Below are 121,896 nucleotides of genomic sequence, written 5' to 3' on the forward strand. Positions count from 1 at the left end.
TCAGTTATATTATCATTTACTCTGAGGAATGTTTGTGGTTTAATCACTGTTTATGTTTATTATCTTTTGGTTTACATTTTTTCCCAGATTAATAGATCATAAGATACACTGCATCAAGATTTCACATTTAGGCAAGATACTAGTTTAACATTATGTGGTAACTCTTTCAAAACCAAACAATTCTCAACCTCGTGCCACTGAAATAACTGACTGTTCCAAATTCATGTCCCTGGAAACGATAGAATGTCCTCATGGTGAAGTGGCCTGTGAAATCACTAAACAAGGGCTGGGGTCGGCTCTCCTGCTGGTGCAACATTAATGACTCCATGCAGCTGTGCCAACGGGGATTTTGGCCCTCCAAAAAACTGCTCACAGGATGTTCATTATTTGATGATATGGAACATGCACATGCTGTGGACATGTAATGTCTTTCAAATAATCCACCTCAGAAAAATGACTTTGGGAGGTTGGACACACACAGAAAGGATGTGTAAGGAAACCAAACTTTATGTTAACTCTATCTATGAATGTGGTCCCAAGTGGCTGCAGGACCCTGCAGTGTAACCAGTAATTTCCATCACAAACCAGCCATGTAATTACAGTCTAACTGCAGAACTAATGCTAATCTCACAGCAGCTCAATTGTGCTCTGAGCCCTGATCATGTTGTCAGATACCAGGTGCCTTCCCAGACTATCCAAAGGTCAGCCCTGACCTATAAACGTTGGAGCACATACGGAAGGCACTTGCACACGCTGGCATTCATGCATAAAGAAGGGGTAGTCAGCAGGAATTGGATCACCAGATAAGAGAGTCCTGCATTATTAGATCAAGGTTTGGTTTATACACATTTATCAATAATGTCAATATCAATAATATCATTGTAGTAACTGCAGAAAAAGAATTGAAAGTAACATCTAAAATCTGTGTAGTCACAATACTTTACAATTTCCAAATGGTGAGCGAGTATTATAAAAAACAGGAAGAGAATGAAGACATTTCTTTCACTCCTTCCTACCTAGTTTATATTGTCAAAGACTTTTGATTTCAGATTACAACTTAGGTAGGACAAAATCTCCTCAAGATACTTTCAGACTACCTGAACAGCAGATTTCTCTTGAAGAAAATGTGTGCCGTCCAGTGCACTCTCAAGCAGAGAAGAAAAATGCTGTGCAGTCAGAGAAAATGTATAATCATAAAATAACACACATACTGCACTGTACTGGAATACATAATACAACAAATATAAATATGCATATATATTCATTAATATGCATTAACATAAGAGTATACACATATGAGTCTCTTTTTCTGTACTTAACCAACAAAAACATATATGAAGTTTTCTTGAGCTTTAATACAGAGCATGAATCTACAAGGACTGCAGAATCTGGTCATATTAGAAGTAGTAACAATACTGTCAGAGTTTGTCCACATTCCTCAGATAAGTTACATGCTTGAACAATGTGTAGAGGGTTGTCATGTCTGCTATTACCTTACTAAAATCCACATGGCTTGCTCTAATCTATATAGTTAATTCATATTTCCTTTTTTTTAATTAAATGACAGATGTACCCAGTATAAGCCATGAATGTGTGTGGAGACTGTTAAACCACTCATAAATGCAGACATTTCTGCAGTCACTGAATCACTTGCTAATAAATTCTGATTTCATTCTAATGCATTCTGCCTACTGAAGGTTCCAGCAAATATTTTCTGTGACAAACTCTCAGCTGATGGGTGCTACTCAGCATTCTCTGAGCATAGCTAGTAACCCAGTGTGTAGCCCTCACTTTGATTGGATCAGAAGGAAGACTTTGTCAACAACAAAATAAGGAAGAATGATTAATTCATTTCCCATATGAATTTTAAGACATTCAGATACATTCATACTAAAATTCATGAGACTTAGGGGATTTATTCATACCAGGAAACTAATTTAAACTCTTTTTTATAGAGACAGACTTAGTGCATCACAGAGCAGTGACCAGCTCAATTCTTTCATGATTTTTAAGTTGAAATCCTTTCCTCAATTTTTTTGTTTTTATTTTTAGTATTTGATGAGAAATATATATATATATATGTATTATATGTATGTATATGTACATGAGAAATACTTTCTATGTAAATAAACAGGAAAAATCATGTCAGGGATAGGAAATACTGCAATGATCATGTCCTTGGAAATTTCTAAGGGAGGGCATGCCTTTGTGACCAACATTGCAGTCTTTTCTGGTACTCTGCCCCCTGAGCTTTCCTAAATGCAAGTCACCCCAGCAGTCTCAGAAAGGGACAAAATCCCATCTGGATTGTTTGTCTCCATGTGTAGGGAGATGGGACTGTGGGGGCAACTTAGGCAAATAGCTTAGTGAGAAATTAAAGTTTCATGTGCTTCAGCATAAGTCAGACGAATCTCAGCCTTTTGTCTGAACTTGGGAAAATAACCCAGTAAAGTAAGGAAGTCATAAGAGATTCAATCGAGTTTTTTATTACACTCTACAAAGCTTCATATAACTGCTGGCTAAGGAATTTCTTTATACAGAACAATAACATGAACTGACATTGCTGGTTGCAATTTTTTTTCTCCTTTCATTCTGCAGAGGCTGAACATGGAAAACAAGTCACTAGGAGGGAGGGAAGCGTGAAAAATGTGTCTCCGTCTGCAACTGCAACCTTTTGCTTATTAATTCTCGAAGGACTCAAAGCAGAATCTCATGGAAGTTTAAAATCTGACATAGCTTAAAAAAAAAGAGGCAAGTCTTAAAACTTGTAAGGTAATAAATCACAGTCTTAAGATTTGCCATTTTTTAGAATGTCAGTTAAGATGAAAGAGCCTGAGAAGGAATAAAATACTTGGTCTTTTTTGATGATTCTTCTTCCTAATCATCATTCCTGTGTTTCTCTTTATTTTGCCGACAGAAAATCCATTTCTTTCTGTGTAAGTTACAGTTAAATTGCAGGGGGTTAAACCTTTCCACAGCTTTTTGTATGGAATATAGAATAATTTTGGAATGGGCTGTTATCCTAATGTACCACACTGAAAAACTATCTCATCTTTATCTCCTATTAGACAGGAGAAAGATGCATCAGATCACACATCTATTGCTCAAATCAATCAGAGTATCATTCTACTAAAAATACCTCTGTAATTACAGAAGAAGACTACTGAGGTTGCAAAGTACAAAACACAGATACTAATAAGTCCCAAAATTGTCACTGGGATTTTGTTACACATTAGATCCATTAGAGCAATTTAACATTCCCATGCTGTGCACAGAACTACCTGGATGCAGGCAACAGGAAAGCAAGACATAGTGATGTTTCCTCTGTAGCTTATGCAATCAAGACTATATATATATATATATGCTTAATTATTTATTTATTTGTTTGTTTGTTTGTTTATTAATTTTTGTGCACTTGGGACTTAAAATTCAGAGTTTACTCTAGACAGTAGGTAGCTACGTGTGCACAGTGGGGGAGGAACTGTCACCACCATGGCTTATGATGAGAAAACAAGTGAATAGGTGATGTACTTGACCAGGAGGGAACACAAGCTTAACTAACCCTGAAATAGCTGACCAGGAAACTCTGCTGACCTCTGGGAGAGTCAGCTGGAGATGGCAGGGCAGTCACACCCTTGTCTTTGGAAAGCCCACTGCACTGCTGAACATGGAAGTACCATGCCACCAAAAAGGAAAGAAGTGAGAAGCAGCTTCAGGCAGGCCTGGCAGACGGGACTCTCCAGGTAATTACATGACATTTAGGGACCCTCTCCACCCAACTATTTGGGGCATGGTGTGAGAAACCAGACAGTTCACTCCTGGAGAGGCAGCTGGCCTGCCCAACCTGCTGTCCTGCCTTCAGCAGTAAGGCAGTGGCCACCAGCTGATGCCTGAGGAGGATTTGGAGAAGAGAGCAAACCATACAGCCGGTCTTCCCCTGCTCCTGCCCCACCTTGTGATGTAATTCCTGCTGTCTTTTTGTCTGATAGTCCTTGATGGCTTTTCCTTCTGTGGCCTCCCCCTCTAACATCATGGCCAAAGCCAATCTGCTGCAGCAGCAGGGATACTTGTGCCCCTAAAGGGACTGGGAAGTCCAGAGTGAGGGGCAGCCAGCAGTGGTGTGGGACAGGCTCTCTGAAGGGCTCCCAGCAGCCAGGTGCCTCGGCTCCATTCCAGCCTGACAGAGGTGCTGAAAATAGCTAGACTCAGTCTGGCCTCAGGACTTTAATGTTCCTTTTATTGCTGAGGCAATAGCATAAAACATCTGAACAACAGTTTCAGAATGTAATCTAACACATTGTTTTGTTTGCATCTTTTTAAAATAAAATTACTAGGGTATAAAGGCATTCCGTGAATTATGCTGGCTTTCATGTGCACTGGAATATGGTGTTTGAATAAGAAAATTCAGAATAATAGTCTGCTGTGTCAGATACTATGTTCACACAGTTAATATAGTGTTATCTTATGATCTGAGAGAGGACATTTCCAGAGCTGACAATCCTTAGTTTGTTTTGTTTTTTAATTAATCCTCTTAACTCTGAGCTATGGCATGGATGTTACAGATGAAGCAGAGATGTTAGTTCAGCATGCTTTAGACATTCCATGGGGGTTCAGGAGACCCTCTCTCAGCAGCCACCTTCACAGGACACCAGTACTTGACTTGGTTCCTCCCATCACCCCTCCAGGAGCTCAAAGCAGATGGTGCAGCCACCCCAGGGAAAGATGGATTTTTCAAAAGACCAGCTCCCACAAAACCTGAGAGCATTTAAAGTTTCATCACCTCATTTAGCTGCCTACATGGGAACTGGTGGGTGCTGAACTCTTTGGAAACACTTGTCCCATGAAACTAGCCTCCAAGCGTTTTACATCACAGCTGACAGTATCAGTGTCAGCTTCTGCATGTTGAGTAAGTAAGGTCCTGACATAATACACTATAATGACTCCCTGTGCAGCCCTTTAAGGCTTTTATGTAAAGACATACTTAGACGACTTAATAGCTCAGAGTTGTTACTTTTACTGCTCATAGCTGTCTTACACATGTGGGTTTATATATCGATGCACGTCACTGTAGCTGCTAGGTGAATGTATTCACGTAAGCCTTGGAATTTTTCTTGGAAAATTCACCAAAGCTTTTCCCACTTCCTCTGAAATAAATTATGTCCATTTGATGGAGTACTTTCTCTGGTATTCGAAAAAGGCCATTTCTACAAGAGTTATTCAATTATCTGCTGAAAAATCAGTTGCAAACATATGCCTGTCTGTGTGCCCACTACAGTAAGAGTTTTACAGTCTGGTAAACTAAGCACAAGTCTGCATTTAAGTCCCAGGTTCTTTAATTAATCATTCTTTCTTTTCAGCTTTGGAGAGGTTTCTTCATATAACTGTTGAATTAATGAAAAAAAAGGGAGTTTATGTCTGGAGCTGTAGGGTAACAAGAGAACCTTTAAATTGCATGTACATTTTAGACAGCACGTGTACTTTACAAACACGCTCCATGTGCCTGTTTAACAATCTGAAGTATATCGCAATGAATGAACATTTTAAAGTAGTCACATAAAGGACAGGGTAGACCTCTGGATTAATCACTACAACTTTTGGGTGGTCCAGGATATGCTTGTAAAATTTTATACTAAGCAAATTTAATATTATGCAGAAAAATCATCTTTGCAGGATATTTCACCTCTGCATTCCTGTGTCTGCCTTTCTCCCTAGCACAGCCAACATGGCCTCAGGCACTAACAGGGGTTCAGCTCCTGGGAGTGGAACTGCTCTGCAGACCCTTCATGGCTGTAGGACTGACTGTGCAAGCATGTATTTGTTGGTAGATGATGGATTTTTCCACTGGTACTTGCCAGACTGAGAAACCAGACCAGCTCCTCTTCTTTCAAATGGATTCCTGATGCTTCTGAGACTTTGAGAAAGCCTGTATATTAATATGTTTGGCTTCATTTTTGGCAAAGTAGACTCTCTGAACTCAAGTCAGGATGAATGCTTTTTTCTTCCCTTACCCTCTAGCAATATGTAAATAGGTGAAATCACCTCTTATATTTGAAAAATAATTAAAAAGGTAGAATACTATCTAGCTAAATCTACTTTTTCAGATCTGGCATTTATTTCTTTCTCTATTTATGAAAACTAGGTCACAATGTGTGCTCATTTCAAAGAAAAAAAATTTAAATATACTTTTCAAGCACAAATTAGTGCTTCCCAATTATGCCTTCCTGTGGTGTTCAAAAAAACTTTTTTCAAACAACAAATTTAGCATAGACAAAATGAAAACATTTATATTAAAAGAGAAAGGCTATCATAATTTGCTGACTAAAGCTGTAAAGTTATCAGGTTAAAAGTAAAGTAAGGTTAAAAACAAAACAAGAAAACTAGCAGCATCTCTGAAAGGATAGATTTATTGGTTATGATCATAGTTATTACATCATTCACTGACACTATTGGTTTTGCTACAAACATGGAGTTATTAAGGCAAGAATAAATTATATTAAATAAAAAAAAAACAACTGTCCATGAGCAAAGAATGAGTGAGTGGCAGGAAAATGCTTTTCTATAGAAGGATGTGTTAATTCTCCTTGTTATAGATGTCTGCCTATCTACAGATGTCTTCTTCTCAAGCAAGAGAATAATCCAAAATCAAAACTTGCTTGCCATGATATTAAATCTTCCAGGACCTTCTTCAGCTGTAATGACAAGAGAGGAAAGAAGAAGGCAAGGTCTTTGGTTCTCTCTTTGCTGTGCTTCCCAGGTGTCATAAGCTGCATGTACAGTTCAGCACAACAGCACTCCTCTCATACCAGCACAACAGCACTGAGATGACAGAAAACACAGTTTCCTCCAGATTATTATTAATTTTCCAGTGATCATAGACTTACAGAATAATAGAATGGTTTGGGTTTGAACAGACCTTAAAGATCATCCAGTTCCTAACCCCCTGCCATGGACAGGGACACCTTTCACTAGATTGCCTTGCCTGAAGCCCCATCCAACCTAGTGTTAAGCATTTCTAGGAACGGGGTATCCACAACTTCTCTGGGCAGCCCATTCCAGTGCCTCACTACCCTCTGAGTAAATAAATTTTTTCTAGTGTCTAACCTAAACCTTCCATCTTCCAGCTTAAAGCTCTTCCCTCCTGCCCTATCACTGCACAGCCTTGTAATGTGCCAGGTCAGAGAAAAACTCTGGGTAGAGATCAATGAGAAGAACTGTTTCTGTTTCCCTTACAATGCTTGGTAGAGCTGTAGTTTCCCTTAGGGCCAAAGAAGAGGAGCTGTGCTGATTGGTACCAGCAGAAGTTCTTGTTGCCTTCAGGAAAATACAAGTTTATTCCCCGTTCAGCTGAGCCCTCTCGGCTGGATGCAAACACGGTGAGAGGCGGTGACAGAACAAAGCATGCACACACCTCTGTTTGCTGTGGTCTGTGGCTAAATATGCACCAGCTTTTAGTTAACATCTGAAGGAAGGAGTGACTGTAACATCAGCTCTGGCACGCCTGTTGGTGGTCCTGCCAGAGAGAGTCTTCACCCAGGCATGGGTCCAGTGCAAAACAGCCCTGTGAGGGTCAAGGCTGCAGGGAAACTGGAGGAAAACTTGGCCAAGAGACCAAGACAAAAATTTGCACTGCTGCTGCCCATATTGACTTCACTGCATGGAAAAAAAGCTTGCCATTACAAATAAGTGCATTAAAGATTTTTTCCCCTCTCTCTCACTAACTTAAATCCCATTGTCTTTTATGTGTCGTGGTTTGACCTCAGATAGGAACTCAGTTCAATGCAGTCACTTGCTCAGCCCTCCCTCACCCCTGGTGGAATAGGGAGGAAAATCATGAGGAAAAAAAACCCACAAGTGTTGAAATAGGAGCAGTTTAGTAATTGAAACAAAGAAAATAATATAATACTAATAATGGTAAATACAAACACTAATACTACTACTAATAATAATAATAGTAATTGTAATAAAAGGGGGAGAGACTTAAACCCCAAGAAAAAGAAGTGATGCACAATCCAATTACTCATCACCCATTGACTGAGGCTGGCATGGCCAAGTAGCAGCTAGCCCCTTCCAGCCAGCTCTCCTCAGTTTATAAACTGGAAATGCTATTCTATGGCATGGAATATCCCTTTGGCCAGGTCAGATCTGCTATCCTGACCACGATCTTTCCCAACTTCTTGTGCAGTTCCTCCCTAGCAGAGCATGGGAAAATGGAAAGTCCTTGACTTGGGGTGAGCACTACTTAGCAACAACCTAAACATCACTGTGGTAAAAGTATTATTCTCATACTGAATCAAAACAAAGCATTCTACCAGCTACCAAGAAGAAAATTAATCTTATCTCAGCCAAAATTAGGATATTATCACAAAAAAAAAAAAATCAACTCAATATTAAAACACTTTTCATTGCTCTGTCTAAGGAAGGTACTAAAAGAGGATAGATGCTGAAGAAAACTGTTCCAGGCAACATCGCTGGTAGCACAGATTTAATCAGTGAGGTTTTCACACAGGAAAACCTGCTCTAGACTATCTTAATTTTGAGACAGCTCTCTACAATTCATTTTCCAGCTCACATTCAACATGTAGCAGGACTAACAAGTCAGCCTCTAATCCACTGGCTGCAGAGGGTACCTCTGCATTTATGTCCACAAGCAACCATGTATTAATATAAGTACAAACAAAGCTGGTGTTCCTGGCCCCTATTGTTTAAAGCTGGCAGCAGAAATAAAGCAATAAAACTGTTAATAAACATTTTGAAATACCTACTCAGTCACAGCTTAACCAGACCTCAACTCAGTATTTTTTGGAAACGGGAAAGAAACAGACACTTCATTTCTGTGCCTCAGCTACACATGAGAACAGTCCTTGTTTGTAAACCTGGCAGGCTCAGGCTTATGGACCTTAAAGTTACAATAGCATGATGTGCAGAAAGCTGTTTCCATTCACCCTTAGCGATACCTAATTGTGTGTCTTCTTTTGGCTCCTTCCACAGTACACACAAAGAATGCTAATACAAAAATGCAAAATGTCTGGGATATTGATGGAGAGGTGAGAACCCAGACTTTTTCCCTCAGCCTGGAAGATTTTTTTCAGGAAAGTAAATTCTCTGAGAACTGACATAATTTAGGACCTATTCCAGCTGTAATTGCAGATTAAATTGTTTTCATCAAATACAGGGTGAACTGGATCAGGCTTTATTTAAGATGATCTACAGATATTTATTTGGGCTTTGCCTCTCCTTTGCAATGGAATCAACCCTAATAATCACTCTCTAGAGGATCCAAGCCCCACTGATCAAGGGACTGTACACACAATAAAAAGACTGTCTAAGGGAGTTTAGTCTATCTAATGTACAGACAATCAGAGAATCAGCCGAATGCCAGCTGTATTTACTTAGCTGTTTTTTTTCCTATCTCAAATATACACAATATGTGGAATTTCTTTTAATATCAGCTGAATATTGGTTAAAAATTGACCTAATAAATAAAATGGTTAAAATATATTACAAATACATTCATTCACTGATTTTGTCCACTGGTTATTTAAAATAATGGTGTATGATTAAAAATTGTTTTGGCTAAACTAAATATCAGTTGTCCCAACCATTAAAATGTCCTGGCTGTGCTCCTAGGTGATGACAGTACTATATTTAGTCACTGAGTACCACCAGCTGTCTTGCTAACAGAAGTCTGGCGTTTTCCTTAATTGAGAGATGCAGTATGTGTGAAATGATACCACTCACACTCACTCATGATAATACTAGCATGACCTAGTTGAAAGCTTTTGATTTTTTTTGCTTCTTTGTTCCGAAGAATAACAGTTGGTTCAGTAAAATGTTAAAAACTGAAACCTATCCAAGGGTTTATAAGGAATTCTCTGCAGATTATGATCTAGAAACCTCATTTTTCTGAGTCCCCTGGCAGAGAAGGGCAGGTGAGGGGGGTGAAATGGAAAATATAGCCTTCAATATTTGACAATTACCTTCCCAGTCACCCATATCTTGCAAGTCTGGGTGATGTTTTCTTGGGTATTTTCCTGGCTGGACACTGGGCAAGAGCTAGCTCAGAGTGTTACATTCTGGTGGACATTTCTGTCAGCCTTCTACTTTACAAGAAGTGATATATGGGTGGAAGTGGATGATGGCTTTTGTTGCTGCATAGTTATTCTGTCCCAAAAATTTATTTGTGAATTCTGATTTGAACTCCTAGAGCATAAATTTCAGGGATGAGCCAGCGGTACTTTTGGCCACTCTCACTCCAAACTGTATTTCCCAGTAGACAGGACAAACACTAGGTCAGAAACACAGCTAAGTGCACTGCTTCCCAGGAGAGCTCCTTGGCACTGGGGGCTGGGGGTGGGTAATGTGAGTCATTTATTCTCTCTTGTTGAAATGTTTCCACTCATATTCATAAACAACCACTAAAGCAGCAACCAAAAATCTGAAGTTCCCCTCATCAAATGACCTAATCATCAACTTAGAGAGATGTATATTATTTTTTTATCCAGTAAGTACTTAAGTTTTCATTGTTAAGTGGTCCAGGCAAAACAGAAGAGCCATGAGACCCCTGCCTCAGCATACACTGCAGCTTAGCACTTGTGGTATTTTCTGAGTGGGTCAGCCTGAGGTTAAAATTCCTGCTGTTGACCAGATGAAAAGGGAATTGGACCCAAGGTTTCCCACATATGATGTGAATGTCCAGCCTGGACTGGGATCTAGGGCATGAGGAGGAAGGAACAACTTTAATGCCAGCTTCTCTGGATTACCTCATTCCTCTTGTGAATCTGGCCCTTGGGTTATTTTTACAAAGTCCCAAAGTGAAACCAAATGATTCAAGGTGAATTAAAAGTTGCAAGCAGTCCAGAACTGCTTTTTTTTTGATTCAGTGAAAATGTTGAAAAGCCTTGTCTGAGGGAGCAGTCAACTACAACAGTCAGAAAGGATGGAAGAATGGTTGTTGAGCAGGAAACATTCTCATTCATTGTGCCTGCTCCTGAAGGGCCAGCTGGAGCTGGCATGTGCAGCCAACCATCCTTACTGAGAGTATGATGGCTTGTGAATGGGTAAAATAAATATTTAATACTACTTGCAGGCACTGCAGGCAGGTGAGGAGGCCGATCCTGAGCCAGAGATTCAGACGTGAATTCAGCTCCCAGCTGGGCCACGGAATTTCTGTGCAACCTCAGGTGAGTTGTTTACTCCCTGGATGTGCAAATGTAAATTCTTGTAGCTCTGTGGGGTTCTCTGCTTCAGTGGCCCAGTTATACCAGCTGGAGGTCTTGGCACTGACACCTCATGGCCCTTGGTATAACAAGGTGAATATTGCTTTCCTAGATCTTGAGACCAGAGACTAATGATAAAGTCACTAATGGGTCTCATGTGTGCCTATTGTGATAGGCTCATAAAGGCCTAAAAAACCAGAATGAGTCAAATAAATAACATGGGAACACATTAACCAGCAATTTATTGTATGAGACACAGCAATTTGCTGTGTACCATTTCACACTGCGATCGTGGGCTTTTAAATCTTTAAACACAGAATGTTTTCCTGTTCTCTCACACTCAATGCTTCCTTCAAATGAGGAACTTCTGGTGCATATGGCAGATCAGCCTTTCACATATTCATTGTCCTGTCAATTTTCAGGAATTAAGTTGTGACTTTTTGCTTTAGAGGTGATTAAGAAGACAGCTGAACCCACAGGGCTTAGCAAAACAATGTAGCTGGTCAGAGTTTCTCACCATGTATTAAATGTGAAAGATACTTGAAAATTGAGATTTTAATTAAAAATTAAAAGTGTTCTTACCTGACATCACTAGAAGGTCACTGAGCAACATAAGAATGCAAATGAGTTCTGGCCTGCTTCAGCAGTGGTTAACAAGCCAAAGGAGATTATAAGGTTTCACAGAAAGTCCAAAGAGCTGAAGAGGAAATGTACAGTGTTTCCCAGCCTGTCAATAAGCAAAGATCATCAGATCTGTTCTTCTGCTTTTCTGTTCCACACTTTTATCTGCCTGGGGAAAAATCTGGAAGGGATGAGCAGGCTCTCAGACACTGTTTAATTACCTTGGTTTTCACAAAATCATGAAACAGAAGTGTTTTGTTTTTCATTGCAATTCACAGCTTCTGCACACTAAATGCCTTCAGACTCCTGCAGAGAGCTAAATCTGGTGTGCAGGCTGCAGCAGGTAAACAAGGTACATCTTAATGAACTGCCAAGTAATAACATGAGGGAGCTTTTTAACATGGCTTTACTTTCATTACTCATGCTATATTCCATGAGTGCTCCTATAGCCTCTAAGCCCTGAAAAAAGCAGTTTGTCCCCGTGATTCCTGATGTAACATGACTAGGAGGCACAAACCTGACCCTAATTCAGCACGGCTGAGTCACACGCCTTTACAAAAAGTCTAGGTTAATTTTTTTTGTTTGTTCAGGGGGTTTTGGGGTTTTTTTGTTTGTTTGTTTGGATTGGGTTTTTGGCAAAAGAGGAAAAGTGAAAAAGTTGAAGATCTACATTAATTAGTAAAGATGTTTGGTTTCAGGACTATGCCCAGCAGGGCGGCCTTTAGTAACAGCACTGTCTCTTCTAAGAGTAGCTGCTCAGAGTAGAGGCATCCAGTTCTACCTGCTATGCAAACATGATCTGAGGAATAGGTCCTTTCCAGAATATCTTAGGATCTCAAAATACAATGTGACAAAATAAAAAAGCTGGTGCACGCAAAGAGGTCCTGGAAGGGAAAGAGGTCAGGGAAAAAGGAAAGTCACATGACAGGGCAGTTTGGCTTACTGCAACTTGGGCACACACTCTTTCAAGAAGAGAAACAAGAGATCCCAGTGACACCAGAAAGAAGAAGAGAGTTCAGGGGACCTTGTCCCTGATAAGTCACAGTTGTACTAATTACCAAAGAAGTGGAATAGCCTTGCTCTTAATGGGTCACAGCAAGTGTGATAAAAGGGGTGGGTTGGGTGGTCAGAGGGATCTTGGAGGTAGAGAGTCTGGAGGTAGAAGAGCCCTGAGGAAGAAGGAATGATCCAGAGAGACACAAGAAGAATGAAACAAAGAAGAGAGCTGCTGCAGTAAAAGATCTGCTGTGAGGTCAGTCTGGGTCTGATGGAGTCAGAGCTGCTGTTGGAGCCTGCAGTCACAGCTGAGCTGGGTGAAAGATGTGCTCAGAGTCTGCAAACCAACACTTGCAGTCACAGTCCAGCAGGAAACAGCCAGCAGCCAGAGTCTGCAGTTGGACCCTGCAGCAGGAGCTTGCTGCAGTCAGAGTCAGGATGGCTGAGCTGTGAAGAAGAATAAACCAGGATCCTTCCCATGAGAGTCTGTCTTGGTTCATTTCTACCCCAAAGGACAGGTCTGCTGCAACAAGTAAGCACCTCCCATCAGCCAACCCTTTGGTATGGACATTGTGGTAATAAGGGGTCTTGAAACCAGCCTAACAGACAAGACAGAATCTCCTTTTCATGGAATGGTTGAGGCTGAAAGGGATCTCGAGGTTGTCTGATCCAATCCCCATGCACAGGCAGGAACACCTAGAGTACCTTGCTCAGGATCATATCCGGATAACTTTTGAATATGTCCAAGGATGGAGACTCCACAACATCCCTGGGCAGCCTGTGCTAGTGCTCAGTCACCTTCAGAGTGAAAAAATGTCTTCTCATGTTCAGAGGAAACCTCTCATGTTTTAGTTTGTTCCCATTGCCTCTGGTCCTGTCACCAGGCAACCAGCAATAAGTAGGATGTTCTCTAGAAAATGGTTTTCACTTATAGAATGCAAGACTCCAGGTTTCTGGGCTCACAAAGCATGAGATGGATGACTTGATAAAATTCTTACCAGATTATTCACAAAACACAGTATTTAAGAAACAACAGGTCTGCTGCTGATACTAAATTGAAGACCTTTCTTGAAAAACAAACATTTTAAAGATTCAGACATTCTTTATCCAGTATCTCACTTTGCAGTAAGCCAGGGGCTGCATGTTCCATTTGAAATTGCTTTGCTTCTTAGGATTTCTATCAGGGTTGCTTATAATGCCACACTATTGTTTCATATGCTTTAACATAATTCTCCTTTCTAAATCAGCACCTTATTCTTGCTCCAGAAATCTAAGCTTTCATTTTGAGCATATTAAAACCATTAGTGTAATTAACATTAAAAGAAAATGCCAGGTAGCCAATATAAGTTCTCTGATGTTGCAAACACTGAAAACAACAGCTTTGTTATGTGACCTACACTCATCTCAATGCAATATTAATAATGGAATATTAATTACAAGCAGAAGGCTGCTTCTTACAGCAACATTTTAATGTATGTTAGGGGTCACTGTGGTGAGAACATCCCCAGAAATAGCAGTTGTTTTGGAAAGGTGCAACAGGCTGATTGCTCTTGTCATTATTGCTGTAGATATCAAGCATTTTTTGCCAGGGCATAAATTACTTAACAGAAGAGAATGCTCTCCAGTTTCTGCACTGCAGCAATCTGCTGCCTTCTATTCCCAAAAATCACAACCAGGTTACACATCTCTGTCTCTCAACACGGTGGTTCTCCCAAGCCCATTTCCACCATGCATCCACAGTACAAAATTGGCCAAATAACCAATAACTCATTTGTCATTGATTGTATTGTTTCAAGTGATGGTACATAGCTCACTCCTGTCCAGCTGCTTTCACCTGGCCCTGGATTATTTGCTGACTCACAATGGTCTGTTTCTTAATAAGCATTGTAAATGATTGCTAGCAACCAAAGCAGACCTCTGCAGCAGAACATCTGTATTATGTTCTTGACACAGAAGCCAGATGTCCAATACCACACACTAATGGAGAAAAGTGGGGTTGTGGTTTTTCTTCCCTTATGTGAAGACCTAGCTTAAAAAAAACAAGTATCTGATGGAATTTACCCAGGAACCTTCTGGAGTTGACAGGATATCAGGAGTACTGTTTAGGCAATGCAAAGCCCACAAGGGTATGTCTGCAGCATCTGAACTTGCCTAAAATGCTTTAAGGACTTGAAAATATTTCAAGAATTGAATACCTTTAAAGACCTGAATCTTAGCACTGGAAGCTACATTTCTGAAGGGTGTAATTTGTGAGATGATTGTTGCCCAACTCAGAGGGCTACGAACTACAAAACATGAAGGCTTTTGATGCATTTGGGATCAGGAAAGAACGCAATTAGGGTGCTTCAAGGTGAGGCAGCACATTACCATCTTCTATTCACAAGGTGTCTTCCAGCTTCAGAAACCCAGCTGTGAAGGGCCTCTGAGTGGGAAATAGGGAAGTAGCAGAAAAGTAGAAGTGAAAAAAAAATTACTGTTTGGCAAGGCCCTCCATCACATCAGAAATTGGATGTCTGAATGTAATGAATGATGCCAGAAATTGCTTTGAGCCTGTATCTTTGCCAAACACGGTGACTGTGCAGAGACCAGCCTCGTTTCTGTGAGGTGTGGACTTACAGAGACTCTTAATGACCAAGGCTGGAAACTTTTGCAGGGAAGCCAAGGTTGGAAGTTCTGTGTGAATCTGAGAGTGTAAAGCCCTCTCTAACCAAAAGTAATTGAGAGAAGCAAGTGGGCTGCTCCCCTTTTCCATATTCTGCCATGAGGAGAAAACAGGCCAGTTTCAAGCTAGACACTTTTTCTGGCTTTGCTCTTTCTTGACTAAGCTAAGCACAAATGGGTAAGGAAAGCATAATAAATCACATGATGGATTAGTCTCAATAACTGAAGCAGAAATCAGAAAAATAAATAAGTAACTAAATAAATCTGGAAGTACAGAAGGATCCAGCTATAAGTGTGTATGTCTCTTTTGCATTCTTCATTATTCACTTCTGTATGTAAATTGCATTGGAATGTCTTCAATATTTTCCATGCCCATTTATCTTATGATACTTTCCCGTTCTTGCCTCTTTTTTCCTCTCTGAGACTTTTCTAGCACTGTGGTTGGAGAGTGCAGCTGGGATACAGCTGTGTACTGTCCAGCTTTGATGAGCTATAAATGTTTTCCCTTGTGCTAACGTTGACATTCCCTACTGCTTTGGTTTCTTGAATGCTGATGCTTAAAAGGCAAATTTGAAAACCCCAAAACTGCTCTTTTTAGCCAGCAGTTGCTCTCCCTTTATATCAGCAGTTTCTAATTAAACATACTAGAAGACCTAAAGATCATTAAAGGTGCACTCAGGGTATCCAAGAATAGCAACACAATGCAGGTGTTGTTCCCTCAGCTCAAAATGGACTGGTCAGTCCCCTCATTGCTTAGCAATTGTGCTAAATGTCATATAAAAGCCTGACCCTAACACTGCTAGTACTTACGGTCAGCCAAATAAATTCTTTCAGACTTTCACAGTGGAAAAAACTTTCTATTTTATGATTTTATAACCCTGTCATTAGCAATCTTTGAAACAGCATTCCACCCCCAGGTTGCATTCTGTGGTTATGAACTTCATTTGATCACTGCCCCATCAATTTGACATTAACTGCTACAATTTACAACTGCTCTGGCTTTCCCTCTATTATTGCTGTACCTCTGCAAGTGCAAAAAACTGCTGCCCAGGGGAAGTCTGAAAGAATGCAATGTCTTGTTAAAACCTGAAAGGCAACAGGGGTGGGGGAACAACCTCCTAGAAGAGGAAAACCAAAGGTTGATAATGAATAATGCTTCATTCTCCTCTGTGAACACGGGTGACCTGGCGTGTAGACCACAGCAAAGTAGTGAATAATTCACTGAGAGAGTCATAGACCCCCTGGTAGACCACAGCATTGCTTTGTCTCACAAATATGTTCTCCCACAGAACAGGGCTCGACAGGATGGTTCAGTCTACAAATGTTTAAACAAAGGCGGGTGTGACAGGGTGTGCAAGGGGAGCGCTGTGCATGGAGCAGGCCTGCATGCATGGATGTTTCTCCAGTGGGGATTGATAATCCCTAGGCCCTGAGCATAAGGGTGATGGAGAGAAGAATGGCTCTGATGGAGATGAGGCACACAGCTCATGTCCAGTTTCTAACCCAGACAAGAAACCAACTGCACTCTCAAAAAGCGATATTTAAGCAACATTAACTGTCTGAGCTGAAGAAACAGGAGCATGGACATTTTCAGCAGCAGCTGAAACCCAGGCTGATTTCCTGACTTTTGTGCTCATAAAAGGAAAATCATCCAAAGGAACTACTGGGGCTGGAATATGGTTCCAGTTTCCATGCGAGTTTCTTTCTTTGCTTTTGTGGGTTTCTCAGCCTGAGAGACAGGTTTGTTTCTGGTTTAGTTTGTAAATGTTCATGCTGCTGAACACCATTCAGTTTCTGCCTCCTTCTGTCTCTGAGCCCAAGGCTATGAATGTGGGCCTGGGTCCTGGGGACTGTGCTGGGGACAGAAGAGTGGAGCAAAACCCCCTAAATCCCAGCTCTGCTTTGCATTGCTGTTGTGTTTGGGAGCAAAGTTAGCAGAACTTTTTGCTAACTTGGATATCAAACTCTTTATAGAAGCTAACATTTTAACAGTTTCAGCCATTTGTCTAGCTTTTCCATCTTTGTAGCCAGAAATATGCTAATCTTATGGAATACCTGAAGTTTAAATTGTTTGATCTGAGGGGCTACTGAGTGAGTCACTTCTCTATCCATATCCTCTCATGTTACTTTACTCACACTAAAAAAGACCTTTTGATTTAATTGTGGTCATTTCCTGCATATAAGAGAGTTAATGTCTAGCCAGAGCTTTTTTTCTCTTATCCTGATACACTGAGATATTCTCAGGCTCTGTAATTTGCCAATGTTCAAACAACTATTCCTACATTCTTCTTCCTGATTATCATCCTATGTTGCACAGATAGATCTTTTTTCTATCATTCCAGGCAGCACCTTATTCTCTCACATGGTGAGGGATATGTTTGGTTTGTCAGCTCATGTGACAGGAGGAGGATGTCCAGGTGCTAAAACATCAGTTTGGGACCATGTGCTTTGGGCAGGGGGCAGTGAGGCAGAGGACACAAGTGCTGATGACCTGGTGACTGCTGTACCTGCCTCAGGAAGCCACTGACAGAAGAAATACTTCAGGTTGTCACCATGCTTCAGAAACGAGCAGGGTGCAATCATCAGTGCATGGGCAGGGAATGCAGGGACCAAATGCAGGACTCTCATGCTGTGCATGGAGCCTCCAAAGGAAAGAAATCATGTTCTGCATAAGATGTCTCCCTAAGCCCTTCCCTCTTGGCACTTTTTCTTCAGCCTCGCTGGTACTGACTGATACTCAGCTATGACTCAGTTCCACTCAGCATCACACCACAGAGGAAAAGAGCCACTGCTGTTGTGATTCTATGTCAAAAACTTTCTGACTTTTCTCTTTATAGATCATAGGCTGGGAAAAGTGTGACAACTCGTTCTGAAAATCACCTTTCCAATCCATGCAGTTCTGCTCATGCTTGCAGAGTCTCTTTACTGGAATGCTCAGAGTATCCTGGTTTAACAGCTAATGAGAAAATTATTCCAATTGTTTTACAAAATAGTTGATTTTCTCTCTATACTCCAGATCTGTATGAAAAAATAATTTTTATTAACGAAGTAATTTTGGTGTGACTGCAGAAAAATGACTATTCCACCTTTTTTATGGTGCTTTTAACTCTCACATCAGACTGGTTGTTTTCCTACTTAGCAAAGCCATAAATGCTCTGTAATAGCTGATATCTTTATTGCAGATTCTCAGAATTATTTAGTCACCATTTTTACAAGTTCAAATGTATTTGAGAAGCTACATCTAATATTTACAAGCTTCCAGTGTAATCTTTTTCTTTTTCCAACCATCAAAGTCATATGGTCTCCTGCAAATTAGCTCATGGAACACCACTTTCTTAGTGTCTTTTTCATTATTTCCATCTATTATATACTACTCTCAAACTGAGAAGAAACTTTAAAAGCACACAACTAAAGAATCTTTGTTTATTATTTGGAAAAGTTTGGATGGATTTCCTTTGGCCAGATTTTACTGACTAAGACTGGTGAACTAAATGTTCCTGTTGTTTCCAGTAAATAAGCTTTAAAATACAATTTTCTGAGTTGTGGAAAATAAAGCTATCGGTATCAAATGAGCCCTCATATTTTTCCAATTGATGGATGCCTGGAAACTTCTATGAGAATATTATCTGAGAACAGACTTACTTATTGTTCAGCTTCCAAAAGCAGGACTCACAGATGGGATGCTGCCCTCGCTCTCTGCTGTTTTCCTGCTTTCTTGGGGGCCTGGTTTAGCTTCCAGGTCTCAGTGGCATCCAGGGGAGCCTGGAGCACTTTTAGCCTCTGAGAAGTCACTCAAGTTTTCAGGGGAATGAGTCCATCATTTTCAAGGATGGCTTAGACCCTCTGACCACAGACATAAGAGAGCTGCAATCCCATTTCAATCAGGGATCATCTGATAGTCACTGCACAATGCCTCCTGCAGACTTTAATAGGTGTCCCACCTCGTTCAAGAGAGACCATTACCAATTCCAATGTTACAATTCCAATGGTTACTACACTGCTATTTCAGTCTGCTTCTTTATCAAGCTGCTGCTCCTGCCGTGTGGGCATCACTCACTATTACCAACCTGTTAATGAGACTTTATGTACTGACAGTACAGATCATGTACTGTTCCCATGGTGAGAACTGAGAAGAGCTTTCCTTCTCCAATTACCCCTCAGAAACAGGACAGACAGAATCTAACCTTTTGCCCTATAAAAATTGCATGTTGTTCTGAAAGTCAAAATGCAAATTATTCATTAATTTTGTAACCATGTCTAAGGGAAGAGGGAAATAGTAGGCAAAATAGGAGTCTTCTATTTTTACCTGTGTGTCTAGCTGATTACATGTCATGCTTCTCACACAGAACTAAATATCGGAAATGCAAATAGCCAGGGGTTTTGTACATTTTTTGCCCTTTCCACAGCTGCTCATTACAGAGCTCAACAACAGCTGACAGCAGGTGAATGTGTGGATGATGGGCCATGGATATATTCTGTTAAATAGAATGAATAAACCATTAAATGATCTTGTTTCTTGATATGCCTAAATGCAAGCTGCACCTTCAAGCAAAGCAACATTAAATTCTGTATAGCAAATCCCTCTTGTATTTTGCAGCACATCAGTCATGCAAATTTTATGCTATAATCTTTTAAGCAATTATAACCTCCATTTATTTTTAATGATATAGTGCATCCTTTTGCTTTTAGTTCTAGACAATTGAAATAAGAATGCATGAACCTGGAATACTAGACTACTTGTATCTGGTTAATTTTGTAATCTATATTTGGTGTTTTATATAACTTGTTTGACCTGGGTAGAAATGAGTGACAATGTATCTTCCCTTTTTGAGAATCAGTATTTTTGAAATTCACTAATATGTTAATTTAGCTGTATGTCTGTATGTTATTGCTGTCGTAGGAATTGAGAATGATTTGGAGTGTTTTTTTAGAGGGGATGCATATAGCATGTATATAATATATATGCATGTATGCAAAGCAAATTGTGCCCTATAGATATAAGTAATTAAAATAAGAAAGAAATTATAAAATTATTCCCGAATCATCATCTCAAAAAAAAAAATAACCACAAAGATTTAACCACTTTTTGATTTAGAAATCAGATGCTGGATTTGGAAGTGTCTCTCTTCAATGAAAGATTTACATTTTCTATATAAATATTACTTTAGATGTAGCTCTGCTCTCCATTTGCTCAAGAAGGGATTTATTTTCCCCTGGCTCTGGGAAGGAAGGACCTCCAACTCTTTCCATGACACACCATCCACACAGGCATGGCTCTCCTCCAGCCCAAAGGCTATTTGACCCGATCCACAACACCACGGATTTTTGGAAGGTCAAACGGATCAGAGCATTCTTCTGCATGAGGAAGAACTAAGAGGGAGAAGTATGGGACCAGACTGGGCTGGTGACTTCATCTGAGAGATGGTATCACTGCACAGCTGTTACTCTACCTCCAAATGTGAGGTTGGGGAAAAAGGTGACCAAGACCATTAAGATGTTAACTATCCCTGCTCTTGTGCCTTCTTGCTTACTCTCCCCACCTTGCTTACACAGCAGAGCTTTTGCCTGGATTCCAAAAGCTGGGAAGAAGCCTCACACCTTCAGAGACCAGCACTGCATTATCCACTCTAGGAAACACAGGAGAAGAAATTTGTCTTGGGTTAGTAACACCTGCATCTGTAGGACTTTTGTGAGTGGTGTGCAAAACAGGATTGACTGCACAAGAGAGAAGTTCCAATAGCACTAAAGGTCAGGCAGAGGAGATAGTATTTGATATAATTAGGAGTTTTCACATTCCTTCCTTGTATACAAGCAGAAAGCAGTGTGAATTTCTTCTCCTTCCATTAAGTAGAGCAAGATTTACTAAAATCAAAACTATAAGGCATATGATTTACAAGCTTTAGTAAACCTGAAGTATCTTATCCTACCAGCCCACAAGAAACTCAGAATCAAACCCTCCCTAGCCCTCTATTGTATTTGTGTGGAATTAGGTTGCATTGTACAACTGGCCTAATGCTGTTTCTTTGCAGCTAATTGGAAAAAAAAAAAAGCAGGAGAGATATTTAGTTAAGTTTATTCCTTTGTTTTCTGCCAGCTTCTGGAAATATGTTGTATGCTCTGTATTTGGTCTTTTCTTTCTTTAGAAAATTCCTCTGTAACCAGTTTCCAGAGAACATTTTTATCCTGTCATGGTGCTGCCATTTGGCCACAATTTTGACTTGATGTGCTTTCAGAGACTGCTGTATCATTTCTCTTAAACACTTGAAATCCTTGAAAAAGTGTGATGCAGTTGTCTGCAGAATTGTCACAGGTTTAGAGTGGGTTTTGCCACTAGCAGAATTAAAGAAGCTTGGCAACAGAAGTATATAAAATATGGTAATAATAAGATAAGGAGACAAAGAACAAATATAAAAAGTTATGTGTTGGCTACAAAAACATAAACTAGATAAAGATTTATATATTAAAACATACTTTAGTAACATTTGGAGAAGTTGCATAATAATGGAAAGCAGATACAAAACTGTCTAGCTATGTACAATACTACAGATTTGTGCATGTAAAACCATCATAAAAAAATGAATAGTGAAATAAACCCAGATGAATAGACCAGAAAACAAAGAGCAACCCTGTCAGCATACCAAGTTGCAGTAAGATTAATATGTGGTGCAAGTGTTGTTCCCAATGTATCTCTCTGCATTCATCCATCATCTCCCTCCATGAAGCCAGCATGAGCTTGTGGCCTTTTTGCTGCCTAAGGCAGCCTAGTGTAGATGTGCTTGGGAGTAAATAAAGGTTATTTGTCCAGTCCTCAAACCAACAGTGCTCACATGTTGTGAGAGAGTAGGACATTTTTCCGTCCCCTTACTCAGAATACCCAGGCTTTCTCCTGTTCTCACATTCACCCCAACTATGCTGTGCTATTCAAAAAATGGTCTTTCAGAGTCCCACACTAAAATTGGTGTGAAAAGCTGGACACTTCTAAAGTCAGGAAGTATTTGGACACTTATTTTAAAACTATGAAAGGTATCATATTAACTATAGAGGAAGCCTAAGTGTCTAGCTCAAGCTAGGCACCCACTTGTGCATGGTTAACACAAAGTTAATTTGGTGCTTAGAAAGATGCATCCAAAGCCCACTGCACATACAAGTAGCTGCTACAGTCCAGCTGAACTGGTCCATAGCCTGAATACTCATTGGACCAACACTAGAAAACCACCATAGGCTCACCAGAAGTTTCTTCTTTCTCTCCAGCACACACTGGCTGTGCTTTGAAATTAGCTCAGATTAACTTGTTCCCTTCTTTTTAATAAGAACAGTAGCTCATAGTGATACTTATACAAGCCCTTACATACAGCATTAGCATCAGCTCACAATTCCCCTGTCTGTGTATTCAAAACCCATAGTATGCCCTGTGTCCACAGCAGATGAGGCAGAAGAGGGAATTCTCAGAGCACTGTCCCTGTGTGTGCCGTCTTTTTCCTCCCTCCCCAGATTTCCTCTGGTGTCATCTCTGATGTCATTACTAGCACAGAGTGGGGCTAACACATATCTCACAGGAATGTTGTGGGTGTTAATTAATAAATGCTTGTAAAATGCTTGGAAACCTTCAGGCTGAAAAAATGTATAAAAACTTTCTTAGAAATATTGTTGTTATTTTCTGTATCCAGATACTATGTCTCCTGAGGTCTCTGCAATCTGAAAGTAGGTCAAAACTTGGCTCTTAATAAGTTGAATTGGGAACTCTGAAATTTTCCTCCAGACACAATTTACTACTTAAATTAAGAAACATGAGGCTTGCTTCCCTGTACCCAAATTCTGCTGTACAGCAGCTGAGGGCAGCAATGAAGAGACCAGCAGATGTGCTTCTCACACCCAGCCAAGGTGCATTTGCAAGCCAAATGACCTCAAAGTGCCAAACAACCCCATGCTAACAGGCACCTTGGTTTTCATGGATTTACAGGTTTTTTATGTTTTGGCTCCCCAAAAAAAGCCATCCATGCAGCATATCATTTAGAGCATGAAATGCTTCCTTTTGGAGGAGCCAAGTGGATGCACATGTTTGTTTCATGTCTTTTAACCAGGTAGAACATGGGCTGTTGAAATTCTCTTTATGTACCAACTGGAATGGTGTTAACCCCTGCAAGAAATACATGGCATTGTGCTTTTCATTTCCATTCTGTAGGAACAGACATGGCTGAGACACAGGGTGTTTCCTGAGGTTAATGATAACCTGAGGTTAATGGTTTCTGGCTGAACTTTAGGCCCTTGGCTTCCCCTAACCTGTCATTAATCCCCAGGAAATGCCTGAAACCAAGCGTATTATTTAAATCTGGCAGCAATTAATTTATCTCTGGACCTTACAGATGCTCATATTAAATTAAAAAGAGGATGATTTATGAGGAACACCAATAATGTCCAGATCTAGGCAAAGATTGATGTTATCCTTAATATTTAAAATTTAGGTTTCCTTTTTCACTGAGTCATTGACTATCAGCTGTATAAAAGGGTTTTATTTAATTATTTTATCAAATAGGATCTTTTCCTTAATTATTCCTTTTAAAAAACACTTTATCTTGTATATTCTGCCAGCTGCATCAAGATTTTATCTCTTTTCCCCTTTGGGAGTATTTCATGAACATTGTTCACTGTTGCTTTGAATCAGAAAATAAATGTATTTTTAGCAACTTAGTTTAAAAAGAGGCAATCAGAAGAAATGCAGTGGCATGTGTAAGAAACAAGAATTATACTCTCATTCAGCAGTAGATCTATTAGTCTCAGACAAAATAACAGCTGTGGTTTTATTTCTACATATTAAGAAGATAAGCCAAAAACACAGTATAAGGTTGTTGGTTTCTACAGAGCCAGAAGGTGAAGCTGTACATTGGTTTCTATTCTCTTTATCTCTGGATTTTAGGCTGAGGCTGCCAACAGTGTGCACACTCTCTGTTAAGGCTTCTGAAGCCTTACCAGAGCTCTCAGTGATGTGGTTTGGCAATAGGTACCACTAAATCACCGTCACAGGCGTCAGTGCAGTTGGCTCCGTAATTGCAAACAGCCATAAATCCATTGAAACTAATCCATGTACCAACTGAAATGAAATCCTTAATCTCATCTCCTTTCTGTTTTTCAGCTTTCACTTTCAAGTCTTATCACAGTATAGTGCCATTAGCCCTACAGATAAAATGGGGTCTTCCAGACTCCTCAAAATCTGAAATTCTGCTGTAAAAAGAGCTTTAAAAAATGGACCTTCTGAGTTAAAGGTGAACTTCAAGGGGAAAAAAATCAGAGTTGTGCATTTTCTCCTCCTTTGCAGAGAATTCATTCAGTAATATGTTTCATGAAAAAATGGTTATGGAAAAAACCACAGTTTATGCTTTAATATTTCTGTAAACTGATTAAACCAATTCCCAACAGAAAAATTACTGCCTTATTGCAGTATGAGCTCTACTGATATACAGGATTACTCCACTCTTAGAGAATAAGAGGAACAATCTCATATGTGTGTATGTGGTCACACATCTGGCTTTGTGCAGCATTAGTACTCCCTTTCCTGAAATCAATCTCTGTTGAATATTTTTTTCATCAGCAGCCTCTTCTCACATGTTGGTTCTGCTGCCTCTCAGCAGTTTCATGTACAACCCACCCGTGCAGAAGCAGACAGGGCAGGTGAAGTGGTTGTGTTACTCTGGTAGGGCTCCTCCTCACCAAGGAGGGTCAGCCTCAGCACTGCCTTCCCTGCAGCAGCCCCTACCCCTGCTAACACCAGGCTGCACATGGAGAGAGGACACATGCACTGCTGTACACATGGGACCATGAACACTGCCATGAATATTTGTGTGAGAAATGGAAGACAGACTTCAGCCTTCTCCAGTGACGTGTAGCTCCTCCATGTTTGAACAAAATTATCATTCTCAAGGTTCAGTTCAGAAAGGCTTTTTTAAGCCCCTCTTTTTTACAAGTTTAGCTTCATATGGCAGAACTTTAGCATCTCTTTTTGTTACAACATTTTGTCTTCACTTTGAAAATACTACCATATGTGTTCCAACTACAGGTGTTGCCCTGTTTCATAATAACTAATTAAAATAAATACACTACAAGTTCATTTTCTAATGGCTAAGAAGGGATTACAGAAATATGTCTATAAAATATTAGTCAGGGAAGACAAGGGCAGTTTATGTCACAGCTGTACCTGCCCTGCTCCTTAGGAACATTAGGATCCAATCTGTATCCTACATAATTTAGGAAGGATTTGCTATGCACTTTACTAAACTTTGGAGTGAAAGATAGAGTGTGTTATCATGCATACTTTGCTGAGATCATTGTGGCAAGAGTCAGATTCAGTGATGCTTACATGCTGCTTGGCAAATAAATGCTATTTCAAGGAAAAAGAAGCCAGCTATCAATACACAGCCACATTTCTTATGGTTTCCTGATTTTCTGCCTTTTGGTATACCTAAATCCTCTAAATATGAGCTACTGAATCAGCATTTTGTATGTTCAGATGTAATTAAAGCTGCTCAGAGGACACAGATTCCATTTTGCTCTAAATTTCAAGGTTTCAGAATTCGTTTTCACTATTCAGAGGAATGAAAATAATCCCCTCAAACATTTTTGCAAATGGAAATTGTTATGAAATGTCTGTTTCTGGATATAAAACCTGATCTTTTTGACTCAAGTTCTTTCTCCTCTGGCTGTAAGTGACAAGGGAACCCCAGGCAAAAACTTTCTCAAGAAATGTTTGTCAAAACTGATATGTTGATACAACATTTTGGCTTTGATGAAGTGACATATTTTATTTCACTGAAAATATTCTGACCAGCTCCAGATGGGATTGACTTATTTAAGCTAAGAAAATGATTCATTGTGAGAGTCTGGATAACCCAATAAAATAATAGAGTAATGCATGGGGGAGTCTAAATAAGCCAATATAACAACAGAAGCAATATTCTTCCAACCATCATTGGATCTGAACCCTTGTCTTTATGTCTGAGATAAACTCATAAAACATAAACAGATTTAAATAGTAGAAAGGATGTTTATGTCTATCCAATATAGACTCCTGGATAATATTGGCCTTTTCCTTTAGAATCCTGAAGCCATAGGAAAGTAAGGTCTGAATCCAACATTCACCTGCAGAAAAACGAATATACAGAGGATACATCAGGGAACAACTGTGAAATGTGTTTCTAACGTTTTTTTATTAAAAGGAGAGTCTAAAACATACACAGATAGTTATTCCTTTACTATTAGGATATGCTGATAATTGAAAATGTTTTCCTAGAATATAATCTACATTCTCCTGAGGAAGCCTCATATAATTAGTTTAAGCAAATGTTTAAAGGATCATCAATCCACTTAGAGGAAAATCGATAATTGTTGCAGTTCCAGATGTAATTCCTATATAGTAGAACTTCACAAGATCCTCACTTGTAATTAATTTTTCTTTAGTAAACAAAATATTTACTGAATAGTTTCCCAACTACCTGTGTTTTCTGCATTTTTTAACTCTTAGAAAAGAGCAAATCAATAAATCTTATGCAAGGATTTCTGAATTATCTTCATATTATTCATTTCATTACATAACCACATATTCAAGTCTTTGAGTAGTATTTTCTACATCAGCTTTAGCTACTACACCACATCTAGTAAGGGATCTCAGCCTCCTTTTCAATAAGAGAAGGGCGGTTGAATTGTCCGCCAGTTCACCACTCACCCTGTCATCATGATGTCTGGATTGAAGTGGAGCTCTGACTACCAGAATATGCCATGAAAGCCTTGACATAGCCACCAGATGCACAAAAGGTAGGGTGGCTGACTTCTCACAAACTTCACACTTATCAGGGACTGGAAATCCCTGCCTGAGCTAGAGCTTTGGGTATCGGCCGCGGAATTTCCCGAGCCATCTGACAAAGTGCAGGCATCCCATCAATAGCTCCTGCCAAGCCATAGCAGAGATTCAAACAGTTTTCCCTCTTAGTGTGTCAAGAAGATTGGTGGGCTATCAGCCCAAGCTAGAATTAAATCACAGAGATGGTTTCGCTGGGAACAGGAAAGAGAGGATAAATAATCATTTGCTTTGTTTTCAAAACCAGGGAAGACCAAGACTTTGCCACATTGATTTTCAATGAAAATGCGACTGCCTAAGCAAGGTTCTGCCACTGTTGATAAAAGAAGATAACTTTTAAAATCAATTTGGGATGTATGCCTAATTAATATAATTGCAGTATCTATTTGATCCAGAATTAAGGCAATTTGGGTGGGGTTTGAGTGCCAGTAGGGAACAAAGCCTGATTCCTAGTCTTGTCTCTTGGGAGCAGGCTGCCCAAGCCCACATAAACCAGAAAATCAAATTCACACTGTTTTCCTTTCAAGAAAATTCCTGGGGCCAATGGAAGCATATGAGGTTTTATATCAGGTCATTAAATTGTCATGCTTTGTCCTTTGATTTAATTAAAATCTTCTTAGTTATTCAGAGTTCTGTGCTGCAAGCAGAAATGTAAATGAATGATAAGATGAATGGTTTAATATAACATCTACAACTCTGTATTTCTTCCTACCTGAAAAGTTAAAATTTCATCATGTATTTCTAAATCCACACAATCATCACTACTCAGTGTTCAGAGTAACTGCTTGTGTTAGAAAACTAGAAAATATACGTTATAGTTTCTATATTATAAATACTAAAAAAAAATAAAAATCTTCTCTTTTTCTATTCAAGAAATGCTTAAATTTCTATGAAGTTCAAGGAACTGAATAACATCACACAGACTATTTTGATGTTTTCCTATTTTTCCTGTTTTAACTAATAAGCACACAACTGGACTGATATAGATCATAATTCAATATCTTCCATTTTTATTCCTTTGTTGAATAGATAAAGCACTTATTCCCATGACTATAATCTATTTTTAATATACCACTAATGATTTATTATCGATGTCTCTCAGGAAGAAGAATGAGCTTCTTCTGCATTCTTCTCATGACTTCAGCAATATAATTAGAGATTTTATTTTATTTTCACAAATACCACTAAGTTCTAGAATCTAAGAAAAATGTGTATTCCTCAATACCACTGGAAACATTCAACACATTGTTTGCATTCTGCATAATTGCATAGTCCATACATATTCTGTTTTAAAAATCTCTGCTTAATGTAGATGGCAAATTACTCAATTACCTTCGAAGTATTTTACTCTTCTAGACATAACATCTGCAATTCAATTAAATGTTTCATCTATTTTCTTCCTGTCATTCTAGGGTATAGACTTTGATTCTGTTAATCCAGTGTTGATGTTTGTTGTGGAAAGGACATTTTGAAACTCTTTAAAACAATGCAGTACTTAACAAATGAGAAGAAAACAGAGTGTTTTGAAAAAGCTAGTATGGGATCAGATCAGTGATTGCTTCATAACCACAGCTTTGCCCTGGCAGGAAATTAGAGCAGATCATACATGCTGGATTTCTCTGAGGGCACTGAAATCCTTTATTTCTGTTCCAGCTTCGACTAAGAAAAGAATTAACAGTTCTACAGATTAAAATTCCATGAACAGTCTTTTGTCTTCACCTGTTTTTTTGATAATTTGTAATAATTTCTGCAAGAAAAAGTCGTAACTTTCAAATGGAGATTTGCAGGAAGAGAACTCACAAGGATTACTGTGGAGTAGGTCAATACTAGACAACTTTCAAAAATATTAAACATTCTACACATGAAAAAACCTACAAGACGAGAAATGCCTATTTGTCCCAGATAAATGTGTTTGCAAGCTATTCTTCATTGCACTGACTTCTGTAAGACTGTATCATTATGGTATCTGAGCACATCTAGGCATTATTGGATGAAAGCATTAATAAATGCTGCATTCTCTATCATTTCTTCCTTGTAGGGACAGCAGAGGACGTTTATCTGTTTAGGACCATCCGCTTAGTTTATGTCCAGCACTTGCATGAGCCCAGTTACTTTGAAAGGTCAACCCACTGTTCTCTGGGCACCAGCTCTGTGCTGCTGCTTGCTGCCTTCCCTGGGGACCCTCAACCCACTTCCTTTTTTCAGGTGTCTCGAAGGCTGACTAAACACTGGGCTTTGCCTTATATCAAGAAGACTAAATTTGGGAACTCACTGTCTGTGTATCTGCCCACACCCAGACTCCTTCACCAAGCTGAACTTGGACATAGAGTGGTTTTGAAAAGTTCTGCACTCCAAAATCGTGTCCTTTATTTGGAGTATGTGCTCCTTTCCCAGTCTCATCTTTTTCCTTCTCCTCATTTACATCATGCTTTTAGCTTGCTAGACCAATGCACTTTAAGCTCAATCTACAAAAGACAAATTACTCAACCAAACAGCACACAGAGGAGACAGCTTATGACAATAGCATCAAGTGTTGATACTCAGGGGTTATTACTTTATAATAGAAGCTAGAACAAATTGTTTTTTGTGAAAGGAAGTCTACTTTCTCAAATGCATGAAGTTGATATAATAGCCAGAAAATGGCCAGTTCAGCAGATTTTATACACATAAATATTATATGTAATATTTTATGTATAAATGTTCCAAGTTTACTCCAGTGTAAGCTTTCCTTTAAAGAGTAATTCTCACCCCATAATTCACTTTTATGATTTTCTTAGGGCTTTAAGTGTAAAAGCTCAATCTGGTTTTGTTTTATCCTTCTTTAAAAAAAAAAAAAAAGCACAGAACAAGTTAATTTTTACATTGAATCTGCCAAAGGCATGTTGTCACATATGAAGCTAAACATGTCACTTTTGCAAACACATGCATACACGCATGTTCACATCCAGATACACAATGACTTTTAGATTCAATGACAATAGAAATAGTTTCATGTGGAAAAAGGGAGGCCCTGACCAGAGCTGTTGACTGCAGCAGGCTGTGCTCATTCTTGGGCTCCTCTCCAAACCTCCCTCCAGCCCTCCTGTTTCACATCTAGTGTAAAGATATTTCTCTCCCCCAGACAGTTTCTCACAAATCTGAAACTTGGGCTTTCTGCCAGCTGCTGGATCTTAGGCTGAGTCCTTTTCTTTACCGCGACCCTTTCCCTGTCCTGTCCCTTCCCTTTGGTCTCAGCGAGCTGCCACAGACAGCAGCAGTCAGGTCTTTCTTTGTCTTCTTTCTCTCCTGCCCTGTATGAACAGAGGAGAGCACTAATTCCTGCTCAGCCATGGGCACACATTCTCAGGTGAGAGAGGATAAAGCTAACTGAGGAAATCACATGTGTTTGGGCTGGGGTGTTATCAGTTTTGAACCACCATGGCTTCGTGAGGGGAAAGTCCTGCTTACCAAGCCTGATTTCCTTTTATGACAAGGTAACCCACCTAACTGATTAAGGGAAACCAGTTGATGTAATCCTTCTGGAATTCAGCGAAGTTTTTGATAGTGTCTCTCACGAGATCCTTCTGAACAAAGTGAGTAGCACACGGCTGAATAAACACATCATGTAATGGGTGAGCAACTGGCTCACAGGTTGGGCACAGAGGGTTAAGAGAGACCTCAACAAATGAGAGGGCTGGGCAATCACCAAACATATGAAGTTCAACAAGGGAAAGTGCCAGATTCTGCACCTGGGACAAGGCACCCTGGATGTATGGACAGGCTGGGGAATGAGAGGCTGAGAAACAATGCCATGGAAAGGGACCTGGGGGTCCTGGTCGAGGAAAAGTTGAATATGGGTCAGCAGTGCCTTGGGTCCCCATGGAAGAAGTCACAGCACCAAACCTGACAGAGTCCAAGAATCATTAGGAACACACTTCTGAGGCACATGGTGTGATTTTTGGGAGTGGTGCTGTGAAGGGCCAGGAGTTGGACTCGATGATCCTTGTGGGTCTCTTCCAACTCAGCTCATTCTGTGATTCTGTGATTCATCAAAGTCAAGGATGCGGCTGCAGGGGTGTCTGTTTTTTCAATCTCCCTCTTTCTTTGACAGCAGTTCAACTTTCAGACATACCATGTAACCACAGTCTTTTTGCCCCAAAATATTCTATTTGAGGCAGAAATTACGGCCAGTATATTCTAGAATCTAAATTATAACTGCCAGAATTACAAAACCAAAGCCATGCGTGGTTTGCTTCACCAGGACTGACTCCCTTAGGATCTGAAGTCCTAATACGTTTTCTCCCCATGTGCACTGTGCTGCACTCGGGTGCTGCAAGGATTCCTTTTGCATTTCACTTCACATTTTAACACTTTTAAACTTGTGTATCTGCTGCATGGAAATGCTTTTACCATGAGGATGCCCTATAAAATGTTTAAATCCCCTACTCCTCCACACAGGGGTTACAGCACAAATAATGGCAGAAGACACTCTACTGCCACTACCTCCTGAGTCACTACCATATTATTTCTATGGCAATTTCATAAGGATGATGCTTAGTGAAGTAATACTTTGGGGTCAGACACTAATGTTTATGGCATAGCACATGGAACAACTTACAGGATTCCTGCTGCTTGAGAGCGGCTTACAGTTTTTGGTGTGAATATTCCTCAGTTATTTTACCATTGTTCTTAACAACCACATTTTTAGAGGTGACTCCAGTTGTGTAAAAGTTCGTTTTCTAAGACAACAGATTTTTCCAGTCAAAGGACATGCATCCAACTCACTGGGGCAGTTCATTCAGACTGACCACAAGAATTGAGAAATATGAATTGGTCTCACAGGATGGCAGAGGATTCCTCAAATCACTTACAGTCATGATTATCCATGGTGCTCACATGTTGTTTTACTTTTCAAGCAAGAAATTTACGCTCCCCAAGGCAAAAGATGGGTGCAGTTTCAGAGACAGTTTAGTCCAGGAGCTACTCTTCACTGTGACAAGCTTGGTTCCCAGCAAGCCATGTGTTACATGCTCACACTTAGGCATGCAACTGATATTCTCAGTATCAGTACTCATAAAAACACCAGCCTGCAACATTACCTCATGTTTCATGTGCCTTACACTGAAAATTTGCTAGCAAAAATAAGCATTTATGCATACACACCTGCACACACACAGATCCACATCTTATGGTCACAGAGGTGCTACTGCTGCCTCTATGCACTCAGCAGGTCTGCTGTAGAGAAACTTCCTCAAAGGGTGCAAGGCAAATTGCTCTATCTGTGCTGTTTAGGCACTCTTTGGTTCCATCCTGCACTATTCTTGCTGTACTGGAAGAGACATCTTTCCTTGGAGCACTTCAATAACTCATTTAACAATTTTTGCATAACTACTACATGAGGTGAGTGTGATCCTGTAAAGGAAAACATACAAAGAGCACAGCAAAGGAAGGGAACTAAATTTGCACAAGCATCTTAAATTTGGCATTTCCTACCCTATGAGTGACTTCAATATAAATTTTTTATTGTGCTTTACTGTGAAAATTCCCATCCTTATTGTATGGATCACAGAAAGCTTGATTTGAAGTGCTCCAAAACAGGAGCTCACCATCCTTACATCTTTAACTCTTTTTGGATCCAAGCCCAAAATGACTAGTTTAATGTGTCACCATAACAACTGCTGAGCACTTCAGTTTAAGCATATTTTCTCTACTCTATTGTTCAAAGAACCAGTAGCTGAGCCACAGATTTCACACTCTTATTCTGAAATAGGCTCAAGCAGACCAAGACAACCATTTTCAACTGTTTGTCCTTGACACACAATAGACCACAGGCCAAATGTTTCCTTGGCCCCAAGGGGTAAAGCTGTTGAAGATCAAACTTTAAATGCATTATTATTGTTGTGTGATCAGAAGAAATTCATACTTCTGACAAAATGTTGGTTTTGATTTATTTAACATTTTTCAAATATTTCATTTCCTAGCAAAACTGGAATCAATATAAATAAATATATCTAAGCAACAGATTTCACACATCAGTACTTTCAATGAGATTTATTTTTCTAGTGAGCACACTCGCACAGATTTTCAGATGAGCTTTAAAGTGCTGGTTTCTTTACAAAAAAATCCTTTACTGGAATCAAATACTGGAAAATGCTTGATAACAAAAATATTAGCTAAAATAGCTCATAGTAGTTAAAGTAACAGACATGTTTCATCTCTGAAGCATCTAAACTTAGCAGGATTCTTAGTCTTAGAAATATTAAAATAAAAGGTATCTGTTTAATAACCAAGATGTTTTCATATATTAAAAAAATGTAAATAATCATAAACTCCCATAACAGATTTCCTATAAAGCTTTACTCACCTATTGGGGCTGCAGACACTGAGACACATGTGGAGACCAAGCTTCTACTTGCTTCTGCAGCTCAGGTATTGAACTATGCAAATAATGTTGGAACAACGTGGAGGAACAAAAAAGTCTCAAATATACATGATGCAACATAATTTGGAAGAGGTTTCCAGCTTTATCAGGCATAAACATCAGGATTAATGTAATGAAGGAGGCAGTTCTGCCCTAGCACACGTGAATAGCTACACGTGTCAGAAGGCTGGGATGCAAGATAAAACATTGGCCAATATCAAACAAAAGCAAATGTGTATCACACCCTTGTTTTTAACACCACTCCTTTTGAGTGGGTGCATAACATAAATACTTTCTTATTTTCATATTAGAGATGTCCCTGGTGGTATAAAAAGCCAGAATAACATCCTGAATGTTGGAATCTTAAAGCATTGCTGATGCCTTTGAAAGCTCATTTACACTAATTCAAATGTCAGGTGTCCATACCACTCAGTGAACTTCTTAAGGATGCTCTCTAGCACACTGTGAATGGGTAAGATGTAGACCAGCTCAAGGCAAATCCTTCTGTAGTCTTTCTACAGCTGGGACTGCAGCTGAACACCTGTAGGACGGATTATGGATGGATGAGTCCACGAAGACTCAGAAAAAGAAGAGCATTACGGAAAACAAGGTCCTGTGAATTCAGGAAACTATATTTGGATCACTACAGTCACCAAAGCACTGCAGAAGTCAGACTAATTTGTCATCTAGAAAGCCAGAAAAGCTAGATCTGTCAAATAAATGTGAACCTCCACCAGCCCCTATCATCTTTCAAGGCTAGAAATAGCATTTGATTGAGTAGCTGAGAAAATAAATTAATTTAAATGTAATAAAGCAGCTTGCCATCCCAAGACTATGTAGATCTAGGATATATTTACACACATATGAATCATTCACTGCCATTTTTCAGGGTTAAGACACAAACTTCCAAGCAACACACAGTAACATATTCACAAGCATTTTCTCAGACAGATGAAATTTCTCAACTCTTGATTTTGAAAAAACAAATAGATTTTGCTTTATTTTTGAAACTCAGTTTCAGTATCAATGTTATCTTGTGCCTATACTGCTCAGACAGAGGTCTCTGGTTGTGCCAGTAACAATCACCTAATCTCCACATTTTGATATGATTTCATTGAGAAGAAAGTTCACATTATTGTTCTGAAAACCATAGATTTAGTGACAATTCGGTAAAAAAATATTTCATCTCAAATGCAGTTCTCTTGTAAATTAGTTGAAAATATAGGAAAAACTTGTCTGGCTGAGGCAGAGACTAAATTATCAGGAACATATTGAAGTATGCTCTACAGACCTTTAGAAATTCTGGCAAGAATTCCATAGAGTTTTTAGATGGTTATCTTCTCCACAACTAAGTAGAATGAAGAAATGCAAAGGAAAGTAAACCAATTTCAAAATAGGATGCTCCAGATACTCTTTTCTAACAATCTAACTACAAATTCCTGCCCTGCATTTGATTCCCTGTTCATAACATAGATTCCCTCATTGCACAGGATGTTATGAGGCTGTCCACACTAAACGGTGTAATTGATTCAGTAGCACAACAATGGAGTCATCCAAAATCCCAAAATAAACAACTAAAAAGAAGATGAGGTCTATGAACTCCATTCTTCCATGAGAAGGAGAAAGTTCTTAAGGAAGGATTGCTATTAATTGGGAACAGAGTGGAAACACCCTGTTTTTGAGGGGAAAAATACATGGTTTGAGCTGTATGTGCATTGTTTGCCCTCAGTGTGCCAAGGACCATTCACTACTCAATGCCCTCAGGCCATGGTCCATATTATTCATCAGAGTAACCATAAATCACAATCCCAGACTAAACACCTTCCACAGCTGCTGAAAGACAAATTCAGCATCTTGTGTGTTATTGTTGATGTTTGTGGTTAGTATGCAGGGAAGCATAAGGCATAATAGCGATATTTTTTCTACTGTGCCCTATTCCCACAACCTTCTTCACATTTTCTTTAAATCCCAGGCATGCATTTCTTTCATTATGGAAAATATATGCTTAATTTAAGGTCCAAAACTGAAATACTGCTTACAGTAATGCTTTCTTGAGTCTTATTAACTTATGAACTTTTGGTGGGTTGCCCAGCACTCAGAGCAGCTTTTCTCTTATTTTCCAAGCTACATCAAAGTGTTTGTCTCAAGGGCCTGAGGGTTTTTTGTAATTTTTAGTGAGGGAAAGTCTCAAGAATCATTTTTTAATGTTAGTCATGTTGGCTGTAATTGCATTTCTCTATTCTAAGCTTAGCAGTCCCTGTATAGTTCACACAGAAAGGAAGCATTACTCCAACTCTAGACAAGTGATGTACAGGTTACCTGACGTGTTATACCTTCTAGCAGACTTGGGAGTCAGAAGAGGACCTCATCCACGCAGTGGAAATCTATATCCAAAACTGCTTCTATTTCAGTGACTCAAGATATTACACAAAGGTCTCAGCAGACTCCAGGGGAACTGCAAGGCAGTGCAACAAGTACGACACAAGCTTTTGCTTACAATAGCACCTATCATTCCCACATACACTAGATCTGCATCCATGAACAGTGTGTATAAATCCAAATAATGGCCTTTAGCTAGCAGCATTCACAGCTAAAGACAAATCATGGACAATACAGATTATTCATGTGTGCATGCTTGGACAGTGACAGACCTTCCTGCTTTTCCTATAAAGCCCAATTGTACAAACAGTACTTTTTGCCCCTGAACTACATTAAGTGAGACCTACAAAGAAAACACGTGGGATGGGAAAAGCTTAAATTAGTTTATTTTACAGATTACAACCTCTACTTCAGCATGTACCGGACAATATTTAGGTGATTAATATCCATACATTTCCTGAACCATGCAGGCAAAATTCATTTAATAACAATCTCTGACCTGTGCAAAGAGTCCCAAGCTTCCCCTGATGCCTGAAGAAGCAGCTGCAGTGTCAGTCAGTCAGAGATGCAAGAACAGCCAGCAAGCCCCCCTGCCTTGGTAGGACCACCATGCTGAGCCACACCAAGGTCCATGCTCAGATTCAGCTGCTGCTCACACCCACAGCTAGCAGCTGGTGTATATTTTGTCACCGTGTTTTGCCTCACTAGTTTCTTGAAAACTTGAAAACAGGATGGCAGATTTTAATTCTTTCTACTTTTAATGTTTTTCCCTGCTGGAAGCAAAGCTCTTTTGTGTTATCCTTTTCAGACGCCTTGCATGGCTACTGATACGGTAACTTCAAGCCAGAGCAGCACATAATGGTGCCAGGAGTCCTGAACATTTATTGCCTCAGTAGGACACTGAAAACCAAACATGGCAAACCAGCAGCACTCCTTTCAGCAAACAAATGTCCTGAATTTGCTTCCCAGGGATCAGAGCTTCTCATCCTCCAGCGACTGCTTCTTACAGAAGAAAACAACTTACATTTAAAAACTCCAGAGATATGCTTGACTAGAAGTGGTCCTTAAGAGCAACCTGGAGTGGACCTAAGTCCACAATATGATTGCTTTATATTGCTATGTGAGATAAAGTCAGAGTAACCTGCTAATGCAATTCCAAGATTAGGGGTAAATTTGTGTTAGCAATAATCACTATGGGCATGGATCTACAAAGAGCAGCCAGGCTTGCTCTTTAATACAAAGACGCAGATATATGTTTGAGAGGAGTCCAGAAAGGAAAAAATGGAATAATGTCTTACTGTTTTTTTCCTGTGGAGCAGGGGGTGTGGGGATTAATCAATATATCTGCAGCATGGATGAGGAGAAGTCCTCAGCTCCTGTGGAACAGGGAGAGAACCAGCCAGAGTGTGCAGCCCTGCTGGGGCAGCTGCGCGCCACTGTCCTGTACTCCCTGGAAACCTGCACAAGAAAATCCAGAGATGCCATCCCACGGGTCTCCCTTGTGTACCAGGTGATTTGCTCATGGAAGGAGGAGCTGAGATTAGCTGCTCCTGACTTCTCCCCAGGCTGAGCCTCCTGCACACAACACAGCACCGAACCAGTCCTCTCAGCTCTGACACTACCCAAACTGGGTAAGCTTTAAGTCTCAGGCTGAGCTTTGCAGTTTACAGACAGTTCTTTTAGTATGTGTTGGGTGATTTTATGCTATGTATAATGTATTGTAATTTACTATATATCCCCCTTCTTCTCACTGCAGCTTCAAAGAAACAAACTTCTTATTTAAAAGGAATAAATTCATTTTGGGCTACAGGCAACCTTAAGTGACCCCAAAGGCAGAGACAGGCAACAAAGACAAGACCTAACCTTGAGCATGTTAATGCTGAGTTTTGTTGGGAATCTTGTTAGAGGTGGGATATGAGGAACAGGATGCAAAGAATTCCTGGAAGCACAACTCTCTCAGAAAATGGAACCTATTGAACTTTTTCTAATTAGCAATCAGGCTCCTTTCATTCATCTGAATTACAAACATCAGCAAGAGAGGGAGGGAAAAATACGCATTGGTGCTTTACATCAATTAATTCCAACAGAATGTCAGAGTTTTTATATTATTAAACCTCCTATATAATTACACCTCTTGCAGTTGTTTGTTAGGTATTTAAAGTTATCTCTTTTTTCCCTGTTTCACTTTTTCTTTAATATAACAGTTCTTTGGTTCTGATTAGCCATATTTCATTGCTAACATTGATCTAACATCAGCAGTAATGCAGGACCAGATTCTGGTCTCCGTACAATAGCCAAAAGTTGTGTGAACCTCTGCTGACTGCAGTGTAACCTCTTGTGTGAGTATCTGTTCACCAGTGGAAGAGCTTCACAATCTGGCATATGCTGCTCTCTTGGTCACTGGCACTTCTGAGTTTAGCCAGCTTTCAAAAACATAGTGACTTATCATTATGGTGTCATTGATTTAAATCTTGACAGTCTTGTTAATAAGCACAGGGAAAAGAAAAATATTTCTGTTAGCTCCATTTTACAGATTAGAAAAGGTGCACAGAGGGATGATGCACCACATCTAAGCCTTGCTTTATATGTGTTTTAGAAATGAGATGGAAAGTGACTGCAGCACTCAGTCTCATGCCTTCTGAGGCCAGGATGAAATCCAGACCTAAGTCGTTCCTATCTATTATTTGTGTATTTATAGGGTGTCAGTCGCTGAAGCACTGAAATGCCAGACTAGCCCAAGGCCACAGACTCAGCATTCAACTGGAATTCAGATCTCAGGAATTCCTCTGTTCCATTCACATGCTCTGTGGCCTCCTCTGTGCTACATAGAAATAAAAATAAAAAAAAACTTCAGGCCACCTTTATCTCCATGACTATTTGATTTCATACAATAGATAAAGAACACCATCACTGCTGCCAGAAAAATGTTTATCCATTTTGGCCACATTTCCATAGGAATTTTATGATACAAAAGAGCAGTGCTGAAATCACATAAATTAGGAGACTTATTTCAATACTGTGGTAATAAGCCAATGGCATTCCCCTTGCTTGGACTACACATGAAGGAGTAAGAGAAACAGTGGTGATAGAAAATAGATGTTAACATTCAGCCATATCTCCAGTGTGCTCAGCAAAGCTCTTGTTCATTGTCTTAATTCACTCACATTCTCTTTTAACCAAAAAAAAAACCAAAAAAAAAAAAACCAAAAAAAAAAAACAACTTGGGAAAACAGTGAGGCACTGCAAGAAAGGAACAGTTGCTTTTAAAAAATTCTTTTGTTGCCCTAACTTATTATTTTTTTCTAGTAATAAAAATCATGTTATGAGCAGGGAAGGTGACCTTTTATACAAGTTTTGCAAACTACAGGGACCTGGGTACCTCAAATCTAAATCTGCTGAGGAATCTAGAGAAGTTAACTCCTTTATTCTCCTCTTGCTAAACCAAGTCAAATCAAAGAGAACAGAACATTTCACCTAATGAAACATATCTGACTGTATCTGAGTTAATTATCCAGTTACTAGTTAGTTCCCTTCACTGTTAACAGAAAGAAACAGGCAACTCAGCTGTGGAAGGCCAGGTAAATCTTACTCTTTCTTTTTCTTTAGTAGTTATGTGGGGAGTTTGTTGGTCACCTTAAACATGACTATTAGTACTAAAGTCCTGTGAAAGAAATCCCAGATTGAGTCACCACAGTTCAATCAGCTTCATCCTTATTGTTTCTGGATGATGAACAATTTAACACAAGGCATGAACTGTATAACATTTATTTCATCTGCTTGAAAAACTATTGTAACTTATCATTTCCCTGTTCTCTCTGAATGACTCAACCCTAAAGGCCCAACTCACTAGGTACCACTGAACTACAACTTCTCTTTAATGAGTAAGAAACAAGAGCCAAAGACTTGAGCCCACAGAGCTTCTCTGCCCTCCTGTCTTATAACTTCTCTCTGTATTCTTTTCTCTCACCTAAGCTCTCATCACCATCTACAGCTTTTAGCAGCTGGTGGCCATGATAAAGGAGGTCAGCTGCTGAAATTCTTCAGATAGCTTTTGACAGTCAATTTGGATCAACAGTCTACAGGAATAGTGCATTTCTGAAAGCCACACTCATTTTATACACAAGTGCAAATGGCTAATGTTCAAATATGTCAAACGGCTCAGGATTAAGTGTACTGGAAAGTATGAATTTAATTTCCTCTGTTTAAGAATTAGGAGAGAAGCTTGTTTTCAAATTTCCCAGTTGCAAAATAGCCATCTCATTTTATTTCAGGGTTGTTCTCTGTAAGGTGGGGTGGTTGGTACCATGTACAGCATTAATTAAAAAACATGCTTAAGCACACGGTGTTTTAAGCAAGAAAAAAGCCCTAATGAAGTAAAGAAATTAATATTGCACCTTCCTTCAGTAGTCAAGACCTGAAAGTATAAATAAATTATTTCTATTTTCATCCCCACAGGAAAAGCAATAGAAAAACATTTATTTTTTTAGAACCTATTCATGCAGTAACTAAAGGTTTGACTTTGGACTGTGGCATTGTCTTGATGAACGTTCTTTCCAAGACACTGCTTAGCTTACTCTGCAGGGAGAAAGTGAGCAAGTGAGAAAGATTGACACAAGGTTGCGTTTGAGGCCAGATTACCCAGAGGCAGAAAGTGGTGGGCAGCCTTCTTTGGGACCCTGTTCCAGTGACATAGTATGTCTTTTCACTAGAGAAAAACTGCTTTCAAAGACATCATAGCAACTCCTGAAGGACGTTCTGACCTTCAATATGGGACAGAGAGTTACTGTTTAACACTGACATGCTGTTTATTAGATAAACATTACATTTAAGTAGCAAGGAAACACACGAAACCATTGCAAAAGTTAATGTATTTTCTTTACTGCAGCTTTGTCCTTCTTGTTATTTTTCTTGAAGAGTGAGTTTAGTATTGAAGAAAAGGTTCAAAAAGCAACGATAGTATAAACGAAAATTTACTTGCTCAGTAATACTGTGTATTCACCAAACTGTTCCATCACTGGTTTCAATGTTTACTCCTGAATAATAGTTTTCTTTTTCACAAGTTTCACAAGCATCTTCTCAGTGGTGTAGGAAGAAAGTAAAAACTTCTCTGTGTGTGACAACAATCTGCTGCCACAGCAATGCATGTCGTCTTACATGCGACCTTTTGGGCTAAATTCTGCTCTTAATTATACTTGATTCATGCTGTTGGCTTGCATACTTTTACAGGAATTTAAGAGAGAGGTCTCTTGCATGACTATTATGAGTACAGCTCTGCTCCTATGCTAACTTATTTCAGTGGTCTCAACCAAGTTGCTCCTGATTTATATTAGTTTACCAGAGATCAAGTTCAAGCATGAAAATCATCAGGAAGTTATGGACCTTTATTCAAAATAAAAATATATTTTCTCATTAATCAGGAAAGGCTATGGAAAAAGTAAAGAAGTGACTTTACATTTTGTTGATATGTGAGAACATTTGTCCAAGTACTAAATCCTCCTTTAAAGAGAAATAACATGTGCTAAAGCTTTAAAAGGAGTCCAAACAGAGGATTAATTGAGGAGATGGATTTCAGTTCTCCTCACCCTGGTTTATTAGGCTTTTTCTCAACTGGATTTTGGAGAGTTTGGTCTTTTAGACCAGTTATTCTTAACAGTAGTAAGGAAGAAATTTGGAAATTGATTTATTATGAGGATTTTCCACTGAACTCAATGGACATTCTGTGTTGCCTTGTTTCTTGCTTTTTGTGGGGTTTTGGTTTTGTTTTGGGGGTGGGGTTTGCCTATTTTCTAGCTAATATGAACCTGTTGGGGTTTACACTCTGCCTCTGTTAGTATGATATATCTTCCTCTGATATTGATCACAAAGACTTGGACCCTGTATTTACAAAATTAACATTTCATGCTGGTATTGTACCGCAATACCAGCTTTTATTTTCAGGTTGCTTGGACTGAGAACTTGCTGATATACTGCTGTGCTTTAGAACTGCTGTGTTAGCTGAGGAGACCAGAGTTAGGTCAAACCTGAGAACAAAATACCTCCCGTAACAAATGTAGCATTTCACCAAAGACCAAATCCTGGTTTGGTTTTGGGTCATAAAGGTGCAAGCCCCTCATCAATCAAGTTCTTTTTTGAACTGATCTTATTCCAGGACATTAACTCTTAAGAGCCCCAGGAGCCAAAACAGAGAGGAAATTGCTCCTTTTAACAGAGGATGCTCTTGTAACTGCAGCACCAGGACACACCGACAAAGGCGGCTGTGTCCATGTTCCAGGAGCCAGCTCTGCTCAGGGACTACGCTGGCTGTGGTCGTGGTATGGGTGGGAACATGCACTCAGAGGAAGCCATTTCTCCTTGTTGCTCTAACCTCCTGCTGTTGGAATCCCTGGCACAGAGCAGTCCAGTGCAGCTTTACTGCAGCTCTGCGAGCAGATTTGGTTTGCTCCGCGAGTGCCGGTGGAACTCAGAGCAGTCAGACACGCCAGGCCAGAGCCTTGGCTGCATGCACAGACCACACACCAGCAGGATTAGCCTCACAGCAGCTACTAACAGCTCGGGCTGCTCAGGAACCAGGAGGTGAGGGCTCCTGGATTTTTAACAGCACAGCTTTTAGCTGTGAAAATGTCCTTCCAGGTTTATTTAAGCCACAAGAGATCCGAATGGCCGGCAGGGGATCGGCTCCCCAGGAGAGTGTTCAAGGCCAGGTTGGATGGGGGTTTTAGCAACCTGGCCCAGTGGATGTGTTTCTGCCTATTGCAGGGGGGTTGGAGCTAGATGATCTTTAAGGCTTTTTCCAACCCAAACCATTCTGTGATTCTATGAAGAGTATCCCAGGCACACCTCTTTCTCTCTAGGAACAGATATGTCCATACCATGGCCAGAAATTGCTGACTCTGTGATGCAAAGCACATGATCTGGCTCCTGTACTACATTTCCTGTCAAAGCTGTACCTAGAATTTATGAAACTCTGGTGATTTTTTTTTCCTCCCTCTGTTCTGTTTTAGATCAGGCTGAGAATACATCTGAGCATTCCGAGATTTTTAATATTGTCTTTTTCTGGCTAAACAGATGTAATGTTTTATTATTTTCCCACACTTCAGGCTTTCCAAAATGTTCTGCTCTCATAAGTATAAATGTAGGGAAGGAGAGAAAATGGGTAATTATATCTCCTATCCTTTCTTATCAAAGCTGTGTGTTGGAAGAGAGGGGGAAACTGAGAAAAAAAAAGAGAATAAAATTTATTGCAGACATTTCTCAGCTGAATGTCTTCCAACTAAGCTTCCTCTCCCAAATTTTGTAATTTTGAAGATGGCGTATGATATATCTTATATACAAGGATTTAAACGTGGGGGGTTTTGAAGTTCAAGAAAATAATGTTTCCAGTCTAACTCAAACACCAGGGGAAAAAAGTGTGTTCAGTGATATCTCCCAGAACTACATCTGCATGCACTGTGATTGTACAGAGGTTTTTTAAATGCCTGGTCTGTCTCTAGAAACCAGCTGGGAAGAAAAAAAAAACAACAACCCTGTTACTAGCACAATTAGTGGATGTTCTCACTTGCTCTCCAAGCACTATAGCATGTGCTTCTTTCCTCAGGACACATATTAGTAAGGAGCATTTGCCTGTCACATTATACCTGGAGCTTTGAATCAGTATTTGCCACCTCCTGTTAACCTCAAGCAATCTGAAGTCATGACTCCTACCCTAGGCCAATGTATGATGATCTCCCAAATGTGTGGATGCTTTTTTCTGACTCTCACTTTTCATTAGAAATTTCAGATCTTATTTTTAGATCATATCTTTCCTTGCCATATTTCCATGTAGTGTTTGCAGCACTGCCAGATCCAAAATATTGAGAAGTACTTTTGGAAGTTCTTTACAAGGCTCCCACTTAGGACTCACAGCTCTAGTCAGCTCACCATAGTTTTGTTTGGGAGTTATGTCTCCCTCACTTCCACACAAATTCTGGGACATTCATTCCCACATCTACAACTTAACTTTCCAAGCAGCTCAACACAGAGAGCAAAAGCAGGCACACAGTCTCCAGTTATAGACCAGTTCAGCCCCCAGACTCACATCTGTTTCTTGACCTAGCATCACCCCTGCTCCTTTTGCAGCACTGGAGGCTCCACATCTCATGGGGTCAATCTAGGGAGGGTTTTTTCCTTCCCATCCTTATTGCCCTGAAGAGGGAGATGCCTTCTTCTGAGATAGTAAGATGAGGAAGGAATGGACAGCAAGGCCCACAGTCCTTCTGAACTGCTGGGTTAATTTGGGGTTCTCCTTCTTCCACGTTCCTAAAGAAAATGCTGTCTGTTCAAGTGGGAAGGAGTTCTGTTGGCTGTCCCCAGCAGCCCTGCTGTCTTCCCTGTGGCTGCTGGGGACATGGCAGAGGCAGCAAAGCAAGGACTGCAAAGCATGCAAGGACTGTAACCTGTCACTAACCCGCCTGGGACCACAGTGTTTGCTGCACATGCTCTTAATACCAAGTCCTAAAATGGGACAGTGCTATTCCTTTCCTCCTGTCCCTTGAGAGTCCCAGTCAGGCTGGTTATATTCAATCACACTTGAGGGAGAGATGAGATGTTGTGTCTAAAGCTGTTTTCCAGTGACTTCTTTTATTTCTTCCACCAGAAATTTCCTGGGACTCCATTTCATAAAATATTCAATTTATCACATTTCTTATTACTTTTAGTGACCAAGCTGTACTTAAACATGCAGCTATCAGTTACATTCACATTTCAACACTCCAGTAGGAAAACTGGCTAATCAGTCAATCAATCAATCAATCAATCACATGAGAGGCAAGCTTCTGGTTTGGCCTCAGTTTTAGAGGCAGATTTTTGCAGTTCTTAGCATAAATTGTCGTTATACTACTCAGTTATAACCAGCTATTGGAGTTACCACAGTACTAGTGAGAAAATGAGGAAATCCTAATGCAAAACAATGGTTTTTCACCCTGCATATAGGCACAGAGCATGCATTAAATTCCTTGAATGGAAACTGTACCGAATGACATGGGTGTTACGAGTTAAGACAAACCACAGGGTTCACATGAAAGATCGCGTACATCATGGGAATTCAGGTTTGAAGTGAATGCTGGCTTTGGGTTTGAAGTGAGCATGGGGTCAGACTTTTCACATTTCCCAACACACCCTCCTCCTCTACATCTATTTCATGGTGATCTATTTGCTTTCTGAAACTACAGCACTGCATAGGTAAGAAAGAATAGTTAGCTGTTTATGGGTATAAATTCTACCTAGTCAATGTGATGAAGCACAATGAATACTCCCACACAACAGTATCTTTAAAAATGGGTTCAGCCTACCAACTAAGACTGAAGAGGAAATATCTGGGGAAGAGTGTTGTTGCATCTCAAATTCTTATACTTTAGTATCTGGGAAGTTATGAAAAACATGTAGGCAGGGGAAGTTCCCATAAGATTTAGAGCAAAGAATATAGAAAATACAAAATCAGATTGAAACACTCAGCAGTATTAGAAAACCTAGCAGTCTAGAGACAGCTGCCTGGAAAATGGCAGGGAGAAAAAAGAGTGAAGAAGGTTTTCTATGAAATATAATGGTTAAAAAGTTTGCTACTGCTGAATTGAGTAGCAGTAGGACAAGATAGGATGTTGTTGAGAAACTCAGTAGGCTCTGGTTACTGTTTTTGTGTTGGAGGTTAACCTTTATATATTTTCTTCAATCACATGGTCCTAGGGACTGGATTAGCAGCCTTACATCTTTCATTACTACTATATTTGCCAAAGGAATTGTACTTAACTTCTTTACATATTTTCATCTGTGGAACTCCTCTTAAAGGAGCCCTCTGTGACTTGGATCTTGCATGCAGGACATGAAGACTGGCTTGCATCTCAGAGTTTCAGGATGAGAGTCATGGAGAGCAGAGCTCTCTGCCAACAGGGAATCAGTCAAAGGAATTGAGTGAAGTGCAACACCTCCAATGAGATCCACAGTAGGACTAATTTTGATGATTATGTCAAGAATTATCTTCACTGTTTGATATTTCCTTCTTGAATGTATTTACTGGCACACTCCTTCACCCTCCACTACACCTTCTGCAAGCCAGCTGCAGAAGAATATCATTTTGCATACTGATAGCAACTCAGCCTCTCAAAGGCACAAAGTCAACTTTTTCATTTTAATTGGGAGGGGAGGCAGGTAATGAAAGCAATGTCAGCAAATTTATAGCAGTGAAGAAAGTAGTATAGTCTCTACTAGATTCTGTTTTCCAGGGAAAATTCTGCTTTCAGAGTAAAGCAGCCACTTTTCACTGACCTCAGCAAAAGTCATGGCCCAATATCTGAGGGTGGAGTTTGTCCCCTTGACATTTTTGTAAATCAAGGAGAAAATAGTTGTTCCAGGATTTCCAAATATACTCATTACTTCATATACACATTTACCCTCACAATATCCTGCACCTTGTATTTCACTTTTGTTTGTGAAACAAAAAAAAAAACAAATAAAAAGGAGGATGTTTCTCTTGCAATACATTTCTGTGAATAACAAATTAGACTCTAAAGAGGTTATACATTTTGCTTATAGGAGTTGGATTGATAAAAACCTTCATGGTTGATAAAACCTTTTGTGGGCAGAGTGTTGCACCCCTCATTTTTGAATGCTCTCTTCCTGAAGAGGAACCTGTTAAACAAGCACCCTGGCCCCCAACAAGGGAATAAGGGAGGGAAAAGCCCTTCACTGCTGCTGTCAAAGCTGTATCACCAGCCAAGAACCCTGTGTCCTGTTTCTCCAGTAGAGTTTCAAGTCATTCTTCTGCAAGGTAGGAGACATTCATTTTAGCTCTTAAGCTGTGAATGGAAGAGAAACAAAGTCAAGCCTCAGGTTACTCTTCTGGCAACCATACTGATGTATGAAATATGGGAATCACACTTTCCACTAACTATTATGTGAATTTGAGCTTAAACTTCTCACAATTGGCATGCAGTCTCTTGATTTTTCAAGCCAGAACCACCTTTTAGGAAGTACCAATACAGGCACAAATTTTCAAAAGAGAGTGTTCTCCTCACTGTCATGGCCATGTTTGCAGTGTCTTTGACCAAGATGAATGCAATTTCTTCTCTCCCCCTCTTAAAATCTGTTTTCATTTCGTGTGAGTATTAGCTACATTTGACAAATCATGAGCTAGGGGTCAGTGAGATTTTGCCATGGCTTGACATAGCTTTGACAAGTACTGACTAATCCTGACACTGATTACATTTCAAGTTTTGCCACTAAATCAAAGAATAGAGACTTTGTAAAGTAGCTTTGTGAGTGAGAAGAATGAAAGGGATCTGAGCAAACAGGCACAAGAAAATACTGTTTTCTAAGTATGAAGAAATGTAATGAAAGATTTTACAAAAGGTTTTTATTCTGTATTTTTCAAGCCAATCTTAAGCACATTGGCCCAAGTGCTTACCTCTGATGAAAATAAACAATGTATAGAATAAAATTATGCTGCATTACAGAGAATCTCAAAACAATCTTTTGAGTTCAAACTGAAAGGTGGGAAATTTAGGTTAGCATATGAAAGAACTTCTTTACAGTGAGGGTGGTGAGGCACAGGTTGCCCATTCCTGTAAGTGTTCAAGACCATGTGTTTTGGTTTAGACCAGGTTAGATGGGGCATTGAGCAACCTGGTCTAGTGGAACACGCTCCTGCCCATGATAGGGAGAGTGGAACTGGATACCTTTGAGGTTCCTTCTAACCCAAACCATGCTATGATTCTATAATCTGAAGAGTACAGTCAGTGCTGAGAAATTTTCTTCTCAATTAGCATAAAACTGGCCAAGTAATTCAGTGTGAGTTTGCCATATCCTGCTTTGCTGACCCCTTTGTTTTGGCTTTTTGGAGTTTCCATTATATCACATTTAACATGTAAAAGGAAAGCAAGCAAATGTAAGGCACATTTAACTGATAGATCAGGTGGCTTGAAATATTTTCACATCAGCCTTGACAAAGATAAGCAAAGCCTGAGAAAATTACATCTCCAAATGAAAAATGATGCCTTTTTATATCCAGTACCTCAGCTTACTTAGTTGTTGACATCTCAGAAAGGCAACTAATATAGAATGAACCTTACAGGATGGAGAATGCAAAAGTACAAAAATTTGGCAACACTCCCCTCTGACTGGAGCTAGAGAAAGACTTAGTGTTAAAGGGAGCTGTCACGGCAATAGCAAATTGTGTTGTGACACTCCATGGAAGAGAACTGAAACACAGATCAATGCTTAATTATCAAAAAACTGGGGGAAAAAAACAACAAGTGTTCAGATTTTGCAAACATTTCTGATTTTCAGAAATGCTGCCCACTCATTATTCTCTTTCCCTTCTGTTGGATTTCTGGCTCCTACCCATCTCCAAAGTGCATCCTCTGAGTAATTTACTCATGGCTTTTATGTTTCTGTGAACTCCCATGCTACCAAGTTTTCGAACTCAAATGTTTTCCAAAAATGCATTTCAAAATAATTTCAGACTGCTAAAGGAAGCAGAATCCTAAATTTTTCAAGATACACACTAGCAGCATCGTGTCTTCAGTCAGTAAGTAAATAAGAAAAATGTAATATTGCCTGATACATGGGAATACAAATAATTTTAATAAAGAACATCAAATTCTGAAAACAAGATATGCATTTAAAACACAAAAAGCAGATCTGTTACAAATCTGAGGATTTTAATATTTTGAGGTCTTTTTCACACTTATTTTTCAGATAATTTTCAACAAATTTTGAAAATAATTGATTTGTTGATACTTAAAGACACAATAAAATGCATTTTGTCTAAAAGAGATGAGAGAGGAAATAAATACCATTTCTGCTTCACTGCACAGGTCTAGCTAAAATGCTATTTAAATTTGATTGAATTCTGTTTATCCTTTTCATTTTCCAAACCAATGGTCATTTAGGCAATGGAATACATTTGCCCATGTGCATGTATCTTACCTGCAAACTCTGCATTTATGGCTCTAAACCGGTTGTCATAATGCATATTGTTGAGGTAAAAAGACCTTAAAAACTGTGAGACAGCTCATATCTAAATCATAGGCCTAATCATAACAGAAAGTGTATTCCCAGTACATGAATTTCAAATCTACCTAAATATTTGTGCTCTGTGTATTACTGCACTCATCCTATCAGCATCAAAACAATGTCATGTGAGGTTATTATTTGCAACTAATAGCTGCATTCAGTTACATAGCATGAATAATGATAACTTCCAGAGAACAGTTCATCTCTGGTGTTAAAATATTCCCTGATTTTATCAATCCTTTTGAAGTATTTATCTTTTAATTTGAAAAATAAACATAATCTGGAACATTAGTGACCTTCCAGTTTCTCTCTTTGGGTGGAAGACCATTTCATTCCTTTCACTTTTAGCACTTTCAGATGGTCAAAAAGTCCTGAATACTTGAAGAAAGTTTTGACATCTGCTGGGGACTGCTGTCAAGGTCAGACTTCACTTTGCAGCTGACTGACAAGTTATTTCATTAACAGTGGTTATAGTTAAGACTAATGCTGAGGTTTTTATTGCTTCTTGCAGAATCTCTTTCTAGGTATGCTGTATGACTGAAGACAAAAGGGTACTTTCCATTGATTGAAATGTCCAGAAAGTCAGGTCCTTTATTCAGGAAATAACAAATCAATTAGTAAATTTAAAAATCCAGAAGACTTGTAAAACTAAATCCTTACAGCAATGCAAATTCATGTTAATTTTTAGCACTTAGAATGAAAAACACAAATTAGGCTAAAGATAAATTTAGCACAGGAATTAAATGTTTAATTTGTTTTCAAGAATGTGCTTTATGTTTTGCAACTGTTGCATTGGTCACATAATAAGGGAGGAAATTAAAATCTATAATAATAACATCATGCTTGCATTAGACAGAAGTAAATGCATGGGAAACATAGAAAATATTTCAGGCATCAAATGTCATGTCTGTCCCCATACATGAATAGGCTCTTTCATATTACACTTTTGTACAATCATTACTCAGTGCCTCAATCAGGCTACTCACATTTTAATTTCAATTTGATTTAATTGCAAGAATTGTAATTTCAAAAGAAATTATCAGTAGAGAATCCAGTAGTTTTTTATCTTAATTACAGCTTACTCTTTGTGTCATCTATTCTTCTCTAAGAATGATGAATAATTGATTACAAGACTTGCCACAATTATTTGATGAAAAATCAATGGTATTCAATCAAATTGTTTAGAGATTGTACTTTGTAATTTACATTTAAGTAAAAGATTAAGATCTCTGCATAGTTAAATAACAAAATACGTTTAAATAACGTTAAAATCTAACACAGTGAAACAAAAGTTAATCAAGTTACGGTTGTGATTTACACTTTTGCCATTATAGAGAAGGAAAAGGACAAACAGTGGGGTATATTATCCCTAACTTCCAAAGTGCTATCCCAAAGTGCTATTTTTAAGCAGATTGAATTTACTAAGGACAAAAGATACTTAAAATAATTATTGTTATATATCTAAAATAATATTTATTGTCTCCTGTGAAACAGTTTTGGGTTTTTTTCTGTGTAGCACTTACAAAACCAGATCAATCTTAAGAAAGGGTTAATCATCAAGTGTCTTACTGCATGGGGGATCAGACATGTCCTCTCAAAGATATTTTATCTCTCAAACAGGGGACAACAGAAGGTTTTTGGTGTCTCCTGTTCAGACAGAAACATCTCCATGCAATGAAAGGGCCACACGCTCTTGGGGAAAACACTGTGAAAAATCCATTGTAGTCTCATGCAGACAGGAGACTGGTGGGACTGGGAAATAGATATGAAAGAACCACTGGGTTTCTGAGTATTCTTCTGAAACTAGAGAAATGCAGGGAATTCTGCCATTGTTTCTTGAATGCAACCAGATTCATCTGAGACCACTGACGAGGCAGAGTACAATCATCCATGGCTGGAATAGTTACAGAAATGTTGGGATGTTTTCCAAGAGCTGCTCCAAACGTCCCTGCAGCTCACAGGACTGACTCCAGCTCTGGCAGAAAGGAGCAAGGCACTGCAGTAGATCTTGGAAACAGGGCTGGCATTACTTACATGTATTGTAAACTAAACGTTGCTTTTTTCATCTTAGTCAAATTGCCCATTTTCTCCTAGTCCACAGGAAATAACCAGGCTAGAAGAACCAATGGAATAGTCTGTGATCAAAGGCAGAGCGTGAAGCCTTTTTATAAGGATAACAGTTTAGCCCAGGAAGGACATAGTTAAACATCCAGGGAAGGTGCCTGTGAAAGAAATCCATAAGAAATGTTTTTGTAGCTGGCCATGCAAGGATTCAGCTGACTTTTAAACAGAGATTAGGCAGGACTATATAGCTGAAAAAGTTATGGAGCCATAGGATAAGGCCAAAACAAACAAAACAGACAAAAATCAGCAGGAGGGATCTTACACAAAAATGAAGGACTTGCAAAAATAAATCAAAAAAGGAGATACAGTAAACTGGAACAATACTTGAACTGGAAAGCCTGAGAAGTCATTCCCTCTCCAAAACGCAAGCATGCACTCCAGCTTTGTCCTGACCCTGTGGCAGGATGCAATTCCTTCCCTCCTTGCATACTTCACCAGGTTTACATGGGAAAAGAAATCAAACCTGGACTCTGTGATGGGACTCATAGTATGCCTCAGTCTATCCCTGTTTCAACTCAGCAGTGACCAGGTTTCCAACTACCCTGCAAAACCATACGGCACTCAGAGAAGGTTTGGTGTAGATTTTTAGGCTCATGCAGATACAGAAGACAAAAGTAAGCACATCTGCCGAGGTTAAGAGGAAAACAACCCTCTTAATGTCAGTTTGAAAACTCATCTCCAGAGTTTTCAAGACTAAGGGTTTTTTTAACCCATTTTTATACAACTGATAAAGAGTATATTGCTGGGTACAAGCCAAAGAAAAGAGTTGGGTCTATAAGAATCAGCATTTGAAAGCTTATGCCTAATTGCTTTGGCCAGTCCACATTACTTGATTCCAGTGAAAGTGTCCCAAAACCACCAAAACACTCAACACAGAGATTTAACAAGCTACTCTTGTTACTATTAATAATTGATGTGCTCCCATATAGCTTTTTGTCTGAAAAACTCTGCATAAAGATTAACTAAGCCTTATATGATGCATGTGGTATAAGACAATTTTATTCTCTGCATGCAAACAGGGAAACTGAGGCATTCCTACTGCTGCTTAGAGGCATATTTATTATAGGAATGGCCATTGTATCCATTAAGATGTCCCTTCCTGAAGAAAGACTGAGTAATAACACGAAAAAGTAAAAATCCAATGTGCAGTGTTATAAAAAGCAAGCAGCAGAAATTAATGCACTGCTTCTCTCCCAAAATCCCCAAATTAAGCGGGTCTATGCTTCACACCTTAGAAAAAAAGTAAACCAAAACAAAACAGTATAATTGGACCTTGCACAAAATTCAAATCTCACCCCCAGTTTAACAAAAATTTTGCTTTAATACACAGGAAACCCATCACAGACATCTGTGGGGTAGCCAAAAGTCAGTGTAAAGACTGCTATGTTTCACTCAAAACTCTCCATCTCTGGGCATGCCCTTTTTCTATTCCCCATACTTAAATGACTTTGGTAATCAAACAACGTAGTCAGACCTGTATTGGCTGAATCCAACAGCTCTGATCACAGGATCAGGGTTGGAAGGGACCTATAAGGGCTGTCTGGTCCAGCCACCCACTCCAGCCCAGCCCCAAAGCTACAGCAGTGCTAGATTACACGTTTCTTACACAGGGAGCTACTCTTGTTTGCTTACCTGCAGCTGCAACTCTGTATGTACAGTTTCCATAAAGTATCATGGGATACTTTAAAGATAATAAGAAATATTTGAAGTATTCACTAGAAGAGGTAGGATTGGAAAAGAAGGTCTGATGGATTGCTCTAGGCATTTTCTTCCAGGGTACCTGCACGAATCTGTACAGAGACTTTCCTCCTACTTAAAATCACAGAAAAATGTCTCATACTTCACATTTTTAAATTTTGACCTCCTGCAAGTGGGCCAAAAACTGCATTCCTCACACGAAATTAATGAAAACTGCCAGCAATACTTTCCACAGAAAAATTCTAAATCTAGAACATATTTTAGAAAACATTTTTCATAAGGTGGGCAACAGTCTCATGGAATTTGGGGTTTCTACTATATTACAGTACCAAAGGTGGGACTCAAGCCTCCTTTAAACTTGTTCGTCAGCAGTTTATGTTTTTTTCTTGCATAGACGTTTTTGAAATATTTAACAGAATTTTAAGATATATAAATAGATATTCTGGGCCTTTTTTATGTGTAAGCTTTCCTTATACCATCTTGAAACCTACTCCAGCAGCAAGACCCCCATCCTCAAATCATCCACACTTCAAGTGAATGAAAAGAGCATGCAATTAAAACCTGTGAACAGCACCTGAGGAGAGAACGCAACAAAAGCACAAAACAGCCAAATAGCTCCCACAGAAAGTGGAAAAAAAATTGATGGAAATATTTTTGTCCCTTCCTAATTGCATTTGCAGGTTGCAATTTTTTTTCTTTCCTGCTGTTTGCAGTTGGTGTCTTTTCTCTTGGACACAAACAAAATCCTCAGGTCTAAAGAGAAAACTGTCTGTAGGAAAACTGTCTCAGGATTACAGTTGGTAACTTGGATGTGCTTTACTTCCATGTACTGAAAAACAGAGCAGGTTATCACACTTTCTAAACAGCCATGATGGATTTGCATTGCAGACATGGCCGTGGAATGGGTAAATTACATTACTGTAGTAAACTTCCCAGGCTACCCATATGGTTAAGTAGAAACTAGGAGTTTATAGCTTAATTAGAGGCACTTGTAAGTGAGGATCAGATAAACAGATATACAACTTAAAAGAGTGCATTGGCCATAAATTCTTTCATTCCAGATTCAGATCTGCTAATATATGACTTCAAACACCTTTGACAAGGTTATTTAAAAGCCAAGCAAGCAATCTTATTTCTTATGTCTTTGGAACATTAAGTGAGAAGAAGTAAATGACAAAAATCATGCAGTGCTGAGCCTGAAAGTATTTAGATCTTTGTGATTAGCGATACAGAAATGCTTGAATAGGTGGCAGGGAAGAACACAAGACAAGGGACAAACAGCTCTAAGGCATCAGATGGCTTTTTTGCCATATTTGCCACCCTCTTATTCTCATTCCCTTTATAATTAATTTTACAATACTATTATATAATGTTATTTTTATAGTATATATTTATATACTTATATATATTTTTTATATATATATTTATATATTTATTTTTTTTTCACACTCCTGTTTTATCCACTGTCGTTTTTCTTAAATTAGAGGAGAAATGCAAGTTCATTCTGATGGAAAGAGGCTAACTCTTCTGAGGTTTCCCCTGTTTGTGCAAGCGTCCATTCTTTTTTTTTCTGAAAACTTCAACGATGGAATTTGGAAACATTTATTTTCAGACTGGGTTAACATTTCAAAGGAATTGAAAAAATAACACTTAAAAATTGAAAAATTATGATCTAAAAGAGCACCCACGGTTTGAATTGCAGTTGAAACTTAGTAGTTTTAGGTAAGTAGTTACACTCTTGACTGTAGCAAAGTTGTAGCCTATGATTGTAGTCTGAAGTTGTTTCCTGCGAGTTAAGTTTTTATTTTTTCAGATGAAGATAGACCATTTTGACCAGATTGGAATACAGATAACCTTTCTGCTGCTAACAGAGGAAAACCAAATGTGCTTCAAAACAGAGAGAAAATCCTCATTTTCATTTCCTCATGGAATTCCTTGTTTACAGAATCAAGAGAGACACTGCCAGACACACAACTTTGGAGACTCCAAACACATTTGTTTCACCAAGTGGGGGGAGTTTGTGACTGCCTAGAAGTCACTCCGGAAAAATTGTTCTCACCTTCCGATTTGCGCCTATAGAAGTATAACATTGAGTTAAATGCCGTGTTACTCATCCTTTGATGCTTCCATGAAGGGTTTAAACACTGAGACCACTAGAGAACCAGAAGCTCTATCCACGTTGCTTAAAGAGTATTAGGTGCGAACAACGGGACCAAGGGCTGCAGATTGCAGCAGCTTAACAGATACCCGGTAACAACGAAAGGAAAGGGACTTATACGTGTGCCCGGCTACTTCGGAGTCCCTCTAAGGCCGACCGCCCTGGTTTTGCCTCTCTCCAGCGCTGACACGGGCCCGCTTTGCTTTGGGGCGCGCCAGCCCCGCCACCCCTGGGGCGCTGCGGGCTCCGCACCGCCGGGAGGGCAGGGCCCCGCTCCGCCTGCTCTGCGGCAGCGCCCGGGTGCCAGCCCCGCTGTGCGCAGCCCACCGGGAGCTCCGCGGGCCGCGAACCCCGCCGGGCTCCATCGCACCGCCCTGCACACACCAGCGGGAGAAGTTTTTAATTCACTTTCCCCGTCCCGCTCCCTCGGTGAAAGCTGCGGCTTCAGAGCTCCGTGTGACCGAGGCAAAGGCAGCGCCCCGCCTGCCCCCGTCCCACCCGGGCTCACCCCGCGCTCCCCACACGCCCTCCCGAGCCCCCCGAGCTCCTCCCGGCCGCGCCCCCCGGCCGGCCCCGCCCCGCGCCCCGCCCCGCCGGGCCCCGCGCGCCGCCGGCCGCACGGCGATTGGCGGGCGCGGCGGGCAGCAGCCAATGGGCGCGGCGGAGCGCGGCCGGCGCCGTCCCGGGCGCGGGGCGGCCGAGCCCCATTAGGGCGGGGAGCGCGCCGGGGCTCGGGCAGTCGCGGCGGGGCGGCCGAGAGGCTCCGGGCGGTCCCTGCACGGCGCTGCCGGACATGAGCGTCTCCAGCCGGCGCTGACTCCGTGGGACAGAGCCAGGTGTCCGCCTCCCCCGTCTTCTGTGTGACGGACCGCACCGCCTCCCGGGAATACGTCGCCGTGGTCCGGCCGCGCTGTGGGGAGGGTAAGTGGAGGCTCCCCGGGGTGACGACCGGCGGACAGCCTGCGGCGGCGCGGCGGAGCGCCCGGCGGGTTTGGCGGAGCGCCGTCCGCAGCCGGCACCGAGCCACGGGCGGCGGAGCGCTTCCCGCGGTGCGGCGGGGGTCCTGCGCCCCGCTCGGGGCTCGCATCGCCGGGGAGGAGCCGCCCGAGCCCGGAGCGGCGCTCGTCCTGCGCGGAGTTGTCGGACGGGGCTGCGGCTCGGAGGAGCGCAGGGCGTCCCGCCGAGCCCCGCGGCGGCTGTCGGGGAAGGTGTCGGGGAAGGTGTCGCGGCGCCGGCTCGGTGTGCCCGGCGGGGCCAGCGGCGCGCCGCGGTCGCCGGGCTGAGTTAGGGTCCAGATGCGGGAGCTCAGCTGTTGCCTGTCAGTGCGTGACAACTGGCCCCTTCCAGGCAGCCTCCGCCCTCTCCCTTATCCTGAGCGACGCGTCCGCCTCCGGGCGCTCTCCTGGCCCGAGCGGGGACCCTTGGCGCGGTGGGAGGCTCGGCTGCCATCCCGGCGGCACCTTCCGCGCTGCCCGCTTTAACTGGGGGTGATCCCACAGCCACCCCTGCAGCCACGGACCTCCCGAAAGTGTGTGTGTGTGCTTTCCTCTCTCAGCGAGGAGAGCTCTGGAAGGGCGATGCGCCGTCCGCGAGTCCCTTCTCGCAGAACATTTATGCCCACCTCGGGATTTCAAACTCCAGCAGTCACCATTTATCAGTCGCCCGGGCTGGGCTGAGTCCAGACGCCTTCTCTGTGGCCCGAGCCCGGGGTGGCTGAGTCCGGTCTTTGACAGCAATCTCTCACTGCACCCCAGCGGGGGTGGCCCAGGGAGGCAAAATAAAGCACCCGCCAGTACCAGTGTTTCTAAATGCTGTCAGCTGGAGAGCGAGGAAACGCAGCGGGGGGTATTTTACAGGCTCGCTGAGAAATGTTTATACAGCGGAATTTAATGGTTAACAGTGCGTGTTCCCAACAAGCCAAAATCTAAAAAATGGCATAAATTAGTTGCTAGCATTATTGTGGCGAAATTCACTGTGATTGTTGTTTAGCTGCTAACTGAGATCTTTAAACACTGAGATGTTTTGCACAGCAAACTCTAGAGTAAATGCTAAGCTTTTTCTAGTAGGACGAGGTTTTCTCCCCTTTAGCTTACTATTTCCAGGGGGAAATAGGGTAATTTGTACTATTTCTTTGCAAGACAGTTATATCACAAGGGCCAGGTTTTCATCCCAAGATGTGAGTAGATGAGAACGAGCTTGGGCAGGGAGTGGAAAGGAAAGGCGATGGAGAGAGCCGTTAGTCTGGTGCAGTGACAGATCCTTTCATTTCTCCCTGCAGAGCCCCGGATGAGCCGGGCTGGTGCAGTTCTGCCAACAGCACAGTTAATTGTGTCCTGTAAATCAAGGTCCGTGGAGCTGCTCTCTTTCTGTGCAACAAAAGGTTTTGTAATGAGTAAGCCCAGATCAACCATATAAAAATTTTAACATCAACTGGGCAAGGTGTGTGTGTAAGGACCTTACAGGGTTAATAGCTAAACTATTAAGATTGGAGTCAGATGTGGGTAAAAGCAACAGGAGAGTCTGGTTTTTCCTAATATCCTGTAGTATGATAACTCTGAAAAAGGTAATTGTTTAAAAAAAATCTGTTTCAATTTAAGATTTATTAAGCAAGGAGAAACTTACGTAAACATAAGAATCCCTTTCTTGTTTGGAAAGGCAAGAAATGGCTAGAAATGTCATCTGAACTTAAAGACTACAAACTATGTGTGGATTTTTGTGCATATGTGCAAGAATGTTATTAATCTCATTTTCAGCTAGCTTACTCTATGTCATAGGGGGTCTGGGGTGTTTAACTCAGGCCTTTGGCAAAATGGCTTCTGTGCTCTTAGGGCTTTTTTCCCTAGAAGATGAGTTATTTCTAGCATTTAATAAGACTTTAAAATACAGGAACAAGAGATAGCAAGTGCCTTCTAAAGAAGGAGAAATGGAGGGGGTGGGAGGGGGAGTCGAGTTTTACTTACATATGCTATAAGTTGGGAAATTTGTATATAAGGAGAAGATCTGAAGAATGACTTGGCACACTAATGACCTGGCTTTTTGGAACTTCAAGAGTTTGGTCTGTCTCCCCCTATGGTTATAATAAGAGATTAAATGCATTTGGCATATTTAATTAATTAGCATATGAAAATAGGATGACTTTTACTTTGTCATTGTTTTCCCATGAAACTCTTCTATGCTAATGAATGTCTACATTTTGCGAGTAATTTAAATGGCTTTGCTTCATATTATGCTTTTGCAGATTGGTTTGACCCTTTTTAATGCTGAAAGCCTAAAAGTCCTTCCCCTTTGTCGTATGAATCTTTCATAATAAATACATTGTCAATTACTGCCATACACAGCTTCTAACAGAGCAGACTGAAAGTTGCTCTTAAATTTAAAGCCTCTGTTTGCTTGGGTGCTGTGTTTTATGCATTCCAGAGTTAATTGGATATGCAGTGATGAATTTCATTTAAAACAAACAAACAAGCTGGGTTGTGTTTCTGTTTTCTGTGACTATGTTATCCTAAAGTAAAGAGATCCCTGCTGCTGGGGTATAAAAGCATGCTCTGAAACATTGCTTTTTATTTTTTAATGGTTGAGAAACATTATTTGTGCTTCTGGGAAAACCACTGCATGATACAATATTACACTGAGAATGCTGGGTTGAGATGGGTCCCTAGTGACCAAGTGGCTTATATCAATATTCAGTTTACCCCCTTTTATTAAGGCTTAAGCTTCAGTTTGGCCAGCACTGGTTTTTGCTTATGCTGTTTAAACAGAAGTAAACTTGAGGTTAGCTCTAGCCATTAGTATATACTTGGTGTAAGCCTTGCAAGCTTAGGTCCTGCTCCTGGAAATGTTTACAGAAATGAGTAGCTTTTACTTGTGTGCTTAAATTGTTTGGATTAGGAGTTGTATAATGGGAAGAACCAGCTTGGAAGGATACAGCACAGCTATTGCTCATCTTTTCCTCCTCCCACCTTATGGCTGAAGAATGATGGGAAGAAACATGTTTTGCAAGTAATAGCACACTGAAGTCGTGGCATTTCTGGCAGAAATTCCCAGATAGACTATCAGATCAGTTTGCCAAAATTGCATGCTTTTTTCAGAAACAGCTCTGGCTGCTGGTTCATTGACAAAGGATATTTCCAACCACTGAAGAAAATTTCACAGGTGGTCTGCTACAACTCTTCCTCTTTGTATTTTGTGTATTTATGATAGTCACAAAATAAGTTATATATTTTTAGCAGAACTAAAAGAGCATTTGACTTCTCAGCACACGTTGACAGTACTCCTCAAGCATGTTCTTGTGCAAGGAGGGTTTTTTAAATGTATAAAATGAGTGAAGTGCTCATATACAAGATGTAAGAGCCAACACAAACATTTTTAGTATTTTTAAAATGTCTGTAAATGACAGCTTTTTGCTAGTTTACCTTTTCTTGGAGCACTGCCTGGAAGGCTTCTTAAAGTTCTTAAATATAGCCATAAAGTTGGTGAGTTGCTTTTCAAGATCATTATGAACCTATCAAGCCCAGTGTTTTGCTAGCTAGTAAACCTGGGGTAGACAGTCTCTCAGGTAGGCCTTTCATTTCCAGTGGATTGTACGTCAACAAATGCTGGAACTGTGCTGTTGCAGTTCTGTACCAAAGTCGTGTAGTCCTGTCTAAAGGCTGTGTTTGAAACATTGATTTATAGCACCTGATAGCTCTTTCTGTTCTGTCTTGTGTACTTATCTCCTTCATTTTCTCTCTCTTCCCCTCTCTCCCTTCCTTAAGATGTAAGAGTATTATGGAGTGTGATTGTAGGTTTGTATCTATAACAGATATAATAAGTTTTATTTGGTTTCCCCTCTTTTATCTAACGACAGATCTCATAGTTCACCATTACTGTCTTTGACTTTAGTAAGAATTTTTTTTAAATGTTTCCAGTTACACACAATATTAGCTCTGTGGAGTGTTTGCATGCAAAAAAAGTATTTTCAAATGCCATCCAAATACTGAAGTATAATTTCTTGCTTTTATTTAAAATAATTTTGTTTCCTGTGATGTTTTTGTAGCCTCTTTTTTGAGCTTGTTGCCTTGTAATCTTGCATCAAGTAACTCCAGACTTAATATTACATGATTCCAGAACTAGGCTTCTCTGTCGGCAGCATGCCAAATCCTGTTTAATGTCTGTGTTAATGTGGTGTATGTGAAAACTGACTTCTCTGTGGGTTGGAACACTGATTTGTATAATTGCAACCAGCATGATTAAAAATCTGTGTGTCAGTGTCATGATGCTTATAATAGAACTTACAGATTTTTTTTTTTAAGCAGTGTGGTGTCCCTTAAGTTTTCTTTGAGAGTCTTCATGGTCCAAACATCTTTATTTCTGAATTTGTTTAAGTGTTTAAAAAAGACAATAAGAACACATATGCAGTTACAAATATAATAATTGTGCTTGAATTGTGCTATATGGTAGGACTGCACCTTCTTGTTCTGTAGGGAAGCTGCATCTTCTCTCACTGAAAAGACTGATATTAAAAGACCTGTCTCTGAATCTTTAAATATATCTAGACAAATGCTTCTATGCTGTTCCTCAAAGCACACATCCCTTCTGCATTTCTGTGATCCCTGCTGGAGCCACGTAACCCACCTCTGACCCAGGGGCTGTCATTGTTCAGCTTTACCTGTTTTGCTGTCCCCTGATCTCATCCTTAGCAAAGAACTCGTGTGACTGTGGTAGGGCTGGCTCAGCAGGAGGCTCTGCCGAGGCACCCAGGCACTCTTGCTCAACCCGTTGAGCACTTGGACTTGTCGGACACTGCCCTCACCCATGGCCCATTTCGGTAGCAACAAAGGCACACAATAACCATGGCACAAATTGAAAGCCACCTTGTACTTTCAGGTGTGGATCAACTTGTCTAACAGCAGTAAAACCTGACTTGTTTTCAAGTATGTTAAAAATTAGTGTGTGATTAGTGAAGGTAGTTTTTAAGGATCTCTTTTTGTAATCAAGCGATAATCACGCAGACGTTCAGAAGTGTTTATGTAAAGAAATTGCATGTGTTTGTGTGCATACTTTAGGATTAATACATTTTTACTTTATTTCAGACTCTTTGCAGGAATTTCATATAAAAATAAAAGCTTCACATGCTGAGATGACTATTCAAAGTATGAATATTTATATACTTTAAAATGAATGTTATGGAGGTGCTAAAGAAATGTCTGAACTTTGCATATTTGCATCTCTATATACAGACTGCTAAATAAATTATGCTAGGTCTAGAACCTCACTGGTGAATTGCAGATGTCTTTTGTAAAAGTATACATATGGCTTTCCAAGAGCTTTGAACTGTTTCCTCTTGCTTTGCTCATCAGAAAGATGGTATGGATAACTTCATTGTGAGAGGGCATTTTTCTAGTCTTGTTTGCAAATCGTGGTGGATCTGTGTGGTAAATATTGAGTTTTCATTCATCCTCGGGCTGAAATGAGTTCATTCTGTGCATATGGAATATGAGAAAAATATATACAAAGGATATGTTTATATTTAATAAAATTAATAGCATAAAGCAAGTGCAAAGAAATTTGCAAGCCTAAACAGCTTGGCAGGCCAATAGCCAGAGAATGTCTTAGAGTAGTGCCAAACATGTAGAAAGCAGACCAGGCTCTCATCTGTTATGAGGTACCAGAAAACTTCCAGCCTCATGAGGATGTTGTTTACTCAGGATGCAGCTTTGTTCCATTCTCTCAGTAGCTCAGTGTAGGTTTGGAAATCAGCAGGTGTCTGCTAGGACATGTACCACTGTGGGAGAGGAAGCAGTGTACCAGAGTAAGGCTGGAGAGAATGTCTGCAGGGTAACAGGGAGACCTATGTTGTGCTGTTGTGCTCAACCATGACCTGCCAAAAAACTGTAGAAGTGCTCTCAGCAAAGGGATGTAGAGTGGATTGCTGAGCTCAGTGGTTTCTTTAGTTGTTTGCGAATCCAGTAAATGCCAACCTTTACACCCAAAGTTTCCTACAGCCCATCTACTTGGACGGTAATTCACGGGGGGTTTCAGGTGTTGTGAAGCTGAAGTTCAGTGGTCCAGGCTAATACCCCATTTTGTTCTCAATATATGATTTTCTGGTTATATAAAACTGTTGATTTCGCGCAAGAAATGCTTGCATGTTTTTGGAGTAGCTGTTAATATACTGAAATTGAACAATGCATGTATTTAATTGAACTGAAGGGACCACATTGACAAATAGGCACCTATTTCTTTGCTGCAGATTTATTGCTTTTCAGATTTCTTTGCAAAACATCCCCTGACACTTAGAGTTCTATTGTCTAGTTCTCAATCTGCCACCTTTTAGGCTGTAATTTTGGAAGATTGCTTTTTTTACTGTCTCCCTGTCTGTCTCCTATTGTGTTATGGCTGTTCATAAACATTTCTGACCTATTAGTGAATGTCTTTTTAGCCTGGAGCTGATGCTGTCAAGAAGTACTGATAGTGTGATGACTCTTTCACAAAGGTGTACTTAGTGGCTTTATTCTAGGAACTGGGGTGATACTAAGCTCCTGTTCATTTATGGGTTTTTCGGTGTGGTTTTTTTTTGGTTTTGGTTTGTTTTTTTTTTTTATGCATAAATCAGTGGTCAACATTTAAATCCTATGTGCAAAACAAAGTTGGATATTCAAGGACATATATTTGTTCTTGGGTCTCTTTCCACCTTCTGAGGGCCTCTGGAAGGAGACTTACACTTTGAAAGAACATGTCTCATGAAGATCAGCAAGTACACCTTCAATTACACAACATTTTTTTCTGCAGGTGGAAGGCATATGCCTTTGTGCAATTCTCTGCATTTACCTTCATCCTACTTTGTTGTGTACTAAATCAACTGTTATCTAATGAAATTTTGAGTAGATGATCTAGACTTGTGTTTAAAAGGAAACTGTTGACACATTGTCATGCTGGGGCGTGACTTAAAATCTGCTGTGTGAGCTGTGATTGGGGTTGTACTCATGAGTGAAAGTGGGGAAAAAGCATTTCCAAACAGTTGCAGTACTATTTTGTCAGTGATGGACTCTGAATAAATATGAATTGCTTAAATCTTGCATTTCTATGGTATATAAAACAATTAATTAAGTCTGTATTCCCTCTGTAAAACACTCAAGCTGTTTCCCTTGCACTGTCAGAGTTATGCAGGTGTACCTCAAGATAGTTTGGAAATATTTGGGGATTGTACTGCTTTTTTTGTTATAAATGAGCTTCCCAAATCAGCCCAATCAGTACAGAACAGTGCAAGGGTTATGTTTGTGCACAGTGGGGTGGTGAAAGAGGCACTTCCTAACCACATACTGCTACAAAGAAAAAAAGAAAAGCCAAAAAAACATAGACTATAAAGCTATAGCTTCTGTTTTGCTATACCTTCAAACCATAAAGTGATTTTTGTCATCCATGTCACATATAGGACTTTGTCTGACTTGAATTCCAGTCTTAAATATTACTCTTTCTAACCACTGTAATATTAGTTGTCCAGATGATCCTGAAGAGTTTTGGAAGATCATCTGCTTGGGCTTGGATATAAATGATCCATTGGGCACTGTTTCTGGTGATGCAAATAGATCAGATCTCTGCTTTCTAGGAAAAGTCTGTGTCTTCCACAAACAAAATGGTGTGCTGTTCATTTTTTAGAGTAACTGTAGGAAAACATAAATCAATGATGTCTGTTTGAAAAAGATGTGACTTATCTCTAAAACTTTTTCATTTTTTTTGGAAGCCTGTATACTGACTGGGCTTCTGACTAAATATCTGTACCAAGTGTTTAAAAACAAACAAACAAAAAAACAACCACCAAAGCCCCTAGGTAGGCTGCAAGTTCTCTTCTTCCCCACCCCCAGCTAGAGCCTCTTTGCCTGCTTTTGCTTGTGTACTCTATCGGTTTCACAGTTCATATACTTGTGTTTTTTTTAAATCTCCCCCTGCACTCTGGTGGGAAGCATGTCTGCTGTTTCCTTTCAAGCACACAAGGCTTGATTCTCCTCTCACAATGGCATAAATTGTGAAGAACTCCACTTGAAATCAATGGAAGTAAAGACATGTAAAATGGGGTGAGAGACGAGCCCAGCCTCTGGTTTCTATTTTTAAGTGAGTCTGGTTAACCTAAAATTGTTCAATGTGCCACTGTGACTTTAGTTTGTAGATATCAGTTACTATGCTTGTTACTTTTTGTACATAATGTTTCATTTTCATATATAATTCATCACAGTTAGTACCCCTAATCAGGATGCACATGTCTTTAATTTAATACCTTGGTACTACTATGTCAATTTTGGTACATAATAAGTAATATATATGGTAAAGTACTTACCTTACTAGACTTAGATCCTGCAAAAATTCTGGAGTATAGCTGTATTCCAGTGCAGGCCCCAAAGGAAAGAAGGCTGGATTGGCTCTATCTCTACAACTTAAACTTTCTTTGTGGTTTTCTCTTCCTTCAGTAGTTCTAATCTGTGAATCTTGTTCCTCATTATCCAGGTTCAAAATACTAATTCTATAAAAATAATACTTCCTCAGTTACTGTTGTTTTTCTGTGCTTGTGAAGTGTTCAGCTCCATTCTTACATTTTGTACGTACTTAAGTACACATTATAACTTAAAATTTTCTCTGAACAGTGAAGTACTTTGCAAGAAACCTGGAATATCCACACACATTTTTTTCTATTGCCCGAGTTTTGGTGGTTGTTCACATTTGTTTATTTTTTGGCAATGGATTATGGTCCTTAATTACCATCAGTAGTCAAATGACTGAATGAGATTATACAGCAGTGCTGTGAAAACTGTTCATGGTAGCTGTGATCTGTACATGTGTGGATATCTTTGAGAACAGTCACCTCATTCATTAACCAGTGCAGCAGACTCCAACTTTACCTCTATTTAGTTTTTGAAATTAATGCAACCTTCTCTGCCTAACTGAAACATTGCTTTGACTGCCTCTTTCTATAGTTTAAAAAATGCGCATGAAATAGTTGGCTCTTGTAACGTATTCAGACTTGCAGTAAGTTTATTGGCGTATTTGAATTTTTGTTTTCTGCTTGAATTGCGAATAACAGGTGTCCATAAGAGTTTCTTTTTAAATCTGGAGTAGACTTGTACATCACTTAAATTTTATCTCCAATTTTATTATGATATGGGTAAAAACTCTGTGGTGTTAACCTGTTTAGTTGTTGAGCTTTCCCCTTCCATTTTAGTCCACCAACCCCCCAAAAAGTCAAGAGGTTGCCTAGCTAGTTATGTGGTGGCCTTATGTATCAGGGACAGCTGATGTCACAGAAGTTAGCTGTGCTGCACTGGGCTGAGTGATGTACATCTCAACATTCAGTATGGCTTCCTGGGCTCAGAAGTGATGTGGAACTGGCTCCTGAACCCTTGACTACAGTTACTAATTCCAGTAGTGAATTCTTCCTTGTCCTTGATAGGTTTTGCATGACTTACCACAGGGAAGATGATTTATCATAATAAGTTAATCATAGCTTTAACTATGGCTTTTTTTTAAAGTGTAGCTGTCAGACAGTGAGGTGGCATGGTGGGGACCAAGAAATGATGTGAACTGCTGTGCTCATGAGCAGTGGTGCTTGTCTACAACTGATGTGAGGAGTGGTGAGGGCAGAGAAAGTGTTTGATAGCAATATGTGTGCTTGTCAATTCAATATGCTTTTTCTAGCTGGAAGCTGGATCCTTCTTAGCCTGGTTAGATAGGGCTGCCCTTGTGGATTACGGAACTGACAGCCTTCCAAGTGCAGAGATGTGCAGAGATCTTCCTGGTGGCAGGCTTTACTCATGTTTATTCTTGTGGTTTTAAGACTCATTCTGTCATGCCATTTTGGGGGCATTCTTAAGCTCTTCTGAAAGTTACAATTGTGGAGGCTGCAATGCATGTCTGGTACAGAAACTACTTTTGGTAGTATTTTCAAAGCATGAGGTCTGGTGTGCAAAAGTAATTTTTGGGTACAAGGGAAGCAAAAGGCGATGTGTTTAGAATATGAGACTCTGTAGGAAAATTACATAGTCTTTACTACAGATTGGTATATACAGCAAGCTTGCAGAAAGACTGAAATCTTATGAAGCACCTTATCAGGTTTATGGATGACATGACTTCCATTGAAAAAGCTATGGGAATAGAAGAGCATGCTTCTGGCTCTGTCACTAGCTGTAGTGGTTAACAACAAATCAAAGATAATAGCGTGTCATCAACTTGATGACTTAAAGGCTCTGAAGAAACTTAAGACTTTCTGCCTGTTGTGAAACTGTTGATCTAAGATTTGACCTCAGGAAATGGAGATGATTTTAGGGATCCAGAGCTTGAATCTGTTTATAGGTACTTTTGAAGAGTTGTCACTGCAAAATACGGAGCTGATGGTGCAATGCTTCTGCAAGACAGAAATCTATTCTGGAAGCAGCAATAAGCCCAGGGTAAATCTTAGAAATCAATCCTTCTTGTAAATAATTCCAGAACCATTTGCTTGTGATCTGGATTTGTATGTAAGTATGACTACTGTATAGCTCACTACCTATTTCAGACATCTTTAAAAACTATCTTTTTGCACAGAGAAGCCTTCTGACAAGAGGCCTCAGATGCATGCTTGGCGCCCATGTCTTTTGTGGCAGAAAACAAAAATGTATGAGATCAGAAGTCTGATTAATCCTTCTATTCTGTTACAGGTCCATGTTGTGGTATACACTACAAGAAAGTATTTAAAGCTCTTTAAGAATATTTGTGTTAAGCACAAAAGTGTATGTGGGGGAAATAAAGCAATATTTTAAGTAATGCCAGCAGGCTCTAAGTTTTTTATCTGTGTCCTGTTTAAAGAAAGTAAAAATGACTAAAAATTGGTATACTGTGGAAGGGTGCATAGAAAACATATATATATTTCTTGACATCCTTCCAAAAGTACTATTTAAAGACAGTTTTGCAACATTGGTGTTTTAGCAGCATTCTGGTAGCCTCGATTTTCTTTCCTTGGAACAGTTCCAGCTCTCACTTTCAAATTAGCCGGTTGTGTGATACCTTATGAAACAAAGTAAATATCAGAAGGACACACTGCAACACTTATATCTAAATTTGACCCCAGTATGCGCACAGCGTGGTACAGCTATGAATTTTGTCCTTAAGAGACAATTTGGAAAACACCTGATCATGTGCACATGCTGCACCTATACCACTATAGATGGCACCAGGCACATATATAGAAGGCAGCCTGAGATCCACATCTCCAAAGCTGAAATGTTTGTGTAGCTGTTAGGTCAACAATGAAAGGTGCTTTCCAGCACGGAGGGCAGAGCATACCAACCTGAGGTTGTCTAGTCAGTGCTGTGACAGCTTTCTGCAGGAAACATGCTTGAGAAAATTCACCTAGACAATGTACAGATGAAATGTGTGCAGAATTAGTGTACAGTCCTGGACATTTTCATTTAAATGCTAAAATATGGGGCTTGGGTTCTAACTACACTTCTGGCTGTGCAAAGAAAACCAGACTGGTGTGATAGTGCCTGCCTCACCTCTCTAGCAGCTGGTGACTCCAGGGAAAAATAGGGTGTTGCAGCTGGGAGGGTAGCAGCCAGGGCTGGTCAGGCAAACACCAAGTATAGACTCAAAGGTGGCAGAAGATGTACTAGTTAACTGGTGGGGTATGGAAGGTTCAGCTGCTGTTTTTAGGGCTCTGGCTGCTATTAATGTTCAGTGTAGGCCTTGCAGTTCTGGTGGAAAAAGGGCTATGTGTTATCTCCTTGCCAGGGGGATGTGCAGGGGAGTTGCAATCATGGAGTTGGTGTGACCTGTGACGGTGGCATATTGTAGAGCTGAACAAAAAGTTGATGAATTGCCATAGAATGGTTTGGGATGGGAGGGACCTTAAAAGGCATCTACTTCCAAACCCTTGCCGTGGGGCAGGGACATCTCCCACTAGACCAGTTGCTCAAAGGCCATTCCAACCAGGCCTGAAGCACTTTTGGGGATAAGGCATCCACAGCTTTTCTGAGCGACTTTTTCTGGTGTCTCAGCAACTTTACAATAATGGCTTTCTTCCTAATACTTAATCTAAAGCTACCCTTGTTCATTACAAATCCAATACCCCTATGTTCCCATGCCCTTGTAGAAAGTCCCTTCCAGCTTGCTTGTGGCACTGGAAGGCTGTTGTGTGTAAGGTTTCCCTGAAGGGTTCTCTGTTCCAGGCTGAACAATCCCAGCGCTCTCAGCCTGTCCTCATAGAAGAGGTGCTCCAGTCCTCTGGCCTTCCTCTGGACTCTCTCCTAGAGGTCCATGCCCTTCCAGTGCATCCCAGAGCTGGATGCAGCATTCCACGTGGGTGTAGAGAGACAGAATGTCCTCCATCAACCTTCGGGCCATGCTGCTTTCATGCAGCTCAGGACATGTTTTGCTTTCTGGGCTGCAAGTGCCCATTGCCGGGCTGCGTTGAGTTTCTCAACACGCTCAAGATCTCTTCAGGCCTGCTCTCAGTCCATTCTGTGCCCAGTTTGTGCTGTGCTTGGGATTGTCCTGACCCAGGACCTTGCACTTGGCCTTGTTGAACCTTATGAGGTTTGCACAGACCCACCCCTCAAGCCTGTGCAGGTCCTTCTGGATTTCATCCCTTCCCTCCAGCATGGTGCCAGCTTGGTGCCATCAGCAAAGCTGCTGAGGTACTCTCGACGGCAGTGTCCGTGTCAGTGACACAGATGTGACACAGCGGCGGTCCCAGCACTGATTCCTGAGCAGGAGCCCGTCCCGTCCCGTCCCGCCCTGTCCCGCTCCCAGCGCCCGGCCGTGCCCCGCCCGCTCCCGCCAGATGGCGCCCGTGCCCGGGCGGCTGAGGGGAGGGGAGGAGAGCCCCGGGCGGCTGCGGTCCCCGGCCGGCCGAGGGGGGCGAGCCCCGGGCGGCTGAGCTGGGGGAGCCCCGGGCGGCTGAGGGCCCCCGGCGGCTCCCGGGAGATGGTGTGCAGTGGCACCGCCGGTGCGGGTAAAGGAGACCGCTCGTGCTTTTCTCCCGGCGCTTGTGGCACTGGCAGTGCGTCTGCCTAGCTGCGTTTTCAAGGCTGAAGATATTTCAAGGGCTGGTTCGCAGCGACACCAAAAGCAAAGCTTTTTAATTTCTCTCCAGCTGCTTTATATGAGTGATGTTTAAATGGTTTTGAAGGACAGAAAGCAATCTGTCCATGCAGAAAAAGAGAATGGGCTGTTTTTTCTGTTCCTCTGCTTGCTTTGGCTCTGTTAATTTCTCAGTGTTCAAAATCATACTGAAACCCGAAGAAGAAAGGAACAAGCCTGAAGGTCCCAGCCCATATGCTAAAATATCTGCATAGATATTCATCTTTTCCATGACGTCTTGCTTCATGTTTTTTCTGTCAGGAGGAGATGGATGTGACTTTCTAGGTGGAGCTGGAGAACAGGGCTGTAGCCCCTCTGGTTGCCCCACCTGGCTGGAGGGTACTGCAGGAGCCTGTCAGGCTGTGCTGCTCTGTGCTTGGAGAGCGAGCTCTTCCTCACCAGATTTTCACTCCCCAGAAGAGCCTCTGACAGGGCAAGGATGCGTGTTGCCTGTTGTTGTGGTGCAGATCCATAAGCATGCAAGCGGTCCGAGCACGTAGGTGAAGGCAGGAGCCTTCTCACAGCCACTCCACAAACACCGAAGACAACAGAAGAAATCCAAGCACTTTGATGTGGTTCTCTAGGCTCTTGGTAAGCTGCCCAAACTAGTTTAACCAGGCCCAGAGGCAGAAGAGGTAGGAAGAAATGGGCTCTGCTGAATGGCCAAAGGAGCTCTTCCTTATCAGCCTCATTCCTGGGGAGCTTTTGTGCTGAAGTGAGCTTGTCCCGAAGGTACAGGGATGAGATAGGGACTGCCTGAGACTGAAAATGCATTTTATTAATTGTGAGAAGGCCATCCAGGGTCAGTAACTGTTGGTCCTCTTGAAGGAAGGATGGATAGGTGCTAAATTCAAGTCTGCAGAGTAATCCTGCTTGGGGTGCAGACTGTGGCTGTTACCATATCCCACTAATGGCCTTAGAAGGAGAAAGGGAACCTCAGGAGGTCACTGACACTTCAGATGGATTGGGCTTCAAGCAATAGTGTCCATATCTTTCCATGGAAGAGTGACCATCAAATAAGGAAGGGATGTTACTCACCTGACAAACAAGAAAGGCAGCCTGTGTAGCCAGATTTGTTGATCAAAGCTGTCAAGCACCTGAGCTGTGTGTGTAGTGAACTCCTCCACCTCGATCAAGCTAGTCTAACAGCAGAGGAATGATGAAATATTCAGTATGGAGAACAGTTTCTGCAGAAAAGAAATGGGGAGGAGTTGCTGGCACGACAGAACTTGGGCATCTGGCCAACTTGACCAAAGTATTCTTTAAAAATAAGTTGGTGGTTTCTCAAAATTTTAGGCATATGGTTTGAGAGTTTAGCTAAATCTTTGTAAACGTTATCCTGTTAACATGAAGTGTTCATAGCTTTGTAGACTTTCTGATGGGGCTGTGAGACAGGTGCTAATAGAGAATCACCTGAATGGCGGCTGTTGAAGCCATTCTCAAATAGACCAGAAGGCTTCCCCCCCTCCAATCTTCTACAAATACTGATTAGTGCTACAACAAACAAGACCTGTCTCCTTTTGTACCCATCTTCCCACAGTAGAAAGAAAACATTCTTTCAGGAGTGGTGGGTTTGGGTGGTTTATGTTGGGGTTTTTTTCTTTTTTTTTTTTTTTTTGATTCCTTGATTTCAATCTTGGGAAAGGAAATCCTTGGTGGTAAATAATTGCTTTAGGAACTAGCAGGATCGGCTTAAATGAAAGTGCATTGTTCAGCAATTCATTACTTAATTGTACAATGGACTTTCTCAGCTTCCTGGTATTCATCCAAGTCCTTCAGCTCTGATACCTGTAAACAATTAGCATTCTCCCCCATGGCACACAAACACTTGATCAGTGTTTAACAGGATATTTGTGTGTGGAAGCAATTTAACCTCCTTAAGGAATCTTCCCGTCCTCCTTCTGTCTTTCTCTTCCATGGTCTTTCCTTCCAGTTACTGATGTATTCAATTTATATACAGGTTCTAAATATGACTGTTTGTATGTGATGCTGTTGTCTTCTCTGTCCTAAGAGCTGTAATGGCACAAAAAATACAAGGGTTTAATTGTATATCTCTAGTAGTCCTCTAATGTTCACACCTGCTTTTCAGTTTGTTACAGGAGTAAGCTGCTGATGGGAACATGATACTCCCCTCTCTCATACTGGAAAAAATGAAGTGGTTCCTGGGCCTTCTGTGAGGTTCCTTTCATTGCTGTCCTCCTCTTGGGTTTGAACAGATTGCAATGCTAGTTGCCTCTTGACTGGCGAAAAGCACAATACGTGGAAGCAAGAATTACTATGAAATGTACATTACCCACTTTTTAGACTGGACATTGGGTGACACAGTGGTGGGGAACCTCCTATAAGGTGTTAAAATGGATTAAAAATCAACATATAATGACTCTTAAAAGTACATTTCTGAATCACAGGGCTTACTAATATGGAACATAAACAAATGAGCAAAGTCTGGGAGTCAAATGAGCAAAGTCTACTTCTTAGCCAGGGTGAAGGGTAAGTACGTAAAAACAACCTCCAGCTGAACAGTAAAAAACAGTAAAAGTGGTTGACCCTTATGCGCTTCTATGAAATGGAAAGCGTCCTAAACAACAGCTTTCTTTGAGTGAAGCATTGCCCACCCCTGATGCTAGTTTTATTGTGCGTGATGAGGCATGAAAATTGCCAAAGAAAAGTTCTGTGCTGCAGTACTGCTTTGAACAAGAACCAAGCCCCAAATTTGTCAATGTTGTTGCATTAGCTTCCACTTTTCATCAGATAATGCACAACCTGAATGATGTGCTTACGAAGAACTTTTAAAATATATTAAAGTAGTGTAGTGGTATCTGAGATGCCAGTCCTTTGAACATCAGATGCAGTTGAAGCACTTCAGGATTCGATGTGTGATGCTTGTAATTCTCTTGGTCTTCAGCAAACTCTGCGAGAAACTGATTTCAAGGATCAAAGTTACCCATATTTTATACCGAAACATTGTGAATAAGAACCAGCTAGCAATTTACCCATCAACAAATATTTATTTGTCAATAAAGACCTTCAGAACAAGGGAGAAATAGAACTAGCTCTTTCTTAACAGCTTTTTTTTTTTTTTCATATAATGAGTAAGGTTTTGTAATAACTATGCTTTGCACTTGAAAGTAGAGATACTTTTATTTGGAACTTGGAATATGTAAGTCTTACTGCAAGTACTACCTGTATGTTTTGTCTGACTGACCATTTCTTATTAATTACAAAGTTAGAAGTAGATTGGGTTGATAAGGCATAACCCTGAAGCTGCTTCCTGTACATGATCCTTAAGTGTTCTTTAAATTCTTTTCTTATCATGTTCTAATCATGTCTGGCATCATGACACATGCCTTCGGGGGATGACAGGCTGTGGTCCTGTGGGATTTTTGTTTAAGTCTTCGAGTGGAAATTTTAGGAAGCTTCTATTGACTAGGTAACACTTTCCACTTGTGGATAGCATGCTGTCTGTACCCTGGCATGTAAAGACTAAAAAAGAGGAATACAAGAAACTGATGTCACAGGTAACAGTCTGAAGTTGATTTTCCATAGTTCAGTGTTTGTGCTGTGACCAGAGCAAGCTAAGATTTGGCAGGATTGTTAGCCCAAGGAAAGCCTAGTGAAGTAAATTCTCAGTGTTGCTTCAGTCTTAAAACATCCCTCTAAAAGATAGACAGCTCTTGCCTTTCACTGAAGAGTGAACTAAATCCCACAGAAATTTCTTGAAATAAGACCAAATGCACTGAAAAACAAGTGCAGGGTGGTTTTGGTTTTTTTTCTGGAAGCTCAAGTTCACCGAAGAGCTGATATTTCATCAGTGAGTACTGCTGGTTGCTGTCTCCACACAGCACCTCTTTGCATCATAAAACCATTCTAATGAAAACCTGAAATATATCCTATCTCTTACTGTAGAATGTGTAGCTCTGGTGCCACTAGCTGAGTGGAGTTTTTGTTGTTTGTTTTTGTTTTTAGTAGAACTGAATTCATTTGATGGACCTAGTTTGTGAGTTTCTTCTGTAAAGCCACCATGTGGTGCATCGAGGCAGCACCTGAACAAAATGCTCCACAGAAGTATGTAGTATCACTGCGGAACCTATCTCATAAAGCAAAATGAAGATCTAAAACACTGAAAAAGACCATCCTCTGTAGCATGTCCAGCTCACAGTTTCTTAACTCTTCTAAGCTGATGTTTCATAAAGACAACTCTTGGGCAAATTCATCCTAAAATGATATAAAAATAGTCAGCTAACAATTATGTACTGCTGCTGCCAGGTCTTGGGAAGCTTTTCCCTTCAGACCAAAACAATGTTTAATCAACCATCTATACACAAACAAGGCAAAAAATGTCACTTAAAAAAAATCCATTGTTTTTCCTGAGGTGTTCATACTCTATGTAAGTTAATGCTTAAGCTGTATCTGTTCATCTGACTTTTTTTTTGCTTGTTCAATAAAATGTTACTGCACTATTGCTATGGAGTACTTTAAATTGTTGGAGCAGAGTGACATCTGGCAAATATTGATTACATTGACAAATTTACATAAGATTATGTTTATTCCATCAAAAGCACATTTTTTTCATCCATGCTTTAAATTTTTTAAAAATTAAGAATGTCAAGTTATTTGTTCTTATCAGCAGAGTCTGTCAGGAGGACATTTAGAAAATTAAACTTCTTATATAACAAGTCTCATTTCCATTTAAAGTATTGCATATGTTCTTTCCTGTTGCTGGTTAACTTGGCCATGCGTGGGTCTACTCTTCTCCCACTCAGTGTCTTGAGTCCTTGATGATTAGAGTGGTGAATACAGAAGGAAAATAGTACTCAGGGGAACACAGGAAGAATGCAAGATGTGAAGAATCTGGAGAGACAGAAAAAAGGAAGTAATTGCTATATCTCTGTTTCAAACAGTTCCTCCTTTCATTTGAATAGTAAGAAGCTTATAGTGACCCAGTATAGCTGGCAATGAAGTGGCAGTATAGCTCTGACCTGAGTGGCAGTTATTCACTTCAAATAATAACTTAAGTAGGATGTTGTACTCAACAGGAGACAGTTATCATATGAACAGTGCATGCACATCTCTACCGCCTACTAGTTTGCTTAGAAAAGCAAATACAAGGACATCATGCTCAAAAATGCTAAAAACTCATTTTAATGGAGAATGACAGTGCTGTAGTGCTATAGTATGTTCTCACCAAACTAAAGTAGCCACCACATTAGGTAGGAGAATTTAATAATGGTTGTAAAAATTATTCTTATTAGTCACATTAGTCCATAGACTACTGGAAATCTCAGGATTGGACATTTAGATTTACTTTATCATTTATGCTTGTGTCAGGTCGAATGCAAATCCTATGAGAGAACTGGTGTAGCTGTGTTACCCCTGTAGGAGAAAATATAGGTGTACAACTTTCTAAAATCATTCTAGTTGGAAACAACCTCTGAAGGTCAGTTGATCTAATCCTGTTTCAAAGCAGGGTCAGATGAATTCAGACCACACTGTATCAATGCATTATTTGGATTTCTGCAACATGCAGTGGGTCTCTTTATAAATAAACCAGTAATTCTGTAAGTTGTATCTCCATAAATCACAATGCCTTTAGTAAATTCCATGTTCCAACTAGAATGGGGGATAAAAGTGGGGATAATAGAAAAGTGCAGCTTTTTCCCTGTGTGTACAGTTACTCTTTGAAGCTGCAGTACTGCATCATGATCATTTGCAGAGTATGTTAACCTGTTTGACTGGCTTCCTTCATTCTTGGATGCTTGGTGCTGAAGTAGCCAGCTTCAGGCTGACTTAGTGGCACTTCTTTCTTTTGAAAGTGCCTTCTAAAATTATTAATTTTGAAGCTGTATTCATGAAATACATGTTTTGTGTGTTGTGTTAGACGTGATATAAGCAATAGGCATTTGGGCTTTGTCATGTTAAAACATCTTGCTTGTTATGTGGGACAGCAGATCCTACTCATTCATGGCCATGAATGGTCAGGGATTTGTTCTTGAACTATTTACAAGACCTTTAGCCAATTCTTCAGATACAACTGCTTGTGAGAGCTAGTCCAGGGTAGTTCCAGAGGAATAAATAAATAAAAGGCAATAAAGATTTTCATATTTTGCATCTACCTGATGTCAAATAAGGTTGAGAAACTGGTCATTCTGGATGCTCAGCAATCTTGCAGCTGAACTTGGACCTCTGAGTTTGTTTTCATATTCAATATGGTTGCGTCATGCTCCCTTGCAAGTAGCCAAAGTTGCATGGCTTTGTATTCTCTCAGACAAAATTTTTATGGGTGTGGATTCCTTCTAGGTAATTTGGTAGTAAAGGAAAGCTTGATAAGTCGTAGTTATACTTAAGAGAACAACTCTGAATTTTTGGATGCCCAAAGAGATGTTTAATGATTTAGTGGAAATTGGATTTGGGTTGGAAATTATTGTAGAGGCTGTCATTTGATTCCTGTTGGTTTTCTGGTGATCTGAGTATGTTTAGGGAACTATTTGAGGTATCTGAGCATAACAACCTTACTGCCAGTGGGTGCTGGTGGCACTGGTAGGTGAGTTGGCCATGCTGGAAAAGTCTGTCCTTCTAAGGACTGCTCTGCACTGATGCTCAGATTCACACTCGAAAGCGATCATTGTATTCTGGGGTTTTTGTGTTACTGTCTTGCATGTCAGTCCATTACTGTTCAGTCGGTCTGCAGTGTTCTGTGTAAATAAGTAAGCCTTCTTTATTCTTTCTGTGAGCTGGTAATCATTCTTAATTCTGTTTGTACAACGTATTCAGATACTTCAGCCATGGATGTTCATATATTATGCTCTAAACCTCCAGTTGTCTTTGCTAATGCAAACAGCTAATTCCTACCCAATGCAAATGTCTTGTTCTTCCTTGCCTACTCCAGTGTGCAAATGTAAGAGAGGAGAAAAGTTCAGGGTGTCCTGCTGAGTGTGACGCTGAAACCACTCAGTAGGGATACAGCAATAATGGTTTGAGAACAGCAAAGGGAAAAGTGGTCACAGAAGGCCTGGTTCCAGTGGCTTAGAGCACTATTTATTTTGTGATAGACTGTGAGATGGAATTAATTCCAATTAAAAACAAACAAAAATTTGTATGTAACTAATTATGTTTGGTTCTTAGTTTACCATCAGTCTTCTGAGTCTTTCTCTAGGTTGCTGTAACTTATTTTGGTTTGTGGTTATTTCATTGGTGTTTTGGTGTGGGATTTTTGGTTTGGTTTGAAGTGCCAGGAAAAGAATTCAAAACTTGAGTTCACATTTTTCAAATGGAGAGGTCTGTGTGTCACACTTTTGTCATAGTGATCTTCATGCTGATAAGGAGAGCAGTGGTAAGAGAATCAAGAATGCTTTACGGTAATTGTCAAGCTCTAAAAATTTCTGGAACTTGACAGGTTGCTTGAATGTTAACTTTACTCTGCAGTATAACTATGCTATATGCTTTTAGAAAAAACTCCTGATTTGCTGCTCTTAGTTTGATTGTCTGGCCTCCATTGCACCCATGAAAAAGGCTTAACAAAAAAAAACAAACAAGCAAACAAACCCAAACAAAAACACCAAACATTTTTAATGCATTCCTACATTTTCCTGTGTATTCTTCTTAGAAGAAAAAAAAAAAAAACTATCAGATTAATTAATACAACTAAAAAAATACACAGAACAGTCCACGCATCTTCACACAGCCCACTGAACTGCTATGTGATCTCTTCTACTGTTACGCCATGTGCAGAAAGTCTGGATGTTTAAAAAAATGATTGGACAAAAGAGAGCAGGCAAGGAGTGGAAAATGAAGTTGTCAGATCCTCCAGCTGCAGTAAAAAGCAAACTCAAATGCTGTGTGCTGAGGTTTCTACAGCACTTGGCTAATAATGCATTATCTTGCTGTGTTCTTGACTTGGAGCAGCTATTGTGCTAAAGTGTGGGTCCCGGCTGTCAAAGTCTTTCCCACTTTCTGTGTCCAGGAATGGCTGGAGCTATGAGAGAACAGATTGTCTGGCTCTTTTTTTCTTTTTTTTTAGCCAACCTTGTTTCCAATCTGGTCTGAATGCAATCAGTTATCTGTAGATAGCAAGCAGTGACTGGCTATGAATAATGTCTGTGTTACTTAGAAGTGACATCTGTGACTTGCCAGACTGCCTACGTGAAATGCCTCCAATGATCTCGCTGTTGCTCATGCACCGTGTAGGAGGGGACAGCAGCCTCAGTGCAGGACCAGAGTGCTCTGCTTCACTCTATTGACCTAGGTCATGTACTAGCTCTAGCCCGAGATCCTAAATCCTGGTATATTGATCCACTTTGAAATGACACCAAGGCTGGAGCGGGACCACATGCCACTCCTGTTGCTGATGGCTGTGCCCTCTTCTGCTATTGTACCAGTGGTAGTACACAGGAAAACCCCTATTTCAGAAACCCTGTGTTCTGACACTTCTTCAGAATATTTCCTTTTCTGAAAGAGCTTATGTATTGAGCTTGACTAATGAGAATTTTGCAGAGAAAGCTGAATTTTCACTTCAAGGGTCAAAACACCAATCTTTTTAAAGTGATAATATAAACAGTAGATCAACCTGGTGGTGGCTGAAGGGTATATTTTAAGAGACTTCTGAGCTTCACCTGCCTCTAAGAAGGGAACAGAAGGATATTTGCTCAACTGTAATTAAAACTAGGATCTAAAAGGCTCTAGTTCCTCTGAGGTGCAAGCATACCTAGTGCAGTATAAAAGTCTGATTCAAAGGGCTGCAGTTGCTAACTGCTTGCACTTACAGCCTAGAGGAGATACTGATGACAGATTGCTCTCACTACCATGGTACGTTCTTTAGCCCACTATATTTCACGATGCTGTTGCTTCAACCAAGTGATCTTTCCCTACCTGCCCTAAAGTGTCTGTAGTGTTTGTTCTGTTTGTGTTTACAGACAAGTCAGTGTTTGCAACCATTCAGAAGACACAGAAATAGCCTTTTCAGGAGGGAAGAAAACTAACAAGGACAGTTAATTGAGCAAAATCCACTTATTTATCAGTACAGTAATTTCACGAATACAAGCCGCACCAATTTGACTAAGATTTTGCTCCTAAACCGGAAATGCGGCTAATAATCAGGAGCGGCTAATACAACCTCAGAAGTGCCTGCCAGAGTGCTGAGCCGAGCAGCTGCAAAGTCGGCATTTTGCGATTGTTACAAATCGCTACTTTGTTGCACCGCGGGTGGAGCCTGGCTCCCTGTAGGCAGCACGGGGGGCGGGGAGAGAGGCGGGAGAGCTCTCGTTCCTCCTCTGCCACAGCCCAGGGGAGAGACGGGGGGGGGCCCGGCGCCGCCATTGCCGCGGCACGGGGAGGGGGGTGGAAGCCCGCGCCGCCATTACTGTGGCCCGGGGAGCCGACGGGAGCCCCGCGCTGCCATTGCCGCGGCTCGGGGAGCCGACGGGGTGCTTTGTCCCCGCCCGCCGCCGCCGCGGCAGGAGCGGGGAAACTCCGTCCCTGCCCGCCGCCGGCGCCACGGGCGCGGGAAAGCTCCGTCCCCGCCCGCCGCCGCTGCCGTAGGAGCAGGGGAAGCTCCGTCCCTGCCTGCCACCGCAGGGCAGCGCCGACCCGGGGTGACCGAGCCCAGTGGCAGCGGCGGCCGGCCCCGAGCTGCAGCACCGTGCTTGACCACCTGGCCCCTTCAGCGGCCCCTAGCGGGCCGAGCCTGCACAGCCTTAGCTCAGCCAGTAAACTCCGCCCTCCCGCGGTTCTGTTACTAATTGCACGCGGGTCCTCGCTGCGAACGACAAAGCGGCTTATATTCGTGTGCGGCTTATCTATGGACAAAAACCGAAATATTTGCCGACACCCAGAGATGCGGCTTATAGTCAGTGCGGCTTGTATTCGTGAATTTACTGTAACCTCTAACATCTGTTAGCTGTCCTGAGTGTTGATTTAACGAGGAATCTAGAGATACACTTAAGTGCAGAAGAAGGCTCATTTGCCATGCTCACATCTTTCTTCTTGGTTGGTAGAAAGAGGAAAATGACTCTCCCATATAAGCTGTAGCATGTTGTGCAGAGAAGTAGTTTCAGAAACAGTTCTAATAGTGAATTCTATCTAAGGAACAATAATTGCAGCTTTGAAACCTACTGAAGCAAATGACTGAATGCTGTCTGAGAATGTTATTATTTTGAGCTGGACTTGATGATTACTGTGGGTCACTACCAATGCAGGATGTTCTATGATTTTTTAAAAGCAAATCCACATCACAAGATACTTAGAAACTCCATTAGGGTTAAACTCATCAACACCAAGTAATGAGTTTTTTGATCTTTTTATCTCAGTTCCTGTTGAGTTGTGTGTAATTTCAATACCTTATAGTTTGGGTCATGTTAACTTAATCCTGAACAAGATCTCCAAAACATGCATATTATTTGTATGTATCAATTGATGGTGAAAAGTTAAGGTAACTGAGTTTAGTTATGCCTAAGGAAATCAGACAGGGTTGCAGGTTAGAATGCCACACACTTCAGATCAAGTTTGTGTGTGATTTGTGTCCTGGACTCTGAATGTTCTTTGGGACTTTAGTCATGGACAAATGAATGAAACTGCTGTTGTGTTACTGTTTCTCAAGCCAGCAGGAGAGGTTTAGGGCTTGCTGTTAACTTTACATCTGTACTCTCCAAAAATCTAGTAGCAAACAGGATGGGTTGTTCTCCATCATCTATGTATGATTTGAGGAACTGTGGTATGCAAATATGAAGACTATCCTTTGAAACTTACCCTTGAATTGGCACACAGGTCTTGCAGCAGATGAATAATTGTTCACACATGTTAAGGTGTGTATTTACAGAAGTTCTGTTTCCTGTCCAACCAGGAGATGGCTCTGTGTAGCCATTCCCAAAGCACATCAAGATTCCTGAAGCTAGAGATAATTGGTATTCCTTGGGATAAGTGTTTTTAAAACTGGCATTTTATGCATCTATTTAATGAGTTGCAGGTTAACTGTAGGGGAAAGCTTGAATGGGAAGGAATTCTGAACAGAATTACAGTAAGAGAAATGGATGTATACTGACATGCTTGCCTGTAATTGGAGATCTGTTTGTAGACAGTCAAGATAAGGGCCTTACAATAACCAGAACCTCGCTAAAAAAGCCTGCCAAGCAGTCACAGCATTGTCTGGCTGGTGCAAAAACAACCTTTGGGCTGAAGTATAAGCAGCTGTGAAGCATGGTTTTCTTATTTCTTTACAATTGTTGTTACACCTAGTAGCTGCTTCCACTGATCTTAAAATAAAGTAATAATGGTGCATGCTGAGTGGCATCATGCTGTTAAGCCACTGATATTTCAGCCCACGTCAGTCACAGGAAGAAATGGGAGGGCTGCTGACACAGTCCTTGGTACATAGTGGTCTAGTACAAGATTGGGGGACCCGAGAAGTTTGAAAAAACACAGATATTGTACTAAATTGAAACACCAAGGCAAATACTTGGGAGCACCCACCAAGAGCAGTTGTGCTCTGTCTGCTGCAAAAAGTGAGGAAAGCACTTGTTTAGAGTATTATGTGCTGCACTGAGGGAAATATCACATGAAGGCAGTGTTATGTGTATGTAGATCGTATGGTTAAAGAACTCGGGTAAAAGCGCAGATGTAGTGTGAACATGAGTTAATGCAGGTGGTGAGGATCATAATTAGTACTTTTGTGTCATCTAAATGAGCACAAGTGAATCCTTGATGATTAGGTCATGTGAAATAATTATTGAGTATCTTGTCTACTGATGTAGCTTCTTGGGCCGAAGAAAAAAGAGCGTTTATTTCATGGGCAGTAGTTTATTAACAGTTACTTTTTTTCCTAAAGTCAAATTAAAACTGAGTACTTGGGGAGTATAAAGCTCTTTATTGTTCTTGTGGTGTCTTCTGTTACATTGTAGATGCCTTGTTGAATTTAGACACACATTGATGAATCTATAGAGTATTTATCAAACATGGGTCTCCTAAGGTAGAAGATTTTAGTCTAGTTGTGCGTTCTACTGATAACAAATGTTGCTAAGACTTTACATAAGCAAACATTACTAAAAAGGAGGAAACTACAATTTCCATTTAGTAAATGTTAGAGTGTTTGACATTATTATTGTCCCGACTTCTGGACAACTGGATTTTCACTGTGGCTGGTTTTGTTTCAGCTGGGAGAAATGTGAATATATTTGCTTTTCTTTTTCCCCAGTGGTTTTGTGGAATGGAGTAGTTTTTGGGCACACAAGGCTGACTTGTTTGGATGTGTTGTTGTTGGGGTTTCTTTACCTGATACTTAAATATTTATATAATAATACTCAAGTATTTCTGACGAGTTACAAAATCTGTATGGCTGAATGGACTTGTATAAATGTTTTGCAGTGTGACAACAGATGAAAAGCTAATCAGTAGAGGGAGCTCTGTGGAAGATCAGTGCTTCTTACTTTCTAGGGTCCCAGCTCTGCAAGACAAGACAAGACTATTTAAAAAGGTTTGGAGAACTGGTCGATTTGCAATAAAATATCACTGGCTGTTTACTTGAGACACTGGTGTAAACTGATCTAAATGCATTTCTGTACAAATAAGTATAACTGCAATTATCCTTTCTCAGATATTCATGAAGTCAAAGGCTGATCATAGGAAAGCTAATTTTGAGATGCAGAACCTGACTTGGGCTGTACATATTTTGAGCAACAAGTTGCAAAAGAGAATGAAAAGCACTGATTTTTTTAAACCCTTGAGTATCTGTGAGGCTCCTCAGTACAGGAGGGAACATCTTTGCCTTGATTTTTCAGAACTGATTTACAACTGTACAAACACTTACCCACTAAGAAAAGTAATTGTACTTGATTTTTCCCCCACCCTCTTTAATCCTTGTATTTTTTTATCACTCTAAAGTAGGATGGCTTGACAACTGCCTCATGAGCAGCTGATACGTCTTTATTACCACTCATCTTGGAGAAGGGTGGAACAAGGCAGGTGGAGAGGGAATATTTACTATAATCGTGTAAAGAGAAGTTATTCCAAACTCTTGGCACATCTAAGATCAAGAGGATCTGGAAAACAGACTTGAGCTTGTTGTGATTCTTTGGTTTACTTCTTCTGAGTCTTCTAAATCTATGAGAATTAATGTGGGGCTTTTAGTGCAGCCCTGTGAAATAGAAGGTTTGCGTTAGTAAGCTCTTCACTTCTGATGCACAACAGCTGGTTGTTGAACATGTAATTTTGCAAAAGTTAAGTGATTTAAGAAAGAAGCTTTTGCTTGTAACTTGTGCATGCAGGTAATTAGTAGGTTTAAACTTTTCCATCTGCATGATTGTTCTTTTGCATTACATAAGTCTCCAAGAACAGGTTTAATTACCTAATTAAGGCTATGGTTATTATTTCCTGTGGAACATTTTAATTACAAATAAAATCTGAGGTGAAGTATCTAATGTTGAAGGAGAAGGTTTGTTCTGAGATTTTACAGCCATTTATACTGGTGTAACTTAGTAAGTGTTTCCATATGAAACCTAGGGGGAGTGGGCACACCTATTTACATATATCCACCCACAGGAGCAATTCCTCTAAAGGTAGCCTGCAGAAGACATTTTTGAAGGTGCTCTCAAGACAGCTTTGCTTTGTACCTCAAAGTAGGAGGCCTAGAACTGGTTGCAGTTAAATGGTATATATTCTTTAAATAATTGTTTCTTGTGCATGTGTTGGATTAGTTACCATGTCTTGATGGACTGGTGGTGGTCCACAGCATGTATTTTTAAAAGTTTGCAAGGTACAGGTCAACAAATAGAATTTCTTCAAAATTTACATCCCTCAAGTATTAGAAGGTGTTAACTAGTTCTTTAATGACTAAAAAGAAATTCTCCATTTAATATATCAGATTTTGTGATGAGAAGACATTAGAGAAAATACCTACTTAGACTTTCTCTAAGTCTTGGATTCTCAAAAATATTGATCTTTTGAATTAAATGCTGAAACCTGGAAGCAGATTGGCTGAACTCTTATTTGGTTCTTGAGATTTTATTCTTTTCAAGAAGGTATTTTATGTGAGAAGATACTCTCTTCTCTATCTCTCAACTGTCAAGAAAATGCTAGCCAAAACCTGTATTTTTCCACCTGTTTTTTCAACAAAAGCAACAAAAAGCAGATAATCCTATGTGTATGGCAATGGCTCAAGAACTAATGCTTGTACAATTACCTGAGTTTTCTGTTAGCAAAGATCTGAAGCTTTAGTGTGAATTGCAAATAAGAAAAACTTACTTGGAAAAGGACATTATAAAGATCAAGTCCACAGACTACTTTTGTGGAGGAGGCCATGTTCTCCTTTCTACAGCAAAGAAAGTGAAACAGATGGACCAAGTGGTTTGGCAGAAGCAGAAAGTTTTATTGTTGGAAAGGATTAGAGTTTAGGAATTTTGGTTTAGTGGCTTGCACACACCCTTCTGACTAAGTACTTATTAATTTTTTTTAATAAGGATGTGGTTTGAGATGCCGAATTTCTTGAGGGGTTTTGTTGAGAGGTAGGGGAGGTAGTCTTTCTTGACAATTTAATTCATATGTGCTTAATGCTGTGCACTGGAAGTGCAGCACAGACAAGGCTCTAATGATGAGCTCCGGAAATCTCTCTTGCTGGGGTAAAAATATCTATGATTTGTTTGCCCTAGTGAGGTGAAATGTGGTCACAGATCCGTGCTTGCATTCAGGCTTTCCAGTGACTGGATGAGTTGTTGTGGAAACAAACCAGATTTTCAGGCCACTTCCCAGAACAAGCGTGAGCCTCTTTTGGGACTGGCGAGTGAGAGAGGTTAACCTATTTTTTTCTCTGTTGGTGGAGCTTTATGGAATGTATGTTCTGTGGATGGTTCTTGTTCCCAGTGGATTTCTTTCTCCTTCAGCAATCCTTGTCTCGCTCAGGGCCCTGGAGTGCAACAAATCAGGTGGATGGAAGAGATGTCTCTCCTGGCTATTAGGCTAGTGCTTTAGGAAAAGCAGCCATGGCTTTACACAGACTATAGCAAAGCTATTCAGGCTCTAGCCGTGGAATGAAATTAAGGAAAAAATCCCCAGCAATTTCAGGCTTGTTAAGCTTGTTGGGGATTTCAAGTTAACGTATTTCGGGGCAAATGCTTCTTGTACCCACACAAATAATTAAGAAAGTTCTGAAGTCAGTTTTCATTAATTACTCTGGAAACAAATTTTACTGAATACAAAATGAATTATTCCACCATAGGATAGATGGAGGTACTTCTTAGAATAAACTGCTTTGCATCTTTTAGCTGTCAGCGTGCTCTTTAAATTGTGCTATTACTTGCTTGTATCGACCTGTCTACTGTTGTGTCCTTAAGTGCTCTGGAATCATCTTGCTTGCTTATAGCCTTGCCTGTATATGTGTGTATATACATATGCATCCATGTAGTGTGTATCTTGTTTGTAAGTAGAGCTAGAGCTGCAGCCCAGCTTGTCTTCATTGTAGCTCACAATCTCTGTGCTTTGCTTCCCCATTGTCTTGGTACAAGATCTTTCCCTCCCTGCCCTTCAGAGTCCTGTCCTGAGAATAGCAGTCAAACTGTTGAGAGAGGGAGGGAGCGTCTGCATCAGTAATGCAGTGAAGTTGTCAAAACTGAGAGGGCCTTGGGGAGAGAAATCACAAGGCCTGTGCTGTGTCACTTCAGACTGTAAGACAGATGATGGGGCAGGTCGTCCTTTTTGCTAAGCAGCTACCATGGATATTTTTGCCATCGGAATATAGTTCAAACCTGAAGCCCCACTAAGATCTTAAGCAGAAAAAAATCCAATGCAAAATCCAGTTGTAGTGCTGGGCATCCATTATTCCTGGGCAGAGGAATGAGCAGGAGATGCTGGGGCTGAGTGTAAAGCAGAGTGCATTCTGCACTGAGCACATCATCCTCTCTAAGCCTGCCTTACTATGGTTTTTGGCTTGCTCTTCTGAAAACTGCCTTTTCAGGAAAGGTGGCTCTGCACCAGCAGTGTCTTTGCTGCAAGGGCAACCTCTGGAAGTGCAGATGCTGTTACTGAGCCTGTTCCTGCTGTCCCTTTCCCCTTCCCTGAGATATCCTGGCACTACTGTAGCCTGGTGGACCAAGATCCAGTCTCAAACAGCCTCCAGCACATAGTCAGTCCTCTCATCCCAGTACTTTTCCCTCCCTATCGGCAGTTTCAGTGATTTATGTGACTTAATGGAAGTTGTCTTCTGTTACCCTTCCCTTCCCTGCTCTGCACAGCAGTGCCTTGTGTTTTGGCCTAAGGCTATGGGCCTCCCTAAGCAGCTTTCCTCCCAATTTCTAGTCCCACTCAATCTGCTGCGTTGGTGTTGGCCATTTCCCAACATTGCCAGTGCTGACTATGCTGATTATTTATCCCATGGACACTGTTGAAATAAAGCTTCAGTGTAATTTTTAGGCTATTTGGTAGATGAGTGCTGTTTGTACCTAAGCTGTCATAGTTTCACTGATATTCAGAGATTTAATTTCTATGTTCTGTCAAGTCCTATCTGAAACTTACCCTTAAACAGCTTTACACTGAGAACATTTTTCTTTGGAATGCTTTTTTCCCTTCATGAGCATCTATTTCCAGACCATTGGTGTTTGCTCTCCTGTTCACCTGAATCGCTCCTTCTGCTCCTGGGTATCACAGCCCCTTGTTAGGATGGGGGATGAGGGTGGGGAAGGAGATTAGTTGATTGTTAAACCCCTTCCCATCCTTCAGCTGGCAGGAAGATGGTGATTCATCCTGTCAGCTTTCACTTGGAGCATTTCTAGACCCCAGATGTGTGTTCTCAGCATTCCCAGATCAGCTCTACTTCCTTGGAAGCGGAAACTATGGGGGAATGCAAGAGACTTCCAATTTTAGTGACACAAGAGCTATGTAAATGCAGCTATATCATTGCTGGGCCAAGCTGGATTTCCAGCTGCTCTGCATCATGTGGCTTTATGAGCCTGTGTCTCCACCAGCTCATGAGTCTCTGTTTCTGATCTGTTTCTGGGTGTCGGCACGCACGTCTTTGCAGATGTGTGAGCTCGGGGGTCCGGCCCGAGACGGTTGTAATTCTTTATCTCGCCATTTCAAGCACTGGCTCTTGAGCTGTAATTGGCAGGGAGCCCAGCAGCCGTATGGCAAAGGGCATATTGCCCAGTGCTGAATTCTCTTCACTAACTCCATTTGGAGTCATATCTAGGTTTTGAACCCTCCAAACTTTTGGATGGACTAGCCTGTTCTTTCGCTTTGAAGCACTCTCACTGGAAGCAAGTGAGCAACTGTGATCCTTAAACTCAGGTAGCCCTGGCCAGGCTCTTGCACTGTCCAAGGTGAATCTTTTCAATAAATACCTATTTTATTCCTTTTGCTCTGTCTAGTCTCTGTTCCAGGTCAGCCTTTCCAGACATCATTATAAAGGAGAATTTTAAACTTATTTCTTATCAACCCCATGAAATGAACTCTCCAGCAGGACTTTTCTTAGGGAGATGTGTTTAAAACCTGATAAGCAACATGAGCAAACCCAAAAGGGTGATGGAGTGGCTTAAGACATTAAGGCATTAATGAAGATATCAGATCTTCTAGATCAGTAGTAACTATTTCAGAAAACTTAGTCCATCAGTTTCTGATAAAACTTTACATACTGAATCTTGCTTTCTTTGGCTCCCAGGGCTGTCCTGGGTTGCTTGTGTGTTACACTATAAAGTTAGGCATCTTGTATTTTTAATAAATGCTTATTCCTGTATCTTGGTTTAATAGAGATGTTTCAGGATAAGCTGAACATTGCAAAACCTTATTTCAGTGTTTATTTTTCCTCAAATCATGTTACAAAATAACAGGTTACACAGCAGCTAAAGCAGGGTTGTCAAGGGAAGCCATCTAGATATTAACTGATGAAATTTTAACTAAGCTTTTCATGATAGAGCTGTTTTGTCAGTCAGGTCCCTGGTTATATATTCATTTGAAGACTGGCATTAAATTAACTGTTCTCCTTGAGTTAGAACTTACAAAGGCATTTTAGTCTGCTGTCCCATAGTTTTCTACAATAAAATATGCAAAAGTCAGTGCAGAATGGCATGGTCATTGAATCTGCTGTAAATTACTTGTTTTAAACAAATGTGTGCCCTATAGGTAGTAGAAATTCATGGCTTGTTGCTAAACTTGAAATCTTAACTCTACCTTTTTTCTTCCCGTAAAGCCTACTAAACGTTGTTAGATACCTGAGGATCATGGATCATTTTTCAGTAATACTGGCTTCAAATTTCTTCTAGAGGGAGAAATTAATGTGCTGCATCTGGTTACTAATAGAGTAAAAGAGCTGGATGGTCCCTGGCAACCACTGGAGTAATAAAATTCTTGCCTGGGCACAGATTTAGAGCATCTTCTCTCGCAGAGACTCTGTACATGACTTGATGTTGAAATACTTTCTATTTCAGCGTGTACAACTAAAGCAATGTGTTTACAGAGGCATAAAGACTTATCTGTACAGATGTTTAAGTTTGAGGTCTAAAGAAAGTGGGCAGCTCCAGGGAAGGGACCACTGGTGTACATGCTGGTTGTGCAAGCAGACCAGTACGCATCTGGAAGACTCAGGCACAACTGCTTGGTTTTAACTTTTGAGAGAATCTTTTCTGAATGTATTTGATAGAAACAAGCATAGAGGTTGCTAGCATAAATATTGAAAACATCTCCTTACTAAATTCCTCCAATTTTGTCTTCTCTGAAAAGCAAGTTTTCGTTGAAAAGATTACTCCTTCTGGAGAGAAGGCAAGTGCTAAATGTTTATGGATAAAAGACCACATAAGAGATCAAAGGACTGTGTGTTTTGCTGTACTTCTGTGACTAATTTAAAGGTAATGCGTTAGAAGGGAGGTGGGAGGCAGAGGACAAAAGAAAGGAAGAGAGAGACTACAGTGTGCAAGTCACAACCACAAGCTGTACTGCTTTGCTGCCGTGGGCATGGAAGGAGAGGGCACGTCAATGTACATTAGCTGAGATGGAATAAGGCCATGAGACAAAACTGTTTATAACTTGTGTGTTATCACACCTCAGCCTGTCAGCCGTGGAACTTAGGGTTTTATTTTGCCTAGGTCAGTTTTACTGAAACTAAAACGTTGCCCTGTGTTGTGGTTGTGCCCTGTGAGGTGTCATGTGTTGGCATAAAGTGCTCTTGCAGCTTTGCTGCTGGGACAGGTGGAAAGTATGTGGGTCTCTGCTGGTATAGTGTATCCTAGTGCATGTGATAATATAATAGCTTGTATTTGCATGTGTTCTTTGTAATCATGCTTGCAGAAGCTGATATGGGACATCCAAGTGAAAGGGCTTTTTCCCATTAGAAGGGAAGTAACTGGGGAAAAGGATAATTCCTTCAGTGGAGATTGAATCTAACCCTTATCTGAGTTTAAACTGCTTTTGAGAATTAAAACTTAATTTAGTCAGGGTTTGTTTGTGCTGTCAACAGGCGTATTTTAGAGCAGAAGACCTTGGTTTGCTGTGAGTCACAATAGGTTTTACTCCTATGTGTAAATTGTGGCCTGTTGATCAGACAGGAAACGTTTTGGGTTGAAAGCTTCCTGTCATGTCCTCATTCATGTGAAAATGAGGCTTCTTGCTGTTACAATCCTTTCTGGCACATCTTACCTGTGTCCCAAGGGTTGCAAGCTAACAGGTTGAAGGAACTGCGCTGCAGACATTCAAAAGAGAATGCAGCATTCTTTGCAAAGGATGCTGCTCCATCCAGGCAGATGGTTGGCCTGAAAAACAAGGCTGGGACTCTGAGCTGTTGCTCCAAAGAATGTGGGGAGAGAGTTAAGTGAAAAGGAATTTCTAGAAGGTGAATGACGTGCATACTTCTTGTGCTCAGGGCAGCAGACTTTTACTTAAAACATATGGTTTATGTGGGAAGGAAGGTCCCACTGAAGGAAGATCGAATACTGGGAAAGATCTGAAGCAAGTAATCCAAGATCTAGATAAAGGGATGTGCATCCAGTGCTGATGCAAACTTGGCAGATGTGAGATGACCACAAATGCACCCTAACAAGCATGACCTACATCACATCATCCTGTGATAATTAGAGAGTGACCATGCTGACTGTGCCCTCCTCTCTGTATAGCAAACTAGAAAACAAACCAACCCCATTTCTCTTCAATCATCCAAGGGAGGACCAACTGTCCTGCCTGTACAGCCTGCTTGAAATGAATCCAGGTTGGTATGTCAGCCATCAGCTAATCAACAGATCTGCTCTTGCAAGTGTCCACTCCTCTAAGCCCTCCTCAGTAATACTACTGTCTGCATGTTTACTCCTGTGGGAAGGAAAGTTGCAGGTTTGTGGGATATGCACAAGTCCTGCTGGACATGCTGCAGCAGATTCACTGAACCTTACCTTGTGCTAGCCCTGTTTTTCTCTTGGCCAGGTATAGGCTTCTCTGTACCTAGGAAAACACGGGGACCTACTTTGGGTATAGAGGCATGTGATGGATTTTCTGCATTTCACATGATTTATTTTATTATCTGTTTTTCATTTGCTTAGTAAGGGCTCTGACCTCTACATGAAAAAGTCTGCTGGATAGTGATGGCATAGAGAACTTTGCAAAATCAAAGCATTTACAACATCTGTATCTTTGAAGTGCCTGTTTAATAGTGCCATTGTCATGCCAGTTGGAGGCAACACTTCTCTCTGCAATTGAAAGGCTCAGCAGAGCTAGCTGATAAGCACGGGTGCCCTGCTGGGAAATTGACCCTTTGAACTGGGAAGAATCTCTGCAGATAAGCAAGTAATGGAATTTTTATCAGGTCTTGCTTTTTATTGTAGCTTGTTTAGGGTTGTCAGGCTTTCTATGTAGCAAAAGTGTTTTCTTTCTAGTCTAGTAGGTGAGTGGGTAATGTAATATTCACAAGCTAAAGATGCTGCTTCCAGTTGCTTGGAAGGGATAGCCATGCCGTGGTCTCTCAGAACAGAAAAGAAACAATCACTGTATAACTTAAATAACAAACATATGTTGATTTAAGAGCCAAACTTGCTGAGCATCCTAACTCTCAAGGGAAAGGAGAGGAGTTTTGAGGATACTCTTAGGATCTTCATAGGCCAGATGTAAAGCTTTTTCACTGTTTCCTTTTTTAAAGCCAGTAAGTTTATTTAACAAACTTCAGTTTTAGTTTTGCAATAGAAATAAATTAAATAAATTCCTCTACATTAAACCTCAAAGAAACATTTTTTTTCAACAACATAACAATGCTTGAAATCAAAGCACTGTTAAACACTGGGCTTTTTCTGTGTGGGTGAGAATCTGCTTTCATTTAAAACAGAGTCGAGCTTTTCAAGTCTTTTCTTTCCAAGCCATAAAACTGAACCATTAGACTTCTTGTCTCAAATCCCAGTAACAAAAAAGCAATGAGAAGGAAACTAAAATTCAGACTTGACCTGGTTTTGAGTCGTGTTGTGTCCCTGTCCTGAACTCTTGGTATTTCCAGTCTGACCATTCCAGGAAAGCACAGCGTGGGTCTTGTGGAAGTGCTGCTGTCTGTGGGAGTGTTTGAGTCGGTTTTGCACGTTCTGAAGCGGGACGTTGTGTATTCAGCCAGCGCAACCTGTTTGGCAGTGCAGCCATTTCTGGGAGCCTACACATCCAATACAGATAGTTTGAGTTGTGAATACAATAGCAGAGAAGATATGACTCTATTAAAGATGTCAATCTGAGCAAATCCATCTCGTGGATGACCTATACAGATCAGAAGAAAGCTCCAAGGGTGAATACAGCAAAGCGATGTGGGAAGCTGCTGCCATTGCAGTGGGGGGACGGGATGTGTTACTCTGAGTACAAATTAATCAAGTTCAGGCTGACATTCCTTCGTGTCAGGTTTCCCCTTTCTTCTCCCTAAGACGCTGCTGCAGTGGAAAACCTTTCTCTCCAAGTAGTTTTATACCACTTAACTGCTCTTTAAAATGTGCTTTATTCCTTGCTAATGATGTAGCACTGCTGTGCTATATTAATGAATTTGTAATTTAAAGAAGGGAAGCAGGGGCTGACATATGGCAAATACATGCTTTAGTTCTGGTAAGCACATGATTTGGAAGATAAACAAAGCTGTTTCCTTATCCTCAGCATGTACTTTTTTTGTTTTGCTGATAAATGAGTAAAAATTAACAGTGTTAAACTTGATTGAAAACACCAGTATCTTCTGAAATTAATATCTGTGTGAATGACATTGAAAGTCCCTTTTCTTTTTTGCATTTACTCTAGGGTTCTTTTGTAAGTGTGATATGCATTAAAAAATCATCCAAACTCTAAAAAGGGGTTTCAAATTTCTTTAATTTTGTTTTCAGTTTAGTAACAATGGCCTCTCTGCATTTGCTTCTCAAATGTATATAACTAAAAGCTATTTTTATTAAAAATTGGATTCTATCAAAAAGTTTCCAAATGATGGAAGAGTTTCTGAAAGTATTTTATAACATAGATGTTTTGCATTGAAGTTTATAACTACTTCCAGCACTCAGGCTGGAGTAAATCATAGTTCCAAAATTTATTTTTATAAGGACATATTTAAAAGATGTAGATGCGGCACTTGGGGGACATGGTTTAGTGGTAGACTTGGCAGAGTTAACTGTTGGACTTGATGATTTTAAAGGTATTTTCCAGTCTAAATGATTCTGTTATTCTAAGGAAACTTATGTAAGCCTAAAAACTGCGGGAAGGCAGCAGTTACACTGCTATTCCACATTTTTAACCATGTTTAATAAAGTCAGTGGAAGACTTCTCAAAAGCCAACACTAGTATCTATCTGAGCAGTATTTCATTTAGCAGTAACTGATCCTCTGACCCTGACACAAGATGCTAGACTGTCCAAATCCATTGTCCTTGCCCATAGTTTCCCTGCACTGTGCACTGCAGCACACGTGCACAGCCCTTTTTGCAGACATTCCCTTTAGTGGATTGTCTTTTTTCACATTCAGCATGTCTGAAATGCTCAGCAGGGAGCTGAGTGGGTGCTGTGTGTGTCAGGGCACTACAAGAAAGCACAGACTCAAAGACTCTTTGAGGTGGCACTGGAGGACTGTGGAGGGAGGATGGAGAAACCCAAGCCCAACTCTTTCCTGGCCCACATGGTAGGAACAGTCCATGGCCTTTCCTGTGTCCCACTCACTGTGCCCAGTGGTGCTAGTTACTCAAAACTGCCCCGTGAAGCGCACCCCCAGTGAAAGGGTGTGAGTGCGTGCAGGCTGAGGCTCGCACTTGGGCTCTGTTCCTGTTTAATTTGCTAGTGCAGAGATGGTTGGAGTGTCCTTTCCTTTAAAGGAGGGCCAAGGCTCTTGAAGTGCTGGTATTTGGGGTACTGAGGGTATTTGACACTGTGCAGGCTGCAGCTGCACCAAAGGCTCGTGGCTTGTGTCTCACTGGTCCTCCCAGGCCATGCTCTGACATGAGTGTTCTCCAGAGCCTCCTGGGGTGAGGGCTGAAGGCTTTCAGCACTGTTCTCAGCAAAGTACACAGTGTGACTTCCTCACCCAGTCTGCCCCTGGGGGCTTCCTTTTTGGTGATTGCCTGTCTCCAGGGCCAGGAGTCCTCAGAACATCACTCTGCACCTACAAGATCCAGGTGCAGTTAGTTTATTCTGCATATGCAGTACATGAGAAGTTAATTTAAGGTGTAAAAAAGAGGAGCTGGATTAAAGGAATGCTATGATGGGTACCCTTCCTGAGACTGAACTGTGATGTGACCAGTGGTCTGTCCAGAAAAAAAGTTTGGCACTGTTGCCTCGCAGTGATGTTGCAGAAGTAGCATCATCTCTAACTATTTACTGGAGTATTCTAGCAATGAGTCTCATTAAGTTTATTGGGAGAGATGCAGGTGCCATCAAAAACAGGAACTACTTTATAAAGATGTCTGGCATAACCTAAGTCTATTCTCAATTTATAAAATAACATCCCTTTTAGTATAAAACCCAGCCTCTCAAGTGCCTTCTCTCTGCCAAATCTGAAAAATGTCTTCGTGCCCTTGAATTGTGGGAGCAAAAAAGAAGAGAGCATACAATTTGGGATCATCCTATGATTTTTTTTTCTCTGCTTTATCTTTTGAAATAGAGAAGTGATCTATCTCTTCCTAGCTGTTTCCATGGACTCAGCTGTAGATGTAAAATTTTTAACCCCTTGTTTTTTATGCTGTTGCGTTCTCCTACAAATTGATACAATTGTATTGTGAACAGCACAGTGGATTATTTTATGTTTCTTCATAATTCTGATTAATGATGTCTGATTTCTTCTAACACCTCTCACACAAGGGTTTTAGCTCTGATCTTTGAAGCAGATGTACACCTATGATGGCAATTAGATAAACTCCAGGGACTACACTTGCTGTGCTCCCCCCAGAGGGTTTCTCCTCTGGGTCCATAAGCGAGAGAGCCCCATGCATATCAAAACATGTTATTTAGCTGAAAAAGTGGATTCTGTTGTCTTCTAGATAAAAGATGTGCATGATGAAACCTTTACTAATCAAAGGAGAAAGTTCCAGTCATTCAGAACAAACTAAGCTAATCATTGCCAGTATTTCATGTACGCTCCTTTGCAGCTGAGTTGAGGCAGCAATGCTTTCAACATTCTTGTATTGTTACCCTTATGGTGAAACATGTTTTCTAGTAACATAACCGGAGTTTGAACAGTGTGTCATTAATTCCTCCACTGCTGTGAAAAGCTTTTCTTTGCCGTCATTTAACTGCATCAAAGTAGCTAAATGATGATACAGTGATGCACTATTTTACAGTATTGTCGAAGCAGCATTCAAGTAAGTTAGACTCTGTGCAAGAAAAGGGTGGTATCAGCCTATCTTTCAGATGAGGAAAGCTGATAAAGAAAGCTGGTGATGTAATAGTAGTCACAGGAAGTCAATACTTACCTTGATCTGTATTTGAGGAGTTGGGTATATACAGGGCACTCTGTCTTAATAGTTGTTATGTCTTTCTTTAAATGTTCTGTATGAATCTAATGATACAGAAACTTCATTCTGCCTCCTCGATCAGAATTGCAAGGGTAATACACGAGTATCTTCCTATACTACTATTTGTATACAGGTACTGCTGCTTAGGATAGATAGCTAAGAAAATGTACAGCTCTGCCTCAGGTAGTCAGCATTGTCCCAAATGAATGCCCACTGTTCAAGGGATTCAGTCTTTCCCAGGACAACCATGTGTTTAATTATTGCCTTGGTGTTCAGAGCAGAGACTGGCTTTCTAAACCATAGGGTTTGCTTTGGGTTCTCATTAAGTGTTGTATGCTGTAGTGTGACACACAATATGCCTGCAGTGTGTCATGTGCTGTGATGCTAATCAACGTTCAATACCAAAGGAGGAGAGCAGCTGCTCCACAGTCAGCATGTCTGAACACTCCTGCACTCAGCAGGGTATCGCTTAATTCGCGCTAATGGATAAAAAACTGGCCTCATAACACTTGTGTAAATGAGGCTAATGATCAGGGAAAAATGCAAACTAGCTTTCATTTATTCATAGAGATACGTGTAATTAGAGGTAATAGCTGGATCCAAAAACTTGCTCTCCAGCGTTTATTTGTTGATAATACAAAATGTGAATGACTTGTTCCACCATTTCTCTCTTGTGAAGTTATTAACTTCACACAGGACTTGAAATATGTATGCTCTTAAATTCTCATTGAAAGAGTTACAAGACTTAATGGGGAAAAAGCTACAGATAATTGCATCTTGTAAACTTACCTCAGTCATTTTCAGTATGGTAATGGATCTCTATTGTCAATCCTCTGCTGGCAGGATCAGCGTATTGCTTCAGGTTTTTGACCTTTTTCTATTAGCTCCATGGTCTTCTATAGATTAGAGAAATCAAGAGGAGGCAACTTGTCCATTGCAGTGATGGCAGCTGAGTAATAAGGTCATAATTAGGTACAAAAGTCTTATTTTAGCATCTAAGCTGTAGAGTACCCTCTAGAATGCTCTATTCCATTTCCTCAGCATTGTTCATTCTCCTCATTCTGGAAGTCTGATATTCTCCTCACAGGTGTGTTGTCCCAGTGGCACCGCTGATGCCGCTTGATCATACGCATCCTGAAGGATCAATCAGTCGCATTGTGACACAGTCTTATGGTATCAAGCAGAAGTTGATCTACCTGAAATTTTAATAAGTCATCATCTAGTTGGATTTGCTAAGAAGTGCTGAGTGCAGGCTTCTCACACTGCTCTACGTGCTGGTTGCGACTGCAGATTTCCCCAAGTGTAATCTTACCTGTGTGATGTGCAGGGAAGAAGTAAATCCAGCCTTAATCTAATTTACAGGAGGAAGCTGATCAACACTTGAGGCTCTGTGGTCCCAGCACAGAGCCAGTCTGGGTTTACATGGACATTCCTTATTTTCAGTAGCCTAATGTTGTGCAGACTAGCTACATAATATTCTATGAAAGTGGGTTTCGCTCCTGCTAAGCAGGGCCCTCTCTAGGCCTTTGCACGGTAACTAAGTCTTGAAATTTTTATCTTTTTTTTAATCTGACCAGTACACCATGAATTGATTGAGAAAGGACATTTTTAATCCAACTGTGTAATGGCACCATGTTGGTTGTCAGTATTCTCCGTTCTTGATTCATCCACTTCTTAATGAAACTGTAGCTAATTTAACTAGATGGTCTTTTCAAACCTTTTCTCTTTTTTGTTTTTTCTTTTCTTTGATGTGCCCATTAGGCACATCTATTAAGTTCCTCTTTCTGTGCATGGAGCTTACTCAGCAGTCTTGAAGGAGTGTGTGGGATAGCTGCTGATGAAAGCAAATCATCCAAACCTAAAAAGTGATTCTTGCCCAAATCCCCACTCTTCTTTCTGTTGGAAAAAGTGGTTCTTGCTTTAAAACTTAGTGAGAGCTTCAGAGTACCTTCAGAAGACTCAGGTTCTTGTTATCAGGTGGAAGTGAAGTCCAGGCTGGCTGTCAATTACATTTATAAAAACAATATTATTATCACTGAATTATCACTGACTCATTTGTTCTGCATATCAGAGAAGCGTTATGAAGGAGTACCACTGGTGAGAAATTAGCTGCTGACTGAGGAGGGAGGGATGTGTGTGTAACACAAAAATCCAAAGATTACATTAAGCTGGAGAGTCATGTGTATGTGGCTGTTGTGAAACACTGATTCTCATCTTTCCTCTGCTTACTGATTGTCTGAGAGTTGATCTTGTCCTAGCAGTAATTTTTGTAGACAAGGAAGCAACTTGGGAAAATATGAAAGTATAAAGGGACTAAATTGTTGAAAAAATAATACTAAACATACATTAATATTCTCAGGACTTTTAAAATAGACTGTATATGTGATGAGTGCCATTTTTCAGACCTGTAAAAATGCCATGTCTTGACAAATCACCTGTGATACATATCTGAAGTCTCATCAAGTAGCTCTGATATTCACAGGTTTTACTTAACAAAAACCTGGTTTGTTGAAATTTGGGTTCATATTGCCATCTTATATATATGGTTTCAAAAACTATTTAAAAAATAATAAAGTATTATGTAGTGGAAGGGTTGGATTCTTTTCTCCTGTCTCCTGCCGAAAGTGGTTGAACTTATTTCAGAAATTAATCTTGAACCATCTTTGTGGCCTGACACTTAAGTGGATTAGCTCAGCCTCTTTTATTGGAACTGGTAGCAATGCTAAAATGGTTCACTTTATAGTGGCTGAATATAAATATATTCTAAAAAATGGGGGTGAAAGTTGTCAGTTCTAGAAGCATGCATTGCCTATGGCCATAGATTGCATTAGCACTTACTCACTTCCATTCAATTCTGGTACTCTTTCAAAGCTAGGCGTTATTTCAAGGCTACGCACCCGAAGGAGTTCATCCTCCTGGGCAAGCTGCTAAGAAAAGCCAGGACTTGCTGGCAAGCCCAGGTGGGTGTAGCTTAAAGCTCGGCGGCTGCCAACTGAGTATCAGGTGTCAGGTATTGTCAAGCAGTTGCTGTTTCAGCAGCTGACAGTACCTTGAGGGCTTAGGGATCAATGGATGTTGCACAAAGGTCGCTGATGTCAAGGGTACCAGTTGAGTGTCTTGAGACAATTTCATTTGTATGTTTGCTTCATACATAAGGACTTTCAGTACCGTAAATAATCAAAAATATTTTGGTCCTAAAATATCCTTATATATTCCTAAGAGTCTACAAACATTTCTGTAAACACAGTTAAGGAAATACATATGTGTTGGAGACTCCAGAATTTTCTATGCTAGTGTCATGTTGATGAGATGAAGCTTGATATTTAGGGGATTTAAACTGATTTTCCCTGTTGTACTTACAATTAATTATCTTGCCAGTTGTTGTGGAAAGGATAGTGTCTGCTAGCTAAGGAACATAATTAACTGGATTTCTTTTTGAATGTTTGTTTAACTACAATCTTCAATATGATCCTACAGAACAAACAGACATAACTTTTATCTCAAACAGACACTGCCTGCCCACTTGGCCTTTAAATTCCAGTGCAGTGGAGATGAAGAGAAGGAAAGCAGCACTTTCATATTTCTAATCACTCAATCCTAAGCATCTAGCTCTGTGGAGAAGGGAATACTGTTTCATAGTATCATCATAGAATCATAGAATGGTTTGGGCTTGGAAGGAACCTCAAAGATCATCTAGTTCCTACCCCCCTGCCATGGGCAGGAGCCCCTTCCACTAGACCAGGTTGCTGAAAGCCCCATCCAGCCTGGCCTTGAACACTCTCAGGGATGGGTATATCAAACCATTAGAGCTCCCTGTGTGCCACTGTCCAGCCAATTCCTTATCCTTTCAAATGCCTGTGAATGGTGACTCTTCTGGGTCTGAGGTTTTTATTGCACCAGTGCTTCTTGCCTAATCTTTCAGCTCAGTTTATACCTGAATATCCATAATCACAAGGGTATTTGGCATGCACCTGGGAAAAGTACTCTTGAAGCTGTCTTCCTGACTGCCTTTTGATGTGGTTTGGATGTGTCAGTGGAGTTATGATAGCTAGCTGCTGACCAGGAGTGGGGCCATCCCTCTTGGTGTTCCTCCCATTTCATTCCTAACAAACTGAGCTCAACTCATCCTGCAATAAACCAGTTCTGGGAGCTAAACTGGCGGAGAAAAACTAATCATGCTTAGAGGAAAAAAAAATATATCAAGAAGGAAGCAAAAGAAGGGGAAAAAAATAAAAGTATGTAACCTCCAGATCAGCCTTCTTTATTCTGTTAAGCAGAAAACCTCTTTGGGTTTCCCAAAAAATGTGCTCCGTTGTCCCATATTCCCCACCCCCTGGGAAAAAAAGAGCAAGCTTCAACCATCTGCATTTACCCTACATCTTATTTTGTCATACAGAGTTGGATTCGTGTTAGCGAGGTGAAGTTTGTACTGAGGGCAAAAATCCCTTAACATTGATTTTTATTTGTGCAGGCATGTAAATGGGGGATGGTTTGTTGCCCATTTTGGAGGAGTGGGTTGCATTACAGTGCTTCCGTTTGGAAACAAGGAATTGGATTTTTTTTTACCAAAATGCCAGCATATTTTCACAGTGCATTTAAGAAAGACCTGGGAATTAAACCTTTGTGGCTCTCATTGAAGGAACTTCAGCTAGGTGGATGGCTTTATCTTATATTCCCTTCTTTTTCTTCCTTTCTTTTTTTAATTTCAGGGTTGGGGAGAGATAAGAGTATCATTTCTATTTTAAGGCAGCAGTTTTAAGGCAACACATTGCAAAACTGTGTGTCATTTCTGGAGTCAGGATGTCATTTGGATGCTGCCTAGCCAGCTCCAAGCCTTGTTAAGTGTGAGGAAAAAGAAATGTTATACAAATTAAACTATAGTAACAGTGGTGGCAGGCTGAATAGAAGAGCAGCAAACCTCTGGTGAGGTAGAACTTTGCCTGCCCAACTTTGGGTAGAAGTGCCCAACTTTGTTTGCTGAGTAAGAAGTGAGAGGACTGTTCCCAGGCTCACCTGGCTCAGATGATTACTTAGCCATTGATCTTTCTATGCAAAATACTGAAATACTTACCATATTTTGGTGGTGCCTTTTGGTAGTTTCGTGATCTTCATCTTGACAGCTCATCAATCAGGTAGTGTCTCTCTCAGCTGCTGTACTAAGGAAAGCTAATAAAGGAGCAATGCATCTCATTATCCACCTGACATTTTTGCATCTTTCTTGTATCCCTGTGTGCCTTGAGGTTGACCTGTGGCTTGGTAAAATAAGCTAATAGTTAATCTAAGCATTGTCCTCTTCCTTGTATTTGTAGTGTGTGTGCATACAGCTTGTGGAAAATGGCAGTGCTGGATTTCCCTTCTTCTGCAGATTTTAAGAAGAGGTTATCCCAAACCTTTGCATATCTCATCTTCGGCTTTTAATTCAGTTTTCTCTAGATAAAATGCTTCAAGAGCAGTGGTAACCCTCCATGCCAAATTTTGCCTTCACTTAAAGTCAAACACTTATGTTTTTTCCTAAGTCAGACTATTGAGAAGCATTGCCAGCTACCGGGAAGACTGAGTGCAACGGGAGCATCACTCACACAACAAAACTGCACTCACAAAGGGTTTTAAATTTGTTTTGAAACACTCATTCAAATATTTGTTTAAATAGTTAGTTTATAACATTACCTACTGCATTATTATTATTATGTTAGGGTATTTTACATGGGTGCCAACTCCTTGGTTAAATGTCTCTGTCTGCATGTATGAATGTTGACCACAGTAGAAGATCCACTGAGTTCATACCATTTCCTTTTTTAATCTAAATCAATTTTCAAACAAATTTAGATAAATTGGAGGAGTTCTTTGACGGCAAGGCCTGGGAACACAGCTTGACACAGAGAAGATGACATCATTCACCATCCACACAGGCTTTGGCACAATGCTTGATTGAAATTCCCTCAATAAGCAAACAGTGCATTAGCACGGGCTCTGCAACACCTTCCCCATTGCATAATGGTGTTTGTGCTGGGGTGTTATTAAAAACCCAGGCAGCGATTCCACCTGCGTCAGCCTCTGCTGCTGGCAAAGCACTGCAGGCACACATCCTTGCAATGCCCTTTGTTTTGCCCTGTGCAGCCTGGGAACAGGGCACTGACTGTCCAAGGGTGCTGGTGTGTAGGGGAGCCCCACTCACATCCCACAGCTGGTGGTTGCAGTGCTGCTGTGGGCACCTGGGTGTTTACCTGTGCCCTGTGTGACTGTGGGCTGTGCTGAGCCAATTATGATAAAATCAAGATTGCTGTCTTCAGAGGAGCCTGTGGGGTTAAGAGTTTCCAGATGCAGCAACAGACCTGTTGGTTCAGGAGCAAGTCCTAGCCCGATCTGACAAGGAAGGGCATTTTAATGAAATTTTAATTCTTTGCTGCTGAAGCAAAGCAGAATTGTGGTTTTAGAAGGTGTGTTGGTCTTTACCTCTGAAAGCATTGAGGAAAGGAAATAAAATAAACCTCTCGTAGCCAAGCATTCCCAACACACAGCAGTTTATGCCAGCCAGTCCTCAGGCCATTTGTAGCTGGTGTAGCTCTCCAAAGCAAGCAGTAGGCACTGTTGCCCACCTTGATGCCTTATTGCCTCAGCAGATCTATGTACCATTGGAAGGTGAAAAAAAAAAGAGCTATTATTATTAGTTTAGTGCCACTTGATTGTCTCCTGGTCTGTTACCTGATGTTAATATTTCCATTGGTTGTATTGACTTACTGAGGCAGGCAGAGAGAGGGCAGGATCTTAGGATAACAGGGAATGCAGCAAAGAGTGGAAACCAAGCACCATCATACAATCACAAACCCTTGCTGGGCAAAAGTCATCTGATTCTTATATTTTTAGCTTGTTGCATTTCACATGCATGCTTTGTTTTAATCCCTATATCTCTTTACTGCAGATCATCTCTTGTGCTTTACATGTATATCTCCTATGGAGGTGCTTTGCTCTGGATTTTAAATGTTATCTAAATGTTATTTTTATTTAAAGACTGGCAAAGAGTCTGACTTTGGAGCCTTGAGAAGTCATGAGATGCTGCTTCCACACCCTTTCTCCGCAACCTCAGAAAAGAAAATAAGGAAGACGCCAGTCAGTGGCACAGTTCAGAGGCCTCAATGCATCGGTAACACCCCTGGTTTGCCTCTGCTCCCAGCAGCACATGGTGATCCACTGCTGGTGCCAAACTCCCCAGTTTGAGGGGGCAGAAGGAAGCAGGGATGAACAGGGACAAGTTTCACCTGTGGCTGTAGGTGTGGAGTGGTACAGAGAGGGGTGGCCTTTGCCTGGTGACTCTTTGGGGTCCTTCAAGGTTCGTGCTTTGCTTCAAGGACGTGCCATGTGTCAGGTGTCTCCTAGTGACTGTACATAGTGATGAAATTGTGCAAACTGTTCCCATCTGTGAAGGCATACTTCCACACTCATAACCTGGGACAAGAAATCTAGGGCTCAGTTTGGGTCTAAGTATCTAGAGGTGCAGGTGAATGCCCATCGGGGTTTCTGAATACACTAAGGTACACATAAAAAGTGCTCCTGGAGGTCAGGGTGTTTTTACATACCAGCTAAGCAAGTGTGTGTAAGCAGCCAGAGAGGGAGAAAGGCTGGCAATTCCGTCTCCACAATGGTCCAGCCTCACAGGAATCAGTCATGGATTTTCCTTGTGCTAACAGTGGCAGGTCTATGGAATTAGACCGGTATTCTTCAGTGCGTTAGGTTTTCCAGTAGATCATCTGAGATCATAATTAAACTGCTTCCCTTATTCTGGTCTTTTTGCTCCCTGGAGGCATAGACCCAGGGCCACTGGGGGTGGAAAGGACCTTGGTGCTGTAAATACATCCTAGAGTTCCCTGTGCTGTAGCCTTCAGGCAGGACCATACATGGTCGAGTCATCGTCCCTAAAATTCCTGAAGGGCATACCTGCCTGTGTCAGACATTGCTTCAATTTGTGCATCACCACTGTTGAGGGAGCAGTTGTAATTCCTACTCCATGGACTCTTCCTGTGCTGTCAGATATATGGAAAACCTTCCTTGCTTTATTTAAAAATACAAAATCTGGCTTATTTGGGAGAATTTTCTCATTGGTTTCTCTGAAATAGTTATTACTGAATTTTTTGTTGTTGCTTTTGTTCTAGTTTCCATTTACTTTTCTGCAGGCTTTCACTTTTCATAGCTGAATTGTGACATTTTATTTTAAATGAACATGTGATATGATACTTAATTAAAAGTCTTGGGATGGAGGTGGTGATCATTAAAGGGTGATGATGTAGATGGTGAACTCCTCTGTTTATCCACAGAATGAAATCAGGCTTGAGAGGTGGGTGTTGTGCCACTCTCCTACCTGGAGAAGCTGGCTCTGAAGCACAAGAGGTTAATTTGTTTTCTGCTGCTTGGTCTCTCTTCTGTGACTGCCAACAAAGGTAGCAATTACCAGTGTTATCTCAGGGGATGTTCCCTGATCTGGGTAATTTGGAACTGGGAAATCACACTGACAACTCAGCAGAGGCCAGAGAATATCCCTAGCCTGGTCAGTAGTACAAGAAAGTTGTTACCTAGACTAAACCTTTACGGCAAAAGGTTTCATATCCATTACAGGTCCCTTGAAGCATTTGGTTGTTTGAAAGATCAGCTCTACCCAGACACAGTCAAGAATGCTGTACATGCCATAAAGGGTGAGTCAGTTTGTGCCTGTCTTTTTAGCTTTCTTTCTTTTTTTATTTTTTTTTTAAGGCGACTTCTGTGGCACAGTTTGTACTTCACATAACGAGTATGTATGTTGACATATTTGTTGTGTGAAAATAAAGAAGAAATCATAGCAACACATTTGTTCTTATGGAAGCAGCTGAAATCAAAGGAGGTAGTTTGGGAATGACTTTCACAATTTGCAAATGCCTAAGGGGTGTTATGATAGCTGTTCCTTTAGTCTAACATTCAAGGGTACCATAGAATCGAGTGTTTGAGCACTGAAACACAGCAATCTGAGATTTTTTTTTAAAAAGGAAAATAATGTACTGTAAAATAATTGACCTGAAATAATTTAACAGGGGCTACTGTAGATGGATTTAACAGAAGTTGTAGAGGGTTTTTCATTGCTGGTACTTTTAAATCAATATAAAATATTTTGTTCATGCAGACAAGAAATGTAGGAAAATCTGATGACCACATTAGTTCAGACTAGAAGATCACAATGGTTGGTTTTGGCCTGGTAATTTAAAACTGCATTGTTCAGAACAATATATTAGTTTCTGTGCTCAAGTCACAAAAGTCCAGGAAAAAAATAAGAGCCATGTAGCCATCCATCTCTGTATACCCTCTGACACTTCAGGGTCAAGGAAAGCATTAGGAAAATGAGGGACAGATTGATTTTCCAGAAAAGTAAGTGAACGTGTCTTCTTTGGCTTTGGTAGACTCTTGGTCATGAAACTTCGCAAACTTATCTGCAGCCATTGAGCTGTTTGTGCTGCAGAAGTTCCCAGAGGAGATTCTCATTTTGGCAATTTGCTGTGTAGAGGTGTTGAGCCCTCAGTGCGGGGAGCTACTGAGAAAATGTCAGGCACTCCTGGAAAAGGAGTAGACAATATATGCAAATTGTTGGTATTTATTCAGTCATGTAGTGAGGGAGAATAAACATTATTCCTTGACATTTCCATTTTTGATTAATGATGAATGGAGCTGGCAGATGTTCAGCTGGCCGCCAGATGGGGTCTGCTCAGTCCAACAGACAGAATAGGAACAGTCTGGGTCTCCTGAAGCCAGCACTGACAAAAGCTCTGACAAAATCTCTAGTTCATCCGAGCGATACGCCAATTTTGACCTCAAAACGACTAAGCTGTGTAAGAATGGAGGTAGTACAACCAGCGAAACTGCTTATGGAAGTGAAATGGGGTGTGGAAAGATGGGAGCTGGTTAGTTTGCTGGAGTTTAGCAGGTTTTTTCCTGCCGCAGGAGCCACAGACTGCGGCTTTGATTCCTTGTGGCTGGAGCCGCGCGGGTTCTTGTGCATTTACCCATGGGACAGGTGTTGTGGTCGTGTCTGGGGCTACATCTCCTCGGCTGGTGCCGGGCATCGACTGCGTGTTAGCCCAGGATGGGCTGTGCCTCTCGGGGTCAGATAGCCCGGCCTTGGTGCTGGTCCCTCGGCCTGGCTGCCCAGCCTTAGCCGTGGGGAATGAGCCCACGGGAGTTGTGGAGGCTTCTCCCGGCTCGCCGTGAGACTGCCATGTGCCCAGCCCCACCAGGGAGGGGTGACAGAGGACAGGGACACGGAGCGCCTCACCCCGCGCCTGTACGGTCAGGGCCGGCTTCCTTCAGCGCACTGCCGGCAAAGCCATTCAAATTTACACAAGTGAATTTAAACCCATGCAAATTCGGTTCCTGGGGGAAGCGATAAGTGCCTGGGAAGCGCCCGCCGCCGTCCCGCTCGGCAGATAAGCCGCCCCCGGCTGCGGGAGCTCGGCGGGGCGCTGCGGACGGGATGCGAGCGCTGGGTGGGCGCTGCAGTCGGGGCCGTGTGCGCTGCCGCTCTGACCCCGAGATGCAGTGAATAAATTCCCTTTGATAATGACTTCCCCAGGGAGACAAAGAGCGGGAGGGAAGAGGAAATTTGACCGCGGTGTTCACGGTTACATTGGCGGTGCCGGGGGGAAGCCGTCCGCCTGCCTTTGAAGCCGAACCACCCGCCTCTCGGGGCTTTTTGTGCCTACGGGGGTGGGGGAAGTGGTAAAAGCGGGACTGGCAGCCTCTTAGAAAATGCCCCGGTGCTACTTTTGTGTGCGTAAGCTGGGGCTCGGACCCCTCTTTCCCACTTGGAATGTGCCAAGGGAGGCAGTGATGGACGGCTGCCCTCTGAGATCCTCGGCTTCAGATAGGGTTTATTATTTTTATTATATTTTCATTATTCGTGTGCAGAGACCTAGAACAAATGTTTTCCCGTCCTGAACCGAGTCCTTCCCGTCCGGGTGCTGGGCCGGGTCAGCCCGGGGCGGCGGTGCTGGGGTGGGGTGGGAAATCTATTTTGGACGTAAACACGAACAAAAGCAGTGTCGCCAAAACGCGTGTCCGTCGTGTCCTGAGCGCAGAATTTATTGCTTCTGCAGGCGCTCGTTCCCCTGGGTGGGCAGGCGGCCGGGACGGCGACCCTTCCTGCCTCGGGGGCGGCGGCAGGAGACGCTCCCCCTTCCCACGCTCCTTCCCCCGCCTCGGGCAGCACTTTGAAGGAAGATCGCTGGTGGGAGCGATTCCTCCCGCCGCCTGACGGAGGAGCGGTGAGGGGCGCTGGGGTTGCTCGGGGGTGCCCGGGAGGCTGCGGTGCGGGGCCGGGGCGAGTTCGGGGAGGAGCGCGGGGCGGCTGCTCCTGCCGGGCCGGGCCGGGCCGGGGCGGTGCCGGCACCGCTCCCGCTGCGCTCCCCGCGGGCAGGACGGGCAGAACGAGCGGTGGCGTCGCCGGGCAGGGACAGGGCTGGAGGAGCCCTCGGCGGGGCCGTGCCTGGCGCTGGCCGCTGCTCGGGGGAGCTGCCGGCCCGGCTGTGCAGCCCCCGGCTCGGTGTGCAGCTGCGAGGTCCGGTCTGCCGCCGGCATCGCCCCTCCTGCGCCGCCGGCCCGGCTCCGGCAGCAGCCTGGCCGCTTGTCGGTGCCGCACAGAGGTAATTTGCGGTGACTTGTGTCCGCTCTCGCTCGCGGCAGCTCCGCCGGAGGGGCAGGGTAGACGGGGGCTGCCGGTGCCTTTGCGCACCTGGCTCTAGAGCGTGGGGGACTGGGGTGCCTCTGACCCACCTTAACTGGGTCTCTGAAACTTGGTCAGGATGGAAAACCTCCCACCTGTCCTTCAGGGATCTCTGCCTGCTGAGGAAGGTACCGTCCCGGCTCCTCCGAGGTGGGGGCGCGGGGCTGTCAGGGTGTGCGGGGCTGGGCGCAGAATTTTTTTTACTTTCCTATTTTTCTACAATTTCTGTCTTGTGACTTATTGAACACTTTCTTCAAGTGTTTTCTCTGGAAACTTGTCTCAAATGAGGGCTGTGAGCCCTAACAAAGAAGGGTGTTGTTCGACAGCCAACAGGTGATGGGGTGAAACCTGAGTATATGTGTACATTGGAGTAAAGTCTGGCTGCTGTTTAAAATAGAGTTTTAAAAATCAATGGGAGACTGTAAAAGGCAAGATTTCCTTCTTTCTAAATCTGTACACCCTCTTAAGGAGAGAGGGGGGGAGCATCCGTGAGAATACCTCTTTCTCGGCTGGAGGTTTGGGTCGTGCCTCACTGCCGTGTGTGATTGAGTTTCCATTAGCGATGTGCAGAGCCAAGGATAACACGGCCAAATCAGATGTGTTGGCATGGGGCGATGCTTTGTTACGGGGCTTCCTCCTTTTGCTAAATGCAGGTAGCCTGCCTTTGCAGTATAGCTCGTCAAAAGAAAATACCCTGAGAAGGATCGTCTGACTTCCAGTTGGAAGAGTGATCTTTGCGGTAGGATGCTAGAGGAGGAGAGCAGTTAACTCCTCTGTTGGTCCTTGTATATTGGCTAACAAAATGGAAAACAGTTCTTCTAGGGTCCATTTAGAGGTCTTTTGAATGAATAAATGGATTGGCTCTATTCCTTCCTGACTGCTCTGGGTACTTCATTACTCAAAAGGACCCAGCAGCTGTGTGCTGGTGCTGATGCGGATTCTCCTTATCAGTTCTGGATCTGGATTTCCCACACAGAGAGATATAGAGCTCCCTGTAGATGTTATTTCTACTGTAGCTAGGGAATGGGACTTCCTCATCACGTGCATAATGTATATTGGAAATAGGCTTTGAATTATTTATAGTTACTGTATGGTGGTTTATTGCTGTTATATTGTGCCCTTCCTCTTCTAATGTAGTTATCTTGCACCAGAGATTAAATAAGCAGGTGAATGGGCTGACCATGCTAATCTTAAGTCGTTGAGCCTTCATTGTGAATGGATGCATGTGATATGCATCTTGTATCCCCTATAGCCTTGTTAACAAGCCTTCTAACAAAAAAGTTGTTAAAACAATTTGCCCTGCAGGACAGAGTAAAACAGCAGGGGGTGGGCAAGGAGATGTTTGTCTAACTTTGCTTACAAATCATGACCTCTTCTATCTGGTCAGGGGGAACATAATCAGTGAGCTGGAAATCCTAGCATGGGGATAACCTTCATATGGGCTTCAGCAACAGCTTTGTTCTAAGTTTGATATCCCAGTATTTTGTGTACCCAGGGCTTTGTAATAGGAGTGTAGTTTGTCTTTGCCTCTAAGGAATTTGTCATATGACTGTTTTAATTCATCAGTGGAAAAAACACAGTAATTACTTTTCTTTTCAAATCAAATTTAGCTGTGTAACTCAATTATGTTATTCATAGTTGTCAACCTGCCAGTGAAAAACCTCCTTGTAGGCTATAAAGCCTTTTTTGAGGGGCAGTATTTGAACAGAGCTGAAACCTCAAAATGTTCCATGGGCTTTAGGAAAGCAAAGCAAAACAACAAATCCTTGCTGTGTTTTGTAGGTGTCATGGCAGGAATAGAAAGACCACCTTTCTAGTCATCCCTTGGAAAGCACTTATTTTTTCAGCTGTTGTTTATATTCATTTGAATCCTCCTTAGGATGTAATCATTTTAAACAGATCACTTTGAAGGATGTGTGAAGCTGGGGGGCAGGGAGGAAGAACCCTGTAGTTTTAAAATGCAAACCAAATTACACTTGAACAGGAGAGGAAGAAGAACTCCTAAACAAGCAATTGCTAAAATAGTTCTTCGGATAGCCTGCTGTTAAGATAGGCTGGATTAGAAACCTTGTTCTCAGCAACTCCACAGTATTTGTGGTGTGGCTCTATTCATATGTGGTGTATTGTCCATCATTTTATAGCCAGCTTCACATTCGCTCTATGGGACTGTTTTTCTTTTAAAGTGAATAATGTTCTTTGAGCTGTCCTAATCTCAGTTCACTGAGGTTTGTGGACCTTGCTTTGAACATTTCTAATCACCTTATCTGGGGAGGAGAACCCTGATTGTAAAGTTGCATTTTACATTTGGAGGTAAGATGTATTTTTCTTATATTCTCTATCAGCCAAACTTTCACGCTGGCCTGTATGACTGGAAAGTGGGCCTGTGGGTCTGTGGTTTCCTCTTCTTGGAGCTGGTCTGTGTGCTTTCTGAAATGGATGTGTCAGAGGAGGCCCAGGCAGGACCAGTCTCTGCAGAAAAACAGCCTTGTCTCTTTCTCACCAGTGCCTTGTCTTCCTTATGAATTAGGCAATGCTCCTACACTTATGTACCTTTGCTGTGCTTAAGATCCTGACGTTGCCCAGCACTGCTTTATTCATTGTGGGAATAGGATGTGCCCTTAGTGTTCAAAATACTCAAAAAAGTTAGTAAGTCATCATGCATTCAGATTTTGGGTTGTTTCGTTGTCTTTTAAGAAAAGTTGGATAAGTTAATCTTTGATCTTGTGGAGAGAGGGTTTTGAACAATCAATATGAAGTAATTACTCAGTTACCTGGTGTGCTTGTAAGTGTTGGATATTGTGAGAACAAGGCAGCAATACACTCTGCACAAGTGCCCAGGTACTGCCAGAGCCGTTGTCTCTTGCCTAAGTTATGTTTCAAATCTGCTTCTTGTGGGATGTGGTTGAGGTCGTGCTGCCTAATGAAATATTGTCAGAGATGTTTAACCTACTGACTCCTTTTATTCCTGGGATATTGGGCAGGAGTCACTTCTTGAAAAGGGACCATTTGACCAATAGAAGTTCTTGCAATGCCCTAAGAATTGGAAATACCAGCTTAATGCTCAGTGAGTGGCACATTATTGCAAACCAGGCATCTCCCCTTTCTAAATGGAAATGGTAAAATAGTTCATCTGCTGCTAAGGTCACCTTGGAAGGAGTTTAGCTTCTCAGTGATATTCTTAGCGACTTTATATTTAAGAATTACTTGGATATAGGTGATGTATGACACAAGCTGCCAAACTGAGCATCCCTATCCATCAGCAACAGTGAACACTGTTGCCTTTTTTTCTTAGCGTGATTTCCTAACTGCATCACATTATTCCTCTGTTCCTTCTTCCTCGCACCCCAGTTTTATGCAAGCAGTAACAAAAATTTACCTGATGCATGACTTTACTTCCACCAGTAAGTGGGAAGGGGAAAGCGTTCTGTGTCTTTGTCTTATTATTTCTGAGTGCAACTAATTCAAGGGGTACCAGGAAGCCTGTCTTTCTGTTTTACATATATAGGATTGAGCTTTTAGGATTGAGTTTGATTATACTCACCTTCCTTGAGAAAGATTGTAATATGGCAATGTTAAGCTCAGAAGCTGTTGTGCTAACCTTTAGTAGTTCAACTTGAGTAGAATTTCAGACATGTGCCTGACAGCTCACCAGCTTTCCAGAAATAGCCTGTTCTCAGAGGGGAAGTTAGCAGGTTTGCTTGCCACATCAAATATGAAATTAATCTTCTATTACAGTGCAGCTGTGAAGTGTGCTGGCATCTTAGCAGTGCACCAAAAATAGTGTATCTGTTTTTGAACCAGAAGTTTTTGAAATAAGGTTAAACAACTTAATTTTTTGGAGCACTAGCCCAGTGGAAGAGTTAAGGAATCCCATCTCTTTTTACGGGCTGGGGAATGTGTAGACATACTGAAAATAGGGCTAGATAAGACTATATACTGGATATTATAATTTCTCCAAGCTTGTAGCTTTTGGATGCATATGACCACTTTTTATGGAGCAGGTTTGGGTTTGTGTGCTGAATTATCAGCACCAGGCACTAACCAGTGTCTCATGCCTGAAGGAGAAACTCCTGTTGAGTAACCAGCAGAATATTTAGGTAAGAAGTCTTAAATCTTCCACCTGTGATCTAGGGGCAACTTATTTTCTCTAAAATAGTGGTGATGAGACTGGAAATGTAACATATGACCCACCAGAAGTTTTTAGACTGCTCTTCTCATTAGACCCACCGGCAAGGTTTATGTCAAGATTAAAATTTTCTGCAGCTCGGATATAGCACTGACAAAACTGGATTTGTGTTTAGATAAACAGCTGAAAGAATGTCCTAAAACAGGGAAGGCACAGCTCATGTGTAATGTGGTACTGTGAAAGCAAGCTTGTCCCTACCCCAAGTGGTCAAGATATCTGTTCTGTTAGGACAAATCCTCTGTGATTTTGGTTATCTGTATTTCATTGAAATGCCTTGTATGAATTTCCTAAGAACTTCTGCTAGAATTAATACAAGACATATATCTTCTGAAGTTTTTTATTGCAGACTGCTATGGATCTTGGTGAGAGCCTTCTTTGCCAGTTGTGACTCCAAACAATCCCACTGATATTAAGCTTTGCAGGCTTCATGAATCAACAAAATCATCTCCCTGTAGGGTTTTAAATTGACAGAACAATCATGATGTATTTTACAGAGACTAATCTGGCATAATTGGATTTCAGATATTTAACAGGACCAACACCCTTCCGCTCCCATACAGCTCAACCAAATTTCTCAGAGAAATCCAGCAGATGCTTGCTGCTTGTGCCTGCCTTGTGAACAACAGGATGCTACTTGAACAACCTTCTTTCCCCAATAATTTCTTTAGCTTTTGACAAGTGTTTGTCATGTCTTGTTTTACTAGGTTAGCGGTAGTAATGACTTCAGGAAGAGCTTGTGTCATTCCTATTGTTAGTGTCTGCTCAATGAGTCTTTCCTAGATTTACCTAAATATATATCCTGTGATGTGAAACAAGTAGAACTGTAAAAGGTGACAAGTGTTAATACTGAAATACATTGTGGTTGCCAAAAGTGGTAATCTGTGCCTACATTTCTGGGTTTTTTTTTTCTTCAATAGATTCCTTTTTTATCTTTTTTGAGCACTTTTGAATTGCTTGTAGCAAGTTGTAATGATGCTTCACTAATTTATTGTTGTGGGCAGCACAAGGAATACTATACTGTTGTAAGATCATTTATACTGATAATTAGTTGTTCATGTTCAAATCTATTAAAGCTCTATTAATCTTTTTTTCTCCAGATCACTGCTTGATGAGCTGCAGCTGAAACATTTAACACTTCACACTTATGCCATTGGAGATGGAGCCCAAAGCCAATAACCTCGTTTATGGGTGTCAGCGGAGCTCGACCTCTGACGATGACTCTGGCTGTGCCTTGGAGGAATATGCCTGGGTCCCCCCAGGACTCAGACCAGAGCAGGTACCAAACATCTTTCTACATTTCAAAAATAAACCTTGTAAGGACTGTCTGAGGGAGTGATCTGCTCCCTCTATAAGTCTAATTAAATTCTTACAATGTATAAAACTTTAATTCATGTAGAACTTTCCATGTCTTTTTTTGTTTCCTGTCCAATGAGGCGGTGTGTAGGGAGCTTAAAGTTCTCAGCCCTGAGGAGTTTTATGTTCCAAAAAAGTTCCTAGTCAAGGTTTTTCAATTAGTATATGCTGCAGAGGTATGTATAGCCAAGTAAAAGCTGCACAGAAGTTTGCTTTCTTTTTGAAAGAAGTTATTAGGTTAAATTAAAGCTCATGGCATACCTCATGACATTATGCTCCCTGGCCAAGTATTTCATTGGACTTGTATGACTCTTTAAATAATTAGGCGTTTGACATTTAGAACATGGATGGTTCGGCAGTGCATATAAACGAAAGTGTTCAGTCATTGTGACGGGTAATAATGTATTTTACGCTCGTTTAAATAGTTGTATGGCTGCCATTTGTTCATGCCAGGATTTCTCTTGTTGGTGTCTGGAGCTGACACTTGTGGGTTGGTGGGGCTGTCCTTTCCCTTCTCTTCAGTCTCCTTTTCTTGTGTAACATCACATGTCAATGTTAAAGGGAAATTATTGATGACCAAGTTGCTGTAAGAATTGCAGAATGAACTGCTCATGGTATTCATTCATGGTATTTATGGTATTGCAGCTGTGCTGAAGGTGTGTACTCAGTAATATTCAGAACTGAAGACTTCAGTGTTAAATGTCCAGGGTGGCTTTGCAACATCTGCTAAAGGAGGCAGACCAATCCTGCCAAGCTTATACAGCCCATAGTTTAAAAGAGTGCAGATGTCTCTTTTTTGTGATGCAGAGATTTTCTTAATCATGAGTAAAGTAACAAGTCAGCAGGAATGGCAAATAACAGGCTATTTTTAGGGCAACTCTTTTTATCACATACTTAAGCATCTATAAGAATCCTGATGAATCAGACCTTAAGGCAAATGGTGAGCTAACATTGTGCCAGAACAATTAAATGCCCTAAAATATCCTCATAATCTCAGCTAGCCCAAACTCACTAAAGATGGGAGGGTTTTTCCCCCAGAAGGATCACTTATTTTGAGAACAGTGCAATAAGCTTGAGAAAAGGGTATAGACTAATTTTAAAACTTCTTGCTGCATGTTATCTTTTTCTGGAGCATCCCGAAATACAGTCAGTAGCAAGTGGGCTTACAGTGCACTTCAGTTGTTTAAATTTTGGTTAAATGAAGACCAAGTCATATTTTGTACAACCTCACAATTTTGATTGCTTCCTGACTTAAGTGACTGATTAATGTCTTTTTTTCATCTGTCTTGCACAGTAATAAGCTGTTGACCTGAGCATTATTTAAATCTGTATGGCAAGTAATATTTTTGCCAATAGTCAGCTCTTACAGCCTCAGGCCTCGTGACAAGCTGGAAACTGCATAGGAAAAACAATAAATCTGTAGCTGTTCCACAAAAATATTTTTTGCCATTGGGCTTTGTCGTAGTGTTCATTACAGTTTTCCTGTCATAATATTCTTCTGAAAAAAAAAAAAAAAAAACAAAAAAAAGAGTGAAGACTGATACAAAAACATTCATCCCGTGAAAATTTCCTGGTTAATTTGCATCTGATTGAAATGTGGCTGGATCCAGCCTCCTCCCAAGGGAAGGATGTTTCCACCTTCTTACCAAAGCCCACATGGAAGCAATGAAAGCTGATGCTTTGGGTGAACCTGATCAGCAGGAGACTACAAAACAGCTTTTGTCTCAACAATGTGTAAAATGCAGAGAGCAAATTAAATTTGTTTATATAGTGGCTGTTTTCTGGAAAGCTTCATGCCTTGTGTGGTAAATTGCAGAGGGAAACTTAGAATTTCCATGGAGTTGTTGACCAGCCCTGAAGGGGGGTGGGAATAATGAGAACATTAAATGTGCATAATTTATGATACCCCCCTAATTGTCGCTGCAAATTGCATTCCAGAAAAGCAATTCAGCAGCTGGGTGCTAGTTTTATCAGAGAATTCAGGTTTGCTGAGCTGGTTCATCTGGGTCTTGTATTTTCAGCATAAACCCTGTCACAGTCTAATGTAGCGTGACCTCTTCTTCCTTCGTAAATGAGACCTGAGATAAAACAGTAGCCAAAGGACACTGGCAGTGCTTGGGGCCTGGGTGTCCCTGGGTCTGAACTCTCCATTTCTCCTGGTCAGGTCCAGCTGTATTTTGCCTGCTTGCCAGAGGAAAAGGTCCCTTATGTTAACAGCCCTGGAGAGAAACACCGGATTAAACAACTTCTCTATCAGCTGCCACCCCACGATAACGAGGTAAATACAGAATTTAGGATGAACCATCCGAGTTTGGGTCTCCCTGGTAGCTTTTCCGTGGAGAATTACCTGCCTGTGTATTTATTACAAGCCTAAACCATGGCCTGCAGTGGCATCTGAGCTATAAAGCAGCACGGTGTGTACACTGAGTCCATTGTTCAGCTGTCCGCTTGGCTTGTGTGCAGATAAGAGCTGTCTGGAAGGACACTGCCTTTGCTTGTTAAGGAGGCTGGTGTCACTGCAATAAACTTAACACAAGTTAGTTTTATAGTGTTTGCAGCCACCCACCAATTACCAGGAACCTACAAATTCCTGGAATTGCATTGTGGTGCACAAAAAGGATGCTTTGTGATAGTAAAAGGCTTGCATCTCAGTTATGCAGTGTAATTTCGAGTAGAAGTGGAAATAACAAACAAGGTCTTTGTAAGGAAAGGGGCGGGGGTGTCAGTACTTAAGGTCTTGTGTATACTGCAACACTTAGTCGTGGGCACTTAACCATAAATCTAAAGGACAACGTTATGGCTGCTTTAGGTTCATTCCGTTATTTTAGGTTAGCAGCAGATTATGGGTTGGCTTCTAAAAATCTTTTTCTTACCTAAACAACTCCTCAGTTTAGCGTGGTGGGTTTTTCCTGTAACGAAAAATAATCTCTCTCCATACTATTTTTGTGTTATGCCATATTACCCAAATATTAACATGGTAGAGAAGGCAAGCAGGAAAAGATTAATGAAGATTGGCAGCATGCCTGATGAATGCCTTGCATATATATATGCACGCACTTACTCATCTGTTACGTTAGAAGCTCAGTCTCTAATATAAGTTCTCCTGTGTTTTCACTGGAAGGTGAGATACTGCCAGTCGTTAAGTGAAGAGGAAAAGAACGAGCTGCAGATGTTCAGTTCCCAGCGCAAAAAGGAGGCACTGGGACGAGGCACTATTAAACTCCTCTCCAGAGCAGTGATGCACGCCGTCTGTGAGCAGGTAACATTCTGGTGCCATAAGCTAGCTACAGGGCTGAATAATGTAAAACTACAGTGTCTCAATATTAAAATTTAAACTTACCTCTGGCTATGTCTGAAAACAACAATGACAACAAAAGATTATTTTTGAAACTGCATTCAAGAAGAAAGAAAGTAGTGCTTGCTTAAGCAAAATGTAACCTTTGATATTACTGGGAATGAGCTGAGTCTTTGCTGTATTTCCTACTCAATAAAAAACCCCAATGCTGACTCATACTAAAGTGATGACAAATAAAAAGCAGACATACTTTAAAATGTTATTTTGTAGAAAATAAACTATATTCACAGAAGGTTCACTGAGATGCAGTTCATTTTGGAATAAAATCTCATATTGGGTTTGGTGGTTTAACTTAGTTTAAATGCAATAAGCTGGTAGTTTTGGATGGGAAGTGTATTCACTTTCTGGGTTTGTTCCTAGTGTGGTACAAAAATAAATGGCGGTGAAGTTGCAGTTTTTGCCTCAAGAGCTGGGCCTGGTGTGTGCTGGCATCCCTCCTGTTTTGTGTGCTTCACATGCAACGAGCTTCTTGTTGACCTTATCTACTTCTACCAAGATGGAAAAATTCACTGTGGCAGACACCATGCTGAACTTCTAAAACCTCGATGTTCAGCCTGCGATGAGGTAAATAGTTCATATTTTACAGCCAAGCTACAGTCCTGTTGTTCTGTTGACAAACTGCATCATTTTGTAAATTCCTGACTCCAGATGTTGTCACTTAGGAAGTCAGGACTCTGCTGCATAGATATGTTTGAAAGCTGAGGGATATTTAATTTCTTGTCACACTGGAAATATTACAAGCAATAAGATGGTATTTAGAAAGCAAACTTTGTTTTTAAAATTGAACATTCTCAAATATTACAAAATATTACCCTTATAGAAGCTTCTTTAATGGTTGAGTTTCTGGGTTCCTTTATTTTTTGGCTTTAAAAAGTACTGTTTTTCTTTCTTTTTATTTTTGTTGTGGGAGATTGTTGTTTCTATCTTTGTATTCAAAAAGGAGCAAAATAAAAATAAATTTTGGGTGTGAACTGCAGAGTCAGGATATTTTTAATGCTCTAACTCCCAAGATGAGGTTTTTACCACTTAACTAAAAGTATTCTTTTTATCTCTGAAAAGATAATTTTTGCTGATGAATGTACAGAAGCTGAAGGTCGCCACTGGCACATGAAACACTTCTGTTGCCTCGAGTGTGAAACAATCCTGGGTGGACAGAGGTACATCATGAAGGATGGGCGGCCATTCTGCTGTAACTGTTTTGAATCTCTCTATGCAGAATACTGTGAGACCTGTGGGGAACACATTGGTAAGTGTGTCCTTTTCAAGCATTAAACTTACAAATTAAGGGAAAGCCAATTTATGAAATTATTTCACATTCCAGAAGTATGAACTCTGCAAGTAATTTTTTAGAGAGACCCAGAACGTTGCTTTTTCTCTCTTTCCAGGTGTTGACCATGCTCAGATGACCTATGATGGACAGCACTGGCATGCCACAGAAACTTGCTTTTCCTGTGCTCAGTGCAAGACCTCTTTGCTTGGCTGCCCTTTCCTTCCAAAGCAAGGGCAGATTTACTGTTCAAAGACCTGCAGCCTGGGAGAGGATGTTCATGCCTCCGACTCTTCTGATTCTGCGTTTCAGTCAGCTCGATCCAGAGATTCCAGGAGGAGTGTCCGCATGGGAAAAAGCAGCCGGTCGGCCGACCAGTGCCGCCAGTCTCTCCTCCTGTCACCAGCCCTCAATTACAAATTCCCTGGCCTTTCAGACAATGCTGATGATACTCTTTCTCGAAAGCTGGATGATTTAAGCCTTTCAAGGGAAGAGGCAGGCTTTGTTAATGAAGACTTCTGGAAAGGAAGAGTAGAGCAAGAAATGCCTGAAGACCCCGAAGAATGGGCTGAACATGAAGACTACATGACTCAACTTCTTCTGAAGTTTGGTGATAAGAGCCTCTTCCAGCAACCCACTGAAGTAGACATTAGATCAAGTGAACACTGGATTTCTGATAGCATGGTCCAGAGCAAGTTGGACTTGAAAAAAAATAATCCAAGCCTAGCAAGTAAGAAGTATCAATCAGACATGTACTGGGCCCAGTCACAAGATGGTTTGGGAGACTCTGCATATGGCAGCCACCCAGGCCCTGCCAGCAGCAGGAAAATCCAGGAGCTAGACATGGAACATGGAGCCTCAGGATACAAACATGACCAAACACCATGGTATGGAGGTTCACTCGAATGTTTGTCTGACCTGAAACAGCAAGAACAAAGTGTTCGAGACTCAATGGACTCCTTGGCTTTGTCCAACATAACAGGTAATGGGGAAATAAATGAATGGCTTTGATGGAGAGGTCAAGCAAAGTATGTGTGTTGGAGTATTTTGAAGGAAAATTTTTCATTTCAGTGATTTCTAAAAAGCTTTAGTATCAAGAGATGCATGTAAAGTAGCCAGCAGCTTTTATCAAGCACTAATCCTTTACAGGATCTGTTTCTGCTATCCTGTTAGATTCTTCTCCTTTCCATTTTAATTCTGAACACAAATCACTGCTTTAAGTAAATTACTTTTTCCATACCTTATATATAAGAAGTTGTATTACATATTAGGATGATATTAAAGATCATCTACAAAACACTTCAGATAACTTCCTGATTTGCTTGTAAAAATATGTAGAAAATCTGAAAGGATGGTAAACTTCTTAGCCTTAGGGAATTAGGTTTATGAGGTTATTTTTTCCCCCTTGACTAAAGGGAAACTGATAATCCACTTTTGTGAACCTCCTCACCAAATGTGACTGAAATTACCCAAAGGGATAAAGTGTGTGTTAACCTTGCTTTCCTCTTTCTGTACAAAAAACCCAAATCTGGCAGTTAAGACCCATTTCAAAAGTTGTCCAATCCTTGTCTCCTTTCCTTTCCTCCTGTTACCCAAATTACTGCAGCTTCTTGTCTAGCTGAGGCCCAACCCCAGGCTGGGTGCATTTGCCAAGCAGCAATGAAGGAGCTGAGGAGGGCAGCTTGGTTCAGGGGGCATGGGAGGAGAAGGCACTGCAGGTTTTGCACCTGGGACTATCACAGGGCATGTGATGCTGTCCTTGTGGGAATGAATAGTCAGTGGACACAAAGGTGGAGGACAGCAGGCCACCTTCCTTTTGATCATTTTTTGAGAGTAAGACTCCTTCTTTGCAAGGCAGTAAGCTTGGCTTCCCTGTTGCAACAGCTGGAATGTGAATTTGTCAATACTAGAAATGTGAAATATTTTAGCCTTAAGAATGGCCAGCACAGATTGCAGAATAATTTTAAGTAATCCCTTTTTCTTAAAAAGTATACCTGTATGAATGTTTCAAAATTTTCAACCCATTGAACTTCTGCTCTTGAGATCCTTCCTCATGATAGCTAATTCTTTGGTCATCAGAGAGTCAAAACAAAGCTTATTCTACTATGAAGGGAGTCTTTTTTCCAAAAAACCACTTGATGACAAGAAATGTTTCATATTTTGTTATAATACTTTTCTCTTTGGTACTCCTCTCATTTTCTTTTTCCTCCTTTCTCCATTCCCACCACAGGGGCTTCAATGGATGGAGAAGGCAAGCCACGGCCATCTCTCTACTCTTTGCAAACTTTCCAAGAACTGGAGGTGGAGGACTGTGAGAAGATGAGCAACATGGGAACTCTGAATTCTTCAATGCTCCATCGGAGCACTGAGTCCTTGAAGAGTCTGAGCTCAGAGTTGTGTCAGGAAAAAGTGTTGCCAGAGGAAAAGCCAGTGCATGTGCCTGTACTGAGACGATCTAAATCCCAGTCTAGACCACAACAAGTGAAGTTTTCAGATGATGTTATTGATAATGGAAGCTATGAGAATCTTGAAATACGTCAGCCTCCAATGAGTGAAAGGACTCGTAGGCGTGTTTACCATTTTGAAGAGCGCGGAAATCGGCCTTCTCACCATCGCAGAAGAAGTAGGAAGTCTCGTTCAGATAATGCACTTAATCTGGCCACAGAAAGAAGATGCTCTCCAAGGGAGAGATTTCGTTATTACTCCCCTCAGGATCATGAAAAATTTATTCAGAATAGAAGCTCACGTGAGCTTCGGGCCTATATTCAAAATGCGGAGCTGTACGGACAATATGCCCATACCAGGTCTGACTATGCACTGAGGAACCAGATGGTTGATAAGTTTTTTGGATTGTATGGCGAGGAAGATGACTCCTGGTGTTCAACTTCATCCTCATCATCTGATTCTGAAGAGGAAGGATATTTTCTGGGACAGCCAATTCCACAGCCACGGTCATTGAGATATCCATACTATACAGATGATCTTTCTGGTCCAACTACTGCGTTATCTAGTTCTCAGTTTGGACAGAGGACAACCAAATCAAAGAAGAAGAGGGGACACAAAGGAAAAAATTGTATTATATCTTAATTAATTACTAGTATTTCTTAATTGGGAGGACCAGTCAATTCTGTAGCTACAGTTTGAACCACATCTTTTTATATTAATAATTGTACTTAGGCAAGTTGCTAAAGGTCATAATGCTTTGCCACTGTAAATGATAACCGTGCCAGAGTTTACATTGTAAAAGTAACATTCAGAAATGTCACCACGCCAAATGATCTGCTCAGATACTGCTAGGTTTACATACTGTGTTTCAGCTGTCAAAATACTGTTACTGCAGTTCTTAATACAGACTTTTTGTAGACATTTTATTTTATGCTCACTATTCACCTACGTTGAATTATCTGAGGGAGAGGATTCGACAAAGATGAGTAAATAAAAATGTCAGTCCTGTGCTGTAGCTATAGACACACAGGGTGATCTTTGAATTCTTCCTCTTGCTGCCAAGAAAAAGAAGGCTCTATACTGTGCCCTTTCTTCATTGATAAAGCTCTCTCTTCCTCATTCAAGTTTCCATACAAAAACTGGATTTTTTTTATTTGGGAAAACACTCCTTAAGAAATCAAAAATCATAATGTAGGAGCTGAAATGCTTGAAGCCTTGATGTATCCTAATGCAGCAGTGAATGTTTTGTACATTTAACTTTAATTGTTTTTCCTCTACAATTTTTTGATAAAGCGTGAGGTGGTTGGTTTTGGTTTGGGGTTTTTTCATGCCTGTTTAAAGGAAGATATAATTCAGCTTCTGTAATTGGACTTACCAATGAGTGGTGATGTTTTTTCTGCCATGCCTCCCCACTACTCAGCAGTGAGAGAGGTACAACTGCTGGAGTCCTTTGCTCAGGCATGTAACCCCATTTAAGTCAATGGCTCTACTTACGTAACAAATATTTTCATATGGGCTTAAAGGATTAGGCTCCAGAATTGTGTCTTTTTACATGCATTATCCAGGTTTTAAAATGTATTGGCTGCAATTCTAAGACAAAAAAAGTTGATATTTATAATGTACTATTTCATAGGCTTAAATGTATTCATAATTTAACAGTGCAAATACTAATGTATATATTGTACAGTTAAAATTTTAAAATCTGAATATTTTTATATCCCTGAATTTGAAGAAGTTTGTTACCATATCAAACTAGATTTGTTAGGGGTTTAACAACAGTGTTATGAATGAAATATTGCTTGTATTTTAGTCAGGGGGTTTAAGCTGAAAAATGTTCAGTGCAAAACAGCTTAATTTTGTCTACTAGGTATTAAAAGCTCTATATGCATGGTGGGGCTATGTAAATACTCTCTACGGCCCTCTTAATCTTGCAAGTATTATTTATGGGTCAAGCAAAATGTAAACTATATAAATGTAAAAGCCACACAAGCTTGGAATATATCATTACAACCAGTATGCAACTCCTGTGGATGTGGATTTTTTTATTATTGTTCCCCCTCCTTACCCAGAAATAATTTCTGAAATTTGCTTACCTAAAGGAAGAGAAGTACTGAGTGGTTCTAGAAGGCACGCTGGCAAAAACTATAAAGTAGGAGGTAATCTCAGTAGCTGCCTTAAATTCAGATACAGAGCAGGAGCTATTTTAAGTTATAATAAACTTCCAGTGTTTTAAATAAATGGCAGGAATTTCTTAACAGTGATATCCACTAATGAAGATGGTAAATGCTAAAGCCATTGGTTTTCTGACCACCTGAAGAAAGGAAACTAATGAAATAATAGATGCTTCTTGCCTAAAAAGCCTGTCAAATGGAACTAAACTTGCCCTTCTTGAGGACAGAGAAGCATGGAAACAAAAGCAGCTAGAAGTAAGGCAGGGAAGGAACACAAGAACTGGCTTACACCAAAGAAAATTAGGTTATTGCTAAGGGTAATCAGACTAGCAGTTGCTTGCATTTTTTAAGCTAAAAATGAGCAACAGATTTTTTTCTCCCAGAGGTGGTACTTACCCCTGCAAGTCACTTTCCTGTACCCCCAGGTCTTGTGAAGGTGAAAGCTGATCAAAGCCGTGCCTGGTCCTCATGGGGTGCTTCCATCTGGCTGCTGTGGGGCTCAGGCAGCTTTCCAGGCAGCAGCAGGGCTGGAGATGCTGACTTGTTTGTAACCTTCCCAGGATCCTCCAACAATGATTAGGAGCTTCCATTCTCACCTGTGTTTCCAAAAATGGAAACCAGGATCCTCAGAAACAAAATGCTGTGCCAGTAACTCCGTGTCCCATGTTACTGTCCAAGTAACTCTCTCATGGAGAAATGTCTCCACAAGCAGTTCTTCTGGTGCCACACCATCTCCTGAGATGCAGCAGATGTACTCTCCCAAACCGCAGCACCTTATGAAATATTACAGTTCTCCTAGATTGTTAACTGCTTCTTAATATTTTTTTTTTAAGTTTAAAGATGACTATACAACTATTTTCTTCAACTTAACATAAGCAATATCTTACTATTTTTGACAGCTTTTTATGAGAAGTATTTCTAATTGATTCCTCCACCCTGAAGAGAATGGCAGTATGGGATATAGTGTCTGTGACCAGCACAAGACTCAGATACAGTCACAAAACTCTAAAGTGTGGTTTGTGTTATTGGAAGTAGTGCCTATATTCCTAGTGGAGCATATATACCCTGGTGGGCACCTAAGCCTGATGCAGCTGCTTACTCACTGCCCCCCAGTGGGATGGGGGAGACAACAAAAGATAACTCTTGGACTGAGTTAAAGACCATTTCATAAAAACAAACAAAAATCCCCAAGCAGAAAACCCTGAAGTGATGCCAAAAAAAGCCAACTAATACCCAGCCTGTCCTTGAACAGCAGCAGCCCTGGCAAACT

The 121,896-nt window shown here is 41.0% G+C and overlaps 1 protein-coding gene across 3 annotated transcripts; it reads left to right on the forward strand.

Annotated features, from left to right (window-relative positions):
• Positions 1–55,878: 55,878 nt before the first annotated feature.
• Positions 55,879–120,471, forward strand: PRICKLE1 (prickle planar cell polarity protein 1). Of its 3 annotated transcripts, none has more exons than XM_033058792.2 (8): positions 55,879–56,063; positions 111,133–111,311; positions 113,553–113,666; positions 114,510–114,647; positions 115,104–115,307; positions 115,803–115,989; positions 116,129–116,992; positions 118,241–120,471. In XM_033058792.2, the coding sequence occupies exons 2-8, from the start codon at positions 111,180–111,182 to the stop codon at positions 119,095–119,097; spliced, it is 2,496 nt and encodes an 831-aa protein (XP_032914683.1). In that variant the 5' UTR covers positions 55,879–56,063; positions 111,133–111,179; the 3' UTR covers positions 119,098–120,471. The 3 variants fall into 3 exon arrangements, with proteins under 3 accessions (XP_032914683.1, XP_032914684.1, XP_032914685.1); XM_033058793.2 differs by lacking the exon at positions 55,879–56,063 and adding an exon at positions 105,234–105,391; XM_033058794.2 differs by lacking the exon at positions 55,879–56,063 and adding an exon at positions 105,753–105,769.
• Positions 120,472–121,896: the final 1,425 nt, after the last annotated feature.

The sequence above is a fragment of the Catharus ustulatus genome, chromosome 4, assembly GCF_009819885.2.
Source record: "Catharus ustulatus isolate bCatUst1 chromosome 4, bCatUst1.pri.v2, whole genome shotgun sequence".
Taxonomy (NCBI): domain Eukaryota; kingdom Metazoa; phylum Chordata; class Aves; order Passeriformes; family Turdidae; genus Catharus; species Catharus ustulatus.

Excerpts from the sequence above, each read along its gene's own strand:
- PRICKLE1 (XM_033058792.2), top strand. The coding sequence starts at position 111,180 with ATGCCATTGGAGATGGAGCCCAAAGCCAATAACCTCGTTTATGGGTGT. Across the intron at positions 113,667-114,509 it reads TGCCACCCCACGATAACGAG|GTGAGATACTGCCAGTCGTT; the intron begins GTAAATACAGAA and ends TTTCACTGGAAG. Across the intron at positions 115,990-116,128 it reads GACCTGTGGGGAACACATTG|GTGTTGACCATGCTCAGATG; the intron begins GTAAGTGTGTCC and ends CTCTCTTTCCAG.